Source organism: Pelobates fuscus, chromosome 6 (assembly GCF_036172605.1).
Source record: "Pelobates fuscus isolate aPelFus1 chromosome 6, aPelFus1.pri, whole genome shotgun sequence".
NCBI classification, from domain to species: Eukaryota; Metazoa; Chordata; class Amphibia; order Anura; family Pelobatidae; genus Pelobates; species Pelobates fuscus.
The window spans coordinates 292,975,199-293,096,391 of record NC_086322.1 but is presented as its reverse complement, the minus strand read 5'-3'; the positions used below and the strand labels follow the sequence as shown (position 1 = coordinate 293,096,391).

At 42.8% G+C, this 121,193-nt stretch overlaps 2 protein-coding genes across 8 annotated transcripts; both read right to left on the bottom strand.

The window, feature by feature from the left end:
- Positions 1–16,382: 16,382 nt before the first annotated feature.
- UCKL1 (uridine-cytidine kinase 1 like 1) lies at positions 16,383–57,947 on the bottom strand. Of its 4 annotated transcripts, none has more exons than XM_063459460.1 (15): positions 57,844–57,947; positions 52,354–52,538; positions 51,186–51,292; positions 42,868–43,038; positions 41,616–41,687; positions 40,501–40,690; positions 39,945–40,006; positions 29,963–29,982; positions 21,618–21,716; positions 19,544–19,637; positions 19,369–19,431; positions 18,996–19,118; positions 18,629–18,736; positions 18,339–18,495; positions 16,383–17,074 (listed from the first exon to the last, which is right to left on the bottom strand). In XM_063459460.1, the coding sequence occupies exons 1-15, from the start codon at positions 57,894–57,896 to the stop codon at positions 17,004–17,006; spliced, it is 1,575 nt and encodes a 524-aa protein (XP_063315530.1). In that variant the 5' UTR covers positions 57,897–57,947; the 3' UTR covers positions 16,383–17,003. The 4 variants fall into 4 exon arrangements, with proteins under 4 accessions (XP_063315530.1, XP_063315531.1, XP_063315529.1 ...); XM_063459461.1 differs by lacking the exon at positions 57,844–57,947 and adding an exon at positions 57,764–57,833; XM_063459459.1 differs by lacking the exons at positions 29,963–29,982; positions 57,844–57,947 and adding exons at positions 39,269–39,285; positions 53,079–53,176.
- Positions 57,948–59,344: 1,397 nt separating this feature from the next.
- Positions 59,345–108,461, bottom strand: ZNF512B (zinc finger protein 512B). Of its 4 annotated transcripts, none has more exons than XM_063459475.1 (17): positions 108,407–108,461; positions 92,438–92,566; positions 84,641–84,714; positions 84,206–84,334; positions 82,602–82,765; positions 77,981–78,120; positions 73,610–73,681; positions 72,431–72,556; positions 71,929–72,053; positions 69,699–69,791; positions 68,846–68,944; positions 68,572–68,739; positions 67,307–67,498; positions 66,825–66,926; positions 66,234–66,296; positions 63,679–63,777; positions 59,345–61,240 (listed from the first exon to the last, which is right to left on the bottom strand). In XM_063459475.1, exons 1-17 carry the CDS (start codon positions 108,429–108,431, stop codon positions 60,965–60,967), a joined length of 2,076 nt encoding a protein of 691 aa, XP_063315545.1. In that variant the 5' UTR covers positions 108,432–108,461; the 3' UTR covers positions 59,345–60,964. The 4 variants fall into 4 exon arrangements, with proteins under 4 accessions (XP_063315545.1, XP_063315546.1, XP_063315548.1 ...); XM_063459476.1 differs by having other exon boundaries at positions 92,438–92,563; positions 108,407–108,447; XM_063459478.1 differs by lacking the exon at positions 108,407–108,461 and adding an exon at positions 96,098–96,176.
- Between the last annotated feature and the right edge of the window lie 12,732 nt (positions 108,462–121,193).

Genomic DNA, 121,193 nt, shown 5'->3' with positions numbered 1-121,193 from the left:
CTTCTGTGTTCTTCTACACTCACTACATACAGCTTTTCTCTGTCCCAGACTATATACCAGGAGTCTGCTAGTAAGAAGGTAAGGAGACAAGTGGACCAGCGAGTGCTAGGGGACAGTCCTTAGAAAGCATTGAGCGAGCGCATCATTAGATGCATTTATACGAAGCTCAGGGTGCTGTCTGCATATATGCATTCATGCCAGACTGGCCTTCTAATTCTTTGGGCAGACATGTCCTCTTTTTGGGCGATGTGCGATGTGATAACCTCTTTAACACCTCCTTCACGCGCCTTCAGCGAAACGCGGGCATATCAGACACTGTTTCCAAGGAGAATGGTAATTGGTGAGGAATCTCAGTTTATGGTCTGTGCAGAGCACAAAGTGATGTCAACCCTTAAAGAAACTCCAGACACATAAAGCACTTTCAACTCTCCAGTGTTGGCATGACGGAACCGATCCTGCGAGGTTGTACAGGGTGCACCGCGCCCAGGCCCCAGGGTGCTGAGACAGGGGGGCGCTGAGAGGAGCGAGGGCTGATAAGCATCATGGTCATGTAGATCACAGCCGTGTGAGGTGACAAGGTTAGCCATATTCTCTTCCAGCACTGGAGCCAGGTTATTTCAATGTACAAATAGGAACCCCACTCAATCCGCATAAAGCCAAGAGTGCTAAACTAGACCATGAGCCAGCTCAAGCCCAATAGTGATAAATAAGAGTAACAGAGAAGAGGTCCAGGAACTCCTGTAGCTTCAGGCACATTTATTTGAACGTGAGGAACACTGCAACGTTTCGACCCAGATTAGGGTATTTGTCAAGCTTAACAAAGACCCTATTGTGGGTCGAAGCGTTGCAGTGTACCCCATATTCAAATTAGCGTGCCTGAGGCTACAAAGGTGAATGGACCTCTTCTTTGTTACTGGGAGCCGGGTTATGACCTCACTCCCGGCCCCCACATCACCGAACAGTGCGCGAGGGAGCAGTGTGGGAAGAGAACAAAGATGACGGCCCAACACTGGACCCCAGGGAAAGGATCCATCCAACTCTCCCAAAGTAAAAATATAAATAATACAAAATAAAAATAATAAAAAAATTCTAATTTGTGTGTGTCTGTCAGTGAATGCATGTGTCAGTGAGTGTCTATCCGTGAGTGAATGTGTGTGTGTGTATATATATATATATAGTACCAGTGCATGGCCTAGTAACTTGATAGCCTCAATGCTATCTCTCCATGTAAACTATCCTGGTTATAGATGGAGAGGTAAAGTTGTTGCCATAGAAACATGCATGTCTGGACTGGACATTTATAAAGGGCAGGGTTTTTTAAGATAACCACGCCCACCCATGGCACCAGAAATAAATTCTTCACATAGGCGTCTGTAACCCCAGCATCTACCCTGGTTGGCAGTGTAGGTTAACTTCAAGTAAGAAGTCAAATCGCACAAAAAATGTTGTATTCCTTACAGTAGGGGGATTTCTGGGTATTCCTTGCACCATAACTACTACAGCATGCTGTGGTGCGTTAGGTGGCTGTAATGTTCCTTTAACATAGGACCTGCAAATTTTTTGGGGAAAATGACCAGCTATCACCTATTTCAGTTGCTCCAGAGTCAATTAAATTATTTTGAAATGGAAAGAGATATCCTAAAGCTGTAATACCACAAACAAGCCAGCAGAGGGCAACGCAACACAGCGTAAAATGGCATCACCAGCAGCAAGTTCGCAGCTTTGTCACGAGTTAAAATGTTACATTAACGGCAAAATCTAAATCTCCCGAAATGGCAAAGAATTGAGCAGTGAGACTGCGTGGGCATGATCTATACACCAAAACCACTTCATTAAGCCCAAGTTGTTTTGGTGCCTATAGTGTGCCTTTAATCTATTCTCTGTGTCGTGTTAGCATTGCTTATTTTTTATTTATACAGATCTCATTATTTTAAGCCAGGTGTGCCCAAAAGGTTGACCCCCTGACGTTTTAAAACGACATCTTGCTTTGTCATTCTAAAGGCATGCAAAGCATCATGGGAGTTGTAGTTCTGCAACATCCGGGGATCTACCTTTTAGGCTCCCCTTGTGTTAAAGTAAGAACGTGTTACTGGACTCTGACAGCAGCTTCTTATGATTAGTCTTGACGTGGCACATCTAATGGCCATTGAAGTTACTAAATAACCTACATTTTATTTCAATATACACAGGAATGTGGGAAGAACGCAGGTAACTCGTTTTATTTATTTTTTTCTTTGGTTTTTATTGTATAAATTGGGGCTGATGTGTGCTATGGCCGTTGCTGCCGCCCAGGAGTGATGGGAGTTTGAGCGCAGGACTTATATTTGTGTATTTATATTTTAATTAGCGCTGCATGGGGCTTAATAACTAAATGATGGTCCGTGGAGGACAGACAAGGAATTTCAATTTGCAGCTCACTGAATTTATATCTCAGCTTTGGCCTTATATTTGCAGCTCTCTGATCAGTTCTGCATTTCTCGTTTTTGCAGATAAACCTCCCAGCGTTGACGCTATTTTGAAAATTCCTGTAATTTCTTACAGGCAAGTGAAATGGAAGCGTTAAAGTCAGGATAGCGAGCGACGCATTGGCAGGATCAGGATGAATGCAGGAATGATGCTACAATGATACACATTTTTCACAAGGAAACACACTCAGTTATTCACTCTAGTGAACATTCGCTGTGAATTCAAAGTGGAGTTTAGATTTAACATCAAAGTAGTCAAATGAACACAAATCTCTAAATCCGTTATGATTGCAGTTTATTCACTCTGAATTCTCAAGTAAGTAAATAACCCTGTTTACTGCGTACGTGGCTCTTGTTGTCATATGTTAAAACATAGACCGACTAATTCACTGAACTCTGAATTGCAGTGAATTGAATTCAAAATGGGAAAACCGAGGCTAAAATAAAATAGTAAAAATTGTAAAAACTCAAATTAACCTACATTTTCCCAGTTAGATTTCAATCCCCTAGTGAATAAAATCCCAGAAAAATGAAATTCCTTATAATGTTTTCATAATATCCATTCAGGCGGATCACTTTAAAAGAACCAATTTATCACCGGCTTCAGTGACGCAGATCACGACCAGAGGAAGAGAATTAGGAGAAGCCTTTCTTATAGACGGCAAACTCAAGTACTTACCCCGACCGCTAGACCGCCATTAACATACTGCCATGAAGTCTGTATTATGTCACTCTCACAGGGTTACTCACTAAGGTGGGAATTGTCCGTCATTCAAAGGGCATTTCAAATACAAGGCCAAAGTAGCCGAACTGAGAGCACAGTTGACTTGGAGAATTTTTCCAGCGTGGCTACTTTGGTCTTAAATCTGAAATCCACTTTGAATTCCTGACAATTCTCTCTCTGTGTAAATAGAGATTTAGTAACTCTACCCCCCCAGCCCACTGAATGATTTGGTCATTAGAGATACACAGTGTTTACATTGATACATGTCTGATATTCCACTGACGAAGTGCATAGTTTCCTACCCTGTGATTGCCACACTGAGCCCATCTATACCGCAAGGCACAATAGCTTCACCCAAAAATCGCGGTGTGGAGAGATATAGCGTTTTTATTCACACGTTAATGAAAATCTCCCATTTGATCTATCAGTCAGTGTGTTACTTGTCTGAGATTAATTAGTTTCCAGTTTACATTTCACTGTAATGATCAGAGCTCGCAAATTATCCTATTTACTAAACAACGTAATAGAACCAGACAGTTAATACAGACAGACAAACGTGTAGATATTTATTGTATATAGGATCATTTTCCCAGATTGCAAGTTCTGGGGGTCAGATTTTCTCCACTGTTGGTATGAACGTGTCATACATTTCTACAGGTGTTTTTCTGTACGTCACTGCAGACTATGTCAGTGCTTTACGGCGGAATGTTCAGTCTGGCTGCGTACAGTTTTGTGACATTTTTGAGACCCTGGAAGATCGCCCTATATTCCGGCTGTCTAGGATGTATCACTGTCACAATATGGTCTCTGTCCGTTACAGAAGAATTGTCACCATTTAGTTGTGACGTTAATGCTGTCAGTCTCTGGGTGCCTCATTCCTGTCACTGCAGAGACTCCAGGGACGAGTAAATTAGTCGATTCCACCGAGACTGAAAAAGAAAAGGGTCTCGCAGGTTAACGTTCACAGAAACTGACAAATGACAGCAACAAGCATGGAATCTCGCTGAAACATGTCCGCTTTTCACAGTAATTACACGTCTTTCTTTCTTTTTTTTTTTTTACTTTCAAAACCTTATTTTCTGTTGATTTGTTTTAAAAGAACATTTCAAACACCATAACTACAACATCACACTGCAGTGATTATGGTGCCAGCAGTGCCCTGGTTCCCCTGGCTAGATTGTTTGGTAACAGATTGACTTACCCGGGCTCCATTTTGTGCCAGAAGCTCTCAGCTCTGAGATAAACCCGGCAGTCCAGGGCTGAGCTCATTGGCTGAGAGAAAGCGTCTGCCCTCTCAGGCAATGAGCATGGCAGAGCTTAGCGAAGGAGAGCTAACCAAAGCTTTTCCCTCTTGTACTGGACCATGAGAGGTAGGGATTGGCATCCAGCAAACCCTAGGTAAAAATTCAAATCATGAGAAAACAATTTACACTGGGGAGGGTGGTGTGGCACTCCTGTCACCATAACCACAACAGGGCACTGCAGTGGTTATGGTGTTTGGAGTGTTCATTTAAATAAAAATGAATCACCTGCAGCAGTGCAATCCAAGTTTATTTCAGGAGTGAAACATATTGAAATTAAACTTTGAGATCTCTGATGTCCTAAAACAGAACTGATCAGTAATGTCGGCTAGAGACTTACAGAAACCCTTGATGGCCTCATGCAGGATGTGGGTTTGAAGTGGAGCCATGTTAATTGACAGAAAATCCAAGAGAAAGTGAAACCTCAGACAGATGTATTGTGGAACAGGATGTCCTACAGATGATACGTTGTGTAGTCGTTGACCATTCATTTAACTATATTGGCTGCTACGAGCAGGTATCGGATAATCTGCCATAATCTGGCACATGTAGGTTAATCGGAGTCGATTTTTCACGGAGAAATTTGAGAAGTGCCAGAGACATCATCAGATCTTATACTAACATGATGACAGGTCCTGACCAACGAAGGAAATGTAAAGAACAATCTTCTATGGAATGTTTGTATGAGATATCCCAGAGCAGGGGTAGACATCATAAGACACTCCAGATGTTGTGGACTACGTCTCCTACAAGGGTCTTAGAGACATCATGCTGGCAAAGCATCAGGGGAGATGTAGTCCATATTATCCGGAGTGACGGTGTTGCCTACCCCTGCTCTAGAGCAAGTGTTACTCTTTCAGACTCTTACCGCACTTCCAGGCCGTCTTTTCTTTAGGAATCCTGTTCTTCTACAAAGATCTTCTTTTTGATGCTCTGAAAAGATGCCTCATGGGCTGACGAACCTGAGATTGACATTAATATTTCCCCATTCTCAGATCAGACAGTCCTGGGGACACCTCTCATTCAATGGATGAGTTACGGTGGGCATGGCTTGGGATGGCGAGGAAGAATTAACTAGAATACAAGAGGGAAACAATGACTTATATTAAATGGAAAGGCCTGAGCACTAGGTATAGATTAACTGGGGGCATGCAAAAAGAAATATATTTAACTACGGCTATATATTTATGTTTTATTTTATTTAAAAACTTTAAAACAAACATAACGGGAAAAATGTAGGGCAAAGTGATCATTTAGTAGTAACCATTATTGATTCATCCACATTTTGTCATTCACTTGTTTCATTTTTATATATTTCTATAACCAGGGGAATGCCATAGGCACCAGAACAACTTTAGCTTAAAGGGACACTATAGTCACCCAGACCACTTCAGCTCAATGAAGTGGTCTGGGTCCCAGGTCCCCAGGTTTTAAACCTTCAGATGTAAACATAGCAGTTTCAGAGAAACTGCTATGTTTACATTTGGGGTTAATCCAGCCTCTAGTGGCTGTCTTCTGGACAACCACTAGAGGCGCATCTGCCACGCTGGATGCGAATTTCGCATCCATCGCGCAGAGCGTCCATAGGAAAGCATTGAGAAATGCTTTCCTATGGACACTTTGAATGCGCGCGGCAGTTGCCGCGCATTCGGCTCTGCTGACATCGGACAGGGGAGCTGACGTCGGCGGGAGAGGAGAGGTCACCAGCGCCGAGGGAGCCCGGCGTTGGATTAAGTTAAGCTGCTGAAGGGGTTTTAACCCCTTCAGCGTCATGAGAGGGGGACCCTGAGGGTGGGGGCACCCTCAGGGCACTATAGTGTCAGGAAAACCGCTTTGTTTTCCTGACACTATAGTGATCCTTTAATGAAGCAGTGTTGGTGTATAGATCACACCCCTGCGGTCTCACTGCTCAATTCTCTGCCATTTAGGAGTTAAATCACTCTGTTTATGCAGCCCCAGACACACCTCCCTGCATGGGACTTACACAGCTTTCTTATACACTTTCTTATAAAGAGAGTTCTAATGTTTACACTTCCTTTATTGCACATTTTGTTTAAGATAGAATTTCCTATCTCCTGCGCTGTTAATAGAGACTCTGCACAAGCCTCCTGTGTGTGATTAAGGTTGAATCTAAAGAGCAGGAGTTGAAAACTTCTAAAACATATGAATGTAAATTAAACCATTTTTTTAATGCAGGCTGTGTCAGTCACAGCCAGGGGAGGTGTGTCTAGAGCTGCATAAACAGAAACAAAAGTGATTTAACCCCTTAAGACCGTAGGGCGTTCTATGCCGTCCTTTTTTATATGGCTCTAAACACCGCAGGGCCGCATAGAACGCTCTGCAATCTTTTCTACTTACCCGGTCGCCGGTGATCCCACGCCGGCAATCGCGGTATGGGGACTTACCTGGGAGCCCAGGGAGTCCTCCTCCGTCTTCTTCGGCCCCCCTGGTCCATGTGATCGCGAGTTCCTTGCGAGGACCCCGCGATCACATGGACGGCATAGCCGTCCAAGGCAGTGCCAGCAGGGGAAGTACAGGTACTCCCCCTGCTGCCTGAAAATAAAATAAAATAAGTTAAATCAGTGTAAAAATAAATAATATATACTTAGATCATATATATATATATATTTATTATATATATGATCTAAGTATATATATATACATATATAAATATACATACACTGTCTACGTGTATTTGAATATTAATATATACATAATTATATATATATATTAATATAAAAATACACGTACAATGATATTGATTAAATATATATATCATTTTCATTATATATATTTATATATAATAAAAATAAATATATAAATATGTTAAAAAATAAATAAAAAAATAATAAAAAATAAATAGATAAAAAATATATATACATGCGTAATTTCGTTCTAACTGTATTTTAAAATTAATATATATATATTGATATCAAAATACATGTAGAACTAAATATTTTATATATCTATATACATAAGTATATACATATATATCACTATATATATACACTATATATAAATAAAAATAATACAAAATAATTATATACATATATATATATATATATACACACACACACATATATATATATATATACATATATATATATATATATATATATATATATATATACACACATATATATATATAATAATTCTATGAATATATTTATGTAATAATTTTACATAATTAGGTCATTTGATTAATTACAATTTGCAGGACCTGCCTGACAACCCAGGCCGAAAGTTCAGGGAATTTAATTTTCTAGCACTATATTTAACCCTGTAACTTTCCAAGACACCATAAAACCTGTACATGGGGGGTACTGTTTTACTCGGAAGACTTCGCTGAACACAAATATTAGTGTTTCAAAACAGCAAAATATGTTACAACGACGATATCGTCAGTGACAGTGACATGTTTTGCAGTTTTCACACACAAATGGCACTTACAATGACGATATAATTGTTGTGATAAGTTTTACTGTTTTGAAACACTACTATTTGTGTTCAGCGAAGTCTCCTGAGTATAACAGTACCCCTCATGTACAGGTTTTATGGTGTTTTCAAAAGTTACAGAGTCAAATATAAGGCTTGCGTTTTAGTTTTTTCACATTAAAATTCACCAGTTTGCCTTTGAGACGGTATGGTAGCCCAGGAATGAAAATTACCCCCATGATGGCATACCATTTGCAATAGTAGACAACCCAGGGTATTGCAAATATGGTATGTTCAGTTTTTTTAGTAGCCACTTAGTTACAAACACTGGCCAAAATTTGCGTTCAAATTAGTTTTTTGCATTTTCAAATATTAACACTAAATTTGGCCAGTGTTTGTGACCAAGTGACTACTAAAAAAGACTGGACATACCCCATTTGCAATACCTTGGGTTTTCTACTTTTGCAAATGGTATGCCATCATGGGGGTAATTCTTATTCCTGGGCTACCACATAGTCTCAAAGGCAACTTAACCAATCTGGCGAATTTCAATGTGAAAAAAATGAAATATGTAACACGCTATATTTGACCCTGTAACTTCCCAAAACACCATAACACCTGTATATAGGGGGTACTGTTTTACACGTGAGACATCGCTGAATACAAATATGTTTATTGTATTGCAGTAAAAGCAAACAGTAATTTGACATTCACAGTTAAAATGTCACGTAGAACTAAACATTCTTAAAAATTCTTATTTTCTCCCATTTTTTAAAATATTTTTTTCATATTATATTATGTTCCATACCTAAATATTTGATGTTAAATGAAAGCCCTGTTTCCCCTGAATAAAATTATATATAATAAGGGGGTGCATTTAATACGAAAGAGGTGAATTACGGTTGGACAGACATATAGCGCAAATGCCAGGTTTTGTTTACGTTTTGTTTTGATTGAGCAGTGAGACTGCAGGGACATGATCTATGCACCAAAACTACTTCATTAGGCCAAAGTTCTCTTGATACCATAGTATCCCTTTCAAGTAAAACTCAAAATGTATCAGAGAAAGAGAAAAAGAAATGATACACAATACTTCTCAGCTATGAGAGAACGAAATACAGAAATCTAGAAAAGTCGAAAACAGTCTAGGTTTACAGACATACGCAGCGAGCAGTTTATTGTAGTTAGGTGTGAGATGTGAAAAAAGACAAGAGGACGAAATTAGGTAAATCGGTCATGATGAAAAAGGTAACTCTTTTTTTTTTTTTAGGTTTCAACCCCAAATTTATAGTAATTTTTAAAAAGGGTATTTTTACATTTATTTTTTAAATCCTTTCTTGTGTGCAGACCGCCTCTCAGCAGAATAAATTGTATCAACACCCCCAACACTCTGGGGTCATTGTCTCGTACCATAAGTAGTGACACTACTACTACAGAAAATATAAGGTTTGAATATTTATTAAACTCCAAACTTGAACCAGATTCACTCTAAAGAAATCCGGTAGAGGACAAACTTTGCAAAAAAATCACCTAATTTTTGCATGTTAACCTTCGGAAGCACACAATGTTTTCACAAGTTACCAGTGGACAAATGGTTATTAAAAAAAAAAAAAAAAAAACTTGCTCAGACATACCTTTAAAACACTCGTAAATATAATGATAACAATAAGATATCTAATGGCAACTTAAATTATTATAGACTGTAAGCTTGTTTGAGCAGGGTCCTCTTCAACCTATCGTTCCTGTAAGTTTTCTTGTAATTGTCCTATTTATAGTTAAATCCCCCCTCTCATAATATTGTAAAGCGCTACGGAATCTGTTGGCGCTATATAAATGGCGATAATAATATAATATACAGTGATTAACTTAAGTAGTTTGTATTTATTGGGTGTATTGGATCCCTTTGTAGAGTTAACCCGTTCTCACCAGGATTTACCTAGCAGACGTGCTACTATTAACTTACTGTAATGATAGTTTGATTCAGAATTGGACACTATCTATCTGCAAATTCCCTCGAATTGAATTGCACTTATTTGATTGAACTGAATTTGCCGGTATACAGGGACCAATGCTGTTCAAACTCTGATTCATATTTCCATAATCTGGCTTTTCGCTTCAATCCAGACAGGTTAAAATCTAGAATTTATCTAAAAATAAGGAAAAAAAATGAATCATGCTAAACCACATCTGTGTTCAAGGTGTTAATCTGGAATACAAGCATTCAAGGTGATTCAGGGAAACTCTGGGCACTGATACACCTTGAGAACAATTTATAGATATTGCAGTCCAAACGCCCCTATCTGGACATGAGTTATTTTTGCTAATCTGAACCAGGGGCATTCTTAATTAAGGGAATACACCCATTTTTTTGGGTTGTACAAAAATCAACATGAAGTTCTGCTAAAATGAAGTATATTATATTTTTATATTAATGGGAACTTGAGCAAATGGAAGATATACATGTGTGTGTGTTTTAAATATACTGCAACGTTGTTTAAATTAAATTCTCACTTACATTTTGAAAACATTTGAAAGAAAAATTGAAAGATGTTCCCCTCTCCCCCCACCTCTTGGGTTGGTTGGAGGGGGGGGATATTTCTATTGTAAAAAAATTTGCTTTTTCTTTGCAATTGGGGTATGTTCCTAAACAGTGGAAAAAGTATTTCTACATCATTTCTTTATTGAGAATCGTATAATTTTTTTCCTCTATCTTTTAATGTACTTAAAATGCTTTTCAGTTAAGATCGAATGCAAGCAATGCTGATGAATAAAAAAAAAAAACCCACAACAAATAAAAAAAGAATCCAATAATTATATATAAAAGAACCCAGCCATGTAATGAACGCTGCTGGACTATACTTGGATTTAAAGGTCACCCAATCCTTACCAGTATTACGTATTGCGCCCCAGTGTGTTACCAAGTTTAAGATGTTTTGTATGTGGTTTTTTTTGTTTTAAATATTTTATTTCAGAAGATAAGCCTTATAAGAGGATTGAACGTTTTATCATAAGTGCAATCCAAGTTGCCCCATAATGATTTGCAAGATGCCTAAATTACACTATTTTAATATCTTGAAGACAGAGGATTTGATTAAAATGAATTAATTATTTTAATGGTTGTTTTTAGCTAATAGCCCACTTTAGCCAAACTATACTATAATGAATATATACACATAGCATTATTTTTCCTCTCACCACTAAATCTATGAATCTGTTCCTCAAACAGTGCACTGTTGCATAATCCAGCACTAATCACAAATAAATATATTTATTTATAAATGAGATAAAACAATTAATCACTAGTGTTTCGAAGAGAATATTTTGTACGTTGGTTGTCAGTCCTTCATCTCACTTAATTTTACATTGACCTCAAAGGAATTAGAACGTCGAGAATTTTTGTCAATCTATGAACAATACGATTTATTTGCTAAACTGGAAAGTCGTTTGACATTGACAAAGAAACTACAAGTTTATGGTCCAAATAACTGAACTATAAACATTTTGGCCCCAGAATTCCCAGTTTAGTGAATAAATTTGAATATTAATTAAGGGCGGAAAATCTATTTAGATGAAAATGCAGTTAGGTATGCCAACATATTGTACATGTAATTCAAACCAGATCATATCAATGAGCCAAATTATTTTTTGTTAGTTAAGTGTTGATCATTTCAACTATAAATACTTTGAATTTTTTTTTTTTTTTTAATTAGTTAATTATTATCACATTCAACACCAGTCCAACCAACCTAATCTGACTGAGCTCATACACCAGGTATCAGCTTAGAAAGGAGGGTCGGAAGAATGAAACTAGAATTTTATACTCAACTCTTAAAGAACTTTATTAAGTTAATAGTAAAGTGTGTGGAGTTGAAAACTAAGGTTGTAAGACTGACCTGACAATGATCCTAATTAGAAAGGTTCTTGTGAAGATGTGACGCAGATGTTTCTAGATTAAAACATTTGCCAATTATACTGCGGAATAAACCTTACTTTTGTCACATATTGAGCTGAGAATTTTTTTCATTTGCAGCAAGTTGGACGTAATGATGAAACGCCCTACCTTGTTGGACGTAATGATGCAATGCCCTACCTTACTGTCCCGTGTTGGTGAGCGCACTTGCCATGATCTTGTTACGTTTTTTTCCAGAGTGGCAGATTTGGTCTAAATTTTGCAAATCGGTTCAAGCTCACCCCAACCAATTGATTTTACGGAACAAACCCCAAGTTTATTCTCCACAACTATTTCTAATGCCAGAGATAAGATAGCGTAACGCCAAGAAAAATAAAAATGAATGTCCCAATGCCCGGCTCATTGATGCAAATCTAGGACATGTTAGTAAAATGTCTAATTGGGTCCCACAGGATTGTTTTAATTTAATAGGAATGCAGATTAATGCTCTGAAGACTTATCCCTGTTTTGCAACATCTGGTAATATTGAAAAATTGCAAAGATCGCCAGGCGAGGCAGGGTTAGTGGAAAGTAAGAGAAAGTTTTTATTTAATTGTGAAAACGTTTCACACTTTTTATCTGTTTAAAGAGCTGTGTCCCTCCTGTACGACTTGAGATGTAACCATTTATTCTACGCCAAACTCCTCTCCAACCAGTGCTACATCCGATCTAGCACATATCTAACCCTAATCCTACAAACATAGACAGACTAGACAAACACTTACCTGGCAGGTGCAGTACTGAGTTTGTCTTAATCAAAAGGAGATTAGAGTGTCAGAATGCACGTTATAAACCCATGCCCTGCCCCCCCTTCCTTCCCCCTCATTCTAAACGGCTATTAGACCAGGGTGGTTTAAGGTTTCCTGTGTTTGTCAGGGGAGGTGCGTGGTTAAAAGTTTCCATAGTAAGCTGGACAACTAACAGCTACAAGACGGTACCTGAGGCTTCATGCACAGAGACAGGCACATACACAGCGTTCTACAAATCTTACCCCAGAGGGTAAAGAAAGGCCTCGGGGCTTCATCAAAGAGAGCAGAAATGTTACTGCAATGATAATAAGGTCACAGGCCCCTACAGCTGTATGCTATGCCTGGGACATTATTTGGAGCCCAAATTTCAATCGATTTTGTTGTAATTTTATTATCGTTTTATTTAAGCTACATACCTAACATTTTAAAGGCGAATACAAAAATGATTTAAACACCTACCTATCCTAGGGCTACTTATTAACCAAAATTAAGCCATGTGCCCCCCTCACCCAATGAATAGTATTTGAGGGTTAGCATCTAAACCCGTTGGCTTCAATGGTGCCACCAATCAGGTGAAAGAACTAGAGAGGCAGGGAGTGGGGTTTTAAATGGGTGACAGAGATTCTTTAATACTATTAACCAGCACTGCAGATTATTTACTACAATCCCCATAATTCCATGCAGTGAGGACTTTGTTCTTCTTGCCGAGCTCCAGTTGTACTGACGTGTACAAGGAAACACTTTTCAATCTCTATTTACTCTGTCTGGACCAGTCAATACACATTATGGCAAAATGTAGATCCAAAACTCCAGCTCTTATGATGTGTTGGCATTCTAAAGGCATGCAATGCATCATTGGAGTTGTAGTTCTACAACATCTGGAGAGCTACCTTTTGGGCACCCCTGCAGTATGGTAAATGGAACACTGTCAATCAGGAAAAAAAACCAGACTTCCTGGAATTTTCAGCACCCTGGACAGTGATCCTCCTCAAATCCTTCTAATAAGCAAATCCAGGATTATTTTATTTATTTTTTCTGCAACTTGTTTCATAAAATAGACAAAAGTTTATCTGTGTAAAATGACTTCATTACTAAAGCTGGGAGGAATTATTGTAACAGAACTCCTATCATTCTAAACCATTCTCACTATCAAAATGTAGATAAAAACAGCTGCACATCTAATGTACACAACACAAATTATTGCACATGGATATATATTGATCAGTGCCATGTTTATGAAGCAGCTTCATTCACTGTTTTTTTTTTTCTTGGGAGCTATTCACTAAGCTGTGAAATTTGGAGAATTACAAGTTATAGGCAGGTTAACCGAGGTGTAAAAATCTGTGTTTGGGGGAGGGGGGGGATCACCGAGAGCAGTCGCATGTCTGCAGTTCTCCGGATTGAAATTGGCGAAACAAGCAATACATTCCAAAAAAATCAGCAGTGCCCTATCTACAACCTGGCTTCTAAACATATCACACTATGGGGAAACAAACAAAAAAAGTTTAAAACCTACTCAGACGTCGGCATACAAAGAATCGGAGACATATTCCTGGCACGGCCTAAACCTAAAATGACGGCAACGGCAAACTCCCAAGGCCATACCAGAGGCGGAGAACCCATTCTCGGCTATACAATTAGGAGACCTGGGGGCTCCTGCAAAAAAAAGGAGACATTCTGAGCCTACTGCAAACACCTGCGCACACAGTTCTACAGATGTAGTGGTGCTTCATGAAGAGGTTACAGCCATCACAGACAGAGCAAAGTCCATAGAAGAGGACGTCTCCTCCATAGCACAATGCCAGCCAGGTGCAATGGAACAAATACAACAACTCCAGAGCTCTCACCAGTTCCTACAGACCAGAATAGATGCAATGGAGGATACCAGGAGACGCATTAATATAAAAATCAGGTATTGCCGAAACGGTTCATGACACGGAACTACCCCACTTCATCCGGCGCCTTCTTTTGGCGATCCTGCAACACAGACAGGTGAAGACCATACAAATGGAAGGATCACACAGGCTCCCCAAGTCTCCCGGGGCACAGGCAGGTGCACCCCACGATGTTCTCTTTCAATTCCAGTCCCTCCAAGATAGACAAGCAGTGATAAAGAAATGAAACAATAGCAAATGCCCAGTCCCATTCAAAGAATCACAACTCACCTTTCTGCAGGACAACACTGGATTGGAGACGCTCAGTCAGCTGGGTCACTAGGACCCTCCGAGAGGCCGGTATTCAGTACAGATGGGGCCCATCACGCACACTCGTAGCCACCCAGGGAGAGACCACATACCGACTCTCATCGGTGACAGAATCTGACCCTTTCCTCTGCAGCTTGGGGCTGGGTGGGCCCAAAGCCAACGCTTCCAACCCTGGGTGCTCCTGGGATACACCCTTTGTACCTCGTTTTGAGACCAACACAGGATGAAACATCACCAGTGGACTTGGGCTTATCTTTCCCTCCTTGCGGAGAAGTGTACTGATGGATTGGACATATCATTTTAGTTTAGCTTTTATTTTAGTACCGCTTCCATAATTTCCAGCTGCTTTTAAACCAGCCCAATCAGACCGATTTCAATCTCCCCCCCTTGGTGCTCAGTGGTTAATGAGCATTACCCTTAACTACTCCCCCACATGGTGATACTGAGCCTTGTACTTGCTACATGCCTAGTGCATCTTTTAAGTCCTACCACTAGCTTCCAATACTTTACCATGCATTAGCCTAACCGTAGAACTCCATTTATTTTTGGGCCTATCTAGACCTCCCTCAGTCCTCAGTAGGTGAAGCCTCCTAACTCGCAGAGCTGAGCTCCAAGGCCAATAATTTCCTCAACCCATACCATAAACATTAAATTCCCCAACCACCTTTATCCTTTAACACGTTGTATGCATAAACGTACATTGCCGTGTATATGATGTCATGACGTTCTATTATCTTATGTGTTTTATCTTTGATTTGCCACGTGTTGGAGCGAGGGATAAAGAATTTAAAATAAAAACCTGTGTTGGAGAACTTTTGCTATAATACTATTTTATTATAACATTTGTAATTCCCAAATAAAACATTTAGAGTCATTCCCTAAAGTGTCAATTGCCGGGAATTCAAAGAAAATTATTATTTTTATTTTTTAAAAATATCTTAAAATCAGTCAAAAGCTCCAAGTCCGCCATCCGCCAGTGACGGATTTCAAAGCATCAATAAGTAATAGCGTCCATAGCTTTGAACACTAAATTCTATATATTATTTAATGCGAGGGAACAAACATGAATTTCCAATGCACTGTGGCAGATGAGTGTGTGAGTGGAAGTGGGTATACCATAGACCGGCCTACATTCGTATTAACACGCCATGTTTGCGAGGAGAGGACCCGTAAAAAAAGTGGGTACGTGTCACATGTCAGATTTGAGCAGAAGGATGCCCCTTCCATAAAGATTCTATCATATTCTACATTGAGCTGTTCGGAGACTCTGTCAGTATTGATGGACAGCCAAGCATTATAGCAAATGTGGTTTACAAAGCGTAATTCATTTATTATACCAATCGGCTGGAAATTAAAGAAATAGCCAATAACTTCATGTAAACTTAAAACTATAGCAGATATACTGTTGAACTATTGGATATTGAAAAATCAATCGGTACAAGTTCCTACTCATTGCTGCACATTTCAAATATATTATTTATAAACCACAGTGTTATTCACCAACGTGAGAATTGCTGGGAATTTACAGTGATTTCAAATTTAAGATCAAGTTAGCTATGCTGCAGGTTTTGGCTATTTTGGCCTTAAATCTGAAATAACCCTGAATTCCTGGCAACTCTCATATTGGTGAATAATCCTGCCAGTGGTTTTCAAAGCAGATTTGGGGGTTATGTATAAAGAGCAATTCTGGTGCAAAGCGGTAAAAGTGGATTTATCGCCATAGGAACCAATGGAACGCTCCATATTTAAAATTCCTTTTTTTTTTTTTTTTGCCTTTCATTGTTAATGAGATAAAAGAAAAAAAAACAAACCATGAAGGTGTGGCCCGTTTCATGAAGAAGGCTAGGACAATGACAAAAAAAAAACAAACAAACAGAGAAAGGGGGTCTTTTTCTAATCCAGTTTACACTGGGAAAGTGTGTGGTGATGGGTTGCCAGCATGCCTCAATGTGTCCCTGGTATATACAGCTGTAAGTGTATTGAAAGCATTCTGACAGGAGACATGACAAAATACACCAATAATATTAGCCGTTTCAGAATATTGTAGTCAGAATCTGGTTTTATATACAAAAAAAAGAAAATTTGACGTAAGGGCAAGAATCCCTCCCAGGCTGTTCAAACGGGGAGGTGGGGGATACGAGGCAGGTATTATGTGAGGGCAATCAGACTTTACAAATCAGGCTGGTTCGTCCTCATCGCTCCAGTCTGCAGGCGCGTCTGTTCCAAAGTAACGATCCCCAAAGTTACCTGTCACAGGCCAAGGAAGACAGTACATTAGGCAATGTGTAGTATAAGACCGGAATTCACAGCGAAATTCTTTAAATTCCTTTTTTGGATGTTTTTAAATAAAAATACATATTTGTTGTATACAAGAAAAACAGCAATTTGTATATTGGAAAATGGAGACAGGAAGTGCATCGAGCGCGGTCTCGGTGAATCGTGCTCAACCTGGGGACACCGACTAACGCTCAGGAGAGATTGGGGTCTTTGGACATTTGCTCTCGAATCAAATTCGGGCCTGGGGCTGGAGCAATAACGCTAGAGGGACACACTGGGACTCTCAGTATTTGAGGAACCGAGTGACTACAAAACACCTTCTTTAAGATCTGGAATAGGCTGAAAATCACCTTATCAGGTCACTGGCCTCTCCGGCTGTGGGACTCAGCCCTTCGGCAATATATACCTGCTCTCACTTACAGTTGACACTTTGTTTAATTCATTGATGTAGGTCTGAGCCCTATACCCATGGGCCTATCTGGCGAATATTTATTTAACTTATGCTGTATTTCTCACTCAGCACGCGTATATGCCGTCATCTAGTCGTATTTCCTCATAACGTTATATTACATTCCTGGTAAATCTTTAACTATCCTACACCTGGCTGTTACCCAACTTTATCGAACTGCTGATACTTACTTTAAAGTAGACTTTACTTTCTTATATAATTCATATGTCATTTTCTTAACTTGAAAATGAGGTGTTGATGACTTTAACAATAGAAAATGACAAGCTATAATATTCATGTGAAACTTTGCTTTACATTATTTGTCTGCTTGTACTGTACAGCCATGTGCCTCAATAAAAACAGATTGACCAAAAAAAAAAAAAGTTATATCAATCAGGAAGCCGAGGTGCTAAAATTAGACTACTGCGTTCTACACTTTGTTTTGGCAGGGATCCAACGTAGGAACTTGATAATAGCTTGGCCACACATTCGAAAAGCGGTTTCATTTTAGCAGCGATTCATAATTCAATTTTAATATGTAATAAAACAAATACACAAAACATCTTTGCTAGTCTTATCCCAGGGTTAGAGGAAGCAATGAAGATATTGAGGACAGTTGTCAGGGGCCAAACTGATATGAGGTCTCCTCTCAATTCTGGTCAGAAAAGACATGGAATATAATGGTAGTGGCCTAGTTTTGGTTCCCTGACCCAAGAGCCGCTGATTTATGCACATGCCTGAAGGAACGCTGCCAAATGGGTCTGTGTCAGTCTTCGTCACACGTACCAATTCCTGGGATTATGCGGAACAAGTCGTTGACTTTCTTGTCCACTGCTGTGGTGAGGATGCGCACACGTGGGAATGCATAGGCCACGGAGTGTACTCCCAGTTCTGCCATTAGGAGAGATAACAGGAAGATCTTGTCCTCTGGAACCTCATGGTCCTGTTTAAAGAAAGTCACAGTTTGAGAAGATAAAGGGCCCATAAATTCAAGTAAGACACAGATACATGGGGATTCGATGGAATATGAAGGTTCTATCAGCACATTCATACTGAATCCAACCATTAGGTCTCACCAGCAACACACGGACGGCCATCATAGCAGCGGCTCCTGTGGACACGGTACAATCCATAAGAATCACATGGTCCTCACTGATATCCTTTGGGAGCCTCAGGTAATGTAGCTAAATGGAAGAGGAAGATAAGATAAACTGTAATTAGAATTTTGAAATGAAGAGTTCAGCGTTCGGGTAAATGTAAAGAGATTCCACAATGTCACAGTGTGTAGTCAGACCAGGTTCTTATTCAGACTTGTCCCATTAGAATGGATCATTTCCTCACAGACACTCCATACCATCTGGGAGATAACTGCTCCTTCTGTTACTTATAGCGAATGCTATCAGGTTCCTGGGTTACATTTCCTTAGCGCACATGTTTTGTTACCTCAGGTTCCCCAGTGCTGGGGTTGGTCTGAATGAGGATGGTTCCAATCCGTACATCCTTACATACGGCTCTCAGTGCTGGTTCCATTGTCTCTCCGGCTCGAAGGATAGAAACTCCAGTGATCTGAGTTGGAGAATTATCCGTAGTTACAAACGATATTGCACATTGGGACACTGCATATAATATCCTGCCCGATGAACGGCGTCACCCTATATCTTGCCCTATGCCCAGCATCACTCTACATCATAACCCATGCATGGCATCACTCTTTATATCCTTGTAGATGCACAGCGTCACCCTATATCCTGCTCTATGCCCGCCCTTACCTTTCTTTGTACATGTACGTGGGCCGAGGGACTGTCGGGACACTTACCCGTTTACCATCATATGTCCGTCCATTGTAGTCATGTCCTTGTGGAGTCTGCACAGTACAGCTCTGGGGAGGGTGAGTACACGAGAAAAATTGTGAGGCTTCATTAATTAATACAGACAAAGAGATACTCTTAGTCATTGTGAGTTTACAGTTACGGGAGAGATTGCACACTCACCCTGAATGGCAGGTAGGACAGCGCATGCTCAATCAGGAGACGCATCAGACGTCGCGAATAGAAGATGAACTCATCCCGGCTAGTTTCTTTATTTCTGGAAAAAGAGATAAACATTACTTCCCCGACTGCAGCACGCAAACACTGACATCTCCAACAAACACACACTGACATCTCCAAGTGCAACAGATGAGGACATCGCCAACTTCAGCAAACAGACGCAGACATCCCCAACTTCAGCAAACAGACGCAGACATCCCCAACTGCAGCAAACACACACTAACATCCCCAACTGCAGCAAACACACACTAACATCTCCAACTACAGCAAACAGACGCGGACATCCCCAACTGCAGCAAACAGACGCGGACATCCCCAACTGCAGCAAACAGACGCGGACATCCCCAACTGCAGCAAACAGACGCGGACATCCCCAACTGCAGCAAACAGACGCGGACATCCCCAACTGCAGCAAACAGACGCGGACATCCCCAACTGCAGCAAACAGACGCGGACATCCCCAACTGCAGCAAAAAGATAGTGACATCTCCTATTGCACCAACCAGACATCGACATCTCCAACTCCAGCAAACAGACACGGACATCTGTAACAAACAGACACTACACTGACATCTCCAACAGATATGGACATCTCAACCAGACACTGACATCTCCAATTAACAGATATGGACTTCTCCAACATACGCAGACAACTCCAACTGCAACAAACAGACACTGACAACTCCAACTGCAACAAACAGACACTGACAACTCCAACTGCAACAAACAGACACTGACAACTCCAACTGCAACAAACAGACACTGACAACTCCAACTGCAACAAACAGACACTGACAACTCCAACTGCAACAAACAGACACTGACAACTCCAACTGCAACAAACAGACACTGACAACTCCAACTGCAACAAGCAAACACTGACAACTCCAACTGCAGCAAGCAAACACTGACAACTCCAACTGCAGCAAGCAAACACTGACAACTCCAACTGCAGCAAGCAAACACTGACAACTCCAACTGCAGCAAGCAAACACTGACAACTCCAACTGCAGCAAGCAAACACTGACAACTCCAACTGCAGCAAGCAAACACTGACAACTCCAACTGCAGCAAGCAAACACTGACAACTCCAACTGCAGCAAGCAAACACTGACAACTCCAACTGCAGCAAGCAAACACTGACCACTCCAACTGCAGCAAGCAAACACTGACCACTCCAACTGCAGCAAGCAAACACTGACAACTCCAACTGCAGCAAGCAAACACTGACAACTCCAACTGCAGCAAGCAAACACTGACAACTCCAACTGCAGCAAGCAAACACTGACAACTCCAACTGCAGCAAGCAAACACTGACAACTCCAACTGCAGCAAGCAAACACTGGCAACTCCAACTGCAGCAAGCAAACACTGACAACTCCAACTGCAGCAAGCAGCAAACAGACATTGACATCTACAACAGACACGGACAACTCCGACTGCAGCAAACACACACTGACATCTCCAAGTGCAACAGATGAGGACATTGCCAACTGCAGCAAACAGACACGGACAACTCCAACAAACACACACTAACATCTCCAAGTGCAACAAACAGATGAGGACATCTCCAACTGCAGCAAAAAGACATCTCCAACTGCAGCAAAAAGACACTGGCATCTCCAACTGCAGCAAACAGACACGGGCATCTCCAGCTGCAGCAGACAAAGACATCCCCAACTGCAGCAAACAGACACGGACATCTGTAACAAACAGAAACTACACGGACATCTCCAAGAGATATGGACATCTCAACCAGACACGGACAACTCCAACTGCAACAGACACTGACATCTCCAATAAACAGATATGGACCTCTCCAACATACACAGATATCTCTAACTGCAACAAACATACATGGACAACTCCAACTTCAGCAAAAAGATACGGACATCTCCACCTGCAGCATGTAGACATTGACACCCCCAACTGCAGCAGAGACCCACGTAAGCGCACACCAACACGTAAACCTACAGTGCTCAGGTACGGGCACGGTCCATATATTGTGCACACTAACCTGATAATGGTGTGCATGACGCTCACTTGTGGGGTCTCCTTCAGGACACTCAGCATACGTGGCAGAGGGTGTGACTGGTGGGCCGATGCCAGGGCTGCCCTGCAGTAAGGAGAGAGCAATGAGGGAGCATCCTGGCACTACTGGCCTTACATACTCAGTCTCTGCCTGGCACACAACCCACTCACAAACAAGCTGGTTAGTGACATGCCAGATATTGTACCATCAGTCACAGGCAGGGAATAGACTGAATACACATTTATTACCCTGAAACAACCACAGGGTCATACTTCTAGCACTCAGAGTTACATTAATCACAAGAGCACAGAACCGGTCATTAGGTGGTGTGTACATACACAGCAGATTCATTTCGACACTTGGCATGCTGATATTGTGTATTTTAACAAGTTTCCCAGCATGCATCATTTACCCACTACCTGATTGGCTGCTTGTTCCTTGAGAAATATTTGTAATTGGTGCAAGGAAACAAAGATAAAATGAACCTTTCGTCATCCCGAGGTAAATTCATTAAGCAGGCGCCCCTTTGATTAACTGATTTCCTTTGTACCTCATAAATGCTACACACTGCACGGCAGCACTTTTCCTGTCTTATCCAGCACAGCGTAGAAGTGAAATCAGCCAAGCATGAGGAATCTGGCAAACCTAATTCAATCCAATTCACGCTTTTCTCCTGAGTAAATCTATTAAACCTCTTGTATCTTTTAATATTTCTATTTGACTTCATGTCAGTCTGAAATGACTATAAAAGATCAGTTCAAACACTTTTTAGATAAAATGTGTGAAGGAAAGACTCATTTTCGGTATTTTCTTCTACATTTCGTGATTTTCTGCTTTTTTTCGGTTATTTTGTATTTACTGGTTCGGTAGATTAATCTACCTAACACCAACCACCCTCCTGGCTCATTATCTTCAAAGGGAACCGTCTATTAAGCACTCTCTGTGTGGCCGCCGTTCGTATAGTCGAATGCCACGTGGAAGACAAAACGGCGGCCATCTTGTTTGCACGAAAGGAGGCAGCAGGACTTGGTCGAGTGTCTGGAACTAAAATCGGACACTCGACTTCCTGAACACTGCTGAAAACATACAAAAGCCTGCTTCCTTCTGTTGCCGAACAGCCAGGAGATCGCCGTTCGGTAGTTTGGTTCCCACGAACACGGGGAACAATCACTCCTATGAGCCAGGAGGCTCCGTTCGTGGGTTTATTCGGCTTTTTAGAAATTGCCGACCGCACACACTGAACTCATGGAACTATTTTGGGCAGGAGCCTCGTGTGTGGTCAGTGAACTAAGACTTCCATACTTTTTGAGAACCCCTGAACCGATCTGGGTGAAATTCGAATAGGTTGGTCTCCCAGATCGGGGCTATCAGGGGACGTGTCATTTGTGGGGATATCATTGTCAGGGTACCTGAGGCCTCTACCTCTAAGGGAGGTAGAGACTTGGTGGTGTATCCGTCCAGGCGAGCTGTCCTCTCCGTTCCTCGCGGTTCATCCAGTCACTTAAACACCGGCCGCGAGGAATCCACGTCCTTTTCTAGCAGGACGCTCAATACGTGACGTCATGACGCTAGCACGAGCTATCTGTCACTCAAGTGTCCGATATCCAATCGGTACTTTTCAGAGGCGTGATTTCCATCCAGAACCAGGGTATTTAAGCTTACTCCTTACTTCAGCTCATTGCCCTGTCGTGGTTCTAGCTTGTCTAGTCACTCAGTGCTCTGGTATTCTAGTTTGCTCTTTTGGTTTTGACTCGGCTCGTTGTACTACCCTGTTTCTCTGTTATCCCTTGACCCGGCTTGTCTCTCGCTTATCTGTCTTCTCGTTCCCTCGACCTCGGCTTGTCTCTGACTATTCTTTACTCTCGGTACGTTAGTCCGGCCATTCTAAGGCCCGGTATACGTACCTTTCCACTCTTTGTACTCTGCGTGTTGGATCCCTGTCCCGATCCTGACATTACGACAGGGCCAATGGATCCTGCAGGTACAAACAGTCAGCTTGGTTCTTCGGATCCCAGGTTTGACGCCATGGAATATAGGATGGATCAGATGGCTTTGGCACTACAGGCACTTTTGTCTCGTGCTAGTAACCCACCTGAGGAGATACGTACTCCTTCTATCTCTCCTGCAGTCTCAGGTCTAGAGGTAGCCACTGTAGGTGCTTCTTCCCGTATTACCCCACCAGTACGTTATGGCGGGTCACCGGAGAAGTGTCGTGGCTTTCTAAACCAGATTAGCATCCATTTCGAACTACAACCCCGCTCTTATCCTACAGATAGAGCAAAAGTTGGATTTATTATTACTCTGCTCATTGAAAAAGCTTTGAGATGGGCCAATCCTTTATGGGAGAATGATAATCCACTCGTCTATAATTATAATGCCTTTGTAGCTGCGTTTAGAAGAACTTTTGACCCTCCTGGCAGAAAGGTCAATGCAGCTAGATTAATGTTGCGCCTTAAACAGGACAATCGAACACTTGTGGATTATGCACTAGAGTTCAGATCCTTGGCGGCAGAAGTTAAGTGGAACGAACAGGCTTATATAGATGTGTTTCTGAATGGGTTATCAGATATAATTCTTGACGAGGTCGCTACTAGAGAACTCCCTGAAAATTTGGAGGATTTAATTTCTTTTATATCTCGTATTGATGAACGCTTAAGAGAGAGGCAGAACACTCGAGATAGGACCCGTAGACCCTCCTTTAAACTAGCGCCTACCTTTCAAATCTCTGAGTTCGAAGACTTACGTATTCCTGAACCTATGCAGATAGGCAGTACTCATCTCACTGAAAGGGAGAGACAGTACAGGAGAAGGGAGGGTTTATGTATGTATTGTGGAGTCAGGGGTCATTTACGCCTAAATTGTCCCAATCGTTCGGGAAACGCTCGCACCTAAGTTCCTCTAGAGGACAGGCCTTGGGTGTTTCTACTTTGTCCTCTATTCACAACTACAAGGAGCTCAGGCTTGTGTTACCCGTTTCTTTAAAGTGGGAGAAGGGAGTAGTTAAGACTATGGCACTAATCGATTCTGGAGCTGCTGAGAGCTTTATAGATCAGGGTTTTGCTGCCAAGCATGCTATTCCATCCCAGTTAAAAGAGACACCTCTGGCTGTTGAGGCCATCGATGGTAGACCGTTACTTGAGCCTGTTATTTTTCATGAGACCATACCGATTAACTTGACTGTTGGCATCCTGCATAAAGAGGATATATCCTTGATGCTCATTTCTTCTCCGTCTATTCCCATAGTTCTGGGGTACTCCTGGCTGAGGAGACACAACCCTATTATTAATTGGGAATCAGGGGAGATAGTTTCCTGGGGAGAGAATTGTCAAGAAAAATGCTTGCGGAGGGTCTTACCTCTTGGGTTAACTAATACATCGAATACCTCTGATAATCCTACAGAGACACAAATTCCGCCTCAGTATCTAGATTTAAAAGCAGTATTTGACAAAAAGAAAGCCGATACCTTACCCCCACACAGGTCCTTTGATTGCAAAATTAACCTACTCCCTGGTACCATGCCTCCCAGAGGTCATGTATACCCATTATCTATAAAGGAGAACTCAGTCCTAGAGGAATATATTCACGAGAATTTAGACAAGGGATTCATCAGGAGGTCCTCCTCCCCTGCCGGGGCTGGATTTTTTTTTGTTAAAAAGAAAGATGGTTCTTTGAGACCTTGTATTGATTATCGAGGCCTGAATAAGATAACCATTAAAAATGCCTACCCGATTCCCTTGATCACCGAACTCTTCGATCGTTTGAAGGGCTCTACAATTTTCACCAAGTTAGACCTCAGAGGGGCATATAACTTGGTGAGAATCCAGCAGGGACATGAGTGGATGACGGCATTCAATACTCGATATGGCCACTATGAATATACCGTCATGCCTTTTGGGTTATGCAATGCACCAGCAGTATTCCAAGATCTGATTAATGAGGTTCTTAGGGAATTTCAGCAAGAGTGCGTCATTGTATACCTAGATGATATACTCATTCATTCTAGTGACATTGAGATTCATCACAAACAGGTCAGGAGGGTTTTGCACAAGCTTCTCCAGCATGGCTTGTACTGCAAGTTGGAGAAATGTAGCTTTGATCAAACCCAGGTAACCTTTCTCGGCTATGTGATCTCTGGGGAGGGATTTAAGATGGATCCGGATAAGCTCCAATCCATTCTAGAGTGGCCTTTACCCACAGGTCTTAAAGCCATACAGAGATTTATTGGTTTTTCCAATTATTATAGGCGCTTTATTAAGGGCTATTCTTCCATTATTGCACCTATCACTAACATGACCAAACAGGGGGCTGACACTAAGAATTGGACTACTGAAGCTCTCCTTGCGTTCAAGACTCTCAAGGAGCTTTTCGCTTCCGCCCCAATTTTAGTTCACCCTGACACTTCTCTGCCATTTTTGCTCGAGGTAGACGCATCAGAGACTGGTTTAGGTGCTGTTCTATCCCAAAGGTTGGGTGTTGATAAACCATTACATCCATGTGGATTTTTCTCTAAAAAATTGACCGGTACTGAAAGCAGGTATGACATTGGTGACAGAGAATTACTAGCGGTTATCAAGGCTTTGAAAGAATGGAGACATTTATTGGAAGGTACATTACATCCTGTTACCATCCTGACAGACCACAAAAACTTGTCTTATATCGGAGAGGCCAAGCGTCTGTCCTCCAGGCAGGCTCGTTGGTCGTTGTTTCTTACCCATTTCAATTACGTTCTGACTTACAGACCTGGGTCAAAGAATTCTAAAGCCGATGCGCTATCTCGCCAATATGAACCCTCTGCTTCAGTTGAACCACTTTTGTCTTCCATTGTACCCAAATGCAATATTATTGCTAATACCAGTCTCAAAATTCATTCCCCACTACTTGACCAGATCTTGAAGTCACAACATCTAGCTCCCGGAAACACTCCTGAGGGAAGAAACTTTGTTCCTCCTGAACTTCAACTGGAGCTCTTACAATGTTTTCATGAGAGTAAAATAGCTGGTCATCCTGGTATTCGCAAGACGTACTCTCTGATATCCAAGGATTTCTGGTGGCCTTCACTTCGTAAGGATATTGAGGAGTTCGTCGCAGCTTGTGAGACTTGTGCCAAGACTAAACTATCTCATGCATCCCCATGTGGCCTGTTACACCCCTTGGACATTCCTGAGAAACCTTGGTCCTGCTTGTCCATTGACTTTATCGTTGATTTGCCTGCTTCCAAAAGACAGACTGTTATTCTCACGGTGGTGGATAGATTTACCAAGATGGCTCATTTCGTGCCATTACCTAAACTTCCGACTTCCCCTGAATTGGCGGAGATTTTTGCGAGAGAAGTTTTTCGCCTACATGGGATCCCTTCAGAGATTGTTTCTGATAGAGGTTCTCAATTTGTCTCACGTTTCTGGAGATCCTTTTGTTCTCAAATGGGCATCAAATTGAACTTCTCCTCTGCCTATCACCCTCAGTCTAACGGAGCTGCTGAACGTACTAATCAAAAGATCGAACAGTATCTGCGTTGCTTTGTTTCCGAACACCAGGACGATTGGGTCGGTCTGATTCCTTGGGCGGAGTTCGCACACAATAACCTTGTTTGCGATTCAACTCGCTCTAGCCCTTTCTTCATGAACTATGGCTTTCATCCTTCGATTTTTCCTTCGGTTTCCTCTTCTCAGGGGATACCGTCGGTTGATGATCATGTCGCCAACCTGAAGAAATTATGGGATCAAACTCGACAAATTCTATTACATAGTTCCTCACTGTTCAAGAAACACGCGGACAAACATAGAAGAGCGGCTCCTGTTTTTGTTCCTGGGGATAGGGTATGGTTGAGTACTAAGAATATCCGCCTAAAAGTTCCGTCCATGAAATTTGCTCCTCGTTACATAGGTCCTTACAGGGTTCTCACTCGTATCAATCCGGTTGCGTATCGCCTTGCTCTGCCACCTGCCTTACGCATTCCTAACTCTTTTCATGTCTCCTTGTTGAAACCCCTCATTTGCAACAAATTCTCCTCTAAGGTCTCCTCGCCTCGTCCTGTTCAGGTGGAGGGTCGGGAGGAGTACGAGGTCAGCTCCATCATTGACTCCAGAATTTCAAGGGGAAAATTGCAATATCTGGTCAACTGGAGGGGATATGGTCCTGAGGAGAGGAGTTGGGTACCTCAGGAGGACGTCCATGCTTCTCGCCTTCGCAGAGCATTTCACCTTCGCTTCCCATCTCGCCCCGGTTCATTCCGCCCGGTGGGCGTATCTGAGAGGGGGGGTACTGTCAGGGTACCTGAGGCCTCTACCTCTAAGGGAGGTAGAGACTTGGTGGTGTATCCGTCCAGGCGAGCTGTCCTCTCCGTTCCTCGCGGTTCATCCAGTCACTTAAACACCGGCCGCGAGGAATCCACGTCCTTTTCTAGCAGGACGCTCAATACGTGACGTCATGACGCTAGCACGAGCTATCTGTCACTCAAGTGTCCGATATCCAATCGGTACTTTTCAGAGGCGTGATTTCCATCCAGAACCAGGGTATTTAAGCTTACTCCTTACTTCAGCTCATTGCCCTGTCGTGGTTCTAGCTTGTCTAGTCACTCAGTGCTCTGGTATTCTAGTTTGCTCTTTTGGTTTTGACTCGGCTCGTTGTACTACCCTGTTTCTCTGTTATCCCTTGACCCGGCTTGTCTCTCGCTTATCTGTCTTCTCGTTCCCTCGACCTCGGCTTGTCTCTGACTATTCTTTACTCTCGGTACGTTAGTCCGGCCATTCTAAGGCCCGGTATACGTACCTTTCCACTCTTTGTACTCTGCGTGTTGGATCCCTGTCCCGATCCTGACAATCATGTTCTAAGTTTTGGGGAAATTGTGTGCCCTATGCCTTGAGATAATTGGGTTATTCCTTAACTTATCTCATTATCTTCCAGGCAGAGGAAGGGAGGGTTTTACTGTTAATCTGTATTATGATTGGTTGTCACTTTTGTTTACTGTGGGAGGTGCTCTTGCAGGAGGATTTCCATAAAAGCCAGTGTGGCATCAATAAAACAGGATTCCTGTTGAACCCTTCATGAAGTCTAGGCTCTATACCCTTCATGAAGTCTATATTCATCTACACCCTAACTGTAGCTATAATCACTTAAGCTCAGCTATTGGGAAAGGAATAGAAGAACTCAGTACCATAACCACTGAGGTTCTTAACAAAATGTATTGTACATATAATTAAATCCTATAAAACAATCAGCTCAAATCTGCAGCACAGTCTCTCATACAATATTATTCTCTTCCTGTGTCCCCCTGCTGTACTTTGTACTACGCCACAATATACCACAAGCATGAGATTATAGCTTGATGCGATGCGTTTGCTTTAAAAGTAGTTTGTAGGATAATTATGCATTCTCCAGCATCTGGAGCCCACCTCCTCCTTAGCTGCAGTGAGCTTGGAGAATTTTTTTCTTCCGCATTATTAATGACAATTTCATCCAACCTCATGGTCAGTGATTGGCTGCAGGCGTGTTACCCAGCACTCTAATGCCTCGTTTGCACTGAGCGGATCTGTTCGGCTCAGTTCGGTACGGTTCGCTATTTTGGGTGTTTCCACTATGAAAGTGGTCCATACAAGCGAACCGTACCAATTCATTCAGGGTCCTGCTTCAGATGTAGGGCCATAGAAAATGGAACGGTTTGGTTAGGGTGGAGCTACTATACAATCCATTGATTGGTGGACAGGAAGAGCATTTTTTTTATAAACCCCGCATGGCCCTGAAGGTCTGACTTGCAGTGGAAACGCTCACCAGAATGGGCTGGTCCATTCTAAACCTTCCAAACTGTACCAACCCGAACCGATCCGCTCAGTGGAAACGAGGCATTAGCTAATCAGTGCTGTGTATTCTGCATTATCATTGCGGCTGAGGAAATGGCGTTGTCTGGTAATGGAACAGCCCCGGCTCTTGTAAAACCACGGTTTGATATAAAACAATAGGACAACACCCACAGACTCTAGGCATAATGCTGACTACACTTAGGTGTAGGGGCTGTGTTTCTTAGAGTGTCCCTTTAATACTACTTTCTACAAGTGTACGACAACTCAGGCCACAGTATACTGGCGGAGAGAGTTAGTCAGTTCCCTCAAACCAGGGCCAGACGCTCAGGAGAATTTGCCAGATGGGAGAGCTCAATGAGGCAGTGATCTGAGAGTGTGTCAGAGAAGTACACAATCCGTGGCATGCACACACATGTACACACGGTATGTCACGCACAGCAAGTGTGTAAGGTATAGGTTATAATGAAAACTCTGCACACTAACGAGAACAGTTAGTTTATGTGACACCGTGTGCAGAATTCCCTATTATCTCACATATCCCAACGCAGCTTCCTCTGGATCAGGAAACACGAAGAGAAGAAGAGACAGTGAAAAGAGAGCAGACATTACACGGAACAAAGAAATATCACATCAACGATACTTTTAAAGGCGAAATATATATATTTTTTACCGATTTTAAAATTCCCAAATCAGTTATGTTAAATGGCTGTGTACAGATTTTAGGAAACGAGTAAAAGGGATCTAAAATGTTACATAGAAATGTAAAATGATGGATTTGGGGCACAGAATTACAAAGACCGGGTAAACTGTGGACGTTTACAGACACCTACAGAAAAGGAATAGAACTATGGAGTTACGATCCCAAACAAGTTAAAATAAAATGAGGTTATAAAACAGGAGAAAAAGACATAAGAAGGCTGTTGAGGTCGCTTTGGAGATCATTTTTAAAACTTCATCTGGAGTATTGTGACAAAGTTCAGGAAGGTATGATCACACTACAGAATATTCACAGAACGAATACTAGAACAATCCAAGGCTTATATAATGCATATCAGGAGAGAGATAGAAAGCAAAATATATATATATAGTATACAGGAGAGAAATCATAGAACCATTACAACTATCTAAGGGGATTGGATACAGTACGAGCATTCTGCAAAATGCCTAAACCAGAAGAAGAAGAGGTAACGAAGTTGGAGGAAATTACATTTCAGACCAATCGTGGGATTTCTATTCTTTTTCATTACGCTGGGAGTCTATTCTTTTTATAGTTAAAGGGCAAACTAGACAGAGCAGTTGGCCTTTATCGGCTGTCAAACTCTCAGTTCTACGTTGAAGGGGACATTCGAAGCACTGTAACAAATCTGCACCTTTGACAACTGGATGATTGGTGCAGAGAGGATCAGCGGAGAGCGGCTCTTAACTGCAAAGATTTGTAAAAAAAATATATATATATATCTAATTTGGCCATGAGACACAGTGATGCTTCCTTCTTTGCTGTCAATTTTGTGCACGAGACACAATGATGCAACAAGAACAAATGTTAATGATCTTTCCCCCCTGTAGAGAACCCAGCCATGGCCAATAGGGAATACCGGTTCTGCTGATCACTGCACACTACCAGTTCACCAAACTGTTATAAATGTAATTTTTTACTTTTTTACAAATTTCAAATATAAAAACTACATATAGACAGTGCTTACAAATACAAAACACAAACATAAAAGTCCACAATCACACGCTACAACTACTTTCACGTATGTAAAATCACAAGTTGCGGTTAATTTAAGTGGGAAATTAAAAAGTATACCTATTCTCACTAACATATTTATAAACAGGGGTAAGGCAAAGGTCTGGAACATATATTACGTAAGACTAGGCGTTCTATAGATATCTCCAGGCAAACAGTACAAAGATGATCAATTATTTATTATTATTGTAGTAAAAAAAGGATAGAGGAATGCTCCAGCAGCCAAGATCACTTCTATAAAACATCTATATTTGTTTTTATATAGTGTTTGTAATTACATTGGGCTATGGTGACCATATATTTTTTATATTGCATACATTTTATCCTTTGGCATAAAAAAAAACAAAAAAAACCTTCTCGATTCTTAATTGAAAATTTATTTGAGAAACAATATGTTTCCATTCAATTTTCTGGCTGGACATTTTTTGGCTAGATGCAGTTTGACAGCCACAAATATATGAATCAATCAGCATTCTATCCTTCTCCCAGTCTAGATGGAACAGAAGCAGTTGTGGTGTCAGGGTAATATCGCTTTTAATATGGTTGTTACAATATGTTTAATAGATACTAAGCCTTCACAATCCCACCACATGTGTATCATTGTTCTGTCAAAGTCTAAACGTTTCCAGCATAATCTGGATTTATTACTTTAAATTTCCAAATTCTAGTATTAGTTAGGTACCATCGATGCATAGGTTTAAAATAGTTCTCATGTAGATTTATGCTGTGGGTTACTTTCACAATTTGTAATAATGTTTTGCCACTTCTTCCAATAAAAAATAAATACATAAAATGTATTTAAATCTATAATGATTGAAATTTACTTAGTGGGATTATACGTTCCATCAAATTTGTACTTCTTGATATAAGTACATTCTTTTTTTTTTTTTTGTAGTGCACAATACAAACAAACATTCTCGCAATGCCCCAATAGCACTAGCAAGATTAGCTAAATACATAAATTAACAGTGTGTGGCATACGCTAGTACTGAAAGTAACGTTAAAACGCGGGTTAGGTCAGGCTTGTCTAGCTTGTAATCAGGATAGAGCCGAAGCTTAGTCTGGATCAAGATTACTAATAAGCATGAGACCAAGGCCTAGATTCTAAGTGTGTTGAGTTAGCAAGACAGCAATTGTAAGATTAGGGAAACATGCAGAGTGTTCCACCCCATGGGTCCCCAGTACTCCCCCGGGAGCCACCAATACATAATATAGCCTTTAATACTGTAAGTATTCTTATGTTTTTTAAGAATTTTTTTTATCTTTTTATATTTATAAATACCATTTTTAATAAGATGCCTAATTCTGAGATGTCCCAAACTGTTCTAGCAGTGTTTTAAACAATGTTTGGATGACTTAAAGGTTTATAGCATTTTCTGCCAATTTATGTCCACTTTTTCTTTTTTTTTTTTTAAATCCCAAGCTTTTTAATTTGCATTACCTTTCGGTACATATTAAGTTCCTTGCAGTGCTGTGTTTAAAATCTCCAGCCACCACAGGCCACAAATGGTCAAATTATTTATCAGGGTGAAAGTGAAAGCACCAGGAAGATGATATGGAGTTCTGCAATGTTAAGAAGTGGTGTTTGATGCAGGAGGGGAGTAACTGTGGATTCAGGGGGTATTATGGAAGCCAATCTGATTATTTCTGGTGTCTGCAATGCTCTGGCTCTCTGTGCGGTCCCATCGTTCATGGTACAATCAGTCTTAAAATCTCCCTGCAGCATTGTCCGAGGTGTCAGTCTGCAGGTGAAGAGATCTAAGGGGGCTTCCTTCCTGTGTCAGATGCGAGGTTGAGCTAAAAGAGGAAGGCGTGGGCAGCTTCCTGCCTTCATTAAGAGCAATCTTTAGCCACAGTGGAAAGATATACACCCCCACCTACCTAACCCAGGCTGAGACATACACCAGCGGTTACTGTATAAAGCAGTGATACAGGAGATCGTGTATGTGCCGAGACTTGAAAGGGCCACCGTAAAGTTCATGTAAGAGATAAAAGTAATATCAAATAACAGCAACAACTGCAAAAAAACAAAAACATTCTAAAAAAAGCCACTTACCCTCCTCCTCCCCCCCCCCGTGTATACCTACTGCACTTACTATGCTGCCCACCTGTATATAGCGCTACACCTGTTAGCGCTATATAAATAAAATATACATACACTGTATACCTACTGCACTAACCTCCCTCTATTGTAATGTAACCTGTAAAGTGCTGAGTACACCTGATTACGCTATATAAATACAATATACATACACTGTATACCTACTGGTCCTCCCTCTACTGTAATGTAACCAGTAAAGTGCTGAGTACACCTGTTAGCGCTATATAAATAAAATATACATACACTATATACCTACTGCACTTACTGTACCTCCCTCTACTGTAATGTAACCTGTAAAGTGCTGAGTACACCTGTTAGCGCTATATAAATAAAATATACATACACTATATACCTACTGCACTTACTGTACCTCCCTCTACTGTAATGTAACCTGTAAAGTGCTGAGTACACCTGTTAGCGCTATATAAATAAAATATACATACACTATATACCTACTGCACTTACTGTACCTCCCTCTACTGTAATGTAACCTGTAAGGTGCTGAGTACACCTGTTAGCGCTATATAAATAAAATATACATACACTATATACCTACTGCACTTACTGTACCTCCCTCTACTGTAATGTAACCTGTAAAGTGCTGAGTACACCTGTTAGCGCTATATAAATAAAATATACATACACTATATACCTACTGCACTTACTGTACCTCCCTCTACTGTAATGTAACCTGTAAGGTGCTGAGTACACCTGTTAGCGCTATATAAATAAAATATACATCCACTACTGCACCTCCCTCTACTGTAATGTAACCTGTAAAGTGCTGAGTACACCTGTTAGCATTATATAAATAAAATATACATACACTGTATACCTACTGCACTTACTGTACCTCCCTCTACTGCAATGTAACCTGTAAAGTGCTGAGTACACCTGTTAGCGCTATATAAATACAATATACATACACTGTATACCTACTGCACTAACCTCCCTCTATTGTAATGTAACCTGTAAAGTGCTGAGTACACCTGTTAGCGCTATATAAATAAAATATACATACACTGTGTACCTACTGCACTTACTGTACCTCCCTCTGCTGTAATGTAACCTGTAAGGTGCTGAGTACACCTGTTAGCATTATATAAATATAATATACATACACTGTATACCTACTGCACTTACTGTACCTCCCTCTACTGCAATGTAACCTGTAAAGTGCTGAGTACACCTGTTAGCGCTATATAAATACAATATGCATACACTGTATACCTACTGCACTAACCTCCCTCTATTGTAATGTAACCTGTAAAGTGCTGAGTACACCTGTTAGCGCTATATAAATAAAATATACATACACTGTATATCTACTGCACTTACTGTACCTCCCTCTACTGCAATGTAACCTGTAATGTGCTGAGTACCCCTGTTAGCAGGGGATAAGAAAATCTTAATTAAACAGAACTTGCAATAAAGAAAGCCTAAATAGGGCTCTCTTTACAGGAAGTGTTTATGGAAGGCTGTGCAAGTCACATGCAGGGAGGTGTGACTAGGGTTCATAAACAAAGGGATTTAACTCCTAAATGGCAGAGGATTGAGCAGTGAGGTTATGGGCAAATGCGAATATTACAAGTTTTAGAATGAAATGTTGTATTTCTTAAACTGTGTACTTTGTCTTTAAGAGATATTGCAAACTGACAAGGTGTTATAAATGGAACATATTGTTTTTCATAGATGTTTCTTTAAGCAAAAACATATTATGTTTGCGCCATTTTGTCCCAGACGAATTACAATAACAATAATGCATAAACAAGCTTCAAGGCTATACTACGACTCTTTCAGTACACAATATACTGTGGTAACCCCAAGTTAATGGAACTTCCGGGAATCTCCCACGACTGTGCACTTACGTCTTAGTATAAATAACAGATAAGCTATTCAGACTTTAAGATGCCATCTTGAACTAAGTCAGGAAAATGTCCATGACGTATGCACCCTTTAGTTATGGCCTTGTATGTTTGCCAAATTAAGGGTGGACCTAAAATGAATAAAGTTAAAAAAAGTAACTTTTTCATATATGAACTACAGTGACCGTAAAATGACGACACCTAAGGTATAAATAGGTGTACTTTTTAAATGTTAAGACACAGAGGAGAGACTTGGAGACAGACGCTGCTCCATCTTAAAATGACAGAGAGGCTGACATGATGACATGTTCAGAAGGGTATGTTAACCTATTAATGATATTTGCAAGCATTTAATTTCATCTTATAAACTCTGCTATAATGGATTTTCTATGTCTATATTTATATTTTTATATAATAAATATCTAAAAGACAAGACTATTGCTTCCAAGACAATCCTTATTTTATATTGTATTCTCAATTATTTATATACCGTATTTATCGGCGTATAACACGCACCTCATTTTTAGAAGGAAATTCCAGGAAATTTCCCCCCCTTTCCATAGTATTCTCCCCCCCTACCATAGTATTCTCCACCCCCTCCCATAGTATTCCCCCCTCTCATCCCATAGTGTCCCCCCTCTCATCCCATAGTGTCCCCCCTTTCCATAGTATTGTCCCCCCCCCTTCCCCTCCCATAGTATTGTCCCCCCCCCTTCCCCTCCCATAGTATTGTCCCCCCCCCTTCCCCTCCCATAGTATTGTCCCCCCCCTTCCCCTCCCATAGTATTGTCCCCCCCTTCCCCTCCCATAGTATTGTCCCCCCCTTCCCCTCCCATAGTATTGTCCCCCCCTTCCCCTCCCATAGTATTGTCCCCCCCTTCCCCTCCCATAGTATTGTCCCCCCCCTTCCCCTCCCATAGTATTGTCCCCCCCCTTCCCCTCCCATAGTATTGTCCCCCCCTTCCCCTCCCATAGTATTGTCCCCCCCTTCCCCTCCCATAGTATTGTCCCCCCCTTTCCCCTCCCATAGTATTGTCCCCCCCCTTCCCCTCCCATAGTATTGTCCCCCCCTTCCCCTCCCATAGTATTCTCCCCCCCCCTTCCCCTCCCATAGTATTCTCCCCCCCCTTCCCCTCCCATAGTATTCTCCCCCCCCTTCCCCTCCCATAGTATTCTCCCCCCCCCTTCCCCTCCCATAGTATTCTCCCCCCCCCTTCCCCTCCCATAGTATTCTCCCCCCCTTCCCCTCCCATAGTATTCTCCCCCCCCCCTTCCCCTCCCATAGTATTCTCCCCCCCCCTTCCCCTCCCATAGTATTCTCCCCCCCCCCTTCCCCTCCCATAGTATTCTCCCCCCCCCTTCCCCTCCCATAGTATTCTCCCCCCCCCCTTCCCCTCCCATAGTATTCTCCCCCCCCCCTTCCCCTCCCATAGTATTCTCCCCCCCCCCTTCCCCTCCCATAGTATTCTCCCCCCCTTCCCCTCCCATAGTATTCTCCCCCCCCCTTCCCCTCCCATAGTATTCTCCCCCCCCTTCCCCTCCCATAGTATTCTCCCCCCCCTTCCCCTCCCATAGTATTCTCCCCCCCCCTTCCCCTCCCATAGTATTCTCCCCCCCCCCCCTTCCCCTCCCATAGTATTCTCCCCCCCCCCCTTCCCCTCCCATAGTATTCTCTCCCCCCCTTCCCCTTGTCCCATCATTACTTACCTGTCTTGAAGCGTGGGCCGGCTTCACAGCGCGCACCGCGGTACAGGAACTTCAATTTCAGGTTCCGGTTTCCGGCGGGACTGAAAGGAAGTGTGCACACAGGTGTGCACACAGGTAAGTAATTATAGGATATCGGCGTATAACACGCACCCACGATTTCCCCCCTATTTTCAGGGGAAAAAAGTGCGTGTTATACGCCGATAAATACGGTATGTAAATAGAGCATCTCTTACTAACTATATAAAATTATGGCTAAGATACCTGTATGGTTAGCCCTGCTAAGTTCTATGCTTTAAGACATTATAGTGGTAAATAAGGGAACCACCTGCAGTTACAGTGAGGCTGCAGGGGCATGTTCTATACACCAAAACTGCTTCATTAAGCTAAAGTTGTTCAGGTGACTATAGTGTCCCTTTAAATTACAGACTGGAGAAAGTTGAGAAATACCAAGGTAGAGCCTCCAGTGTCACTCCTTCACACCCGAGGGCTATATAGGAAGGTTAGGATAGTCAGGGTGGCACACTGACACAGAATCAGGTAGTTACTGGAGGTGCCCCCAAAAAACTTCAATAGAGAGGATATAACCAACCGGAGTTCAAACCTAGCCATCCTCAACCTCGAGCTTAATCCCTTAAGGACTTATTTCAAACTTCTGTAATAAAAAGGGAATGATGGCATGTCACACATGTCCTTAAGGGGTTAAAAAATAAATAAAAAAATTACTTCAGTCAGCACCTAATTAGGAGTCAGAAACAAAACTGGACTGTAGCTCATATGTCCCTATTTGTGGGCTCTCAGCATTTGTCACCTCAAACTATTTTAAATATAATAATCCTTTAATCCAGTGTTGATAGGAAATAGATTAAAAAATAAATATAAATAAAATGTTAAAAAAAAAAAAAAAAGAGAAACTCATCCCTATGCACAGTGGGTCGGACAGTGTTTAAAAACAGATCGTTAGACTCTATGGTCTTCCCAGCTTCACTCCCTGCACATGAACAGGGAAGACCATAGAGACTAACGATCGGTTTTCAAATACAGTCTGACCCAAGGTGTACGTATATGGCTGAAGGATCCGGTCACATGGTAGGGATGACTTTTTCTAATTTATTTATACTTCATTTAAAAAAAAAAAAATCTATTTCTTTCCATTACTTGAAGAAATGATAAGTATATTAAAAAGTATTTTTGAGGTGACACAATGTCCTTTGATCTGGTGCCGGTCAGTTAGAGTTTTCTCGTTATTACTCTGCCTGTAGTTTTCATTACCCGATTTCTTTGAATTGCTGGGTTTCCTGTTGTGGTAGAATGCACACATTCTACATATACAGGCACATCAGCATTTTCATCAGTGTGATATGTATATATATATTTTTATTTATTTAAAAGCCATTTATATTAAGCCAACTGTGGGCTCTCTAACCTTTTCATGTGAAAACAGAGATCCAATACTAAAAGAAAAAAGGTAGGAGCCAAGCCAGAAAATAAATAAAATGCAGCTTTTTTTAAACTATAGCATTGATTTAATTCTGTTAGACCAGCTTTTCAAATTATTTATCTACAGAAATCACCATTAAAGTTTATAATGATAATTCGATAGATTGTGATCACTGATCATTTGAAAATCTTAACTAAAATTATTAAATTGAGGCCTTTGCCTGCTCGAAATAGATAGACATTAAGTAAAAATAGTTACAGGAAATGAAAGTAGATCTAAAACGTTAAGGGAACGCTCCATTGCAATGTGTATTAACAATTTAGTACATTTACCCCAAAGAAAACATACATGCATTTTTCCTGCGTTTTTACTTTGAGGATATATGAAAAAACAAACAAAAAAAAAAATAAAAAAACTCTTGCAAAAGCTGCAGATTTGCTGTCTGCAGCCCCTGCAAACCCTCCCCCTTCCCCCTGCACAGACGTTCAGTCTGAGCTGGGGAATTGATCAGAGGCTTGTGTGTTAGATCTGCGAGTGCAGTCAAGCAGCTTCACTATGCTTTGCACTGAGCTGTAGTACAGTTCATTGTGAAGGCGGGAGGCAGCGTGCGCTAGTCCCGTGCCCCTGCCACTTCCGTTAGCTCCACAGCTGACATCCAAGGAGGCGTTTTGGCAAAGTTTTAAATATGAAACTGAGATTTCACTGTAATGGTTACTCACTACGGTGTGAATTGTCAGGAATTCAAAATGAATTCTGAGTGATTGGGCATGCAGATTCGATGGCTGACCTAAGAATCTAAAACAGTTCACACTTTGGTAAATATCCATTTGTGTGTATACACTGATTGCCCACATGGCAGCAAACGGGTTAATAGAAGTTTAGCCACGACTCTCTAGTTAACAGAAAACATCAGTCTCACTCCATGGATCGGTTATTAACCAGTCACCACCCAAAGTTGACAGCAAGGAAAATCTCTTACCTGACACTTAGCTCCCTCTGCAGCAGAGGAAAAAGACACACACAGTGTAAGGTGTATGTATGGCTGGACGGACAGACTAGCTAGTGGACCCTTTAACATTCTGTATAATACACTATAAAGTACCCTAAGCTGAAAGTTAACTTCTGCACCAGAACAGGAACCAAATGAACCCACATATCTCCTAATAATTCTCTTCCTACTGCCACCCCGAAATGCCTCAAGTTATTTTTCCTAATTCTCAGCATGAAGGTGGTTCTATGTATCCACCTCTCGCCAATTACACAATGTTTCGCAGAAGATTCAACCTTTTTGTGGACGAGCTGCAGGATCACTCCTACTCTTGCGTAACATATCAAACACGGATTACAATGGTGCTGGGAAGGAAATGTAGCAACTCTCGTAACAGATTGAAAATGGGTTCATTGCAGACCAGACCTGGATCAGGTGTAGGGGGATTGGAGTCTCTAGGTATCAGGTTTGGATCAGGATTAATTGAAAGGAAGTATCTGAGGATCAGGCTGGGATGGAGTTCTGGGAGAGAGAAATCTCTAGGGAACGAGGTGAGATGGAGTGCTGGGGGGAAATTAGTCTCTGGGGTTCGGGTTGGGATGGAGCACTGGAATATAGGAGTCTCTAAGGATTGGGAGTGTAGACAATAGGATTATCAGTCACTCACCTCCTCCAGTTGGCTGTGTACATGCTGTACAATCAGATCAATTGCCACAGTATTCCCACTGCCTGAAACAGAGGAAGAAGAATGCTAAAATGGGAACGATACTGGAATCTACAAAAGATTAGGGAATGGAGTAGGAAAATATGGACTAACCGTAACAGTATCAAGGAGAGATTGATATAACAGAGGACTGATAAAGAATACTTTTAATCTGTTCTGTTATTATTCATGCTTTTCGGGACAGAGGAGCAATGTGACTAAATCAGAATGTTTCCTAGATATGCAATGTATCTGATAATCTCCTGGTTACCCTCATTGGTTTAACGTAGCTCCCAGCAAACTGTAAAATGCTGTGTTAACATCACATGGTGGAGACTGTCCCTTAAAATGCTGTGTTTTGGTAATTGGAGAAGTGGGGGGGGGGGTGGGCAGATCAATGCAGGAAAGAGGTGGAGAGTTAAAAGGAGGGAAGCTTTATGGACGGGGAGTTAGTGAAGATAAAATTAGATAAAATGAGGTGAGGAGAGGTAATAATTGCCATCAGACTCTCTTCCCATACCTCTGGGCACCACAATGTCTGCCAGGCGCATGGTTGGCTGGATGTGCTGGTCAAATGCAGGCTTCACAAAGGTGTGGTACTGCTTTAAGACCCCTTCAATTTCACGTCCACGCTCTGAGATGTCCCTGCGAAGTCTCCTCACCAAGCGGATATCAGAGTCTGTGTCCACGAAAATCTTCATATCCAACAGCTGTGGGGATAGGAGTAGCTAATTCCTTGCAGTAATGGAGCGCAGCCTCATACGAGGGTGAAACCATGTTATTACATACCCTTGTTGCACCACGGACATTAATTTAACGCTGTTTCCTCTACAAGAATCCTTTATCATTTTAATATTCAACAAAAATGCTCCAAATAACAAAAAGTTACTGTGTCAAAGGAAACCTAAACAGACCACCTGGGGTGACTTAAAACAGCAAAAAAATATATACACACATCCCACCCCTGGTGAGTATGCCGATATATATACATATCCCTGTGTACCCAATGTAGAAAATGTCTTTAGTATACTAAAAGGTATACTGTCTTACTTCTACTTTTTTTTATTTTAAGTCAGAAATTATTGACCCCATAGTTTGATAGTGACCTTATTACAGTGCCAGTCTCTCCTTTTTAAAGTGGTTTGCCAAAACCCAAACTCCCCCGGTTTGCGAAGCCCCGCCCCTCTGCTGCCACAAGATATTAAGACATTTCATGTAAACTCGAGTTGCAATGTTTATGGGCCTTAGGTGTTTTAATTAAGTGATACTGCCATGGATTGAGATGAACAGAGATTAGGTCACCCACCCAAACACTGGCACAACAATAGCTCTGATGGAGACAGTACAATTGTGACAACGTGCAATGTCCAATGATCTCTAATAACCCGGTAAGCCAACGAGTAAAGTGCTAAGGTCTGGTATCAGTGTGCAGTCTATTACGAAAGGGAATGACTCTTTTGCCCACTGTTGCACAACAGAGCACATCATAAAAAGGGCAAGAAGGGCAGACTTCACATGTAAAGGAGAAGGTAGCAGATATGGGCCTTTTCCAACCCTGTTGATCCTCTGCATATGGAAGGACGATGCCTCTAAGCAGAGACGATTTGCTCACAGCCTCACTCCACAAATGCTCACCTTCAAGAGTTCAGTGTGCGCAAATGCCATAATCCCTTCAAATATGATCACATTGGCGCCGTACAGGGTTTTCTGGGGGGAGAAGAAAAGTTTCTGTTATTGTTTAGCAGGGCAACGTGATGCCATCCTAGTCAATTTATGTAAAACTGGCATTCTGTATAACTTCCTACCCTGACACTCACATCTCTACCTGGCCCAGCAGATAATCTCGATGTGCATGAGTAATTTGTGCAGCTATTATAATGTTGGGATCTAATTGCATCTCATGTGAAGTAGCCAAGTCATGCTACATCTTCAACGTTCCAAATAAGCCCCTTCCCACCTCTTTTGCAAGGATGAATTTAGACTAGCGCTACCCTGCAGGATACATCTTTTATGCGATTTACTAAGTAATGGCAATCATTAAACCATGAATTCAGCAGAGTTGGCAACACTATAATTACGCACCTCTAACAAGGCAGTACATCGGTTTTGTCCAGAGATCACTTCAGTACAGAGTACTTATGCTGCAGCTAAGTATTCTGGGTAGGAAAATGCTATTAAAGGGACACTATAGTGACCAGAACAACTACAGATTACTGAATTTGTACTGTTGAGTAGAATCATTACATTCAGGCTTTTTGCTGTAAACACTGTCTTTTCAGAGAAAATGCAGTGTTTACATTACAGCCTAGTGATAACTTCACTGGCCACTCCTCAGATGGCTGTTAGAGATCCTTCCTAGGTCATGGCTGCCTAAAATGCATCCAAACATTCAGTATCTCCACCCTCTGCATGCAGACACTGAACTTTCCTCATAGAGATTCATTGATTCAATTCATCTCTAGGAGAAGATGCTGATTGGCCAGGGCTGTGTTTGAATCATGCTGGCTCTGCCCCTGATCTGACTCCTTGTCAGTCTCAGCCAATCCTATGGGGAAGCATTGTGATTGGATCAGGCCACATCTTCTGATGATGTCAGCAGACTGCTTGTTTTTCTGAGTCTAACAGCATGCAGACTTACATCCTAAGGCTTGAATACAGTAAGATTTTTACTATATTTATGGAGGCATGAGGGGCCCAGGGGGCTAGATGGTGGTTTTAACACTATAGGGTCAGGAATACATGTTTGTGTTCCTGACCCTAATGTGATCCTTTAAGGCAGCCAATGCATACCTTACAGATTCATGTTAACTTCTTTCCTATTCATTTACCTCACCTTTACTACGCCAAACATGCCCCCCTCTGCTTGTGCCCCAGTGCCTTGTCTCACCCACTCCTTCTGGCGGCTGTGTGTAGTGAAGTCATAGGTTGGGATTTTGACACTTTTTCCTTGTTTCAGCTTCTTCAATGTACTGATAATCAGTTCAAAATCAAAGGCATCCGGGTGGTCGAAGTTGAAATCGTTATTGGCAGCCTGAATCTGTTGCTCTTGTGTCAGTACCTGTGAGATTTAGGAAAAACTGAGCAAGTTAGAGTTTCAGAGCAAGTAGAACAAGGGCCTTTGATTACCACTTGAAAAAGCCCATTGTGGGTGAAACGCGTTATGGGTCTATTTTATTACTGTTTTTGTTAAAATAAAGGTTTTGGTCATTTTTACAACCAATATTTGTACCATATACCTTTTTTCTTTTGTTACCTGGCATCCAGTTTATCTTTCCAGTGAGGACCTCACAAAGTATCCCAGGTGGGGATTATACCACCTATGCTGATTACACTGAGCGGACTATCTGCTCAGGTAAATGGGAGTACAACCTATTTATTTTCACTCCTGGTTTAATTTATTTTATACAGGCAGTACTATCTTTGCACTTTTTTATTTTCACATATATCCTGCATATAAGACATCTGCTGGTCAATATCTTCCACCAATATCCCTGAAGTGGGGGATCAAATCCACTGCAAGCACTTTATACTAGAGCTGGTTTTAGCTCTATCACATGTGAGTAGGCCATTTGGATTTCTTTTTATTCAAGTTTTTATCTTATTTTATACATATTTCACTATTGGAGTTTTTTAATTCTCTCTTTTATATTTCTGGATTCTGAACACTTGGATGGTACACTAACCTGAAGATACAGGCAAACCCTTACAGACTTATCCATACTATTATATTTTATTCTGGACTTTTTGTTTGTTCATTTTTTTTTTTTTATTATAAATCTTTATTTGATTTTAGGCAAGAATAATTTACAAATATCTCATACCAAAATAAAAAAACAAAAAACAACAACAATAAATATCTAACATTCAATCTATACAATTACTTTTAACATACGCCATTCATACACAGAAAGAGTGGGATAAGGACACAGCATCCGTAGGATACATTATATAGATCTCTTATTCTTTACCATCTCAAAAATCGGAAGTGAATTAGTGAACTACTCATAGTCTTCTAGAATCTGTAAGCACTTTATTCCCATCTCATATTTCTGTACATTATCGTTCCCCCTATATATAACTATCTCATTCTTGATCTGAGACAACAGCTGTTTCTCCCAATGTTTACAATCAATTACCATATAATTTTTCCAGCTTCTTGCTATCAGAATCTTCCCTGCCATGAAAGAATTAATAGTTAAAAATTGTTGATATAATGATATATCAGGCCAGTGGAGATGTAGAAGCGCCGAAGTTGGAGATTGATCTATCAAAATTTTATCCCAGACATATAATCTTCTGAAAACCTCATCCCATGGTTTCTTAATTAATTTGCAACTCCACCGAATGTGGATAAAGCTTCCAATTTCACTCCCACATCTCCAACAAATGTCAGACTCATTATGATCAATTCTGTTTAGTCTACTTGGCACTAAATACCAACGATAGCATATTTTATAATGCGTCTCAAACAAAATCGTATTATGAATTATTATTTTTTTACCTTTAAAATCATATTACCCCAGATCGTGAAATCAATTTTTAAGTTCCATTCCTTTTCCCATCTTTTTATTTGTTTAGACATTATGTCCTTATCAAAGCATAGCAGTTAGCCATATTTTTCCTAGGACTTTCACTTCCAAAAATTTGCTTTATGAGACCACTGCTTGTTGTATTACCCTTATCAAGAGATTTCCCTACAAAAGACTTTATTCTTAGATACCAGAAGGCCTCTACTTGAGGAAGGCTAAATTCTTTAGACAGAGTTAAAAAAATCTTTCATTTTATCCCTTATTATTATTATTATATCATCCATTGTTTGAATATTCCGATCTTTCCAGGAATCTATTTTTAAGTCGGGCATTAAAGCCTCCAATAATTCTATCTCCATAAAGCCAAAAATATTACCCAGAATTTTTAGTTTTCTCCTTATCGTAAACCAATTGTTAAATAAATGATTTAAAATTATATTTTTAACTTCCTTCCCAGTATTCTTGGGTTGCCAAAGATACTTAATTAGTTCCTTCCTATTCAATGATTGGGTCTCTAGTCCAAACCAGCCAGTTTTTTCAGAATCTCTTTTGCCCAATAACTGGGTATGGTATATAATAGTGGCTTCATAATGACTTATAATATTTGGGAAGTTTACCCCTCCTTGCCCTATAGTATTCATTAATTGGTCTAAACTAATCCAAGGCTTTTTCCCTTTCCAAATAAAATTCTTAAATAGCCTTTGTATTATCTCCAACCATGGTAAGGGAATTTTTAAGGGAACCATTCTAAAAAAAGTAGGTCCGTCTTGGAACTATATACGCATTTATTATGTTTATTCTTCCCATCCAACTAAAAAACAAATGATTCCACTTTTTAATGATATCCCAGTGGATTTCAAAAGCCTTGTAAAATTAAGCTCTACCATTTTTTCTATATTATCCGATATTAGTACTCCGAAGTATTCAAAGCTACCATTAGCATCCGTAAAACCATATGTCTTTATAAATTCATTCTTCCACTCTTTAATACAATTTTTAAACATCACTATTGTTTTTTCTGTATTTATCTTATAATTTGAAATATTGCTGTATGCTTCTATTTCCATCATCAAATTATTGACCGATTTAGTAGGATCTGTAAGAGCCAGAATAGTGTCATCTGCATACATGCTAATTTTTAGATCTCTATCAGGGGTTGGTACCCCCCTAATATCAGGGTTCTCTCTTATTCTAATTGCAAGAGCTTCCATAGATAGAATATATAATATTGGTGACAACGGGCACCCTTGTCGGGTGCCATTTTTTTAATGGAAACCAATCTGAGCATAAGTCTATACCCACCACCCTCGCCATCGGATTTTGATAAACAGAACCTATCGCTGTCAACATCCGGCCATCTATACCCATTTCCTTCAAAACTCCCATCATAAATCCCCACCCGACCCTGTCAAAGGCCTTTTGTTTGTTCATTTTATATACACGATTTTATACTATCACAGGACAGTGTATATTCTGTTTTCTTTTATTTGTTTTACTTAAAGTTATTCTGATTCCCAAACCCTTGGCGCACCCTATTCTGTATTTCTATTATTCCTTTTGGGTTTTTAGGAGAGAGACTTACCCGTTTAGGTGTGCTGCCTTCCCTACACAAACACAGCGCTATTCCACTACTTGTTTTTCCGTTATGAATATTTCCTGGCTAACCATGGCAGCATTTAACATATGGGTTAGCTCCTCCCTCCAGCCAATAGGACAGGAAAAACAATTAAAGAATTCAATTATCCCTGAGGTATAAGAGATCCCAGAAGACTAGGTTCCTCAGTCTTTTTTTCCTGTCCTCCTAGCCAGACAGGACAGCTTGTATTTATTACAAGGATATTTTTTTTTTTTTATGCTCACCTGGCTATGTCCTTCAGCCTTACTCTATGTGAAGACCAGGTACATGCAACCCACCTCCTAGTAGCTGGGGACCCCTGGTAGCCAGAGTAGTTAGTGTTCCTCTGGCATCCTCCTGAGAGCTGCTGAATGCCTGTTCCTGCAGGTGAATCTTCATATTCTGGGGCCAGATTTCTGGTTTGGCGGACCAGGACGCCCGCACATGCACAATATTAAGTGGACGCGAGTAGCCCTTTGTTCGTCAGTATCAAAAATGGCGTCTCCGGGTGCTCGCGGCGTATCGCGCATGCGCGATTAAAGGCACAGCGCGCCTTTTCTATTTAAAGGGAAAAGTGCGGTTTAAATTTTGCGAAATTCAAATCCCTCAAGAAATACTTACTGCTCTCTGGGAATCAAGCTCCCTCTCTCTGCAGGTATTTATTTATTACTTTTTTCCCTTTCCAGGATACCTTTGGTATAAATGTTTTTTTTTCTGTTAAAATATCCTTTCCTCAATCTTTTTTTTTTCTCTCAGCCTGAACTTGTGTTCTTATAATGGATCACTCTCCCACTTCAGCTAAATCGGCGATTCTAGGTCATAGGTGAGCATTGATTTATGTATTTTTTCCATAATAAAAAGAGTGCAATAGAGGGTACAGTCTCTTGACTTCTGTAATTTCAGCCCTCAAGACCGGACAGGCCCTAGATCTCCTTCTAGGAGAAGGGATAAACCGGCAGCCTGCATTGGATGTGGCTCCAGACGTTTGGATAACTGCAGGCTATGCAAAAGAGGTTTGACTCGAGTTGCAGGAGAATCTGAATTCCAGCAGCCTCCACAAGCATCCACCTCTGCCCAGGATATAGCCTCATGGATAAAACTAGCAGTGGCGGAAGGCATTGCTGAATCACACAAAGGCAAACGTCCTAGATGTGAATATCCCCATGAAAATCACGATTCTTCAGACGAAGATTTCGGACAGGATTCAGGTTCCCTGAACTTTGAACAGATGTCTTCCAGTGATGAGGAATACTCCTGCCCCCTAGACTCTAAAGCAATAGAGCGTTTGATCTCTCTCGTGAGAAGAACACTGGAACTACCTGACGAGGTGCTAGAAACCTCAGCAGCGGACAAACACTTCGGGGATCTCAGTAAAAGGAAACCTTCATTTCCGGTACACAGGTCCATTAAGGATCTTATAAGTAATGAATGGAAGACTCCAGAAAAGAGACTTTCTTTGCAAAATCGTCTGCAAAAATTATACCTCATACGTGAGGAGGATTCCAGACTTTGGACCTCTAACCCAAAGGTTGATGCCTCAGTTAAGGTGGCTAAACGTTCTATTCTCCTGATAGATTCCAATGCTTCACTGAGAGACCCTATGGAGAAAAGAATTGATGCTGACATTTCAAAATGTTTTTTAGAAGCAGGTACTGGATGTCACCCTGCGGTTTCTATTTCTGCTATGTCCAGAGCTATGAGAGAATGGATCATGGACATAGAAGAGGATTTGGACAAAGGGGTCAGAAGACAACACATTGCAGATTCCTTAAGGGAAGTCAGACTAGCCAGTGAATGGCTCTTAGAAGCCTCTAAGGATATAATTAAAGTCATGTCGAAGGTTATGGCATTCTCGGTTGCAGCCAGACGTGCACTGTGGCTCAGATCATGGGGGGCTGATATGGCCTCAAAACATAACTTATGTTCCCTTCCTTTTTCGGGTGAGGTATTGTTTGGGAAACCCCTTGAAGAAGCCATCAAGAGAGCACTCGATGTCAAGCAGGTTCTGCTTCCGCAAGATAGACGTCCAAGAAGACCTCCTCTTGAACGTCGTTCATATAGGGAACACCCTTCCTATAGAGACAGTAAGGCTTATAGGCCAGGTCGTGAATACTACAGACCTAACTCCTGGAGAAGTGGTCAAACCAGCCTAACACCTCTTCCTTTCGTCCTTCCAAGCAATTCTGAAGGTTACTACGCCCAAACACCTTTGGTAGGAGGAAGACTTATGCATTTCCAAAGGGTTTGGGCAGAGATCCCAGACTTATGGGTGAAGTCCATAATTACAGTAGGCTATTCTCTGGAGTTTATGGACATTCCCCGATCAAGATTCATAAGGACCAGTTTGCCCCTGAATTCACAAAAAAGAAAAGCGTTAATTAAGTACACTGGAGATCTTCTACATCAAAGGGTCATTGTTCCTGTTCCAGACAGACAAATGTTTCAGGGCTTCTATTCCCCTCTCTTCCTAGTGAAGAAACCTGGAGGAAAGTGGAGACCCATTCTGGACTTACATCATCTCAATATTCACTTGAGGGTGAGAAAATTCAGGATGGAATCTCTTCGCTCTATCATACCGATGGTACGTCAAGGAGATTGGCTAATTTCAGTAGATCTGAAGGACGCTTACTTCCATGTGCCAATAGTTCATCACCACCAGAGATTCCTGACTCAAAAGACCATGCTTCTATTGGCATTGGTTTCAGCTAGAAGAATGGCGGACATAAGAGGTATTTCGGTAGAAGAACCTTATACCACTTTCTATCATGACAAGGTCGTTCTCCGTCCCAGACCGGAATTTCTGCCTAAGGTGGTCTCTCCTTTCCACCTGAACCAAGAGATCATTCTTCCAGTCTACTTTCAGAATCCGTCGGACGAGATGGAAGAAAAGTGTCACATGCTGGACCTTAAGAGGTGTCTTCTGATTTACATTCAACGGTCTAAGGCATGGAGGAAGTCTCCTCAACTCTTCATTGTCCCTGGGGGCTCCCATAAGGGCGAAGCGGCCTCTGTTTCTACTCTCCGTTCCTGGACTGTCTCCATTATTTCAAGGGCTTATAAGGTCCGAGGAGCTCCCGTTCCAAAGAATATAAGGGCACACTCTACCAGGTCGATTGCCACTTCATGGGCTGCAGAGTCTGGAGTATCACCAGAGAGCATTTCCAGAGCTGCTAATTGGTCTTCTATTGGGACGTTTATTAGTCATTACAAACTGGATGTTTCTTCAGATTCTAGTCTGCAATTTGGCCTTTCGGTCCTAAACTCTTGTGCTTCGCAAAGCAAATAAATATTTATGAGCATCTATTCCCTCCCTGTGGTATTTACTGCGTGGGTATTCCCCATATTTTAAATGCTGCCATGATTAGCCAGGAATAGGGAAAATGTATTCATACTTACCGTAATTTTCTTTTCCTGGCTATTTTTCATGGCAGCATTTGGGTTGCCCACCCATTTTTATTATGTCGGATCAGCTTGCTACTAGACTGAGGAACCTAGTCTTCTGGGATCTCTTATACCTCAGGGATAATTTAATTCTTTAATTGTTTTTCCTGTCCTATTGGCTGGAGGGAGGAGCTAACCCATATGTTAAATGCGGCCAGGAAAAATAGCCAGGAAAAGAAAATTACGGTAAGTATGAATACATTTTCCCTAGTAATGTAAGTTGGAATGAGACATATACAAGAGAGGTGTTCACTGTTTAATTAGAGTGCTCTTTAAATTCTGGTCATTTGCAGGGTTATTTACTTAAGGGAGGATTTCAGTGAATTCAACAATTAAGGTAAATATAGACGAACTAAAAAAATCTCTATGTCAATGATGCTTTCAGCTCAGCTACTTTGGCCTTAAATTTGAAATTTACTCTGAATTCTCACTTTAGTAAACAGTCCTGTGGGTACAATAGACCTTTTCGTTCTTGCTCTAAGCTTCAAAAGATCCGTTGCGTCTTTGAATGTAATAAAACGACAAATGAAGTTTCCGCAGTGCTCTAGGTTACGGCATTGCACTGATTGGACTTGTAAGATCAATGACGGCTACAAAATAGCCTTGAGAGACACACGTGGGAGGACAGCCATGTAAAAGGAAAAGACCGCCTTTAGATCTACAAATATACTCTCATTATAGTCTGTACTTATTTAGGACGGATTTTACCAGGGCCCATTGTATAGTGAGATATACTCCAAGATTTGAAGACAAGAGATACTTCATAAATGCAACATTCCAGTTCTAGAGCTTGTGCACAAACAGCAAGAACACATGAATTTGAAAACTTTTGACTATTTCTAAATGTGTTGCATTTACATGACAGAGCACAGAGCACACTGGTTCTAGGTCAGCTTTATATACAGCACAGAGCACACTGGTTATAGATCCAGTAAACATACCGTACAGAGCACACTGGTTATAGATCCAGTAAACATACCGTACAGAGCACACTGGTTCTAGATCCAGTATTTATGCCGTACAAAGCACACTGGTTCTAGATCCAGTATTTATGCCGTACAAAGCACACTGGTTCTAGATCCAGTATTTATGCCGTACAAAGCACACTGGTTCTAGATCCAGTATTTATGCCGTACAAAGCACACTGGTTCTAGATCCAGTATTTATGCCGTACAAAGCACACTGGTTCTAGATCCAGTATTTATGCCGTACAAAGCACACTGGTTCTAGATCCAGTATTTATGCCGTACAAAGCACACTGGTTCTAGATCCCGTATTTATGCCGTACAAAGCACACTGGTTCTAGATCCCGTATTTATGCCGTACAAAGCACACTGGTTCTAGATCCAGTATTTATGCCATACAAAGCACACACTGGTTCTAGATCTAGTATTTATGCCGTACAAAGCACACTGGTTCTAGATCTAGTATTTATGCCGTACAAAGCACACTGGTTCTAGATCTAGTAAACATACCATACAGAGCACACTGATTCTAGATCCAGTATACATACCGTACAGAACACACAGAGTCTAGATCCAGTATACATACCGTACAGAACACACAGAGTCTAGATCCATGCAGATACAGCATAGAACAAACAGTGACAGCTCAACATACTTTGTAGAAGGCATCCATCGACAGGAGAACCACCCAGGGCACATCTAGAGCTTCAATAATCATTCTGGCAACTGTCGTTTTACCGGATGCACTGCCACCTCCCAGCCCTGAAATACAGAAGGAGACATATCAGGTTTATAAAAGCAATGGAGACACACAGCACCATAACTTGGGAGCAAACTGATTTACCTTGACATAGAAATTACTTTTCTGTGGCCTCTGATTTGGTATTCCTCGAGGCAGAGCTTAGATTATGTGTCCAGAGCCACAAATGCAGAGACGTGTTCACCTGCATGGCAGAATCACGCACGAACACACACTGCACATCCTCCAATCCCGCATCACTTCTACATTATCAATTGCCTCATTGCCATGCACACAGATAAAGTATTAAATCAGAGACTATAGAAAACGGTTGTTTTTACTATAGAGTTAGAAAGGGATATAAGCAGTGTTGGCAAAGTATCTTGGTAGTTGTAGTTCTCTCTCTACTGGGGGTCTACCTTCTGGTAAACCCAAATAGATGGAGACTGACCGAAGTAGGAAAATTATAAAAAAAAAAAAAAAAAAAAATCACAGTGAATTCAGATTCAATACACAGCTTGTGTCACCTGTGACTCATTCAAGAAATCGAAACGCTTCCCAAGAGATGTGGTGCGGCAGCGTACTCTATCCCGCTAGGTAAAGTCTATGCGCTGTGGATCACCTCACTAATGACAGCAAGTGTCGCTCAGACAAAAGACTGACAGTGAGCTGCTAATTAACGGGAATCGAAGAGAGAGAGAGAGAGAGAACACACAGTCATCTGTATGTATAATCATACACAAGAGAGAAAGAGAGGGATAAACCATACACGTGCGAGAGGAGAAGAGACCGTATAGTCAATTTATTTCTAGAATTTCAAATTCTATGCTAGCCAACTTTAAAAGATACTAGCCACTGTAAGCCTGGAGGGTCCATGGCACTCACACCAGAGCTAATTTTCACTCACCAAAGGGTAATGGAGAGAGAAAAAAAAGATACTGAATAAACCCCACTGAGATGAAGAATGGATTGAGGGCAGTATCAAGCAGTCAGCCCTTGGTAAGGCTGTCTGAGAGTGATAGGTGTTGTAGAAAAGGTACGAACCATATCAATTCAGTGAACGCAGTATTTATCATATGCTCACCAATAACAAAGGCCTCCTTGGATTGGGTTCCATGCTCATTATACCAAGGTGGACGGCCAGCGGTGTATATGGTCCTTTTGCTAGTCCTCAGTAGGGGAGGTTCCGACTTGCTCTGGCTGGTTGTCCGTCTGCGTGGGCTGCGTACAGAGCTGGCTGGGGGCAACAGGCTGTGGGTGGCATCTGGGCTGTTGGCAATAGGGGTGAAAGAGAAGTAAAATGAAAAGGAGTGAGACAAACACTTAATATACAGTCTTTCTTGCTTGGCGCATGCATTAAGGTCATAGTTCCGTGGAGTTGGGTGGCAAGTTGCAGTGTAATGCCACTCATGAGATTTACAGGCAAGGGGTGAGAGAGCTTTATTATGTAAATGGGTAACTAAATCCAAGACTTTGTCTTATCGTCCAAAAACTGTCTAGGTCTGTAACAAGACTGCCAGTGACGGCTTGGAGAAAGGACGGACATAGATTGCCCACAACAGCCTGGGGAACAGTGAAAGAGCTTCGAGGGAAGTATCACATGGGATCTTACAAAGAATAACATCTGTAATGCGAGCCTGGGAATAACAGGGAGAAGGAAAGACAGTACACCCTTATGGATCAATTAATCAGTGACACACAGACTGCAATTCTAGGACAGGATGAGTGCAGCCAAATGATACCTGGATCACTCCTGGGACAGGGGTGCAGTGTGAGAGCAGCTCAGGTAAGTGTGAGAGTGGAACTCACCTACATTCCTCCCCCAGGGTCCACCTGCCTGTCACCCCCAAGCCTGGATGCAGAAAGAGGCTCATCCAAACTAAATAGTGCCTCCCCCTCTGCACGGGGATTAGGTTCCAGTCTGATATTAATAGCGTGGACGTTATAAAAATGGAAACATGTCAGTGTTGTGTGAAACGCAACCAATCACAACAAACACATCTTGTCCCAGGACACGTCTGTCTGATCACATATACTATCACAACACATGACTGATCATAGGATACATGTCTGATCTAGGGATACATAGTCTACAACACACATCCTATAACTGCACTGATTATCACACATATCAAATAAAATCACCATATCCATTATATACAATTATTTTACTCTAGTTTTGATTATTTAATCGATCAACATGCTGTTGGCAAGTACATTACCAGATAAGGTTCAATCACTGCATTAGGAGGACATTTGTGACCACTGAAAAGGGTGAAATAGGAGTCTGCAGCTCCCCAACCTTGCCTCTCAACCTCCCACAACGTCATTGAGGAGGCATGGCGTTTTTCCAGTGATGAGGCTCCCATGCACGCTTACCCCTCTGCCCCCCACTAGGTCATGGTTAAAGCATAATTCACTCTGCCAATTCTCCAATCCAATGCTCCTCATCGATATTGGGGAGCTGTTGGGAATCCGCTCAAAACACCGTGCGCGCATTCAGTGATTTCCTAGGAGCTGCTGTGGAAGGTGACTGAGTTTTATTTGGTCTGTACATTAAAAGCACCCTTTATGAATGTTTTACATTGTAGGGTTAAAATGACAGGACCAATAAACCGAGACCAGAGATGAAGCAGTCTGGGTGAATTTAGTGGTCCTTTAAGGTCGCAAGATTTCCCATGTATTCCTGGACATGGATCATTTCTTAAAGGGACACTATAGTCACCAGAACAACAACAGCATAATGTTCTGGTGAGTATAGACTGTCCCTGCTGACTTTTTAATGTAAATACGCACTGCTCCTCAACCTTTTCTCACCCAAGGCACACCAAAGTTCTTCCCAGAATTCCACGACACACCACAAGTTTGCCCGTTAAAGAGATGCAAAGTCAGGTGTAACGGATCCACTGGCACCCCGACTGGGTACCTCCGTTGAAAGATGCTCCTAGCGCTTCCAGAGGACTCCAAGCACTCCACCAGACACCATAAGCACCGCAGGCTGCAGCTATCTCCCTTCAGAACGAAGCAGGAACAAGCTCTTACAAGAGCTCAGTGATTATAGCAAGGGAATATGCCTAGCATAGCAATCCCTTGTAGCAGATTCCCCCAATAAGAGACAGGACTCAAGTTGAGGGTAAAAATAGAACTCTCTGGCTGCTAGCTTGCAGCCCTTTTTATTAGGTGCTCCCATGAAGGGGAGGGACACACAGTAACGTACATTAACCAATCACACAATAGTTACATCCCACACATAGCCCTCCCCTCTACCTGTAAACTAATTATCTGTACACACAGGAAATACAATGATCCTAGGTAGGGAAAATACAGTTTTTACACAACATTCATAACTCCCAAAATATACATCACATTCGCATAAAAATACATATACACAATCAATCCATTCGGGGGAACAACATACTCAAAAATCATACGAATTGGACCAGGGGTTCAAAAGTTAGTACAAATGTGCATTTGACCTTCTGGAAGCATGGTTTTTAGAAGCTCAAAATATTTCCCCAGAATCCTCTATCCTGGAGACAATGGAGAAGCTGATTTAATTATATCCAGGGACAAACACAGCCTCCATTAAGCACATGTTACCAGCAACCACCAAAAGACATAAAAATACATAACTCCTGTTATACTAAACAGAACCCCCACATTCAACCCATCCCCAGATGGCTTGGATCTGAGCGCTCAACATATCCAAACAGCGTTTAGATGCCACAAACACAGTTCAAACGCCATGGGGTTTAAGTTTCGTATGGGCTGATGAGAGGGCCCATAATCCTGGGGCAGCCCAATAACCCACAGTATGCCCAAATACCGTGCATAAAGGGCCAAATCGCCCAGGGACCGTAGTCACAGGGTAAGAGGCGGGCAAGCAGCCCCCTCCAAACCACAGTGGCGAAGTGGCTTTCGCTACATCAGGTATCCAATAATAAATCACAGTAGGTACCAATTAATAAATATCACAGTATGTTGGCCTGTTAATGAGCACACTACTGTACTATTTATTAACAGGCATACTTGCTAAGGGGGGTCTGTGACAGAGTGGGTAAAGGCGTATCTGTGGATGGGTAAGTGTGACAGGGCGAGAGGGGTGAATGAGAAAAAGGGGGGATGAGAGTGAGGGAGTTTGACAGGTCGGGGGGAGGAGGGTTAATGTGACAGTTGTGTGGCATGGTTGTTACAGGGTTCGGATAAATGTGGCATGGCTGGAGGAGGGAGTTTGACAGGTCGGGGGGAGGAGGGTTAATGTGACAGTTGTGTGGCATGGTTGTTACAGGGTTCGGATAAATGTGGCATGGCTGGAGGAGGGAGTGTGACAGGGCGAGGGGAGGAGGGTTAATGTGACAGTTGTGTGGCATGGTTGTTACAGGGTTCAGATAAATGTGGCATGGCTGGAGGAGGGAGTGTGATAGGGCGAGAGGTGGTTAGCGTGACATTAGGTGCGTTTATGTGACACGGTAAGTGGCATGGTTGGGGTGAGTGTGGAGGGGTGAGTGTGACAGAGTGATGGAGGATAAGAGTGACAGGATTGGGGGTGAGTGTGACAGTGCGAGAGAAAGTGAGTGTTACGGGATTAGAGAGGTTTAATGTGAGTGTGGCACGGTGAATGGGGTTGACTGTGTGTGGGGGTGACAGTGTGTGGAGTGTTGGGTGACAGTGTGACCAGCCTGCTCACACAATACTTTTTTTTGCAGTAATCTATTCCCTGGTGATCCTATGGGCTTCCACCCTGGTGGTCCGGTGGGCTAACTCTCCAGTCTGTGGAGGTCACGCGACCTCCAGCACTGGAGGTTTCACAGTGTTGTCATGGTAACCAGCAGCAACGCTCTGATAGGCTGGAGCTCGCTGACAGATACTTCAGTCTACAGCTCTACACCTGGAGGAGCTGGAGATCTAACCCTGCGCTGGGCTCTCCCTTCCCCGTGGCAACTCCCCTCTTCGTAACCACGCTGCGGCACACCGGTTGTGGAACACTGCTCTACAGCGTAGTTTCTCAACCGTTGGTGCGCATACTCCCTGGAGGTACGCCAATAGGTGGTCAACTGGCCACCACAGCGCCCCCCAAGAGAAGGCTGGCTGGGGAAGAATGGAGGTAGAAGCGTCATGATCTTCCAGCACTGCTCCATTGCGCATCCAGTGGTGATGCAGAATTATGATATCACTTCGGCCACAGCATCACTAAACAGCGCGCAGGGGAGCAGAGCATGAAGACTACACAAGCGTCACACTGAACCTCAGGGAAAGGATCCACTCCAGCTTTCCAAAAAGGTAGGGAGGCTGGGTGGACTTAAATAAAAATAATTTGTGAGTGTGTCAAATACATAATTGTGTTTAGCAGTGTCCTCTGAGTGTATATGTGCATGTGTGTCAGTATCCTCCGTGTGTAACTATTATGTGTATATTATATTTTTATTTTGTGACTTTTACCCTTCAGATTCTGCACTGTAGTTTATGGGATAAAATTAACCAGAATGAGAGCACATGCCTGGTGCTTTGTTCTTTGTGAGGAGGATTCTGCTTGTAGTCCCAGGCAGACCCACTAAAAAGTGCACCTGACACTTACAAGTTTTTTTTCCTTTCAAATAGAGTTTTTATTGAATTTGAAAGTGTTCAAATGTTCATAAAGAAATCAGGAGAACATACGGTACATATAACAATAAGCATTAGAAATACTTTTAATAAATCCATGGCAGTACAATAGTGAACTGATTTTTTTCCAGTAGCACCTTTGACAGTGCAGGGAGAGACAGAGGGGGGGTCTGGTGGTGCTGGGAGAGACAGGGGGGGGGGGGGGGGATCTGGTGGTGGAGGGAGAGACAGAGGGGGTGTACGTCTGGTGGTGGAGGGAGAGACAGGGGGGGGTCTGGTGGTGGAGGGAGAGACAGGGGGAGACGGGGGTCTGGTGGTGGAGGGAGAGACAGAAGGGGGAGTCTGGTGGGGCAGGGAGAGACAGAGGGGGGGTCTGGTGGTGGAGGGAGAGACAGAGGGGGGTCTGGTGGTGGAGGGAGAGAAAGAAGGGGGTCTGGTGGGGCAGGAGAGACAGAGGGGGGTCTGGTGGGGCAGGGAGAGACAGAAGGGGGGGTCTGGTGGGGCAGGGAGAGACAGAGGGGGGGTCTGGTGGTGGAGGGAGAGAAAGAAGGGGGTCTGGTGGGGCAGGAGAGACAGAGGGGGGGTCTGGTGGGGCAGGGAGAGACAGAAGGGGGGGTCTGGTGGGGCAGGGAGAGACAGAAGGGGGGGTCTGCTGGTGGAGGGAGAGACAGAAGGGGGGGTCTGGTGGGGCAGGGAGAGACAGAAGGGGGGGTCTGCTGGTGGAGGGAGAGACAGAAGGGGGGGTCTGGTTGGGCAGGGAGAGACAGGGGGGGTCGAACACTTGCTGGGGGTGAAACTTCCCATCATGCAGTGCGGTAATGCTGTCACCATGTATAGTTACACGGAGTATGTCCTGTCTGTCACCGAGTACGAACTCCACATCCTGTACTTGCCCTGTTTCCATGGTGACTATGTCATAGCAGCCCGGTTTCCATGGTGACCGGTTTTCTCTCTCCCCGGCGTTCTAGCTCACCTTGCATTGCCCCCGGGTTCCTTTCCGGGCCGGGCCCGCTCGGGCTCCGCCATTCCCTGGGCCGCGGCAGGGGGAGGGAGGGGGTGTCGGGGGCTGTAATTTCTTTCACTTTCACGGCAACAAACAAACTACAACTTCCGGCAACCTCTGCAGGCCCACCCGGGGAATGCCGGGAAATGGAGTCTAAAACACCAACCTCCCCAGTTTATTTAGCTGTAAGCGTCAACAAACTAAACTACAACTCCCAGCACACTTGTAAAAATAAACTACAACACCCGGCATCCTTCGCGGGAATAGCCCTGCCATGGAATAGAGCACAGTGCTGCTCCTTTATAACATGTCTAGAGGTGTATGCATGGCTTTGTACATTGACTTCATAGTCATAGAGTTATTATTTATAATATACTTTAATTATTTTATGCTGGGTTGAATTCACTGTACACAATTTGCATGGGGTTGACAGTGATCCAAATGGTGTCTTTACTTTTGTTTTTCTGTTGTATACTCAATGACAGACTTTGTCATTCCAGATGTTTGTTAAAGGGACACTCAAAGGCCCAAATACAACAAAAGTAAAATTAGCAAAACACATTATTTAGTAGATATGTAGATAGGTATTGTTCCAAATGGGGCATGTGTGCTTTCTCTTTATGTTTGTAAACGCTTGATGGAGGATGCTTCTTTGTGCTGTGTGGTTACCGAATGCTGAAACATTCAGGGCTTTTCTCTCAAGTCAGAATTTCAAGTACATTTCAATTGTAACTTCAAAATAGACAAACTGAAAAAAAAATTCTCAAAGTTATTTTTGGTTTGGTATTTTTTCCGCTACTCTGACTTTTAAATTCACTTTAAATTCTCAGTTTAGTAAATAAGCCCGGAGGTCTCTCTTGCCGCAGGTCACAATCTTTCTCTGGCGGTGGGGGGACCTGATGCACATGCGCGATGAGCTCCTTACACTCATTAGCCTTTCCGCATAGGTAAGCATTGAAGCAATGATTTCCTATGGGGATTTTGAGAAGGCTGGGTGTCCTCCAAACTCCTCGAAACTGCATGGAGCGCCTCTAGTGACTGTCCCGCAATGTAAACATTGCAGTTTCTATAAAACTGCAATGTTTTACATTGTAGTACTAAGGAGGGGACAGGGACACTAGAGCTAGGGTTAACTCCACCTCTAACTCGTTAGAGGGACTTCCGGGCTGTAAAGCGACTTTTGGTCTCCTGACGCTGGACTTCCTCACACTATGCATGGGGACATACATGTCACCCAAAACCCCCATAGGATAGCACTGAACGATACTTACCTATAGGGAAATCCTAATATGAGCGTGGCCACTGCCTCGCATGTGCATTAGGTCTCCCCCGCCAGCTGACAAAACTATTACCAAACATACCAATAATATGTACTCAAATAAAGCATGGAAATATTCCACGAATAGAAAAAACAAACCTTTGAAACGCCAGAGCCAAATAAATTAAAATGACATAAGTTTGTTTGACACAGTTTGTTTTCTGTAAATAGGTTTATTTTAATATTTTAGGAGCACATATTTCACCAGCTAACTTGATAGGAATAAACTGTAGATTTTTTTTAACAGTGTGCTACACACTTTTACCCTCGTTTACTGCAAACACAAAATTCTGATTAGATCAAAAAGAACAACCCCCCCACCCCCACCTCCCCCAAGACCCCATAACATTTATTATAGAATTGCACGTTTGCATATTAAGTGGAAGGCTGCGATGTACCACAGCCTGGGGATATTAGATTGTATACAGTCTTTTCTATGATATGGTTTGACAGTATGCTTTATAAAACTAACAAATGTGCAACAAATATACATTATAAATATTCATGTATTGATACTGTGCATGTAACTGCTAGTCAGTATTGCCACAAAACATATTTTAGCAGTTCTATCTTGGAGCAGCAAGGAAAGACCTTCACAACAACCAAACCCTGAATTTTGCATTGGCTAACTTTTGTAACTTCAGGGTGTGACTGTTGAAAACATTCTTTCCCTAACAGTTTCAGTGCTGATTTGCTTACAAAATAAATGCTTAGAGGAAAGGCGATTTACTGCTACATTTCTTCAACATCCCTCCTCTGAAATATAAAAATGTGCGGGTAAAACTATCTGGCCACAAGAGCTTACAATCTGACATGTATCTATAGGTTATTGTGTTACTATAAGTTAGTATGCTCATCTGTAAGATATGACAGCGATACTCATTTACTTGGACAGGAATGGGTGGGTAATTATAGGTACACCATCTCTGCATAACAAGGGTTAAATCAGCAGCTGACTTCAGATATAGAGAAAAGCAGAGTCTCTTAGGCAAGATCTGTATGTCTTTTTATACAATTGTTTGATTTTTAAGTGTAGATATTAGAGTGTAGGCTTCTGTGGTTGTAAACAAAGGGAGACATGATACAGTAAAATGGATAAAAGCCAGGCATGTATATTTACTAGGAATGTGCGTATGTGTGCAGCAAGCAGTATTTCTGGGAGTTCCTCTGATTTGCAAGTGCGATAAGTTGCGTGGAGATACATTTTTATCCAAAGTGACTTGGGCAACAGGAGCCATTTTGACTGGATTCATTCACACGAAGTATGTTAAACCATTGCATTGTGCTCTGTTTTTTGACCTGCGTTTCCCAGAATTTTCCACCAGTCAGTGACTGGCAGAGAATTCTGGGTAATGAAGACTAACAAAAAATGGATTGTCCTGTCTGGTCTCCCACGGTCTATGCTTTAACCAAACTATTCACTGTGTAGAAACATATATACTTGAAGTGTCATTCACGTTTAAGGTGCTCACATTAAACTTTAGGTTATTGCCTTTGCCCTCATGTTTTAAGGTCACATAAAGCATACCACGGTAGACATGTCCACTGATCACTGTACACAGGACCGTCCACATCAAAGTAATCCATTCTCAGACCTAATGATCGATTATTGTCCACTTGACCAAGTAAGAGGTTATAGTTGGTCCAAAAGATGCAGCTGATGCTCAGGAGCATTTGACTGAAACATATATGTGTTGTGTTGGTTGTAAGTATTGTAGGCTCCTGGATGTCTGATCTGAAGTTCTGGCCAAATAGGTATCACAGCCAGCTGTGTTATTTTTGTCCTCTGGTTGGGAAGCCCTTCCTCGATGTTCCCTTGAAACTCAAGCTATGAGCATGTCCAGCAGGTTTACTCGTTAGTTTCATGGGGTTAGTTTTTATTACAAGGGGTAGTTCTTTAGTTAGGGTTGCTGTGGGGGCTGTGATGGCTGCAGGGGGTCTCCTCTTTAGATTTTTGCCCATTGTTACTGCTTCAGACTCGGTGTCAGGAAAATTCAACGTTGCTTTTCTTTTGGGGGTTGAAGAGACTGAAGAAACTCGGAACCAGTTCTAGGGAGACAAATGGTGGTGTGGTTAATTAACCATATTTCGAAGATTTGGTGCCTATTGAGTAAACAATAGTGGTTGCAGGACTCTGTGGGAATAGTATTTGTAATAGCTGCAATGTGAATTCACAAAGTAGCAATATTAGGTAAACAAATGTATCAGCTACTTGTATCTTTTCTTCCCATATAAGGGCAAGAAAAATAAAAAAAATAGCTGAGTAGAAATAATCTAGTAAAGGTTCTGTCATATACATAAGCCAATACACTAGGGCAGGGGTAGGCAACCTACGGCACTAGTGCCATGCACGGCACTCGAGGTGTCTTTGCACGGCACTCAAGGCTGCTAGAGCCAAACAGGCTCTGGCCTATCAGGAGTCTCAGTGAAACTTCAGATATCTGCTAATATGAAAAGGTGGTGAAGGAAAATCCTCAATGTATGCACTGCAGCACATAGAGTAAGTGATCTCAGATCAGTTCCTCCTAGCACTTGTGAATGGGAATCCACACTGTAGTAGAGCAGCCTGCAGCTACTGTTGCAGCTCCTGTCCTTGACCTGTACCTGGCCAGCCTGGTCTCCACTGGAACCCAGGGAAGTCACCCACACTGCTAAATATACACAGACCTGCAGAGTAAGCCTCCCCTCATACAAATAATATGAACAGCCCACACACAAACATACACACAATCCCCACTAACGCAACACAATCCACATACATGCACACAATCCCACATGCAGCCTCTCACATGCAATACCCCAAACAGCCCCCACACACTACTAAACACACAATGTGACATATCCATCCACACATAATTCCACAAGCAGCCCTCATACACAGCCCACATTCATATGTATCATACACGATACCATAAACTACTAATGAACATATACAATATAATAGCTCATATACGCACAAATACAAGGATACAAAGCAATTACAGTAAAAATAACACAAGCAGAATACGGCAGCACACACACCTAAATTGAAAAAAAATAGGATCGGCACGCTACGGGACATCACAATCCTATATCGGCACAGTGCTGCTAAAAGGTTGACTACCCCTGCACTAGGGAATAAGTAGAATAAATGGGAGAAATATATTATCCCACTGTAGTAGAAATTTGTAAAATGCTATGTCATTTATATTTTGCAGCTGACAGATTGCAGCTGACAGATTGCAGGACCTCTCACGGGCGGCTCCTCTCCTATGGAATAACTTGCCTACTGCCATCAGACTCTCCCCTAGTCTTCAATCATTTAAGAAGGGCCTTAAAACCCATCTCTTCAGCAAAGCGTATGGCCTCCCAGAGTAATCTCTCCCTTACAACCTGTCTCTTGCTCTCCTATGGGATAGTGCTTTGCTCTCTCCTCCAGCTCTGCTTCACTCCTACTTGATATTTCCTATCCTAATGTTTCTAATACCCCACCTCCTATAGACTGTAAGCTCATTTGAGCAGGGTCCTCTTCAACCTATTATTCCTGTAAGTTTTCTTGTAATTGTCTTATTTATTGTTACATCCCCCCTCTCAAAATATTGTAAAGCGCTACGGAATCTGTTGGCGCTATATAAATGGCAATAATAATAATAATAATAATAATAATAATAGTGTATTGCCCTTATATGGGAAGAAAAGATAAAAGTAGCGGATACGTTTGTTTACCTAATATTGCTACTTTGTGAATTCACATTGCAGCTATTGATACAAATACTATTCCCACAGAGTCCTGCAACCACTATTGTTTACTCAATATGCACCAAATCTTTACATTTCTAACCGCAGGTGGCGGCTATCTCTGCAGTGACATAGTGGTTATAGTACCCATATCGGGTCTCACTGTTTAAACTTTAGTAGCTACTCATCAGTGTGTGCTGGTGCTTATCTATGAAGTTACCTGTGAAATTAACCATATTACACCTAGATATACAAACTGGATTTTTACCTGATCTTCTAATACACTTCTAAGGATATTATTGAGCCTAGAGGTAATCGTGGGAATTTTTACCAGGTTCCATTTTGTTCCACAGACTTTTTAGTGTCATCGATAGGATTTGGTGTTGTGGCTGGGTGTCCCCACCCCTACCAATAATATACTGATATATTTATATTTGCAAATTTCATATAGGCATTGCGCTCTTAATTGTTATATTAATTAAAGTCTACATTTTTATAGTACTGCTAGGTAAATTCTTACAAGAGCAACACATTGCCACCATCAACTTCTGTTTTCTACTGCTAGTTCCTCTCTTTCTTCTGCTATGTAACATCTATACACTGTAAAAGCAAATTCACAGATTAATACTTCTCTAATCTGATCTTTCTTTATGGAACTTTGAGCATATCGAGGGGCGGGCAGGGCGAGTCCATCCCGTCCACTGAATTTGGAGAAGGAAGTTTACTGGTATCTTGCGCCTGCATGAACCCAAGACACGATGGGCACTCACCTGTGAGTGTGTCTTCAGAATGTGATACTTCACTCCACTCTCTGAGCTGAATTCTTTCTGACACAGGAGACAGCGATACTTTCCCACCGAATGATTCCCCTGCCAATGGAGCAAAATGGCTGACACTTACAGGCATAATCAATGCTCACTCGGTCACAGACCTTAACTGACCTCACTCAGTCATGTGCATTTGGTTATCTAGAGTGATCACTAAATACGAGTACGTTTTTCCCAGTGGTATGGGATGGGTGGTCAAAATGTAGATCCCTGTCTTATATATAGCTACAAATTCCATGTTGCTTTACAAGCCTTAAGGCATGGCATCATGGGATCTGCAGTCCTACAACAGCTGGGGGGTAAGCTTTATGAGGACACTGAACAGACAATGTGTGCAGTGACCACCAATCACTCAAGACCAGGCCCGGACTGGCCATCGGGCACACCGGGCAAATGCCCGGTGGGCCGCGGTGGCCATGGGCCGAGGCCGGCAGGGGAAGGTCCCAGGATCTCCCCTGCCGGTCTATGCAGGGCCGGCACTATCCGAGCACCGGCCCCGCTGTTTTCAATCAAAGGGCCGGTGAGGAGATCAAAGATCTCCCTCACCGGCCCCCTTGGAAAGACATGCGGCTGTGGAGGGAGGGAGAGAACCCGGCGGAGCTCTATCTTGCAGCCCCGCGGGTTCCTCTCGCGAGAGCCGGCGCGTTGCCATGGCAACGACCGGATCTCACGAGAGTGAACTCTAGCCTCGCAGGCTAGAGTTCACTCACCCACTGGACCGCCAGGGAAGATACCAGCGTGCCGGTCCCCCCCTCTCACTCACCAGCGTCCCCCCCCCCCCACCTCCCAGGCTACAGGTAAGAAGGGAGGGGGGGACGGGGGACATAATGCTACATTTTATTTTACCCCCCCCAACACTCAATACCTTCTAACATTCACACACAGCACTCTCACTCCCATCACACACAGCACTCTCACTCCCATCACACACAGCACTCTCACTCCCATCACACACAGCACTCTCACTCCCATCACACACAGCACTCTCACTCCCATCACACACAGCACTCTCACTCCCATCACACACAGCACTCTCACACCCATCACAGCACTTTCACACTCAGCACTCACAAACATCATCCACAGCACTATCACACTCAGCACTCTCAGCATTCTCACACACATCACACTCAGGACTCACACACACATCACACTCAGCACTATCACAAAACACATCATACACAGCACTATCACTCCCATCACACACAGCACTCTCACTCCCATCACTCACTCCCATCACACTCAGCACTCACGCACATCATCCACAGCACTCTCACACACAGCACTCTCACACACATCACACTCAGCACTATCACAAAACACATCACACACACAGCACTCTCCCACACATCACACTCAGCACTATCACAAAACACATCACACACAGCACTCACACACACATAACACACAGCACTCTCACACATCATCCACAGCACTATCACACCCGGCACTCTCACACCCGGCACTCTCACACACAGCACCCTCAGCACTATCACACTCAGCACTCTCACACACATCACCCTCAGCACTCACACACATCATCCACAGCACTATCACACTCAGGACTCACACACATCACACTCAGCACTATCACAAAACACATCATACACAGCACTCTCACACACAGCACCCTCATACACAGCACCCTCACACACATCATACACAGCATCCATCATACACACATACTGCACCCCTCACATACACACAGAACCTCCCCAACACACTGCACCACACACATACACAATACTTCCAAATATATATATACACACACACACGCACACACACACTACATTCCTGACATACACACTCTGGATCCCCTATACACACACTAGATTCCTTGTAAGCAAACACATACTACACCCCTAAACACACACTCTCTACAAACACTACATCACATATACACACACACACACACACACACACACTATAGCCTGTATGCACACACTTGCTACATCCCCTATACACACATTCTCTACAGCCCCTAGCCACATATGCATTACATTACACCACAAACACAACACGACTAAAACCGACCTTATTACACAATACCACACCACAATCAGCTCACTCTATACACACACACACACAATCCCACAAGCAGGCTCCAAACACAGCACAATACTCTTTCCTGGCATTTTTGTCTCCTGGTATCCATTTATAGAGACACCAGAGACAAGTTGCAAGGAAACACAGTGCAAGCATGTTATTAAATTTGCTTGCACTGTGCAGAAACAATTCAGGGCTTTTTTCTCATGCTAGAGCTCTTTAGCAGAGCTCTGCGCATGGTCTGCCCTGGCCTGCACTTTGAGAAGGGGGCGTGTTTGTCGTTAGTGACGACAAAACATACCCTCTCTGCCCCACCCCTTCTTAGTGGGCCGCTGTGATAAAAAAATGCCTGGGCCGAATTTTTATCCCAGTCCGGCCCTGCTCAAGACAGCTGATTTATCCCTGTGAATCATGCAGTCTCAGAATACACACATTGAGTGCACACTCATTACCTTGCTACAGCTTGCTAGATGAGCCTTCAGTCCAGACACACTTGAGTATATCGCTTCGCAGCACTGCCAGTGGAAACAAAGTGCAAAGTGAATATTAGCATGTGTTACACGGTCTGTCTCTCTCATTAGCTCATTTTACATCAGTGGAACAGGCTGCATTTGAAGATCGCAATCACTTAATCACTTCAACTAGCCATGCATCACTAAAGCAACTATTGTGCCACTAGCTCCGTGTCACAAGCAGTTTGTCACTGTGATTATGTCTGTGTTACTGCAACCAGTTCTGTGTCATTAGCAATGTGTCACAGTGACTATGTCTGTGTCACTAGCATTGTGTCGCTGCACCTAGTTGCATGTAACAGTGTGTCACCATGACTATGTCTGTGTCAGTAGCATAAGCTGTCACAAGCAGTGTATCACTGTAACTATGTCACTAGCAGTGTGTCACTGTGACGAGTTTTGCCGCTAGCAGTGTGCCCCACGATTAGCTCTGTGCCACTATCAGTATGTCACTGTGACGAGCAGTAGATCATCTTTGCAAACTTTGTGTCACTAGCCGTGAAATCATGACTATGTCACACTAACACTCACGTTATTCGGACAGCAGATGAACCCGTTCTCCTTCACTCGCGTTTTCCAGCTTTCCAGGAGCTGGGGGTTAAAGGTCGGCAGACCGGGACGCAGGTAGTTCAGCTGTTACATGACACATGTGTCAGACTCTCATGTTACCCCCAGATATACCTGGCACCAAGGGGAGCATGGATTGTATACCAAAATGTTATATTTGATTTTTGTAATATCTGTATTTAACTAGCTGTATTAAACACAGTGACAAGAGTGTTAAATGAGATTATATGGGATTAAAAGGATAAAGGATTATGGAATCATCATAGGGGTACATCTATATCATCATTATCCTAACTGAATACCCCATTTGACATTAGATGGAGCTTCATTAATAGCTCTTTAACCCATCTTCATAATTTCTGATTTCTCTTTTGTTTACAACATTCCTCTCTTAGGGTATCTCACATCTCTGCCTTACCTGTAGACATCCTTTTAGCCCATCTTACCCTCTTACTGTCAGGAACCAGATCTTCTCTCATCCTTCTCCTCCCTCCCTCCTTGGAGAGTTCATCCTCTGCTATCTCCTGCAGGTGGAAGACCGCTAACTGGGCCGACTGGCGCCGGACTCTACCGCTGGGTGTTCGTTCAATATTCTCCAGTTCCCTTTCATCTTTTGCTGCTGCTGGCTTTGCAGGAGCCTGTAGAGCAGTTACGGAGAGCACACTGTAAAACCCTGCGTACATTTACTTTTCAACAACGTGAAATTGTAAAGGATTACTGTTGGTGTAAAATTATTCAGACGCGTACACTCCTAATTATTTTGAGAAAGAGCTCTGTCACACACTAGTGATAAGTATCAGACATGGTAGTACAATGCACTAGTGATTAGCATCAGGCAATGCTTTAACCTAGAAACTAGGTCAGATAGCCAAGTCACACACTAGTGATCAGAATCAGGCAGTGCCATGTCACACACTAGTGATCAGTATGAGGCAGTGCCAAGTCACACACTAGTGATCAGTATGAGGCAGTGCCAAGTCACACACTAGTGATCAGAATCAGGCAGTGCCATGTCACACATTAGTGATCAGTATCAGGCAGTGCCATGTCACACACTAGTGATCAGTATCAGGCAGTGCCATGTTACACACTAGTGATCAGAATCAGGCAGTGACAAGTCACACACTAATAATCAGTGTTAGGAAGGGCCGTGAAACACCACACTAGTGATCATTCTCAGGGGGGACTATTTCACACACTAGTAATCAGCATCAGGCAGTGCCATGCCACACACTAGTGATCAGTATCAGGCAGTGCCATGCCACACACTAGTGATCAGTATCAGTCAGTGCCATGCCACACACTAATGATCAGTATCAGTCAGTGCCATGTCACACACTAATGATCAGTATCAGTCAGTGCCATGTCACACACTAATGATCAGTATCAGTCAGTGCCATGTCACACACTAATGATCAGTATCAGTCAGTGCCATGTCACACACTAATGATCAGTATCAGTCAGTGCCATGTTACACACTAGTCATCAGAATCAGGCAGTGACAAGTCACACACTAATAATCAGTGTTAGGAAGGGTCGTGAAACACCACACTACTGATCATTCTCAGGGGGGACTATGTCACACACTAGTGATCTGTATCAGGCACAGCTGTGTAACACACTAGTTGTTAAGATCAAGTGGTTGCTTGATTGTTTCACACAAGTGATTACGTTCACAAAGTTGGCCATGCCAATGATTTGTGGTCCTCACCGCACAGTGCTCTGAGCGCACATGGTAATTCCTGCCAGCCTTGGATTGGTATTCCTTGCTGCAATACGGGCAGGAGAAACACAGTTTGTCCCCCTCTGTCTGCTCTCGTCCACAGCGCTGCATGTGATACTGATACCCCATCAAGCTGGAGAAAGTTGCAGTACAATCCTGCAAGGGGCACAAAACTGTATAGGTAACACATACTAAATATGCACAGCATGAACTGCAATAAGTGTATGTGTAAAACATATTACTGTGGACCGTGAACCAGTACCTGCTTTGCACAGCGTAATTTTCCCATTTGTTTTAGGACTTTGCGAAGACGCTCCCTCTCTTTCTGTTCGTCTAATGGTGCATCCTCAGAATTGGAAGACTGCAAAAGATATATCATCTCACACTGAGGAATACCACTCCCCACTCACAGAGCGGGTACAAAATACACCACTCACACAGCATTCACAGAATACTCCACTCATAGAGCTGGTGCAACATGACCAACACAATGAGTACACCATGTTGATTTACATAGTAGACAACCATCCACATTTCACACAGTGGGTACATCATGCCCATTTCACACAGTGGGTACACCATGACCATTTCACAAAGTAGGTACACCAGGCCCATATCACAAAGTGGGTACACCAGGCCCATTTCACACAGTGAATACACAATGCCCATTTCACACAGTGGGTACACCACGACCATATCAGACACCGAGTACACCATTCCCATTTCACACAGTGAGTGCACCATGCCAATTTCACACAGTGGGTACACCATGCCCATAACACAGAGTGGGTACACCATGCCCATAACACAGAGTGGGTAGACCAGGCCCATATGACAGAATGGGTACACAATGCCCATATCACAGAGTGAGTACACCAGGCCTATATCACAGAGTGAGTACACCAGGCCCATATCACAGAGTGGGTACACTATGCCAATATCACAAAGTGGGTACACCAGGCCCATTTCACAGAGTAGGTACACCACGACCATATCAGACACAGTACACCATGCTCATTTCACACAGGTACACCATGTCCATATCACATACCAGGTGCAACTCACCCATTTCACACAGGTGGTATACCACACCATTGATAATACTGCAATCTTACCTTATTTACATGCTCAGCCATTGTGTGGTAATTCAGACCAGCCTTGGATTTGAACTGTTTCCTGCAATGTTGGCATCTCAAGGCTTCCTGCAGCTGATAGAAAGACGAACATTACTACTTGACGCATACACACACACAACAGGTATCAAACACACAGAACTGATTACGTACACTTTTACTGTAAAACACATTGCTGCATGCAACACACACACCAAACTGCAAACAGTGATCAACTGTTGGGCATGGGTGTATACAAAGCATGGAAAATACAAACATCCCATACCATTAGTCGAAATTGGTAAACAAAACTCAGCCCACAGACATGGCAAGAGGATCAATAACCAAGACAGATAGGCTGGTAATTTACATGTCCTACACCGAGTACATATACCCATTCACAGATATCTACAGACATACAGTATGTCTCCGCTGCAAACACAGACACAGTATCTCTGCTACACACACACAGACACATGCCTCGACTATCCCCACAGACATCCAATGCACCCTTCTATACCCGCAGACACACACTATATCTACACCCGCAGACATACAGTATATCTTCTCTATACCCGCAGACACACAGGATATCTCCTCTACACCCGCAGACACACAGGATATCTCCTCTACACCCGCAGACACACACTATATCTACACCCGCAGACACACACTATATCTTCTCTACACCCGCAGACACACAATATATCTCCACTACACTCGCAGACACACAATATATCTCCTCTACACCCGCAGACACACAGGATATCTCCTCTACACCCGCAGACACACAGGATATCTCCTCTACACCCGCAGATACACAGGATATCTCCTCTACACCCGCAGATACACAGGATATCTCCTCTACACCCGCAGATACACAGGATATCTCCTCTACACCCGCAGATACACAGGATATCTCCTCTACACCCGCAGATACACAGGATATCTCCTCTACACCTGCAGATACACAGGATATCTCCTCTACACCCGCAGATACACAGGATATCTCCTCTACACCCGCAGATACACAGGATATCTCCTCTACACCCGCAGATACACACAGTATATCTCCTCTACACCCGCAGATACACACAGCATATCTCCCCTACACCCGCAGACACACAGCATATCTCCTCTACACCCGCAGACACACAGCATATCTCCTCTACACCTGCAGACACACAGCATATCTCCTCTACACCCGCAGACACACCGTATATCTCCTCTACACCCGCAGACACACCGTATATCTCCTCTACACCGGCAGACACACAGCATATCTCTTCTACACCCGCAGACACACCGTATATCTCCTCTATACCCGCAGACACACAGTATATCTCCTCTACACCCGCAGACACATAGTATATCTCCTCTACACCAGCAGACACACCATATATCTCTTCTACACCCGCAGACACACCGTATATCTCTTCTACACCCGCAGACACACCGTATATCTCCTCTACAACCGCAGACACACCGTATATCTCCTCTACAACCGCAGACACACCGTATATCTCCTCTACAACCGCAGACACACCATATATCTCCTCTACAACCGCAGACACACCATATATCTCTTCTACACCCGCAGACACACCGTATATCTCCTCTACAACCGCAGACACACCGTATATCTCCTCTACACCTGCAGACACACCGTATATCTCCTCTACACCCGCAGACACACAGTACATCTCCTCTACCACCGCAGACACAAAGTATATCTCCTCTACACCTGCAGACACACAGCATATCTCCTCTACACCCGCAGGCACATAGTATATCTCCTCTACACCCGCAGACACACCGTATATCTCCTCTACACCCGCAGACACACCGTATATCTCCTCTACACCTGCAGACACACCGTATATCTCCTCTACACCCGCAGACACACCGTATATCTCCTCTACACCTGCAGATACACAGCATATCTCCTCTACACCCGCAGACACACAGTATAGCTCCTCTACACCCGCAGACACACCGTATATCTCCTCTACACCCGCAGACACACCGTATATCTCGTCTACACCTGCAGATACACAGCATATCTCCTCTACACCCGCAGACACATAGTATATCTCCTCTACACCCGCAGACACACCATATATCTCCTCTACACCCGCAGACAGACCATATATCTCCTCTACACCCAATAAATCACACCCAATAAATCTTCTGTACACTAACTCCCTCACAGAACATACACAGCCAATCCTACCTGCTCACACACGTCCATGTGCTTCTTCAGACCAGCCATAGTCTTGCGTGTGACGGATACACAATTAGGACATGTAACTTCGCCTCTCTTATTAACCTGGCGCTGGCAGGCATCCTCCAAACTGCCTGTGGGAGGGACAGAGAAATGCATGTTATCTGTTTACATCCAAATACATGAATCCCCTCTCCCACTCGGGAATAAAACCTCCGTACTTCATATTCTGAAGACTAGATTAAGACTTCATTCTGAGAGATCTTGCAGACTGCAAAACCAAGGGAGGCCACTGCTGCATTAAACTATAATAAATCATTGTAATATAAACGGTCATCATTTTTTTAATTTATGTCTAAAATACAGCTGACTAAAAGGTCTCCTAGAAATGTGCTTTTACATGATTTTGCTGTGTGATATTGTTAAGCTTGACCTCGATGCTCAGATTGAAATTCTTTGATCCATTAAATTTGCCTGGATGTATCTCACACTCCAGAGGGTTGTAAATTACCTGGAAGTGGTACAGAGTTTTCCCGACGGGCATTTGCACTGTGCAACTTCTTCCTCGACTCATCAGTTCTTCCTCTTACGATCCTTCCACGTCCCCCTCGAGATTTGTCCTCCATTTTCCCCAGCCCTAGAAAATAACAAAGAATATAATACCTTCTGTCCTCCTACTTTTCTAAGGATGAGGGAGGTATAGGAAGTTTACAGAGCATCTACACATGAGGATGAGACCATGAGAAATTTTGGGAGATCTGTAGACATGAAGCTTAGACTGGGGGAGATTTGGGTATTCGATTCACTTAAAAAGGAGACCTGCAAGATGTGGGAAGTTCACATGAAGAAGAGAGTCCTATACATGTAAGGAAAATATCTGTAAAGCTTGTGGTCTGAAGACTTCTACATTTTAAATCTTTGTACACACAAATAAAGCCTACCACTAAATCCTGTTTTAATTGCAGAGCAACTAGTTATTAATTACTAAGATAGTACCATATTTTCCTTCCAACTTTAAATAGATTGAAAGGGGCACTGTAGTCACTATAACCATTTCATCTTTTTGAATTCGTTATAGTGCCTGGAATCCACTGGCACTGTCCCTCCATTCAGTGTTAAACCACATAAGAGCAGTTTAAACACTAAAAAGAGACCCGGGCAACCCACAGTCCGGCCCCTTCTGGAGGTGTGGCTAAGGCAGAGATTACACACTTCCTTGTAGTCAAACCCATTAATACCATCAGTTAAGGCTCTGATAGGCTGACAGCAGTCAGGTGCCTCTCAGTCAATCACAGCTGCCTACTGCTGCTCAGGCTAATACTTCCCCATTAGCCCAAGCAGCAAAGATGGGATGGGCTGCTGGGGACTCTCGTTTAGCATTAAAACATAAACGTTTTAATGCTGAATGAAATGACGGTACCAGGGAGCTCAAGACAGTGTCTCTTTAACATTCAGGTTGCTGTCTCCTGTACTATGGTATGAATAAAGAACATGGAAGCCAATCTAGTGTTCTCTACTATTCATACCCAATGTGGTTGGGTATGAATAGAAGAAAACAGAGACCAGTCTAGTTTTTTGGTATTATTTTCTGGTTGGGTATTGCATGGAAAGCATAGAAGCCAATCTAGTATTGTATTTATTGTTTGATTGGTTTATGTAGACCATAGTATTAATATTGCTATGTAAATACCTTTCAGGCTGAAGGCACCAGTGATGGAAGTCTGCTCTCCTGTGAACTTCTTGGGAGTTTTTTGTTTCCTTCCTGACTCAAGAGGGAGAAGAAAAAAATAAAAGGGTTGTTTGAGAACCATCATCGTGGAACAAACAACAGGACAGAACTGGAGAAATCATGGATGCATGAAAGAGAATGGAAGCAAGATAATAAATGAGACAGACACAATGGAAGCAAAAGAATGAGTTGAATTGACTTTAAAGGAGTGAAAGAATGAATGAAATTGACAAAATGGGAGTAAGAGGATGAATGAGACAGTCATAAAGGGAGAAGAATATGACTGAGACAAGCAGAATAGGAGCAAGAGAATGAATGAGAGACATAGAGAATGGCAGCAAAAAGACAAATGAGACAGGCAGAATAGAAAAAAAAGAAACTTAACAAGACAGACAGAATGTGAACAAGAGAATGAATGAGACAGACAAAGCGGAAACAGAGAATGAAAGCGATACACAGAATGACAGTTAGGCAAATAATGTAGACCAAAGAAAAATCTGCCTGCATTTGACATGTTTTGGGAATCGTTTCTACTTTCTGCTAGCTGACTTTACAGAGAATGGCATCACTTAGCCCAGCTTGTGTGCCCACAAACACGCCTAGCACATGAAGACACCCAGAAGACATTTATGGCCCATTTTCACGTAGTGTCCAACCAATACTGGCCGACGTCATGAATGAGTATGTAAGGACTCCAGATAGGGAGCAAAATAAAGACTACATCCCTGAAATTGCAAGAAATAACGCTACCTTCTGGCTCACACACTCTCTCTCAATGCAAGGCATCTGGAGAGAGAATATTACTGTCAATTATTATACAGCTCTTTACAATAAGACATTGGGGACATTAAACAAGTGTAGATATGCAAATTAATGTGACATAGACAAGCGGTAAAGAGAGATCCTGCTCAAATGAGCTTACAATCTAAGAGTAAGGGAAAGGGGATGTGGATATGATTTACAACTTCATCCAAAATGAGCCTGTATGACACATACAGAGTGTCCTTCAGTGGGCTCGAGAATGAATGAAAATGAATGAAGGCCAGGGCGTGCTGGCGCATGCGCTCCAACGAAGTCTGGCAATTAGTTAGCCCATAAATTGTTATTGTTATAGTTTACTTGTTCTTTCTTTCTTTACTTTATCCCTAATATGCTTTAATACTTTCTTGCTGGATGTTGGGGGCAGTGTGACAAAATGGACGAGACAACGGCAGATGGTGAGGGCAGACGAATAGGCTGGGACAGGGACAGGCCATAGAGGGAACAGTTATAGCTCATTCGTCACGTATCCAAGACATCCAAGATATCCAAGAAATCACCACTCTAAAAAGATGCGCCTATTATTTCGGGAACTTAAACGGTTAAGTCCGGATATAGTTTTCATTCAGTAAAACCTATTTACCATTCTAACATTAGCCTACAATTAAAATACCACATATACACCAATAGTCATGAAGTCAGAACACATTGTAAAAGGAATGGGGTAGCAACACTTATTCACAAAAGGTGCCCCATCAATGTGACGCGTGTAAAACAAAACTCGGAGGGACGGTATATAACAGTTTCGGGAACGCTATACTCACACGCCATACACCTCATTAACATACATGCACCTAAAGAGCCGACTCCAGAGTTCTAGGACCTTCTCAAAGCCACATTAGAGAGACTACCTCACGGTATGGTCGTCGAGGGGAGGGGGGGGGATTTAATGCTGCGCCTGGCCATTGACAGGAGCACGAGAAGCGGACAAATACGCTACCATGGCAGAGGCAGCCAAGACAAATTGGAACATAAATTTATTTGCTCAACATGGCTGATAGATGTCTGGAGGGCGCACGATATAAGCAACGCTGATGACACACACTACTCAGCACCACACGTCACATATTCGCGCGTTAACTATTTCCTAGTAAATTACCAATCACGTGGTCAGACCACTCTGACATAGCTATAGAGCTTGATAACCTATGCACAACGTCCCCATGGAAACTAAACACATCATTACTTAAAGACCCGAACGTTACGGCAATCGTCCAAAAAGAAATTAAGGAATACTTCCAATTAAACTCCTCGGCCAAACGGACACCCGCGACCATATGGGCCGCCCACAAAATGGTAATTAGGGGAGCCCTAATCAGGGAAGCAACTAGGAAAAAGACAAAAAAACGAAAATTAAAAACCCTCCTTAATGACCTAAAAAAGGCCGAACAGTGGCACAAGATGGACCCATCCCCTGACAAGCTCCATGACTTAAAGACATTGCGACGTCTTATAAAGAAAACACTCCTTGATGACACCGCCAGAGCCATGGTTTGGTCCAAACAAACTTTTTACGAACACGCAAACAAAATGGACACTATGCTGGCCAGAACACTGCACCCACGCCCCTGTCAGATTCACATCACCACTATCAAAGACGACATAGGTAAACCTATGACAACACCGACTGATATAGCAAAGGTATTCATGGATTTCTATAAGGCCCTGTACAACCACACTGCCCAGGAAGATGACAACCCAACTGACATTACAGAAGCCATACAAACATACCTACACAAGCTAACATTACCGAAACTAGGCCCGGCTGCTGGGGCAACCCTGGGCGGCGAAATTACCATAGACGAAATAGACAGAACTACATCAACTTTAAAAGGACATAAAAGCCCCGGGACCTCACGGATTCAAGGGAGGATATTATAAGACATTGCGTGACGACTTAATACCACACATGACAATTTGGTTTAATTACCTGATGGAGGGGTGAATTCCAGATCCTAACATGTCATTGGCTACCATAGTGCTACTCCAGACGCCTCCCAACCGGAAAATCTGGTTAATAAATTATGATACCAAAATACGTGCGAAAGTGCTCGCTGAACGACTCTCCCCCCCCTCCTGAAGGGACTGATACACGCATACCAGGTGGGCTTTTGTACCGGGGCGCCAACTCTTTGAAAACACCAGACGAAATATAGACCTGATATGGAAACAGGCCTCCACCCAGACACCAACTCTCATCCTGTCCCTGGACGCCGAAAAGGCCTCCTACAGGATAAAATGGTCGTATATGTTCAAATTACTGACACACCTAAAATTCCCAGAGACATACATAACGACCATTAGAACCATGTATACTAATGTCACAGCGCAAATCAGGATCACAGGAGCCCCTAACACGCCCTTCTCAATAAGCAATGGGACACGACAGGGATGCCCTCTGTCCCCGCTACTGTTAGTCCTCTCCCTCGAACCACTATTGCATGCCATACGCACAAACCAACTAATACAGGGTATCACATGGGTAGAGAAAGATTCACAGACGATGTTCTGCTCACCCTCACACGCCCCAAGAAATCCATGGAAGCCTTGGCATATGAACTAAAGAATTATGGTGTACTCTCGGGCTATAAGGTCAACCTGAATAAATAGAGCGCTTTTCCCATAGCTTTGTCGGCAGTGGACACAGCACACATCAGCGACAAATACTGTATACACATAGAACATAAGGTGATAAAATATCTAGAGCTGGGAGGGACAGTGGTACTCGCCCCAAACCCAGTAATAAGAAAGAATCCTAACCCCGACCCTCTGGTGCGGCCGGAGACGGGAACATACTCCTACCCTGAACGGGCCAATTGTGGGATACCCCTTATATATACACTAATGCCGACCCCTGCTTCTGACACAGGCAACCACCATGACCTCTGAACCAGGAACCTCTCCACACACGCACCACCAGTCTAGTCCCAGGTTTTTCTCTTCATATATCCAGCGGGTCTCACACAAACTTTGTAAGGGAAATGTTTATTATGTTTTTTTTAATTCTTTATTTTTGTAGTGCGTAGGGAAATGACAGTTGCTTGTGAGGTACCCCAAAGGCAGTCCTCTAGCACAATACGAACAGTTGAACATAGGGGTACAGGGTAGATCAAGCACATGTTTTATATATATATAACGATAGAAACGTTTTAGCTTTACTTTGTTTAAGTATATTATGTTTTTTTATGTTAGTAACACAACAAAATTAAAAACTTGTCGGCACAATATACTGATGCATAGACTGAGGAGAAGTCAACTCATCAGGTAACAATAAGACAAAAGAATCTAAACCAACTATTGTAAAACCTAATGTATGCAACCGTGCTATGTAATCTGAATGCATTAGTGTTTTGTAATGATATATGTGCAACGAAAGCGTCGACAAACCAAAAATAAAGAATAAAAAATAAATAAATGAAGGCAAAAAATGAAAATAAGAAATACAAATTAGAATGGGTGGGAGATCAGCTGTACCCCCACCTCACCCCTCTGATGCACAGGGACCCTTCTTACTGTGCTTCATCCGTCCTGAGTCCTCATCGGCTCCCTGTGTGGCATGGCGGCTGTGCGGGATGACAGCTCCATTCTCCTCTGGGGGACGCAGAATGGCCGGTTTAGAATGTCTGTGTAGAGGAGGGGGTTTTTCTGCCTCCCTGGGAGTAATACAAAGGGAACAGGTTTAACGGAGACCCCTCCACTCTGATTCTACTCACCCCACATATAGCTAATTCAACCAAATGCCCCAAGCAAGCACTGCAGTTTCCAAAACTGCCAACAGTACTAATAGATGTCTTCCTACATACTGCTATACTCCCTACTGACATTAACTGACTCATCCTACATACTGCTATACTCCCTACTGACATTAACTGACTCATCCTACATGCATTGCTATACCACCTATTGACATTAACTGACTCATCCTACATAGATTGCTATACCACCTACTGACATTAACTGACTCATCCTACATACATTGCTATACCCCCTACTGACACTAACTGACTCATCCTACATACATTGCTATACCACCTATTGACATTAACTGACTCATCCTACATACATTGCTATACCCCCTACTGACATTAACTGACTCGTCCTACATACATTGCTATACCCCCTACTGACACTAACTGACTTATACTACATACATTGCTATACCCCCTACTGACACTAACTGACTCATCCTACGTACATTGCTATACCCCCTACTGACACTAATACACTCATTCTACGTACATTGCTATACCCCCTACTTAGACTAGTTGACTCACCCTACATACATTGCTATACCCCCTACTGAAACTAATAGACTCATCCTACATACATTGCTATACCTCCTACTGACAATCATAGACTCAGCCTACATACATTGCAATACTCGCTACTAACACTAATAGACTCATCCTACATACATTGCTATACCCCCTACTGACACTAACAGACTTATCCTGCATACATTGCTATACCCCCTACTGACACTAACAGACTCATCCTACATACATTGCTAACTATATGGAGTTAGACTTCTCACTTTTTTATTTCTTGTTCACTTTAGGTAGCACTATGGATTGACTTATTATTTAGTTATTATTTTGGCTACTTAGGCAGACAGGTTATTAAGGTAATAGGTAGGCACTTACACTATAGTGCCGAGGTATATAGGGAACGGTTTAGTGCTCTCTTTAGGTGGGGAGTTTGGGGAATTTGGTAAATTCATTGGGCAACTTTAATCCTCCATTCAGGAGGCTTTGTTCCCCTTTCACTTTTTCTTTTCCCCCCTTTCCCCCCCCCACCCCCTCAATTACCTATTTACCTTCTCATATATTAGAAAAAGGTTATAAAGCTTTAGCCTGATTCTATACCCCTGATTAGACCTTTCCTGCCTTTTTAACTTTTGTCCTTAGGATTATTAAAGGTAGGGACTCCTTCCCTTGCACTACTCTCCTACTAGGGACTCTGGTCCCCCAGCTCTTTGTTCAATATATTGCTATACCCCCTACTGACACTAACAGACTTATACTACATATATTGCTATACCCCCTACTGACACTAATAGACTCATCCTACATACATTGCTATACCCGTACTGACACTAATAGACTCATCCTACATACATTGCTATACCTGTACTAACACTAATAGACTCATTGTAACGGACCGTTTCAGCAGACAAGGGGTTAAAACCCAGTTTAGGCGATATCCCCCTTTTCCATAGACCAGCAGCTACAGCAATCACCAATCTCCCAAACTGCGAACTGTACGAATTCTGGAAACTCCCGAACTGGAATCAGCCGAACAGGAAAAGCATACAATCCGCTTACACTCCTGGCAGTCAGCATACAATCCAATTCCCCAAAAAACGAGACGACACATCGGTTTGAGGGTCAAGCAGAATCTGAGGACTGGAACACCCAGCCTGCTTTTTATTACAGTTGTGCACATACAGGACACACCCAGGGGGAGGCATAAAACAACCAATCAAGTAACAGTACAACCCACACATCCCCTCCCCTCAGATAAGCAATTAACATAATTATTACATACAGTAAAAATACAGTTTCCACACATACTCTGTAACTTTAAAACCATACATCACATTCACATAAAAATACATATCCACAATCAATCCATTCAGGGGAACAACATATTAAAAAATGTAATGAATCAGACCAGGGGTTCAAAAGTTAGTAAAAGTATCTTTTGTTCCCCCTGGCTGGCAGTATTTTAATCTGGCTCAAACAGTAAAAGTAAAACATCCCCACAATGCATCCTGGCTTCCTCCCTTCTGCCCTGGAGATAATTGGAGAAGTAATCCAATTATCTCCCAGGTCAAAGACAAAACTCCATTACACATGTGGGGACCTAAATACAGGATTATGTTTTAAAATATATGGAGTTACTTTTTATACATTAAACACAGACATGTAACATATCCCCAGATAGCTCAGGTCTGCGTGCACATTATTAGGCGAATGGCACGCAGACCACACAAATACAGTTTAATTGCCATGGAGCCAAAGTCTTTCCCATAGTCTTTCATTATATGAATAGGCTCCATGGCATAGCTATCTGGGGGTATCACTGCTCACACAGGGCAAGTACCGAATGGCCCCACTGTGTTTAAAGGGCCAGAATGAGTGACATGCACTCTGTTAGGGCCGAATACGTTTTGTAAAAGGGCCAATCTCCCAGAGCCATAGTCCAAAGGCAAGAGGCGGGCAAGCAGCCCCCTCCAAGGACACGTGGCGAGGTCGGTTTCGCCACACTCATCCTACATACATTGCTATACCCCCTACTGACATTAACTGACTCATCCTACATACATTGCTATACCCCCTACTGACACTAATAGACTCATCCTACATACATTGCTATACCCCCTACTGACACTAATAGACTCATCCTACATACATTGCTATACCCCCTACTGAAACTAATAGACTCATCCTACATACATAGCTATACCACCTACTGACACTAACAGACATATACTACATATATTGCTATACCCCCTACTGACACTAATAGACTCATCCTACATACATTGCTATACCCCCTACTGACACTAATAGACTCATCCTACATAGATTGCTATACCCCCTACTGACACTAATAGACTCATCCTACATACATTGCTATACCCGTACTAACACTAATAGACTCATCCTACATACATTGCTATACCCCCAACTGACACTAATAGACTCATACTACATACATTGCTATACCCGTACTAACACTAATAGACTCATCCTACATACATTGCTATACTCCCTACTGACAATCATAGACTCATCCTACATACATCACTATACCCCCTACTGACACTAACAGACTCATCCTACATACATTGTAAAACCCCTTACACTGACACTGTGAATAGTCTAATTTCTGCTGTGCCCTATGTCCTGCAATGTATACAGACGCACACGGTTTACAGACAATGCTCTCCCTCGCTCCCTAGGAGGGGTTTTTTCTGCCTCCCTGGGAGTAATACAAAGGGAACAGGTTTAACGGAGACCCCTCCACTCTGATTCTACTCACCCCACATATAGCTAATTCAACCAAATGCCCCAAGCAAGCACTGCAGTTTCCAAAACTGCCAACAGTACTAATAGATGTCTTCCTACATACTGCTATACTCCCTACTGACATTAACTGACTCATCCTACACGCATTGCTATACCACCTATTGACATTAACTGACTCATCCTACATAGATTGCTATACCCCCTACTGACACTAACTGACTTATACTACATAGATTGCTATACCCCCTACTGACACTAACAGACTCATCCTACATACATTGCTATACCCCCTACTGACACTAACAGACTCATCCTACATACATTGCTATACCCCCTACTGACACTAACAGACTCATCCTACATACATTGCTATACCACCTATTGACATTAACTGACTCATCCTACATACATTGCTATACCCCCTACTGACACTAACAGACTCATCCTACATACATTGCTATACCCCCTGACACTAACAGACTCATCCTACATACATTGCTATACCACCTATTGACATTAACTGACTCATCCTACATACATTGCTATACCCCTACTGACACTAACAGACTCATCCTACATACATTGCTATACCCCCTACTGACACTAACAGACTCATCCTACATACATTGCTATACCACCTATTGACATTAACTGACTCATCCTACATACATTGCTATACCACCTATTGACATTAACTGACTCATCCTACATACATTGCTATACCACCTATTGACATTAACTGACTCATCCTACATACATTGCTATACCCCCTACTGACACTAATAGACTCATCCTACATACATTGCTATACCCCCTACTGACATTAACTGACTCATACTACATACATTGCTATACCCCCTACTGACACTAATAGACTCATCCTACATACATCGCTATACCCCCTACTGACACTAACAGACTCATCCTACATACATTGTAAAACCCCTTACACTGACACTGTGAATAGTCTCATTTCTGCTGTGCCCTATGTCCTGCAATGTATACAGACGCACACTGTTTACAGACAATGCTCTCCCTCGCTCCCTATATGCCTATTAGTGGTTTACAGTGTTTTGTTTTATAGGGGTACCCCATTGTACCTCTCTTTCCCCCCACTGTTGAATGCAGACTGTTTTGGTCTTTGCTCTCGGTTGCCCCCCCTGTCTGAGTGATTCCAAACCAGATGTTTTTGCAGCTGTGACTTGGAGACAAAAACGGCTTCGCAGTATGGACAGGAGAATCGCAAACGGAAAGAGAGCCCGACCTGGAGGAGAAAGAGACCAACACAAACACAGGACAGGAAACTTGTGTGGGAAAGGAACTTGTGGCAAGTTTAGTGTTTCGCTCCTAGGCAGCACTGAGTATCACAGAATAAGAAAGATTACTGTATACTAATCCCTGGCAGCACTGAGTATCACAGAATAAGAAAGATTATTGTATACCAATCCCTGGCAGCACTGAGTATCACAGAATAAGAAAGATTATTGTATACCAATCCCTGGCAGCACTGAGTATCACAGAATAAGAAAGATTATTGTATACCAATCCCTGGCAGCACTGAGTATCACAGAATAAGAAAGATTATTGTATACCAATCCCTGGCAGAACTGAGTATCACAGAATAAGAAAGATTATTGTATACCAATCCCCGGCAGCACTGACTAGTACTGCGTAAGGAAGGTAAGTACTCACTCAGTCTCTGGCTACACAGACTAGTACAGAATAAGGAAGGTACTCACTCACCCCCCGGCAGCGCTAACTAATATAAAGTAAGGAAGTTAGGAACTCCCTCACCCCCTGGCAGCGCTGACTAATATCAAGTAAGGAAGGTAGGTACTCCCTCACCCCCTGGCAGCACTGACTAATATCAAGTAAGGAAGGTAGGTACTCCCTACCCCCTGGCAGCACTGACTAATATCAAGTAAGGAAGGTAGGTACTCCCTCACCCCCTGGCAGCGCTGACTAATATAAAGTAAGGAAGGTAAGTACTCACTCACCCCCTGGCAGCGCTGACTAATATAAAGTAAGGAAGGTAGGTACTCCCTCACCCCCTGGCAGCACTGACTAATATCAAGTAAGGAAGGTAGGTACTCCCTCACCCCCTGGCAGCACTGACTAATATCAAGTAAGGAAGGTAAGTACTCTCTCACCCCCTGGCAGCACTGACTAATATAAAGTAAGGAAGGTAAGTACTCTCTCACCCCCTGGCAGCACTGACTAATATAAAGTAAGGAAGGTAAGTACTCCCTGACCCCCTGGCAGCACTGACTAATATAAAGTAAGGAAGGTAGGTTCTCTCTCACCCCCTGGCAGCGCTGACTAATATAAAGTAAGGAAGGTAGGTACTCTCTGGCCCCCCTGGCAGCACTGACTAATATAAAGTAAGGAAGGTAGGTACTCTCTGGCCCCCTGGCAGCGCTGACTAATATAAAGTAAGGAAGGTAGGTTCTCTCTCACCCCCTGGCAGCGCTGACTAATATAAAATAAGGAAGGTAGGTTCTCTCTCACCCCCTGGCAGCACTGACTGATATAAAGTAAGGAAGGTAGGTACTACCTCACCCCCTGGCTACACAGACTAGTACAGAGTAAGGAAGGTAGGTACTCCCTCACCCCCTGGCAGCGCCGACTAATATAAAGTAAGGAAGGTAGGTACTCACCCCCTGGCAGCGCTGACTAATATAAAGTGAGGAAGGTAGGTACTCACCCCCTGGCAGCGCTGGTAATGTTGTTTCAAGCTGTACACACTGGGAAATTCTCGCCAACACCCGGAGCTGGGACACTTCACCCGAGTCCGTGTCTTAAACATCTCCTTCCACTGACCAATTAGAGCAGCCTGAGAGATGGTTAGTGAGGGAAACAGGAAGTTAGTGAGGGGCAATGGGAGGACACATGGTCTGTGTGAGGTGGAGGGACGATAGGGGATCAGACAGAGGGGAAGAAGAGAGGGGATCAGTGGGAATAAAGGAGACATGAGGGATTGGTGATTAACTATTTCAGGGGGGAGAAAACCTGCAGTTTATATTACACTTGGTTGAACTATAGTTTTAGACTGGATAATATATCATCAAGAGACAATGAGAGCTTTTCTAAAGGTTATATAATGATATCCATTATCCCTTTTATAAGCAAGGCTCATTACCGGTATAACTCTCATTTCACGGGTCTCTGTCCTTGGGTATCTGCTCTGTGCCAAACCCTGGCTTGAAGATTCTCCTAGGGAAATAAATCTCAGTATCAGCAAGACTTTAAAATCTTACTCGTCAAACATCATGGTCACCATGGCTGGCACGATGACACACCACCCGTGTGACCAAACCACTTTGCAGTCAGAAATACCTGCGTGCTAAACCAGACTAGAGACTAGCAATTTGATGCAATCGTAAGATGGCTGCCACCACACTCAAACGCTGACAGATATTCAAGTGGTAATTCAAACTAAACCTTTTAAAGCTTGGTTAGAAGAAAATAATATTAGTCTGTTTGCATTAATTTATTAAACTTTGTTATTAAAAGACATTTTCAGGTGACAGTGGTCCTTTAAGAGGCCGATATAATCACTGTGGACAAAACATGGGTGTAGAATAATCTTTGAATTGCTCTCTACACAGCTGTGAGTTCCATAAGAAATCCAGTCCTTTTTGCTGGGGTTTATTCTCTTTTATATCGGATTTGAGAAATGCTAAATATTTGTCTAAAAGAATCAAACTGGAACATTTCCATGATTATTTTGCCCTTAAATTTCCCTTTCCATGGTTCCGGTGTTTAGTACATTTCTTGACACAGGTGGGGGGCTGTAAAAGCTTTGGTGATTTTGGTGGTCTGGAAGTAACAGAATATTTACCAAATTCAGAATTTTCACATTTAATCCTAAAAGCAAAAAATTGCCTGTGTGACTATGGCTGAACTGGGGAATTTTACAGATCAATTAATTTTGAGTAAATGTTTCCATTAAAACTTTAATTTATGAAAATTCGAACTTTAGTAAATAATCCTGTGAATTTTCCTCTTTGCTCCAGCACTATTTTGCTACATTTTAGTATTTAAGGGGAAATTATAGGCACCCAGACCATTTAATCTCCATTCAGTGGTCTGGGTGTAGTGGCGCTGTAAATTTCGGTCTTACTAAGTCAAACACTGCAATTTCTGAGATATTTTTATTGCAGAGCTAAACACACCATTAGTGGCTGATGGCCGCTAGAGGCGCTTCAGCTGCTCTAACAGTGTCAGATTTCGGTCATGTGACGTTCGATGTCTTCACACATTACATGACAATTTCAAACGCCCTCTTAAACTGATCATAGGGAAGTACTGGATTAAATGCATTTTTTTCCCTTTCTTAAAATTTAATTTAGGGGCCCTCTACAGGGTAGAACAGTATAGCGTAAGAATCCGTATTTGTATTCCCACAGCTATAGTGTTCCTATAATAAATGACTTATTGTTCCACTTCCTTTCTTCCGGTCCATAATATTCTTATTCAGATTAACCCCTAATCTCTCATCTAATATATGTAAGTCTCCCATATCCGCCATGATTTCCAGGGTCATGTCACCTATGCATACTGATTGGCAGCATGTGGAGTGTGCTGCCCTGCAGTATGTACAATTCAAATGCTGCCGGTGAGGAATCATTTTTCACGTGTTGCCCATTAACATGAACAAGTGATATGTGTTCAGTGAAACATGGTGGTTGTGGAAACCCTAGCTATATTCCCAACACATGTTTACATTAGGGCCTTCTCTTTTTGATGACTAGACACAAATTACTGTTAACACATGTTGTCTCTTTTGCCTTATTTGGTATTTTGTTGTTTGCCTTTAAACCTAAATATAAAGATTAAAAAATCCCTTCGACTGTCTCAATAAACGCTTGTTTGTTTGTCTTTTCCAATTATTTTAATTATTCCACCGAGCACTCGAGAGGTAATCTAGCTCTTCTGCTAATTTACTTCGCTCCAATTACGAGCCAAATAATATGAGTTTAAGAGGCATGTAAAAACACACAATGGGAAATCATTTTTATTATTCGTGCCGATTACTGCCTTGGATTATATGAAAAGTTTTAAGGGAAAAGGATAAAAGGATGTATTCACCAAATTGTGAATTGCGCCCCAAAATAGCCAAACTGCAAAACTCATAATATCAGCCTCTCATAATCGGCTATCTATTTGGAGGTTTTAAATAAGTTTGTGCTATTTGAAGACTTTGTGCTATACAATATACAATTGAGCTCAAAAACATTTAGCATCAATGACCACATGCAGTCTTTTGTAATAGTTGTCTATGAGGCCCCTAATTCTTGCAGGTGGTATAGCAAAATGCCTCCAGATCATGCAAAGTAGTTGGTCGTGTTGTATGAACCGCACGTTTGAGATCTCCCCAGAGTGGCTCGATGATATTAAAGGGATCCTATAGTGACAGGAAAACAAACACGTTTTCCTGGCACTATAGGGTAAATAGGTGTGTTCCCCCCCCCCCCCCCCCCCCCCCCACTCGGGATCCCTTCCCATGGTGCTGAAGGGGTTAAAACCACTTCAGTCACTTACCTGATTCCAGCGCCAATGTCGCTCGGCACTGGGTCAGGCTCCGCCCATGCTCCTCCCCCGCCGACGTCAGCTGACGGAGGAGAACTAATGCGCATGCACAGCAATGCCCGTGCGTGCATAATACTTCACCACAGGGGAGCATTTTACAATGCTTTCCTATGGGGAAAATCTGACGCTGGAGGTCCGTGACGACCTCCAGCATCAGATAACGGACCAAAAGTCAGTTTGGATTCCGGAAACCCTTTAGTGGCTGTCTGTTAGAAAGCCACAGAGGGCAGACTTAGAGCTTCAATGTAAATATTGCAGTTCTTTGGAACTCTCTGGAATGTTTTACACTGCAGCACTGTTATGGTACTTTTTGAAAGTAAACCAAAATGTTCAAAGTCTATCTGTTCCTGTCCAAATCAATAAATTAAATTGCGTATATACGCTGAAGTAATTAAGTCTGACACACGAGGTTCAGGTTAAAATAACTTCGAGAAAGTTTATTGGCAAGTGCAGTAAAAGCGGGCGCGCAGGCCCTTTTAAGAGGCATTTTGCGTCATCATTGATTATTAGAATATCAGCAAATAAACATCATCAATTGGATTAATTGTTAAGTGACGGAGTTAGTGTCTTACCTATTGGTTAGTAAAATTAAGAGGTTAGTCCCGTGCCCACCCATCAGAGGTGGGATTATTCTGGACACGGGTGGGGGACAAGGGGGTCCTAAGCGTCATTTTACACGGTCAATGATATCAGGCTTTATGTCCAGGTGCAAGGTCTCTTATGAATAGAACATTTCATTACTACTGTGTTCTGTGGCCTTCAAACTGTACTATCTTACAAGCTCTAAGGAGTAGCCAGCAAGTCTTAAGGAGTAGCCAGCACCTCCTGGTACTTGTCCTTGAAGGAAACACAGTCTTTGTCTACTGTATTAATTGGGTTGAGAAGTTCAGTCACGTAATGTAGTTTTAAAATGAACAAGTTAAGTCATGAGGACAAAATGGAGGATTGAAGAAGTCAGGTTAGGAGGACAAAATGGAGGACGAAGTCACAGTATAAAGTTAAAATGGAGTTAGTACAATAATTCAATACAAGTACAATAAAGATTTTTTAATAATTCCACATCAGCACTAAGTGCAAAAGGGTCACAGCACCCGGACCACTTCAATTAGCTGAAGTGGTCTGGGTGCCTACAGTGTCCCTTTAAGGTAAGGAGACTGTGATGGCCACTCCAGAACCTTCACCTTTTTCTGCTGTAACCACTAGAGGGTCAACTTGGCCTTGTGCTTAGGGTCATTGTCATGCTGGAAAGTCCAAGAGCGCCCCATGCGCAGCCTTTGTGCAGAAGAATGCAAATTGTCTTCCAGTATTTTCTCATAACATGCTACATTCATGTTGCCATCAATTTTCACAAGATTCCCCGTGCCTTTAGAGCTCACACCTCCCCAAAACATCAGTGAGCCACAAAGCATGCTTCACAGTGGGGATGGTATTCTTTTCACTATAGGCTTGTTGACGTCTCTACAAACATAGCTCTTATGGTTGTGATCTATTTTGGTCTTGTCACTCAAAACAACAGTGTGCCAAAAGCTGTGAGGCGCGTCAACGTGTTGTCGGGAATATTGTAACCAGACTTTTTTGTGGCATTGGTGCAGTAAAGGCTTATTTCTGGCAACACGACCGTGCAGCTCCTTTTTGTTCCAGTATCGTCATATTGTGCTCCTTGAAACAACAACACCATCTTTTTCCGGAGCAGCCTGTATTTCTCCTGAGGTTACCTGTGGGTTTGTCTTTGTAGCCTGATCAATTCTTCTGGCAGTTGTGGCTGAAACCTTTCTTGGTTTACCTGACCTTGGCTTGGTGTCAAGAGATCCCTGAATTTTCCACTTCTTAATAAGTGATTGAACAGTACTGACTGGCATTTTCAAGGCTTTGGATATCTTTTTATATCCTTTTCATCTTTATAAAGTTCCATTACCTTGTTATGCAGGTCTTTTGACAGTTCTTTTCTGCTCTCCATGGCTCAGTATCTAGCCTGATCAGTGCATTCACGTAAGAGCTAACAAACTCATTGACTATTTATACTCAGACACTAATTGCAATTTAAAAAGCCACTGGTTTGGGAAATTAACCTTTAATTGCCATTTTAATCTGTGTGTGTCACATTGTGCGTCTGTAACAAGGCCAAACATTCAAGAGTATGGAAACTTTTGATCAGGTCCACTAGGGTGATTTCTGTTATCATTATGATTTAAAAAGGAGCCAAACAACTATGTTATAATAAATGGCTTCATTTGATCACTATACTTCAATCAAATCATTTTTTTTTTTTGCATGATCAGTCATATTTTCAAAATCAATGCCAAATATCTCAATTTCTGCCAGGGTTTGCAAACCTTTGAGCACAGCTGTATAATAAAAATATATTCACCTTGTACATTGTTGTGTTTGCTGCATATCCTTAGGGGTTGCAGCTTCTGCAGTAAGCTATGCCCTAGCCGGGAAACGACTCCGTCAATTCTGATGCTCTAACAGGAGTATACATAGTCCCACACTAAGCAGCAGTTCCATTTACCAGATGAGATGAATGGATCTCCTCCCTAAACTATTAGTACTTAAACCACGGCTACAATCCGCTTACTGATCATGCATCCATACAAGTCTGTCCTCCTGTGCAGTTTGTGAGTGGAGAAAGCAGAATACTGCTGTGGTAGTGTCAGTGTTAGAGGCACAACGCGTGCATTTTTACTATAGTTCTGTTTACTATTTCTATTGCTCCCCTCTACATTTTTTTAGTTTGTCGGCCAGCTTTTTACGGTCTGTTTATATATTATGGTCTGCTTTACTGCCACGTACAAACAAACGGATCAATAAACTTCCAGGTGAAAATGTATGGGGTATTAAATGAGGGAGGCTATTTTTTACTTTTTTTGTTTACTGTTCAAGTGTGGAACCCAAACGCCAGCGCCACTGATGCCCAGCAATAGAGTTGGTCTGAGTACAACCATTCCAGTGTGGATGAGCATTTTAGTTAAACATTAAAGATTTGGCAAACTTCCTAAGTAGCCTAGGTGAATGCTAAATCCTAAAAATGATTACAAGTTCCTAGCAACATGCAGATCATACCAACAATGTACAGATCACTTTATAATCTATATTTGCACAGTGGCACAATGAGAGCCTTTCACAAAATGTTGCATTAATATCTATAATATCTATAGCTATTTGAACATCTTCCACCAGAAATGCACTTAACAATGGGTTAATGAGGAAAGTTAGCTAATGCCAAAATTTACATAGGCTATGTATACAGGAATAAACGCCAATATATTACTTCTGAGATTTTACATTCCGCTTTCCCGTTGCAAACGAACATTAGAGGACATGCTGTGCATGCTCTCCATAAGGCTGACGGAAGTGTGGGGATCCCTTTGGTACGATTTCAAAGCATGCTCACACCCCCTGCCATAGTGTAGGAGTAATATGCTAAAGGCAGAGATGGAGTGTCTCTTTGAAGTTGCTCCAGAGGGATCCCTATTTTTCGTCACCCCGTAATGAGAAGAGGAGATCTGAGAACTAAAAATAATTTGAGGGCTTTCAGATTTTTTTTTTTTTTTTTAAAGCTAAAAAAGTCAAATAGTCACTTGTTTCATTGTAGTACAATCCAAAAAAACTAAAATGCTAAAAAAATCATAATACACACTTATTTAAATGAAAGAGCATTAAATATCATCTAAAATAGTGGTGGCCAAAGGGAAGGTCCCCAGATGTTTTTACAACTACATCTTCCATGATGCTTTGCCATTCTAAATGCATTCTTAAAGCATGCAAAGCATTATGGGCATTGTAGTTCTACAAAATCTATGGGTCTACATTTTGGGCTGCCTTTGATCTTAACATTGTGCTAGCTAATGTATACATTTTAATTGAAAGGTTTTTAAAATGTTGGGCCCTACCCCACTTGTCAATCAGCTCTTGGAATAGACCTTTCTAGCTGGTAGCATACAGGTCTAAAGCAAGGGTTGAAATAAAGGACTCTCCCCCAGGGGGTTCTCCTGTTCATGAAATATAAGTACGGAGTGACTGATGTCACTCAATTTTGTCGCTGATGTTCTGGCACTGAGGCCAGAATGCTGGCATCATCGAGATGTATCGCCCTGCTTGGGGAAGTGTCCTCCATTATGGCCATTCGCTGTTCAGAGGGAGGAAGACAGGATCTGAGGGTGGGTGTTGAAAATGGCAGTAATCTAGCAAAGGGCAGCAGGTTAGTAAGTAAATAAAAACTCCCACAGCAATTAAATATATATATATATAATTAATTTTTAAAAATACATATTTGTTGGTTTGGGAGCTGTTATACACTTAGTTGAACCTAGCATAACAGGCTCCTGTAAATGAAATTTGTTTTTTGTTTTTTAAGGGACACTATAGTCCTAAGAATCCCTACAGCTTAATGTGTTGGATCTGGGGCATATAGCCTGTCCTTGCAAGCTCAGTTATGTAAACGCCGCCTTTTCAGAGAAAATAGCTTCACGTTCATTACGACAGGCACTAGAGGGACTTCCTGGGTTCAGTACTGCAGAGATTGAAGGACTGACTTTCAATGTCTCCACACTCTGCATGGAGACTCTGAACACTAGTCATAGAGATGCACTGACTCAATGCATCTCTATGAGGAGAAGAATATTATTATTATTATTATTGCCATTTATATAGCGCCAACAGATTCCGTAGCGCTTTACAATATTATGAGAGGGGGGATTTAACTATAAATAGGACAATTACAAGAAAACTTACAGGAACGATAGGTTGAAGAGGACACTGCTCAAACAAGCTTACAGTCTATAGGAATGGTGCATTGGTTTAGCTGAGGTCATCAGTATTGATGATCTCAGCTGGGCAGGTAGGGCGACCACATGGAAACCAAAGTGACAGGGAATAAAGGTGAATAAAACTTTTTTAAATTAATTCTTTGGGGGGACAGAATCTAAATCGTCACTAGAACACTATATAGGAATACATAAAGTGTGTTGTATTACCAGTGTTCCTTTAATTACATTGTATGGAATACTGGCCTGGCACAGCAAAAGCACACCATGTACATTTATTTAACACCCATGGTACCATGCAGCATCATAGGTGGTTGACTTTGCCAGCACCATAGAATCTTGAGGAGGTAAGTGTGCTTCACACTTACCCCACCATACAAACCGCATTTTTCTGGAGTAAAGGTATAATGAAATGTCAACTTCAGAGACATGACTGATCCTCTTTAATGTTATTGATGCTAAAATTGCTACTTTCTTTTTAACTGATAATTTGCATCTAATCCTCCATGTGCCAAGGGATTGGATGAGAGGTGCTCCATTTGCGTCCCTATAAATGTTTATGATATAAAGCTTCTAACCTTGTCTGCGGGCATCGGCTGGACAGTTCGAAGAATCCTGAGAAGGATGGACGCTGAGCTGGAAGGTCGCTCGAGATTTGCTGGTCCTGGGAAAATATCTCCTTGTACCGGTGGAGTTTGCCATATCTGCTAAGAAAGATTGCAGAGAGATAAAGCTGAACTAGGGTCAGAATGTAAAAGAGAACAGGGACTCCAAGTTCAGTGGACAAAGTTATAGAGAATACACAGCCAAGAAAAGGTTACACAGGCACCAGACGCTGTGTGATGCTAAGCGGGTCCAGAAAAGAATAAGGAAAGACTTTGCTTAAAAACAAAAAGAGGTTTCCTCAATCGGTCTGCTTGGCTATATAAAGTTATTTCTATGGTAAGAAGGTATTATTTTATCTTATGACCCTCCTTTAGGAATACATACTGAAGCAGAGTCTAAATGTAAATTAGTTACCGGTACTTTGCGTGAGTGATTTGACGGTTGAACACCCTTCCATAAAATGACGTAGCCATACCAATCCAAAAGGCTTTCTAATCATGCAACTAGAAAGATATGCCTTTACAAATAATAATGGGAAGGCAGCAAATACATTTACACAATGATGTTAAAATGCAATACATACAGGGAAAATAAAAAATTAAATTAAAAGCTAGAATTTAAAACTAAAACAAACACATCAGGTTTACTTTAAATATTTTAATAGGCAGATTGCACTCTAGGCCTTCCGAGGGGGCAAAGTCATAGCAACACACCAGTGGAGGTAAGTACGCTTTTTTTAATTTACCGCCTCTGTCTTATTCACCCCAGTAAAAGAGCATTAGCATTTACTACGGTGAAGGAAAATAAACGGTGACTTCTCTAGATGTGAAAGTTCCTCTAAATTAACCCCTTAAGGACACATGACGTGTGTGACATGTCATGATTCCCTTTTATTCCAGAAGTTTGGTCCTTAAGGGGTTAAACTGTATTTATGGGATTGTCTACCACCTAAACAATGATCATCTCATGGTGGGTTATTAGATTAGGAGGGAGCAGGTGGTGGGTTATTGGATTAGGATGGAGCAGGTGGTGAGTTATTAGATTAGGAGGGAGCAGGTGGTGAGTTATTGGATTAGGAGGGAGCAGGTGGTGGGTTATTGGAATAGGAGGGAGCAGGTGGTGGGTTATTGGAATAGGAGGGAGCAGGTGGTGGGTTATTGGAATAGGAGGGAGCAGGTGGTGGGTTATTGGAATAGGAGGGAGCAGGTGGTGGGTTATTGGAATAGGAGGGAGCAGGTGGTGGGTTATTGGAATAGGAGGGAGCAGGTGGTGGGTTATTGGAATAGGAGGGAGCAGGTGGTGGGTTATTGGAATAGGAGGGAGCAGGTGGTGGGTTATTGGAATCGGAGGGAGCAGGTGGTGGGTTATTGGAATAGGAGGGAGCAGGTGGTGGGTTATTGGAATAGGAGGGAGCAGGTGGTGGGTTATTGGAATAGGAGGGAGCAGGTGGTGGGTTATTGGAATAGGAGGGAGCAGGTGGTGGGTTATTGGAATAGGAGGGAGCAGGTGGTGGGTTATTGGAATAGGAGGGAGCAGGTGGTGGGTTATTGGAATAGGAGGGAGCAGGTGGTGGGTTATTGGAATAGGAGGGAGCAGGTGGTGGGTTATTGGAATAGGAGGGAGCAGGTGGTGGGTTATTGGAATAGGAGGGAGCAGGTGGTGGGTTATTGTATTGGATTGAGGGTGCAGGTGGTGAGTAATTGTATTGGATTGAAGGAGTAGGTGGTGGGTTATTGGAATAGGAGGGAGCAGGTGGCGGGTTATTGGATTAGGAGGGAGCAGGTGGCGGGTTATTGGATTAGGAGGGAGCAGGTGGCGGGTTATTGGATTAGGAGGGAGCAGGTGGCGGGTTATTGGAATAGGAGGGAGCAGGTGGCGGGTTATTGGAATAGGAGGGAGCAGGTGGCGGGTTATTGGAATAGGAGGGAGCAGGTGGCGGGTTATTGGAATAGGAGGGAGCAGGTGGCGGGTTATTGGAATAGGAGGGAGCAGGTGGCGGGTTATTGGAATAGGAGGGAGCAGGTGGCGGGTTATTGGAATAGGAGGGAGCAGGTGGCGGGTTATTGGAATAGGAGGGAGCAGGTGGCGGGTTATTGGAATAGGAGGGAGCAGGTGGCGGGTTATTGGAATAGGAGGGAGCAGGTGGCGGGTTATTGGAATAGGAGGGAGCAGTTGGCGGGTTATTGGAATAGGAGGGAGCAGGTGGTGGGTTATTGGAATAGGAGGGAGCAGGTGGTGGGTTATTGGAATAGGAGGGAGCAGGTGGTGGGTTATTGGAATAGGAGGGAGCAGGTGGTGGGTTATTGTATTGGATTGAGGTTGCAGGTGGTGAGTAATTGTATTGGATTGAGGGAGTAGGTGGTGGGTTATTGGAATAGGAGGGAGCAGGTGGTGGGTTATTGGAATAGGAGGGAGCAGGTGGTGGGTTATTGGAATAGGAGGGAGCAGGTGGCGGGTTATTGGAATAGGAGGGAGCAGGTGGCGGGTTATTGGAATAGGAGGGAGCAGGTGGCGGGTTATTGGATTAGGAGGGAGCAGGTGGCGGGTTATTGGATTAGGAGGGAGCAGGTGGCGGGTTATTGGATTAGGAGGGAGCAGGTGGCGGGTTATTGGAATAGGAGGGAGCAGGTGGCGGGTTATTGGAATAGGAGGGAGCAGGTGGCGGGTTATTGGAATAGGAGGGAGCAGGTGGCGGGTTATTGGAATAGGAGGGAGCAGGTGGCGGGTTATTGGAATAGGAGGGAGCAGGTGGCGGGTTATTGGAATAGGAGGGAGCAGGTGGCGGGTTATTGGAATAGGAGGGAGCAGGTGGCGGGTTATTGGAATAGGAGGGAGCAGGTGGCGGGTTATTGGAATAGGAGGGAGCAGGTGGCGGGTTATTGGAATAGGAGGGTGCAGGTGGCGGGTTATTGGAATAGGAGGGAGCAGGTGGCGGGTTATTGGAATAGGAGGGAGCAGGTGGCGGGTTATTGGAATAGGAGGGAGCAGGTGGCGGGTTATTGGAATAGGAGGGAGCAGGTGGTGGGTTATTGGAATAGGAGGGAGCAGGTGGTGGGTTATTGTATTGGATTGAGGGTGCAGGTGGTGAGTAATTGTATTGGATTGAGGGAGTAGGTGGTGGGTTATTGGAATAGGAGGGAGCAGGTGGTGGGTTATTGGAATAGGAGGGAGCAGGTGGTGGGTTATTGGAATAGGAGGGAGCAGGTGGTGGGTTATTGGAATAGGAGGGAGCAGGTGGTGGGTTATTGGATTAGGAGGGAGCAGGTGGTGGGTTATTGGAATAGGAGGGAGCAGGTGGTGGGTTATTGGAATAGGAGGGAGCAGGTGGCGGGTTATTGGAATAGGAGGGAGCAGGTGGTGGGTTATTGGAATAGGAGGGAGCAGGTGGTGGGTTATTGGATTAGGAGGGAGCAGGTGGTGGGTTATTGGAATAGGAGGGAGCAGGTGGTGGGTTATTGGATTAGGAGGGAGCAGGTGGCGGGTTATTGGATTAGGAGGGAGCAGGTGGTGGGTTATTGGAATAGGAGGGAGCAGGTGGTGGGTTATTGGATTATTAAGAAGGTGCTGCGGTTGCCGGCCGCGTGGCAAAGCTGTGCCCGACCGGCACAGTCTAGCCAAAGGCACAGGCTTACCTGCTCACCGACAGCCGCTTCTCCGCATCCTCCGACCGTCGCGTCCGGTGTTCTGTCAGATCGCTATACCGGAAGTGACGTTCAGAGCTGGAGGAGGAGCGCAGCGCCGCCCAGGCGCAGAATAACAGGTAGGTGAAAATGTCAGACAGTTCGGGAGCGGAGGCCACCTAATGCGCATGCGCGAAACCCACACTACGCCTGCGCAATGGGGCCACAAGGGGGGGAGGTAGGGGATCTAACGGGCCAGTGCGCGCGCGCGTCTAAGTACTCCCGTCGGGCACAGACAGCGGGATACAGCGCGCGTGCGCACCAGCGGGCAGGGAGATCGATTCAGCTGAACATTCATCCGATCTCCCTGACCCACACTGCGCACGCGCCGTCCCAGCCAGGACAGCATCGGTCACGGACACGCGCATGCGCAATGAAGGGTATAGAACTCTGATGGCCATTTCTTCTTCTAAGAAATCTCCTACCCCTGAGTGTGCATGCGCGGTGTCTGATCAACTGCACCCTGACTTATCTCAGGTAAGCCACGCTCCCAACACTCTCAGCCATCAGGGGGGAGGGGGGACTGTGCTGTATTGGTGGGGACTTGCAGAATTTGGGGGGTCTGGACAGTATTGGGGGGGGGTCTGGGCAGTATTGGGGGGGGGGCTGGGCAGTATTGGGGGGGGGTATGGGCAGTATTGGGGGGGACTGTGCAGTATTGGGGGGGACTGTGCAGTATTGGGGGGGGGGACTGTGCAGTATTGGGGGGGGGACTGTGCAGTATTGGGGGGGTCTGTGCAGTATTGTGGGGGTCTGTGCAGTATTGTGGGGGGGTCTGTGCAGTATTGGGGGGTGGGACTGTGCAGTATTGGGGGGGTCTGTACAGTATAAGGGGGTGGTTTGTGCCGTATGGGGCGGTCTGTGCTGTGTATTAGGGGGCTGTGCGTTAGATGTGGGAGTCAGTGTATTAGGGGGCTGTGCGTTAGATGTGGGAGTCAGTGTATTAGGGGGCTGTGCGTTAGATGTGTAACGTCCTAGTTTGACTACAAAACACTTTGTTTCAGAGATCTCAGACGCCATGGCCTGCTTTTTGCTACGAAAGCCCAGCCATCTAGTCACTCACCAGGGGTGGATGAGAAACTTCACCCCAGCCAGAGGGACTGCCCCACATCTTCAACCAAATCTGTCTGTCACTGAATTCTGTAATCTCCGTGTCATAGTGCATTGTGTATGTATAGTACTACCAATTCTTATATTTAATTTGGTGTGTCACTCAGAATCTTTGTGTCTGTCTGTTGTAAATATGTGGCACGGTGTCTGTTATGCCATTTTACTCTAACCATTATATTTTTGTGTGTGTCACAACTCTGACAAGCATGTTCTCCTATGGGGCACGGAGTACATAAAGAGGAATGAAGAAGTCCACGTTTGAGGCTCGCGTCCAGGGTGGATTATTTAAGTGCCATCTGACACGTGACAAGTTTCACCTGTTTGCACGGCGACTTCAACATTGTGTACTGTGATCAGAGGTAGGTAACCTTAGACAGTTCAGATGCTGTGAATTACATCTTTGCCAGCATTATGGGAGGTGTAGTCCAAAACATCTGGAATACCGAATGTGTATGAATGGTCAGTAACAAGGGTTGAAGCCTTGACGTGGCGTTACTGCTCACATGTGTATTCATGTGCCAATTCAACCAATGTGAGTCACTGTAATGCTTATAAGGTAACCAAAAGTACTGTAATTGTGGAGAATGAAACGCCTGTATCACCTACACACTGCTTACACTGTGACCGTATCTCCTATCCACTGCTTACACTGTGACCGTATCTCCTATCCACTGCTTACACTGTGACCGTATCTCCTATCCACTGCTTACACTGTGACCGTATCTCCTATCCACTGCTTACACTGTGACCGTATCTCCTATCCACTGCTCATACTGTGACCGTATCTCCTATCCACTGCTCATACTGTGACCGTATCTCCTATCCACTGCTCATACTGTGACCGTATCTCCTATCCACTGCTCATACTGTGACCGTATCTCCTATCCACTGCTCATACTGTGACCGTATCTCCTATCCACTGCTCATACTGTGACCGTATCTCCTATCCACTGCTCATACTGTGACCGTATCTCCTATACACTGCTTACACTGTGACCGTATCTCCTATACACTGTTTACACTGTGACCGTATCTCCTATACACTGTTTACACTGTGACCGTATCTCCTATACACTGTTTACACTGTGACCGTATCTCCTATCCACTGCTTACACTGTGACCGTATCTCCTATCCACTGCTTACACTGTGACCGTATCTCCTATCCACTGCTCATACTGTGACCGTATCTCCTATCCACTGCTCATACTGTGACCGTATCTCCTATCCACTGCTCATACTGTGACCGTATCTCCTATCCACTGCTCATACTGTGACCGTATCTCCTATCCACTGCTCATACTGTGACCGTATCTCCTATCCACTGCTCATACTGTGACCGTATCTCCTATCCACTGCTCATACTGTGACCGTATCTCCTATCCACTGCTTACACTGTGACCGTATCTCCTATCCACTGCTTACACTGTGACCGTATCTCCTATACACTGCTTACACTGTGACCGTATCTCCTATACACTGCTTACACTGTAAGCACAGACATGCTTTTATTCAAAATTGAAAGCTCTCGACCATTCTTTCTATTCTACGCCTCCAATCTCCAACATTTAAATTGTTGTTTGTAATAATATAAAATAAGCAATATGCTTTCTGGTTACGATTTGGTGAGTTGTAACTATATTTTTTTTATTTTTACAGTTCCAGAGGGAAGGAGCAAACCGCTTTGAGGAGTCCCTGCACAAGAGACTATTGGATACTGAAGGGCTGTACTGCAGTGTCGGCTCTAGACTTGGCGAGGCCTTAGGCGAAACTCATACATGAGACCCCACGAAGAACACCATTATTGAAGAAAAAATAGCAGTTGACTTTGTGTATAAGACGCTGTAGATATATTGATGATGGAGCTTTCAGCACTGGATACACAGAGCTAGTCTCTGTATACATCGTTTCATTGTCTACCTGAGTGTGTGTCTGACAGTGAGTATCCTTGTATCTGTATGTATGTTTCTCTGAGCATGTGTATGTTTGTGTACTGACTGGCCTTTGGCACTTATTTTATGGCGAAGCTATGTTTTATGACGGTGTGTATAATGATTGCCTTTGGGGGGTGACACGGTGAGTAAAGGGGTGACTGTGGCAGGGTGAGTGTAAAAGAGCAGGAGGGTGCCAGCGTGTTGAGGGTTGACAGTGTGTATGGAGGGAGGTGCCAGAGTGTGGAGAGTGGTGATTGTGTGTACGGGGAGTGGTGGCCGTGTGGGGAGGGTGACATAGGGTGAGGGTGATGAGGTGAAGGGGGAAATGACAGAGTAAGAGGGTGGGTGACGTAATGTGAGAGTATTGGTGACATAGTGTGAGGAGGGTGACAGAGTGAGGGGGTGATGGTGAGGTGACCGTAACAGGGGGGTGACAAGGGGTGATGAGGTGAGGTGACAGTAAGGGAGGGGTGACGGTGTGGGGCTGACAGCGTGAGAGGGGGGTGACAGGGGGATGACAGAGTAAGAGGGGTGTGACAATAACAATATCTGATATTAGGCCACATGTGCAATCATTATGTAAATAATGGACAACATACTTTTTCAATTTTGTTAAATTAGAAATTAAATATTGTTTGACTTTTTTATATTGCCACTTTTAAAAAGATTAAAACTCAATTTTTAAATCTACAGTAATTTGTCTGTTATAACGTTAACCTGTTAATTATTGTGGGACAGTGGAGAGAAAACCCAAACTGGTACTCTACCAAACAATCCAGGACTGTTAGGAAATATGGCTTTGTAACAACATTTGATAATTTATGGTGCATATAGGTCCTCTTGTCACTGTGCCTTTGCATAGTTTTGCTTATAAATGTGATGACTTTCAAAAGATAGCAATAAGCATAGTAAGAAGTTGCTCTTTAAAAGCCCACGTCATCTCGTTTAAATGGTTTGGGTGCAGTGCCAATGTCCCCTTAACCCTACAATGTTAAATATTGCAGTTTCTGAGAAACCTACAATGGAACGCAGCAAGTGCTGGTATTATTTGTAGCTAAGTAACGCAAATTACATGTTAAGGTGTCAGCAAAATACTTTATTTATTCAAAGTTAATATGCAGTTTACACTTTATATGTATAGTGGAAAACATATAAAAGTCAAATTTGGAAACTGGTTAAGAAAAGTCCCACTGTGGTATCCAAGAAGGAGAAAGTTCAATCACATGTAAAGAAAGGCTGTATGGCATTAGGAAGGCAGTATCTTAATAATATAATGGTCTCTTTCCCTGGACGGTCCACGATTCTTAATCACTGGAAGATGAAGGTTACATCATGTCTGCAGCATGCGTTCCGAAGCAGCCATACGGAAGTTTTCCATAGAAGAAGGTAATCTCTTCTGTTTGAGCAGGTCGAGGTTAATGGTGGTGGGTTTGTCTCTGGCACTGGAACCATCAGTAAAGGAGTGTAAAATGGAGAGGATCACCTTGTTCTTCCCACAAATGTAAGAAAACACAGAACAGAAGATTGAGGACAGTGGTTAACCCCTTAACGCCGTTACGGCGTTCTATGCCGTCGCGGCTTTAAAGGGCTTTAAAGCCGTTGCGGCGGCATAGAACGCCGTAACGGCTTGCAGCCCCAGGAGCAGAGGTGTACTCACCTCCGCCGCGATCCTCTTCTGGGGGGCTGTCTGAGAGCCCAGGCAGCCCCCCTCCGGCAAATGAGGCCCCCGGGGGCCATGTGATCGCTCTCAAAGAGCGATCACATGGCCCCCTATAGCTGGCTATGGATCTGCCAGCAGGGGGACTGTCTAAAATATTAGACAGTCCCCCTGCTGGTAGGTAGTGTAAAAAAAAAATATTAAAATGTTATCAAATAATTTAAATGCCTTTTTATATATATATAATATGTATATATATTATATATATATATAATATATATACATATTATATATGTAACGTCATACGTAATGTATTTTAATAATACTAGTATATATATTAATATTAAAATACACTTAGAATGACGTTACATATATATAATATGTATATATATTATAAATATAATAGATCTACATATATATATTATATATATATACACGCATAATTACAATAATAAATAAATACAATAATTAAATAAATAAAATATTGAAACAAAATATAAAATAAATTATATATTCATATGTAATTTCATTCTAACTGTATTTTGTTATTAATATATATATATATTGGAAACAGAATACACTTAGAATGACATTCTATATATATCTATCTATATATAAAATACAAATAACCGCAAATATATATGTAGAGATAAATACATATAATTACATAAAAGATTACATTAGTATACACGTAGAATTTATATACCTATAAATGCATATATATTAAAATTCTACGTGTATATTTAAGTAATTTTTTAACATAATTATGTCATTTGATTAATTAAAATTTGATTGACATGCCTGACAACACAGGGAGAAAGTGCAGAGAATTTAATTCGCAAGCACTATATTAGACCCTGTAACTCTCCAAGACACCATAAAACCTGTACATAGGGGGTACTGTTTTACTCGGGAGACTTCGCTGAACTCAAATATTAGTGTTTAAAACTGGTAAATTGTATTACAACGATGATATTTTAAGTAAAAGTTACGTTTTTTGCATTTTTTACAAACAAACGGCACTTTTATGGACTATATTATTGTTGTAATATGTTTTACTGTTTTAAAACACTAATATTTGTGTTTAGTGAAATCTCCCGAGAATAACAGTACCCCCCATGTACAGGTTTTATGGTGTTTTGGAAAGTTAGAGAGTCACATATAAGGCTTGCATTTCATTTTTTTGACATTGAAATTTGCCAGATTAGTTATGTTGCCTTTGAGACCGTATGGTAGCCCAGGAATAAGAATTACCCCCATGATGGCATACCATTTGCAAAAGTAGACAACCCAAGGTATTGCAAATGGGGTATGTCCAGTCATTTTTAGTAGCCACTTAGTCACAAACACTGGCCAAATATTAGTTTTTTGCTTTTTTCACACAAAAACAAATATGAACGCTAACTTTGGCCAGTGTTTGTGACTAAGTGGCTACTAAAAAAAACTAAACATACCCCACGTTCAATACCTTGGGTTGTCTACTTTTTCAAATGGTATGCCATTATGGGGGTAATTCTCATTCCTGGGCTACCACACTGTCTCAAAGGTAACATTACTAATCTGGCAAATTTCAATTTGAAAATGGAACGTTCTATATTTGACCCTGTAACTTTCCAAAACACCATAAAACCTGTTAATGGGGGGTACTGTTGTACTCGTGAGACATCGCTGATTACAAATATGTGCATTTTGTTGCCGTTAAACCTAACAGTATTATGACATTTACAGCTAAAATGTGAGGCGGAACTACAAATGTAAAAAAAAAAAAAAAAAATTCTCAGTTTTTTTTTATTTTATTCATAATAAATTGTTTCATATACAAATATTTTATATGAAATGAAAGCCCTGTTTCTCCTGAACAAAATGATATATAATAAGTGTGGGTGCATTTAATATGAAAGAGGGGAACTACGGGTGAACAGACATATAGCGCAAATTCCAGTTTTTGTTTACGTTTTGTTTTGATCAGAACGTGTACTATTGACTCCGTCCTGAAGGGGTTAACAAATCAATGAAACCGCAAACCCTAAAACTTGAAAAAATAACATTCACAGTGTAAGCAGTGTTTAGGCGATACGGTCACAGTGTAAGCAGTGTATAGGAGATACAGTCACAGTGTAAGCAGTGTATAGGAGATACAGTCACAGTGTAAGCAGTGTATAGGAGATACGGTCGCAGTGTATAGGAGATACGGTCGCAGTGTATAGGAGATACGGTCGCAGTGTATAGGAGATACGGTCGCAGTGTATAGGAGATACGGTCGCAGTGTATAGGAGATACGGTCGCAGTGTATAGGAGATACGGTCGCAGTGTATAGGAGATACGGTCGCAGTGTATAGGAGATACGGTCGCAGTGTAAGCAGTGTATAGGAGATACGGTCGCAGTGTAAGCAGTGTATAGGAGATACGGTCGCAGTGTAAGCAGTGTATAGGAGATACGGTCGCAGTGTATAGGAGATACGGTCGCAGTGTAAGCAGTGTTTATGGGATACGGTCAGTGTAAGCAGTGTTTAGGAGATACGGTCAGAGTATAAGCAGTGTATAGGCGATACGGTCAGAGTATAAGCAGTGTATAGGAGATACGGTCACAATGTAAGCAGTGTTTATGGGATATGGTCGCAGTGTTTAGGAGATACGGGCACAGCATAAGCAGTGTATTGGAGATACGGTCGCAGTTTAAGCAATGTATAGGAGATACGGTCACAGTGTAAGCAGTGTTTATGGGATACGGTCAGTGTAAGCAGTGTTTAGGAGATACGGTCAGAGTATAAGCAGTGTATTGGAGATACGGTCACAATGTAAGCAGTATTTATGGGATATGGTCGCAGTGTTTAGGAGATACGGGCACAGCATAAGCAGTGTATTGGAGATACGGTCGCAGTTTAAGCAATGTATAGGAGATACGGTCACAGTGTAAGCAGTGTTTATGGGATACGGTCAGAGTATAAGCAGTGTTTAGGAGATACGGTCAGAGTATAAGCAGTGTAAAGGCGATACGGTCACAGTATAAGCAGTGTATTGGAGATACGGTCGCAGTGTAAGCAATGTATAGGAGATACGGTCACAGTGTAAGCAGTGTGTAGGTGATACAGGCGTTTCATTCTCCACAATCACAGTAATTTTGGTTACCTTATAAGCATTACAGTGACTCACATTGGTTGAATTGGCACATGAATACACATGTGAGCAGTAACGCCACGTCAAGGCTTCAACCCTTGTTACTGACCATTCATACACATTCGGTATTCCAGTTGTTTTGGACTACACCTCCCATAATGCTGGCAAAGATGTAATTCACAGCATCTGAACTGTCTAAGGTTACCTACCTCTGATCACAGTACACAATGTTGAAGTCGCCGTGCAAACAGGTGAAACTTGTCACGTGTCAGATGGCACTTCAATAATCCACCCTGGACGCGAGCCTCAAACGTGGACTTCTTCATTCCTCTTTATGTACTCCGTGCCCCATAGGACAGACACACCGTATTAAATATAAGAATTGGTAGTAATATACATACACAATGCACTATGACACGGAGATTACAGAATTCAGTGACAGACGGATTTGGTTGCAGATGTGGGGCAGTCCCTCTGGCTGGGGTGAAGTTTCTCATCCACCCCTGGTGAGTGACTAGATGGCTGGGCTTTCGTAGCAAAAAGCAGGCCATGGCGTCTGAGATCTCTGAAACAAAATGTTTTGTAGTCAAACTAGGGCTGTACACATCTAACACACAGGCCCCACATGCTGCACAGCCCCCCATTTAGTACACTGCCCCCCCCACATCTAACGCACACCCCCCCATCCCCACATCTAACGCACAGCACCCTAATACACTGCCTCCCACAGCTAACGCACAGCCCCCTAATACACAGCACAGACCGCCCCATATGGCACAAACCACCCCCTTATACTGCACAGACCCCGCAATACTGCACAGTCGTCCCCCCAATACTGTACAGACCCCCCAATACTGCAAGTCCCCCCGAATTCTGCACAGTCCCCCCCAATACTGTACAGACCCCCAATACTGTACAGTCCCCCCATACTGTCCAGACCCCCAATACTGTCCAGACCCCCCAATACTGTCCAGAACCCCCCAATACTGCACAGTCCCCCCCAATACTGTACAGACCCCCCAAATATGGTACAGACCCCCGAATACTATCCAGACCCCCCCAATACTGTACAGTCCCCCCAATAATGTTCAACCCCCCCCCAATACTGTCCAGAACCCCCCAATACTGTACAGTCCCCCAATACTGTACAGTCCCCCCAATACTGTACAGACCCCCTAATACTGCAAGTCCCCCCGAATTCTGTACAGTCCCCCCAATACTGTACAGCCCCCCCCAAAACTGTACAGCCCCCCAATACTGTCCAGTCCCCCCAATACTGTCCAGTCCCCCCAATACTGTCCAGTCCCCCCCAATACTGTCCAGACCGCCCCCCATACCGTCCAGACCCCCCAATACTGTACAGTCCCCCCCCAATTCTGCAAGTTCCCCCCAATACAGCACAGTCCCCCCTCCCCCCTGATGGCTGAGAGTGTTTGGAGCGAGGCTTACCTGAGAGATGTCAGGATGCAGTGGATCAGACACCGTGCATGCGCACTCAGGGGTAGGAGATTTCTTAGAAGAAGAAATGGCCATCAGATTTCTATACCCCTCAGTGCGCATGCGTGGTGTCCGTGACCGAGGCTGTCCTGGCTGGGTCAGCGCGTGCGCAGTGTGGGGCAGGGAGATCGGATGAATGTTCGGCTGAATCGATCTCCCTGCCCACTGGTGCGCACGCGCGCTGGATCCCGCTGTCTGTGCCCGACGGGAGTACTTAGGCACGCGTGCGCACTGGCCCGTTAGATCCCCTACCTCCCCCCCCCCCCTTGTGGCTCCAGGCGCAGGCGCAGTGTGGTGTTTGCGCATGCGCATTAGGCATCATCCTCTCTGTACCGTGGTAGAAAATTTCTCCTACCTGTTCTTCTGCGCGTGCGCGGCGCTGTGCTCCTCCTCCTGCTCCGAAACGTCATGTCCGGTGCGGCCGCGTCACTTCCGGTATACCAATCTGACAAGGTATAGTAATCTGACAGAACACCGGATCCAAAATGGCGCTGACCGCGTGGTCGCGCCTAAACTCAGCTCCGCCCCCGAAGTTTATACGGACGTGCGCGTGACGTCACGACGTCGACGCGCACGCACGTTCTGGGGTCAGAGGTCGCTCTCTGACCAATCAGACCTTTGAGAGGGATATTTAAATCCCTAGCTCACTCCAGTACCTTGCCCTGTCGTGGTTTCCTGTTCCTGGTTTCCTGAGAGTGCTTTATATTTGTGAACCTGGTATCCTGATCTTGGCTTTTCCCTGGTTATTCTGAATTCTGGTTTCCCTGACTTGGCTTGTGTAAATGGTATTGTGTATTTTCTGGCTTCCTTGACCTCGGCTTTCCCTTTGACCATTCTCTGTCTCTAGCGTATTAGTCCGGCCATTCTAAGGTCCGGTTTACGCTCTGTCCTTTTATTTTCCTTTTCTTGTCTATGTATATGTTCACATAGTTTCTGCGTGCTGGACCACACTAGTAGTCATGACACAATGGAAATAAGGACATAGGTGTTGGAATTTCAGATCAGGGACAGCAGGTGCTTGGTAACAAATTTAAAAAACGGATTCTGGTGTAGCATAGCAGGTGCTGAGATTTAGACGAGGAGGAAGCAGGTGATGTGATTGAGATCAGGGGAACAGGTGATGTGATTGAGATCAGGGGAGCAGGTGATGGGTTTGAGATTATGGAAGCAGGTGATGGGTTTGAGATTATGGAAGCAGGTGATGGGTTTGAGATTATGGAAGCAGGTGACAGGTAACAAATGGAAACCTGATTCCAGGGTATCATATCAGGAAGGATCGGGAGTCAGTAACGAGTCAGTAATAAGGAGGAGAAGTTGTTAGGGTATCAGAGCAGGGGAAACATTTGCTGGGGAGGCAGGTACTGTGTAGATTACTGCACAATTCCCTTTCAGTTGCGTCGAACACATCGATTTATTCGTGTTTACCTAATGAAACAGTTTGTCTGTCCATATATTGACACAGATGAAAGGGATTTGTACACGTGTCTAGTGCTGTGTATTAAATCATGAGAAGCAGGTAACAAATAATGGGGGGGAGGAAGGTGCTAGGGTTCAGGTATCAGGTAATTGGGTGTTAGATAAGAGACATGAATAGGTGCTAGTGTATCACATCAAAGAGCTGTAAGGGTGTTAGGTTACAAATTGAGATAGGCAACTTTTGGCGAAGTTCGTTCTATAATGGATTCCAAAATGTCTAGAGGTATCTTGTCCTATCTTGTTGACTGGAAGGGATATGGTCCCGAGGAACGTTGTCTTGTCTGATCGTTTCACAAGTGTGTGTGTGTGTATGTGTGTTTAGATCAGTGGGTGCATTTGTATCAGATAAGGAGGGCCAGGTTCTGTCAGGCATGCTTGGTCACTGTTAGAGGGGGGGATTAGATCAGTGGGTGCAGTATTTGGGGTTTTAGCTCAGGTTATGGCTATACAGGTATATCAGGCCAGGTGGTGCATGTATTAGGGTTGTTGGCTCAGGGTATGCCGGTGCAGTAATTTTGGGTGTTAGCTCATAGTGTGTTATCAGTGATCAGCAATTAAGGTGTTCGCTTAGGGGGTGCAGAGTTTGGAGTGAAGGTGTAACATTTAAAGGGCTGCAGTAATTAGGAGGGACAACTCGGGGGATAACGGTGTATCAGGTCAGGGTGCAGTAATTGGGTGTGTCATCTCAGGGGGTGAAGGTAGATGAGATCAAGGGGTGCAGTAATTGAGAATTATATTAGTTTAGGGGGTGCAGGTGTTGGATCAGCAGGTACGGGGCTAGGGGTGTCAGATCAGCGGGTGCAGTCGTTACTGTTGGTGTCCGGTATGAATGCCGCCGTTACTGTCGGTGTCCGGTATGGCCGCCGCCGTTACTGTCGGTGCCCGGTATGAATGCCGCCGTTAATGTCGGTGTCCGTGCCCGGTATGGCCGCCGCCGTTACTGTCGGTGTCGGTGCCCGGTATGGCTGCCGCCGTTACTGTCGGTGTCGGTGCCTGGTATGGCTGCCGCCGTTACTGTCGGTGTCGGTGCCCGGTATGGCTGCCACCGTTACTGTCGGTGTCCGGTATGGCCGCCGCCGTTACTGTCCGTGTCCGGTATGGCCGCCGTTACTGTCGGTGCCCGGTATGGCTGCCGCAGTTACTGTCGGTGTCCGGTATGGCCGCCGCTGTTACTGTCGGTGCCCGGTATGGCCGCCGCCGTTACTGTTGGTGTCCGGTATGATTGGCGCCGTTACTGTCGGTGTCCGGTATGAATGGCGCCGTTACTGTCGGTGTTCGGTATGGCTGCCGCAGTTACTGTCGATGGCCGCTGCCGTTACTGTCGGTGCCCCGTATGGCCGCCGCCATTACTGTCGGTGTCCGGTATGAATGGCGCCTTTACTGTCGGTGTCCGGTATGGCCGCCGTTACTGTTGGTGTCCGTGTCCTATTAGTCCGCTGCCACCTCCCGGTACCGGAGTCTCCGGTCCTTACCTGCCGGGCCGCTGCTCTCGGTCATGCGCTGAACTTCTCTCCGCCCCCGGAACCCGAACTCTTGCGGTACTGAGAGAGGGGAACCGGGGGCAGCACTGGGGGAGGGGGACTGGAGCCCCTCATACTGTATTATAATAATAATAATACATATATAATATAATACATTATCTCATAAAACACCATTCACATAGTCCGTGTCCGTGATATATCATATAATATAGTCTGTGTCCTGTCATATATCACACAGTCAGTTTGTGTCTGTCATATATCACACAGTCTGTGTCTGTCATATATCAATCACACAGTCTATGTCTGTCATATATCATACAGTCAGTCTGTGTCTGTCATATATCACACAGTCTATGTCTGTCATATATCATACAGTCAGTCTGTGTCTGTCATATATCACACAGTCTATGTCTGTCATATATCATACAGTCAGTCTGTGTCTGTCATATATCACACAGTCTATGTCTGTCATATATCATACAGTCAGTCTGTGTCTGTCATATATCACACAGTCTATGTCTGTCATATATCATACAGTCAGTCTGTGTCTGTCATATATCACACAGTCTGTGTCTGTCATATATCACACAGTCTATGTCTGTCATATATCATACAGTCAGTCTGTGTCTGTCATATATCACACAGTCTGTGTCTGTCATATATCAATCACACAGTCTATGTCTGTCATATATCATGAGGTTTGAATGTTGCAATCGAAGTGAAACATAAATAAATAAACACAAGCAAATTTTCAATCAAAATGTTTATTTAATAACTTTAGTGATACACCTTGGAGAATGGCCGTGGACCTTTATTACCGCCCCCCTCCAAAGCCAGGAGCCATAAATATCTCTTCAACCAAATCCACCAAATCCACCCATCTGTGATGACCAGGAGGGCGACTTACATCCCATAATAAGGTCACGACATAAAATAAATAAAAAGGAGGAGGGTGGGTGGGAACAGCAGCTTAAATATTTTAATATATAGCCAACCTTCGGATTTGTCTGGCACAAGCTGAGGCAATTAATTTTGGCGCCCTTTAATTTATACCCCTATTTTTCCCTCCACTATTGTCCTCGCGCTGCTATCTACCAATCAGGGCTCATGCCCTGGTCGCAAGCTTGCCGCCCTTACTGCCAGCACGAGCTGTCTTGCAATTAACCCTAACCTGCATTTAACCCCTAGCGCGAGCACTATACTTACCACCCACTTCGCTCCATCAAACCTCATGGGGCTTCTCCTTATACAGTCCGCGTGCCCTACATGAGGTTTGAATGTTGCAATCGAAGTGAAACATAAATAAATAATAAGCAATCGTGAAAGAGCATCAGCCAGCCTATTGATTTTGCCTGGAATATGTCTAGCTTTCATCCATATGTTCAGCTGAAAACACTTTAACACTAAGTGTCTAGGTAAATTGATAACTCTATAACACCTAGACTGTAAGGAATTAATTACCATTACTACACTTAGATTGTCGCAAGTAACGATCAGCCGCCTATTTCTCCATGCTCCTCCCCATAGATATATTGCGGCTACAATTGGAAACAATTCCAACAATGTCAAGTTTTTAGTTAAACCTTCCCGTGCCCAAAGAACCGGACATTCTTGTGCACACCACTGTCCATTCCAATATATGCCAAAACCGATAGCACCAGATGCATCTGTAAACAGTTCAAGACTATCCGAATCTATAAACTCTTGTTGCCACATTGATCTTCCATTAAAATCTGTTAGAAAATTATTCCATACTTTTAGGTCTTGCTTCAATTCTTTTGAATCTACCCTAATGTGTGCAAATGGGGACTTAACCTTAGACATTGCTATCCCCAACTTCCAGGAGAAAGCTCTCCCCATTGGAATAACCCGTGAAGCAAATGTTAACAGACCTAACAGAGATTGTAAAACTTTTAATGTCACCTTCTCACAGCCCATTACCTGCTGGATCGGCGTCTTCATTTTCAGTATCTTATCCTCTGGCAGCCTAAATTCCATTTCTGTTGAGTCAATCATTATTCCCAGAAATTGCAAGCAAAACGTGGGTAAAACCGTTTTATCCTCTGCTAATGGAATTCCCAAATGACCAGCCACCCTTCTGAATGTTTCTAGTAAGTTCTTACAGTTGTCACTATCCTTAGTGCCCACAAATAAAAAATCATCCAGGTAATGCATTACTTGCTCCTGACCTGATTCATCCCGAATAATCCATTCCATGAAAGTCGCAAAGGTCTCAAAATAAGAACTCTCCTTATACAGTCCGCGTGCCCGACATACAGTCAGTCTGTGTCTGTCATATATCACACAGTCTGTGTCTGTCATATATCAATCACACAGTCTATGTCTGTCATATATCATACAGTCTGGGTCTGTCATACATAACACAGTGTGTGCAGGGCCGGCCTTAGGCATTTGGGCGCCCTGTGCAAAAAATCTTCACAGCGCCCCCCTTCCCATCCCCCTCTCCCCCACTCCTAACCCCTTCCCACACACCCTGTCTCACACACACACGCAGACAGTCACACACGCAGACAGTCACACACGCGCAGACAGTCTCACACACACACACACACAGTCAGACAAACACACTCACAGACACACACTAACAGACACAGACACACACTAACATACACACACACACACTAACATACACACACACTAACAGACAGACACACACTAACATACACACACACACTAACATACACACACACACTAACAGACACACACTAACAGACACACACTAACATACACACAGACACACACTAACATACACACACACACTAACAGACACACACTAACATACACACTAACAGACACAGACACACACTGACATACACACACACACACACACTAACATACACACACACTCACCCACATTAACACATTTTTTAACATTTATTTAGACCCCCCCCAGCCTCCTTACCTTTGGGAATGCTGGGGGGGTCTCTTCCTCCCTGGTGGTCCAGTGGCTGCTGGGCTGGGCGGGCGGCGTTGGCGGCGGCTGGCGAGGGAGCACTTCCTCTGAGCTGTATGCTCAGCTCCCTCGCGCGCTGCAGAGTGAGACTGGGAGCCGGAATATGACGTCATATTCCGGCTCCCAGCCTCACTCTGCGGCGCGCGAGGGAGCTGAGCATACAGCTCAGAGGAAGTGCTCCCTCGCCAGCCGCCCGCCAGCGCCGCCCGACCGCCCAGCAGCCAGGCATGTCTGTTAGCCGCAAGGCTAACAAGACATTTGCCTTGGGCATTTGGGGGCGGCTTTTTTTGCCGCCCCCTGGAAAATGCCGCCCAAGGCAAATGTCTTGTTAGCATTGCGGCTAACAGACATGCCGTGTGAGCTATGCGGCCGCAGGGCGCCCCCTGCACCATGGCGCCCTGTGCGGCCGCACAGCTCGCACACCCCTAAGGCCGGCCCTGAGTGTGTGTCCTGTCATATATCACACAGTCTATGTCTGTCATATATCACACAGTCTGGGTCTGTCATACATAACACAGTGTGTGTCCTGTCATATATCACACAGTCTATGTCTGTCATATCACACAGTCAGTCTGTGTCTGTCATATCACACAGTCTATGTCTGTCATATATCATACAGTCTGTGTCCTGTCATATATCATACAGTCTATGTCTGTCATATCACACAGTCAGTCTGTGTCTGTCATATCACACAGTCTATGTCTGTCATATATCACACAGTCTGTGTCTGTCATATATCACACAGTCTATGTCTGTCATATCACACAGTCAGTCTGTGTCTGTCATATCACACAGTCTATGTCTGTCATATATCATACAGTCTGTGTCCTGTCATATATCATACAGTCTGTGTCTGTCATATCACAGTCAGTATGTGTCTGTCATATCACACAGTCTATGTCTGTCATATATCACACAGTCTGTGTCTGTCATATATCACACAGTCTGTGTCCTGTCCTGTCATATATCATACAGTCTGTGTCCTGTCATATATCATACAGTCTGTGTCTGTCATATCACACAGTCAGTCTGTGTCTGTCATATCACACAGTCTATGTCTGTCATATATCACACAGTCTGTGTCCTGTCATATATCACACAATCAGTCTGTCTGTCATATATCACACAGTCTGTGTCTGTCATATATCACACAGTCTGTGTCTGTCATAAATCATACAGTCTGTGTCCTGTCATATATCATACAGTCTGTGTCTGTCATATCACACAGTCAGTCTGTGTCTGTCATATCACAAAGTCTATGTCTGTCATATATCATACAGTCTGTGTCCTGTCATATATCATACAGTCTGTGTCTGTCATATCACACAGTCAGTCTGTGTCTGTCATATCACACAGTCTATGTCTGTCATATATCACACAGTCTGTGTCTGTCATATTTCACACAGTCTGTGTCCTGTCATATATCACACAATCAGTCTGTCTGTCATATATCACACAGTCTGTGTCTGTCATATATCATACAGTCTGTGTCTGTCGTATATCACAGTCTGTGTCCTGTTATTTATCACACAGTGTGTGTCTGTCATTTATCACACAGTCAGTCTATGTCTGTCGTATATCATACAGTCCGGTCTCAGACATGGCTTTCCCAGGTAGCGCCTGATCCCAATAGGTAAGGTCAGTCCCAAGTAGTGCCAGAGTTGTTCAGAACAAGAGATGTCAGATAGTTGCGAGGAATGTTGGGTGCACTTGCTATTTGGGCTTTATTTCCTCCACTATGCGACTTGTTCGGTTGGCAGTCAGACCCCCCTCATCCTATAGCTTTTTTTAGCCTCTTCCCTCACAGTTTTTCTTTCCTTCTTGCGTTTTTTTCAACTTTTACTTCCCTATTGTGGTGAAACCGACCTCGCCACGTGTCCTTGGAGGGGGCTGCTTGCCCGCCTGTTGCCTTTAGACTATGGCCCCTGTTTTTTTTCCTGCAGAAAGGCTGGTTTGTGCCTTTCTGCAGACTGTTAAAGCCATGCTACCCCAGATAGCTATGCCATGGAGCCCAGCCGTATACTGAAAGACTGTATGAAAGACTTTGGCTCCATGGCGATTGAACTGTATGTATGTGATCTGAGCGCCATCTGGTAATAATGTGCGTTCAGATCTAAGCTATCTGGGGATAGGTAGAATGTCTGTATTTTATGTGATAAATGTAACCTTGTGTATTTTATTGTATTTTACTGTCTTTTTACTGCCATGTGCTTAATGTAGTTTTGCCTCTGTCCTTGGAGATAATTGGATTACTTCTCAATTATCTCCAGGGTAGAAGACTCCGTGGAACTGGTTTTGGGCAGAAAAGCCATGCTTCATTTGGTCACAAAGGACTTCGATCTATCTTTTGAACCAATGGACCAATTTGGATGATTTTGATGATGTTTGTATTTGGAGTATGCTGATTCGGAAAATGTAAGGCCGAGGGGAGGATTTTGTGTGGGAGTGTCTGTGTGTATTGTACGGATTGATTGGTTGTTCTGTAAAACCCTGTGGGTTGTACTATGTTTGTGGATTGGGAATAAAAGAGACTGTATGTGCCAGTACAGCCAGATTCTGCTTAACCCTCAAAACGAAGTGTCGTCTCATTATTGGGGAATTGGATTGTATGCTGACTGCCAGGAGTGTAAACCTTTCAAATGTTTTTTCCTGTTCAGCTGTTTCCAGGATTCGTGTAATTTGCAGTTCGGAGATTGGTGCTTACAGTAGCTGCATGTGCATCTGGAAAGGGGAATATCGGCCAATCCTCATCTCTTTCCAACACAAATGTCCTTCATATAAAAGTGTCCATGAACTTACTTCCCTGGTCATTGATAATTGGAATGGGATATCCAAGCTGATATTGGTGTGACAGTGTATAGTATAGTGTATATTTTCAGTGTATATTCATATTGCTTATACTACAAGGTACATTTGTTTTCTATTCTATTCAGGTCCCATTTTCATCTTTCAATAAAGATTATTATTTTCTATTTATATAGCCAAAATTACACACATGCAACCACCTTATCCACAGAGGACATACTTTGGGCAACACCAAACCTTCATTCCCACACCAAGTCTTCAAGAGTTGTGATGGTTATTGGGGCTTCCATTATTTACTTGTATGATATTATTTAACCCCTTAAGGACCAAACTTCTGGAATAAAAGGGAATCATGACATGTCACACACGTCATGTGTCCTTAAGGGGTTAAAGGAACACTATAGTGTCAGGAACACAAACATTGTATTTCTGACCCTATAGTGTTAAAAACACCATCTAGCCCTCCTGGCCCCCCCTTTCTCCCCTAAATATAGTAAAATCTTACCTATATTCCAGTCTGCTGGTGCTGGTTTTGCACCTGATCTGCCTCCTGGGCTGACATCATCAGAAGTGGTGATCTTGGCTAATCACAATGCTTTCCCATGAAAAAGCATTGGATTGGCTGATACTGTCAAGTAGACAGATCAGGGCAGAGCCAGCACAAGCCAAACACAGCCCTGGCCAATCAGCATCTCCTTATAGAGGAGGAAAGTTCAGTATCTGCATGCAGAGGGTGGAGACACTGAATGTTAGTCACACTGTGCAGCACTGCCCCAGGAAGAACCTCTAGCAGCCATCTGATGACTGGGCAGTGGAGGTATGCCAAGGCTGTAATGAAAACACTGAATTTTCTCTGAAAAGACAGTGTTTACTGCAAAAAGCGTGAAGGGAATGATTCTACTCACCAGAACAAATTCAATAAGCGGTCATTGTTCTGGTGACTATAGTGTCCCTTTAATATAATATTGCTTTTTTATATGCTGTTTCCGCTTTATAATGTACGATACATCTTGTTATACGCTATGAATGTAGAGTATCAATGTTCTTGGAGAGAGGCTAGATGATATGGGGAGTGTTATTTCCAGGAGAATATCCCCAATGGATCTCAGGATAAATGGGTAATTTTCACAATCAATCTTTTTCGTCTCTTGTCTGTATATAACCTCTAATCCATTACAATCTATACATTGCTAAATCCCATAAAGACCCTATGTACCTGCAGCATTACAGACTTATCATGTATAAAATCTCATTCTGGCCCTGTATGGTATACCTTAACCGACAAACTATTTTTTATATAATTATCCTTTCATCAAGATTTGAAAGGAAATCAATATTTATTTTCTAATGAAGTACAGGGTGGCCCATAAGTCCCTACACATTGAGCACACAGATGCACTGGATACATAAAATATATGGATGGGAAGGGACTTACAGGCCACCCTGTATATGTTCAGAGTCTCAACCAGTCTCTGTACCTTCAAAAAATCACTGAAAACTCACTTCTTTAGGAAAGCATATTAATTAAACTATACATCCTCCCCTCATGTCTTTGTGCCACTTTACCCACCCGCTAAAATGTAAGCTCTTTAAGCAGGGCCCTCAACACCCCCTGTTCTTGTGCCTCTAACTAATTTTGTTGCAAAGATCCGTCTATTAGTCCACCTATTTTACAGAGTTGTGAGATTTGTGTGTGCTTCATAAATAATAAAATTATGTTTAAAAAAAAAACCTCATCTCTACCATTTAGTATATGACCGGATACTTCAATCATATACATGCGCCTTGGGTCAGGCAGTGAAAACCGACAGTTAATCTCTATGGTCGTTCGAGCTTCACTCTCTGCCCAGAAGCAGGAAAGACCATAGAGACTGTCAGTTTTCAATCACTTCTGATCCAAGGTGCATGTATATTGACCTGTATTTTGATATTCAAAGTTTCGTGAATAGCCTCGTAATGACAGCTAATGAGCTTTGTGCAATTTCTATTCACTTTGTCCACAAAGTATATGGGTGAGTCCAGGGGGAGACAGAGATACAATATAGTGCAACACTGTGAAACCCAACTGGAAGATATATAGTGTGCCAATGAAAACAGGCACAGCCATGGGGACCAGGTTTGCCCCCAGCTATGCCAACATATACATGAGAGATTGGGGAAAAAAACTCAGTGTGGAGGGGACATGGCTGGGTTGCAAACCTGGTCCTCTGGAAACATTTCATTGATGACGTTTTACTAATCTGGAAGGAACACAAAGTGAATTGGAAAATTCTTGGAATATATCAATATCAATATTTATGGTTTAAGTTTTACTCACATATATAATATTAACAAAATACATTTTTTAGACATATCTTTTTATGTTGAAAATTGTGAAGTCCAATCGAAATGTTTTTCAAAGAAACCGAGGGAAATGGCTTTATCCATAAGAAAAGTTGTCACCATGCAAATTGGTTGAACTCGATACCCAAAAGCCAACTAATACGTATTAGGAGAAATTGTTCCAAAGATGTAGGTTATAAAGAACAGGCTAATCACTTATGCAATAAATTAATATCAAGAAAATATGAAAAAAGAGATCTAAAAGGAGAAGTAATTAAGATTGGAGAAGTGAATAGGAAGGAACTAATAAAACGAAATAAAAAAGACAGAATACAAGGGAATGATGATTACAAATATGCTTTCATCACCCAATTTAACGCACAACATTATAAAACAAGGAAAATCTTAAATAAGCACTGGGATACCCTATTAAAGGATCCAATTTTGGGGATACCCTATTAAAGGATCCAATTTTTTTAACAATCATAGGTGCCGAGAAAGGCACCTATGATTGTTAAAAAAGCTAGGAATTTGAAAAGGATTTTAGCCCCAAGTTACGCTTTAAAGAATACAAGTAACCATTTAATCATTGGGAATAAGGGTTTCAATTCCTGTAATAGATGTAAACCCTGCACGACACAAAGATTAGCAAAAATAAAAACGTTTAAAAGTACAGTCACTGGGAGAGAATTTACTATCAAATCAAATATAAGCTGTGATACAAAAAATGTAGTATACATGTTGCAGTGTCCCTGTGGAAAACAATATGTGGGCCGAACAGGCAGGAAATTGAAGGAACTAATTTTGGAACATATTAACAACATAAAAACGAAGTCCACCAAACATACAGTTCCTATCCACTGCAATACATGTACTAGATTCAATTGGAAGGATTTCCACTATCTAGGATTGGAAAAGGTAGATAATTATTGGAGAGGAGGAAACAGTACCAAAAAGTTAGCACAACGAGAAACGTACTGGATCGAAACATTAAAAACTCTCCAACCCAGGGGATTAAATCAAGATAAAGATCTTTGGTGCTTTTTAGATTAGATTTTTCTTTTGTTTTTGTTGCTGTTTTTTCCATTCTCCCCTATTTCATTATTTTGGGCTATCAATCCCTACAGGCATGGGAATTTTCCCATCTGTTCAAACTGTGGGTTTTTTTTCTCCACATTTTCATGTAAGGAACAATGCAGTATCGTTTTTTTTTTTTACAATATAATTTTCATAATACAATATATTCACAATATTAATTTTAGTTTTGGGATTTTTTTTTTTTTTTATATCACATCCCATAGGGATGTAGATTTTTGTCTTCTATGGGAGTTAACAAATTTACTCAGTTTATTTAAATAACATTTTGAAAGTCCCAAATAGGGATGATAATTTATATCAAATTCCCATCAGTATTGCGCCAGATAGATACTCTAATGTTCTCTAATTGTTACACTGTTATATATAGATGTTTGCTGATATATGGGTCAAAATGGTTTTATTTTGTTTTTATTATAAGTTTGCATGTATACCTATTATCCCCTATCCCCTCTCACATATGCTCGCATTTATTCTTTTCACATGACTATCTGCTTAAAACGGACATTAACCAAGATGACACGCTGTCAGGGTACCTGTGGTCTCTACCTCCGAAAGAGGTAGAGACTTAGCTGTTCCTCCATCCAGACGGCCTGATGGCTCCCTTCCCCGCGGTCTATCCGGTCATGCTAGGCCGGCTGCGAGGGAGTGACTGCCTTTTACAGCATCTAGGCAGGAAGTAGTCATCAGGACACTCCCCCGGAACGACCTGTCAGTCAATTGCTGCAGGACCAATCAAGACGCCTCGGAGGCGTGGTTACTGCTCTGAACAGGGTATTTAACAGAGCTTCTTTCATTAGCTCATTGCCCTGTCGTGGTTCTAGCTTGTTCTAGTCACTCAGTGCTTGTGTATTCTATTATCCCTTTTGGTTTTGACCCGGATTGTTTACCTTACTCTGCTTATCTCTGTTACCCTTGATTCGGCTTGTCTCTCGCTTACCTGTCTTCTGTTACCCTCGACCTCGGCTTGTCTTTGACCATTCTATACTGTACTACTTACGTTAGTCCGGCCATTCTAAGGTCCGGTATACGTATCTGGCTACTGTTTGTACTCTGCGTGTTGGATCCCTGTCCCGATCCTGACACACGCACGGTGAAACGCACACGTCTGGATCCAGGAAATTGAAGCGCACACGTGGAACGCATGAAGCCATCGTAAACGGAACATAATGACGCAAACCAGGAAGTAACAAGGTGGAGATCGCGACCAGCTGGAGTGCACAGGTGACCATTGTAGAATGAAGATTTGGACTAATTGTGGGGTATATATTAAGGGGAGAGGAGATGGGGATGTTTGTATATCATTTAGCATTTGCTTTTCAACCGAAAACATATCCTGAAGAAGTCCCTGTGATATGAAACGCGTTGAACAGATGTTATCTTTTATCTAATGCCAGCTGTTTTTAACTTCTGTGTAAGTAAATAAATCTTTTATACTACACATTCATTTACAGTTATCTTACCTGGTTACATTTTATTTTTTACATACAACTGAGACCCATAATATCTACAATCAAGAAGACATACATCTATGAGATTTTTGAATGCTTAAACCTTGACTACAAAGTGTGAGTGACCCATTGGCACACTATATATTTTCCTTTTGGGTTTCACAGTGTTGCACTATTTTGTATCTCTGTCTCCCCCTAGCTGGACTCACCCATATACTTTGTGTACGTTGGTTGAAGATTTGAGGATATCTTCAGGTTAATCCTAAACTAGAAGGGAAGTCAAGTATTAACTTAGCATTACATGCTCTTTCAATTCACAAAAAACACTTGTTTGTCTATTTAAAGGCACAGTCACTTTAATTAACATGCTGGAATTCACTGTGATATAGTGAAAGATATGTTGTATTTTTTCTATTCACTTTGTACTTGATTATCTAAATCTCTTAGCCCTTTAATGACCGGTCCTTAATTTTAGATTATTAGAGTTCAGATCATTGAAAATGATAGAAAGCACACTCAAGACAAAAGTTTATTTAATTTATTTAAATAGTAATAATAATAATAATAATAATAATAAAAAAAGAATCATAAAAAATAGGAAGTGGGTGACTAGAGCAGGGGAATGCTGTCTCCATTCAGATTTTATCTTCTCCTCTTCTCCCCTAAATTCTCTAGACCTTTCCCAAACAGAGGCACCTTTTAACTAATTGTTTACTGCTACTGGAAAGTTAATCCAGCAGTGCAGGGGTTAATATCACAGTGACATAAAGTTTAATTAGCATTGTTCCCCTCCCCTGCCCCCTGCCCCCCCCCCCTCCCCCCCCCCCCCCCCCCCCATATCAATAATTGCATTTTCTATTTAAATACTAACATTGTTTCGTTTTCCACAGTGCTAGAGCTCTGTTCCAACAGTGGGGGGCGCTGTTCCACAATTAACATTTTAGGGCATTGTTCCCAACACTATCACCCGATAACTACTGCTCCCATGACACCAGGCCAGCCTTTTTTGGAGGGCTGAATATTCTAGGCGTCTATTTTAGTCATTATCTGGGTAAAATGAAATTCTATTCCTTAACCCATTCACTGCAAGTCCTACAGATATTTTTCTCTGAGATGTGGCAAGTAGCTTGAGAAGGACTAAGGAAAATCAATGTATTAGAATAAAGGGTAGGATATTCTGACTTACGAATACATTTAATGTGGGAGGAAGATTTTTTATTTCCTTTGTGGCCTCCATCATGTTTATGACTTTAGGACCCTGACATACAGTTCTGTCCCCCGACAATCCAGGGTAGGCTCTAATTGTACTTTTCTTACAACAATAGACATTTTTGTGAGCTGGCATGATCTTCAGAATCTCGTAGGGTCTAAAAAATATATTTTTCTGTTATTATATATTACTATAGAGTTATATATGGTATTAGCAAATTGTGACATCAGACATTCTACAACATACCTGAAGACAGTGTTGAAACTAGACCTTCAGTACAATAGAGTTTAAATTGTTGAAATGTAACTAAAAATTTAATTGAAATTGAACTGCAAAAATTAGGCAAAACAAAAAAGCTAATTTGGAAAAAAAAATCCAGTTCAGCTATACTTTAGTTACTTTAGCCTAAATTCTAAAATGTAGTTTTCAATTCACTGCAATTACCTGTTTAGTGAATAATACCCCAATGACTAACTATTGTAATCAAGAATACAGAATAAGGACCATTGTAGGTTATTCACTAAAAAACTGAGTACCATTTTATTTTAAAATAACCAAGCTGTAACTATATATTAATAGATTTATGTATTTTTTCAAAACCAGCACTTTTTGCCTAATTTCTTTTTTATTTTTTTTAATTCATCACAATTTGCAAGGTTATACAACTAAAGTGAGAAAAAGTGAATTTTTAATTTAAGGTCAGATAGTTTTCCAGTTGCACCTATTTTGACCTTAAATTTGAAATTGAAGTTTAATTCTCACGTCAGTAAATAACCCTTTTAGAGCTTAGTGAATAAACTCAATGAGTTATTCACTAAACCGGCAATTGTTCTAATTAAAAATGGAATTGTAAATTCTAGGCCAAATTCGCCAAACTGTAAATATTCTCCATATTAGCTATTTTGCCTTTATGATCAATTC

Bases quoted from the DNA above. Each gene is read 5' to 3' on its own strand.
- UCKL1 (XM_063459458.1), bottom strand. From the start codon at position 53,143: ATGAGCCTCTTTCTGCATCCAGGCTTGGGGGTGACAGGCAGGTGGACC. The intron at 52,539-53,078 runs GTGAGTTCCACT...TATTGCCAACAG, and splicing joins ACCCTGGGGGAGGAATGTAG to CCCAGATGCCACCCACAGCC. The intron at 19,432-19,543 runs GTGAGTGTGCAA...CACCCTCCCCAG, and splicing joins TGTCCTACCTGCCATTCAGG to AGCTGTACTGTGCAGACTCC.
- ZNF512B (XM_063459475.1), bottom strand. From the start codon at position 108,431: ATGACCGAGAGCAGCGGCCCGGCAG. The intron at 82,766-84,205 runs GTGAGTACCTAC...TTTCTCCTCCAG, and splicing joins ATTACCAGCGCTGCCAGGGG to GTCGGGCTCTCTTTCCGTTT. The intron at 72,054-72,430 runs GTAATTTACAAC...TCCCTCCCACAG, and splicing joins AAACTCTGTACCACTTCCAG to GCAGTTTGGAGGATGCCTGC.